General features: G+C 39.6%; 1 protein-coding gene across 1 annotated transcript; it reads right to left on the bottom strand.

Moving 5' to 3' along the window:
• Positions 1–52,344: 52,344 nt before the first annotated feature.
• LOC149829696 (actin-interacting protein 1-2-like) lies at positions 52,345–125,948 on the bottom strand. The gene is made up of 6 exons (XM_090015257.1): positions 125,905–125,948; positions 98,198–98,359; positions 93,939–94,122; positions 69,051–69,473; positions 55,778–56,185; positions 52,345–52,602 (listed from the first exon to the last, which is right to left on the bottom strand). Exons 1-6 carry the CDS (start codon positions 125,946–125,948, stop codon positions 52,345–52,347), a joined length of 1,479 nt encoding a protein of 492 aa, XP_089871383.1.
• Between the last annotated feature and the right edge of the window lie 18,231 nt (positions 125,949–144,179).

Genomic DNA, 144,179 nt, shown 5'->3' with positions numbered 1-144,179 from the left:
GCGCGTAAGTGAGCGTTCAAACGGAGATCAACTCCAAAATCGCCCATGCGATTCCCTTACCGCTCCTCGTACAAGATTCTGCTTGACGAATGAAGCCCCTATTGGAAAGGCTTCGCCTTTTGGCAAAATGCTCTTTACGTAAAGACTAAATCAATTACGTATGGCCTAGCTATGGCCCAAGGTTCCTGCAACCTTGATGGATGCAAAGTACGCACAACGGTGCGCATCCATTTCCCGAGTTAAGCGTAGCGATTTCCCACCAAAGAGGGGAGATGCCGCTGAAACGGATAAAAGAAACGCACGCTTTCTCCGTAAAAGAGAGGAAGTGCTGCTGAAATTCCTGAAGGAGCTAAGAATGGCTCAGAAAGAACGTAGCAGAAGTGCTACCCAGTTATAGAATGCCTTCTACGATGTAGAAAGGTTCGTCGCACCACTGCCGGTAGAGCAGAGAAGGTGTTGACAGAATGGTTGGCAGAAGAGCTGCCGAAACCAGTTAAGTGGCACAATGATGCCCTTTGTTGGAACGATGTCAGAATGACTCGTCTCCCTGACACCTGCAAGGGCATCATACTTGTAAGAGCCGTTGCGCCAAAGTAGTGGTAGCGCCTTGACGAGGTCCTGAGCTCGTTGCGTAAAAATACGCCGAGTAGCCGATCCGTAGAGATCGAGTCATGTGCATGCTCATTGAGAATTATCAGACAACCAGACTCGTAAGGGCCGCTGAGCCGGAGTGTGTTGTTTCCACCGAAAGAGGTGAAGTGCTCGTCAAAGCCGAAGTGCCGAGAGCAGAGTTAAGCATGCATATGAATAAAACTTTTGTTCCACGGTGAAAACCGTGTGGTTGATTGGGGTCGGGTACATACTTCTCAAAGGCTGCCCTATAGGCATGCAATGTTCGTCAAGTAATTGTAAGACCGGCAGGCCCCTTTCAGAATTTCTCACCGAGGAAGACGGTGATGGCGCAGCCTTGAGTGACATATATTTCACCCGAACCTGATAGAGTTCATTGATGGCCTTCGTCACTCAGAGGTATGGAGGTCGTGGTTATCCTTAAATATCTAAGGATTGAACCCAACTACTGCAGTAGCAGAATGCATTCGGATACCTAGTAAGGATCTCTTCCGGTATGCTGTACCGTCCTACTAGGGGGATGGGGTCAACAGGCCTCTGGGGTATCTAAAATACATAGAATAATCAACCCCCAGATCGTCGCGTTGTCGCCCAGATATGAGTCCCCTAAGCCCAGGGGGAGGTGCAATTATCGAAACAAAGCATTAGCTTAGGTACAGCGCTACTTTGAATGTATGAGTGGATGACGTTGTTGAGTCAGTCCTGCATAACCTTTGTGAAGGTGTCATGGTCGGTATACTACTGGACCGATTGGGAAAGAACCCCATTGATATCCGTACGACTAAGTGAAGCTCGGAGAGCTGTCCTTAGATTCGTAGGATACGGATGTGCCAAGCATAAAGGCTTGAGCTAGACATCCATTCGTGACTCTGAGGAAGTCAAGGCTAAGTCGTAGAGACTTGAGAGGTTATTCTAACTCACAGCCCTGAAGAGGCTCATGCGAAGTCATGACGACTTGCGTGGATGTTCAACTCATAGCCCTGATGAGGCTTGTGCGATATACGCTAAGTCATGGAGGCTTGAGCGTCGTATTACGAACTGCGACCCTGAGTGGTCTATGCATTTACTTGAGTTGAACAGATAGGTGTTTGCCTACTTACCAGACCATCAGTGGTGCCTGACCCCGTTTAATGGGGATTTCAGGTGTTGAACCTGCGTGGCGATATGCGGAGCAAGGCGGCATCAAGTTCCAGGGTTTCTCTAGACAGAGTTGTACTGCTTCCTTTTTATTGAACCTACACTGCTTTCCTAAGCAGTAGTGTTGTAATAAACATATGTTTTCGATAAAATGGAACACTTTGGTGGTCAATGAGTTGCTTGGCCACATACCTGCAACGTGCTCGGAGTTTTCTAAAACTGACGACTCATTATCGTCTTATTCCGCTGCTAAAAGCTTTTCTAAGTTCCGCTGCAATGAAAAAAAAAAAAAAAAAGAAATTCATGAAAATTTTAACTTAGCTTTGTTTTGGAAATCCGGGGCGTTACAGTCACGTGGACATGGTCCTCTTGCGTGATTAACATGGCATTTTGGGCAGTTTGGGTTGGACTGCAAGTTGTTTGGAGCCATGTTCTGCCTTGGTCTTACAACTTGTTGAGTGTTGTTCCCACCTTGGAACCTTTTCTTCTGAAAGGGTTGTCGTGAACCCTGGCCACTTGGAAACATTCTCTTCTTGTTCCCACCATCAACTATGGACCTTTTTGCTATGATCACTTTTGATCGCTCCCAATCCACTTGTATTTTTGAAGCTGCTGCCACAGCCGTTTGAAACGTTTGGGGCATGCTGGTGATAACCCGTGACCTTAGCCCTTCTCGCAGTCCAATGATGTACTTGTCGGCCCTTTCTTGGTCGGTCTCAAATAACCGGAAGCAGTACCGTTCAAGATTTTGAAATTTGGTGGTATAGTCAATCAGATTCGTGCCACCCTGCTCCAATTCCAGAAACTCCATCTTCTTCTTGTTTCTGGAGTGTAATGGGAAGTAATTATCCATGAAAGCTCTCCGGAAGTCAGTCCAAGGAATGACTTCAACTTCCGAGAACTGGATAATCTTAGTGGTATCCCACCACTTCCGTGCGTTGTCTTTCAGCCTGTACGTGCCAAAGTTGGTCTTCTTTTCTTCTGGTACTCCCAGCACCAGGAAGGCACGTTCGGTCTCTTCGACCCAACTTTCTGCCAGTTCAGGATCGGCTCTACCGGCGAAGACTGGTGGATCAAGCTTGAGAAATTTTTCATAGGTTATTCCACCAAGGTTTTCGCTTCGAGGTGCGACTGGTTCTGGCCTTGTTTCTCGAATGGCAGTAACCAAATTGTTGAGTGTTTCCAGCAGAAATCCTTGAGTATGGGACTCCTCGCTTGGTATGGTTCTCCTCGTCGTAGGAGCCATTTATCTACCACATACAAACAACGTGTTTTAGTTTCACAATGTATATATCGAAGCAAAGTTTTATTTACTTAATATACATCACATTTACACAAGCATCGCCTTAAACAAAACGTCATGCCGCACTGGCAGACTTTTAGGCGTTGAGAAACTAGGTACATGAGTCTATTGACTCCAAAACACTACCAGTCTCTTCTAGGAACTGGATTTCTTTCTTGACCCAAAGAACCCGAAGTATAGTTTACTTCCACATTGCCTTGGTGCAGGCACAACTAGCTTTGGCTTGGGCGGCACTTCCGCACTCTCAAGCGACTCTTGTGGATAGATCAGTGATGCCGGTCCACTTGCCCATTCAGTGGCATCATGGCTCGGAGAATCCGAGACCATAACGGGATGATATAGGTTGTATCCCTCTTCCTGGCCATTCAGACTCGGCGTTGGTGTAGCCGCTCTGTTCCCCCATATAATAGTACTTTGATTCGAGGAATCTGAAATCATAATGGGATTATAGAAGGAGTTGTTGCATTCCTCCTCCCAACTATGCAAGCTAGGCGTACATGATGCCTGTTGATAGCCTTGCGATTGACCAAATCCCTCAAGGAAGTTCAAGTCAAATCCTACCAGAGACGGTAGTTCATCAGAAGTTGCTGGAGTACGGCTACTCTCTCTACTGGAGTAATGTGGCCCACTAACACGCGAGGTCTCATCCCTAAGACCAAGCGATCCCCGCCGACCCATATCGGCGGTATGCTTCATTTGGCATTCGTTGACGGAATGCCCTTCTTTGCCACAATATTGACAGTCTTGGACTTCATATGGGCATACCCACTCATCGTGCATGATCCCGCAACGATAGCAGTATCCTCGGGAGTCGTGAGTTGCCATCTATACAAAGATGCACCCAGATCAGAACAAGAAGTATAAAATATACTTACAGTGCGATATAGTGGACAAGTCGGATCTCGAACCAGGTTTCGCAGACTCTTGCTCTGATACCAATTCTGTAACGCCCCAGATTTCCAAAATAAAGCTAAGTTAAAATTTTCATGGATTTCTTTTTTTTTTCTTTGCAGCGGAACTTAGAAAAGCTTTTAGCAGCGAAATAAGACGATAATGAGTCGTCGGTTTTAGAAAACTCCGAGCACGTTGCTGGTGTGTGGCCAAGCAACTCATTGACCACCAAAGTGTTCCATTTTATCGAAAGCACATGTTTATTACAACACTACTGCTTAGAAAAGCAGTGAAGGTTCAATAAAAAGGAAGCAGTACAACTCTGTCTAGAGAAACCCTGAAACTCGATGCCGCCTTGCTCCGCATATCGCCACGCAGGTTCAACACCTGAAATCCCCATTAAACGGGGTCAGAACCACTGATGGTCTGGTAAGTAGGCAAACACCTATCTATTCAACTCAAGTAAATGCATAGACCACTCAGGGTCGCAGTTCGTAATACGACGCTCAAGCCTCCATGACTTAGCGTATATCGCAAAAGCCTCATCAAGGCTATGAGTTGAACATCCACGCAAGTCGTCATGACTTCGCATAAGCCTCTTCAGGGCTGTGAGTTAGAATAACCTCTTAAGTCTCTACGACTTAGCCTTGACTTCCTCAGAGTCACGAATGGATGTCTAGCTCAAGCCTTTATGCTTGGCACATCCGTATCCTACGAATCTAAGGACAGCTCTCCGAGCTTCACTTAGTCGTACGGATATCAATGGGGTTCTTTCCCAATCGGTCCAGTAGTATACCGACCATGACACCTTCACAAAGGTTATGCAGGACTGACTCAACAACGTCATCCACTCATACATTCAAAGTAGTGCTGTGCCTAAGCTAATGCTTTGTTTCGATAATTGCACCTCCCCCTGGGCTTAGGGGACTCATATTTGGGCGACAACGCGACGATCTGGGGGTTGATTATTCTATGTATTTTAGATACCCCAGAGGCCTGTTGACCCCATCCCCCTAGTAGGACGGTACAACATACCGGAAGAGATCCTTACTAGGTATCCGAATGCATTCTGCTACTGCAGTAGTTGGGTTCAATCCTTAGATATTTAAGGATAACCACGACCTCCATACCTCTGAGTGACGAAGGCCATCAATGAACTCTATCAGGTTCGGGTGAAATATATGTCACTCAAGGCTGCGCCATCACCGTCTTCCTCGGTGAGAAATTCTGAAAGGGGCCTGCCGGTCTTACAATTACTTGACGAACATTGCATGCCTATAGGGCAGCCTTTGAGAAGTATGTACCCGACCCCAATCAACCACACGGTTTTCACCGTGGAACAAAGGTTTTATTCATATGCATGCTTAACTCTGCTCTCGGCACTTCGGCCTTGACGAACACTTCACCTCTTTCGGTGGAAACAACACACTCCGGCTCAGCGGCCCTTACGAGTCTGGTTGTCTGATAATTCTCAATGAGCATGCACATGACTCGATCTCTACGGATCGGCTACTCGGCGTATTTTTACGCAACGAGCTCAGGACCTTGTCAAGGCGCTACCACTACTTTGGCGCAACGGCTCTTACAAGTATGATGCCCTTGCAGGTGTCAGGGAGACGAGTCATTCTGACATCGTTCCAACAAAGAACATCATTGTGCCACTTAACTGGTTTTGGCAGCTCTTCTGCCAACCATTCTGTCAACACCTTCTCTGCTCTACCGGCAGTGGTGCGACGAACCTTTCTACATCGTAGAAGGCGTTCCATAACTGGGTAGCACTTCTGCTACGTTCTTTCTGAGCTATTCTTAGCCCTTCAGGAATTTTAGCAGCACTTCCTCTCTTTTACGGAGAAAGCGTGCGTTTCTTTTATCCATTTCAGCGGCATCTCCCCTCTTTGGTGGGAAATCACTACGCTTAACTTGGGAAATGGATGCGCACCGTTGTGCGTACTTTGCATCCATCAAGGTTGCAGGAACCTTGGGCCATAGCCAGGCCATACGTAATTGATTTAGTCTTTACGTAAAGAGCATTTTGCCAAAAGGCGAAGCCTTTCCAATAGGGGCTTCATTCGTCAAGCAGAATCTTGTACGAGGAGCGGTAAGGGAATCGCATGGGCGATTTTGGAGTTGATCTCCATTTGAACGCTCACTTACGCGCCATATATGTAATATAAGCAGAAGCCTGTGCTTTATACAGCGGCGGCGTAAAGGAAATGCATATACTATTGTTCAGGGTGTGTAACTGAACGAAATATTCTACATATATAACAAAGCAGAAGCCTTGGCATCGTTCGACGCGACGGCGTAAGTAAATACATTGCAGAAAGCAGCAGCCTTGGCATCGTTCGACGCGACGGCGTAAGTAAATGCATAATCGGAAGTGCAGTAATCGGAAGTACAGAAAGCAGGGAGCCTTGGCATCATACGACGCGACGACAAAGGTAAATTACATGGCCTGTGCGATATAAGACGCGTCGGCAGTATCAGCAGATATACACCTAGATCTGTATCCAACGATAGTTACGAGGCGAGCGAGTGAACACCGAAGTGTCCTAGAGGGCTCAACCAAGAACTAGGGTGAGATACTATTTTGAAGAACGCATATACTGCGTATTCGAACATATATATCCGACGATAGTTACGAGGCGAGCGCGTGAACACCGAAGTGTCCTAGAGGGCTCAACCAAGAACTAAAGCAAGATACTACTTCAGAAAGTATATGCTATATACAAACAATCAAATACTTGAGAGAGATGGTTTAATGAAGCGAACTTACTTCAATTTAAGGAAGAAATGACTCCAATTGCTTCAAACGCTTCGAACGAGGCTCGACTTCGAAAAAGGATCAACTTCGAACTTTGGACGAAAAAAGACTTGGACTTTGACTTTGAACCAAACCAGGTTCAAGTCAAGTCAACTGGGTTCAGACTTAGGTCAAGTAGGTTCAGACCTAGGTCAGGTGGGTTAGGACCAGGTCAGGCAGGCTCAGACCAGGTCAAGCAGGCTCAGGCTAAGTCAGGCAGGCTCAGACCAGGTCAAGCAGGCTCAGGCTAAGTCAGGCAGGCTCAGACCAGGTCAAGCAGGCTCAGGCTAAGTCAGGCAGGCTCAGACCAGGTCAAGCAGGCTCAGGCTAAGTCAGGCAGGCTCAGACCAGGTCAGGTGGGCTCAGGTGGGCTAGGCTAGGTAGGGGAGGTTTGGAAAAGGAGGAGAGAGAGAGGGGTTGGCGATTTTCTAAAGGAGGGGGGGTCCTCTATTTATAGGTTCTGAAACTTGGGCCCCAAGTTTCAGAATCCCCTCTTTACCCTTGGGCTTTTCTGAGAATCCCTTCCATGGAAGGTGCTGGAAGGAGCTGGAAGGCTCTGGAAGGTGCTGGAATATTCTAGAATCTTCTAGAATATTTTCTGAGAAATATTTCTGTGGGTCCCACCCATATTTCTGTGGGTCCCGCAAGAATTTTGGGTTTTCGGCGATTTTTTTCCGAAAAATTCTGAGTACGCCATTATCTTCTTATTGATGCCACTAAGAAAGTTGGCTCGCAGGAATCCTTTGATTTTGTTCAGATAGGAAGTTATGGCTTCCAGAGTGTTTGAGCATATATTCGCGATTCGACGAATATCCTAAGTGTAACTGGCTCGCAGGAATTGATTCGTTTCGCATTCTGAGAAAAATGTCATTTTTACCGGTAAATGCCTAATGAATTTTATTCAGATATTTTCTGAAAAATTGCGGGTCTTACACCATACCTCTGAGTGACGAAGGCCATCAATGAACTCTATCAGGTTCGGGTGAAATATATGTCACTCAAGGCTGCGCCATCACCGTCTTCCTCGGTGAGAAATTCTGAAAGGGGCCTGCCGGTCTTACAATTACTTGGCGAACATTGCATGCCTATACGGAAGCCTTTGAGAAGTATGTACCCGACCCCAATCAACCACACGGTTTTCACCGTGGAACAAAGGTTTTATTCATATGCATGCTTAACTCTGCTCTCGGTACTTCGGCCTTGACGAGCACTTCACCTCTTTCGGTGGAAACAACTCACTCCGGCTCAGCGGCCCTTACGAGTCTGGTTGTCTGATAATTCTCAATGAGCATGCACATGACTCGATCTCTACGGATCGGCTACTCGGCGTATTTTTACGCAATGAGCTCAGGACCTTGTCAAGGCGCTACCACTACTTTGGCGCAACGGCTCTTACAAGTATGATGCCCTTGCAGGTGTCAGGGAGACGAGTCATTCTGACATCGTTCCAATAAAGGACATCATTGTGCCACTTAACTGGTTTTGGCAGCTCTTCTGCCAACCATTCTGTCAACACCTTCTCTGCTCTACCGGCAGTGGTGCGACGAACCTTTCTACATCGTAGAAGGCGTTCCATAAACCGGGTAGCACTCCTGCTACGTTCTTTCTGAGCTATTCTTAGCTCCTTCAGAAATTTCAGCAACACTTCCTCTCTTTAACGGAGAAAGCGTGCGTTTTCTTTTATCCATTTCAGCAGCATCTCCCCTCTTTGGTGGGAAATCGCTACGCTTAACTCGGGAAATGGATGCGCACCGTTGTGCGTACTTTGCATCCATCAAGGTTGCAGGAACCTTGGGCCATAGCCAGGCCATACGTAATTTGTTTAGTCCTTACGTAAAGAGCATTTTGCCAAAAACCGAAGCCTTTCCAATAGGGGCTTCATTCGTCAAGCAGAATCTTGAACGAGGAGCGGTAAGGGAATCGCATTGGCGATTTGGAGTTTGGTCTCCATTTGAACGCTCATTTACGCGCCATATATGTAGTATAAGCAGAAGCCTGTGCTTTATACAGCGGTGGCGTAAAGGAAATGCATATACTATTGTTCAGGGTGTGTAACTGAATGAAATATTCTACATATATAACAAAACAGAAGCCTTGGCATCGTTCGACGCGACGGCGTAAGTAAATACATTGCAGAAAGCAGAGCCTTGGCATCGTTCGACGCGACGGCGTAAGTAAATGCATAATCGGAAGTGCAGTAATCGTAAATTGCAGAAAGCAGGGAGCCTTGGCATCATACGACGCGACGACAAAGGTAAATTACATGGCCTGTGCGATATAAGACGCGTCGGCAGTATCAGCAGATATACACCTAGATCTGTATCCAACGATAGTTACGAGGCAAGCGAGTGAACACCGAAGTGTCCTAGAGGGCTCAACCAAGAACTAGGGTGAGATACTATTTTGAAGAACGCATATACTGCGCATTCGAACATATATATCCGACGATAGTTACGAGGCGAGCGCGTGAACACCGAAGCATCCTGGAAGGTGCCAGAATATTCTAGAACATTTTCTGAGAAATATTTCTGTGGGTCCCACCCATATTTCTGTGGGTCCCGCAAGAATTTCGGGTTTTCGGCGATTTTTTTCCGAAAAATTCTGAGTACGCCATTATCTTCGTATTGATGCCACTAAGAAAGTTGGCTCGCAGGAATCCTTTGATTTTATTCAGATAGGAAGTTATGGCTTCCAGAGTGTTTGAGCATATATTCGCGATTCGACGAATATCCTAAGTGTAACTGGCTCGCAGGAATTGATTCGTTTCGCATTCTGAGAAAAATGCCATTTTTACCGGTAAATGCCTCATGAATTTTATTCAGATATTTTCTGAAAAATTGCGGGTCTTACACCCACACTCATGTAAAGCTTTCATTTCCTCATTCATGACCTCAACCCATTTGATTGACATAGATGCTTGTGAGAAACTGATAGGTTCATCATGCTTTTCAATCTGGGAGATGAACAGTTGTAAGTCTGTAGAGAAGTTGTCATAACTTACCCATCTTTCAATAGGATGGTGAATCCTCTCAAGCCTCCTGGGTTGCACAATAGGTCGTTGAACTTTGTCTTTGTTTCACTGCACATAGGTAATCCCTTAAAACTTTGTAACATCTGAAATGACAGGCATAGTAATATCTTGTGTGTTTGTCGACATTTCCTTTTTTGGGTGTACAACTGTACTATTTTGTTCTGCAGATAGTGTATGACATGAGGGTACGTCATGCATCACCATTTGATCAAGCACCTCAGCAACAAGCCATGGCTGATAACTTTTAGCATCCTTACAGTGTCCCTCTGTACTTCCTGAATCATCAGTATGAGTCTCGTCAAACACAACATTCCATGAAACTCTGATGCGACTGGTAGTGGAGTCATAGCAGTGATATCCTCTATATTGATCAACATATCCAACAAACCTACACCTGCATGCCTTTTTCTGAAACTTATCACGTTAAGAACTGTCAATATGAACATAGCATATGCAGCCAAACACTCGCAACTCATTATAGTCAGGATGAACCCCAAATAGTGTAAATAGCGTAAAATAAGGGGATTGATCTGCTAACAATTTCATTGGCAGTCGATTTATGACATAGACAGCTGAATGAAAAACTTTCATCCACAAGTTTAAAGGAATGTGAGTGTTATGCAACATACTCAGCGCACTCTCTACAATGTGCCAGTATTTTCTTTCAGCCGCACCATTTTGTTGTGGTGTGTGTGGACAAGATATTCGACGACCTATTCCATTATCTTAGAGAAATTCAGTAAATTCCTTTGATAAGTACTCTCATCCACCGTCACAATGAAAATATTTAATTTTAGTTGAAAATTGATTACAAACTAAAGCACAGAATGAGCAAAAAAGCTTGAAAACTTCAGATTTATATTTGATAAAATAAATACAGGTGTATCTAGAGTAACTATCAATGAAAGTAATGTAATAATGATTGCCCAATAAAGAAGACTGCGGGGCATGTCTCCAGACATCAGAATAGACAATTTCAAAAAGCACAAAATCTCTTTGATTTATTGAATGAAATGGAAGAACATGACTTTTACATAATTGACAACAGAAACAAAGAAGAAAATCAGCCTCGACATTCAAACTAGACTGCGGAACAAGTCCACTAGACACAAGCTTCTCAATAAATGAATGATTACAATGACTAAGACGACGATGCCAAATCTCTGGCTTATTACATTGAGATAGACTAAAACAAACTTTGAATGACACTGGACGAACTGGTTGTGAATTTATTGATGCATCATGAACTAGAAGAGACTCCTTGAAGACATACATGTTTCCCTGTCGTTCTCCTTCAACGAGTGTCTTCTTCGTGAGAAGATCCTTGACACATACAGAAAGAGTAAATTCGACAAAAGAATTAGTATCATCGACAAGTTTAGAAACAGAAACAATGTTTTTAACAATACTAGGAGAATGGTAAACATCAGATAAAGGTAATGAGGAATTGGGGAGTAGAAGGAAAATATTTCCAACATGAGAGATAGGATGAAGAACACCATCTCCGGTTTTAATAAATCTTACCAATATCACATGTCACATGTGCAGCAGCCCGGAGTTAATGTACCAAGTCTCCTACTCAGTTTGCTTGAAACTCAATTCTGAAAGAGCGAAAATCAAAAGATTCTTCACATTTTTCTTTTCATCTCCTTTACGGTCGTCTCCTGCTTGTCCCCTAGTAGAAGGCCCAGCACCATTAAACTTGCCTTTGTTTTGCGGATTATGCCAGCAATTTGCTTTAATGTGCTCCATTTTATTACACTGAAAACATGTCGGGATGTTTATAGGGTTCCCTGGATACAAGTTAGGTGACATGTAGGGTATGGGAAAAAGCCCACGGCCTCCTTGATTACCTCTTCTATGTCCACGCCCGCCTCAAAAGCCCCCACGTCCTCGCCCTAATACTACTCATGTGACAAGTACCTCATGGTTGTTGGAATTCAGGGTCATCTTCTCGCCCCTAATGGTAACTTCATATTGTAGTAGCTTAGTCCGTAGATCTTCAAAACTGGGCAATGAAGGGAGGCATAGAAGAGAGGTGACTAACATGTGGTAGTCAGAACCCAGACCATTCAGTGCCTGTTGAACCTTTTCTTTGTTAAGAATTACGCAACCCACCATGGCTAGTTGATATGTAATACTCTTGATTTTGTTCATGTATTATGTCACTGATAAACTCTATTTCTTCAAAAGCTGAAATTCTCTCTTTAAATGCAAAATCCTAGCTTATGAAATATGTGAATAAGTCTGCGCCAATATTTGCCACAACTCTCTGGCTGAACATTCATCTAGGATGGCCACTAATATCTCATGGGAAAGCATAGAGGTAATGTAAGCCACAACTGCCTGATCTTTTCTTCTTCATGTTACAAATTTTGAATTATGAATCAATTTGTTGGAAACCTCCCCTTTGTCATCTCGCTCTTCTTGCAGGACGAATTCTAGTGGTGCATGGATCGTTCCATCAAGATATCCAGAGAGATCCAGACTCTTAATAAAAGGAAAACTTTGTCGCTTCCAGGTCAAGTAGTTATATGAGTTGTCCAAGGAAACTGGAAGGGAGAATCCATGTGAAAGGACAACAAAAGAACACTCTGACCAGCAGTTTGATTTACGAGCAATGTAAATCTGTTTTTTTTTCTTTTTGCTACGAAAATAATATTGCAGGGAAACAAATAATCAGTAGAACACGACAAATTAATGATCTGAATTTTTTTTTGTATGGACCGAAACTTTGATTTGGTTTTGGAGAATAAGATTTGACTTGAAAGACAAAAGAGAGATCTAAGTTTAAATGGAAACACAAATCTGATCTGATACAATCAGATTTGATTTAACGCTGCTGAAGGGAAGAATCAATATGCCATGGCCAGATCTAATTTAGTCTGGCTTGGAACGAAAACACTAGATCTGGAACGATCCGATCCAGCATCAAAGAGGAAAAAAAATAATCAAGATTTAAGAAAACAGATCTGGTTTGACGTGACCAGACTGTTTGACGTGAACAGATTCAGTTTTAAGAGATCGAAAACTTAGAGAGGAAGAAAGATGTTTAAAAATTTTAAGAAAGAGATTTTTAACCCAATATGATAAGATCAATTTTCAGGACAGAAGGAGAATAGAATCTGATCTGATAAGATCAGATCTTGGATCAAAGAAAGGAAGAAGAGAACTCGACCTAGTATTTACTTCTCAGCCTGCTCTGATACCATGTTAGAAGTCACGCACCTTCGACCAGATCTTCATCCACAACAGAAGAGAAAGGGATTTGCAAGAAGGAGAGGCAGCAATGACTGGCACGATTCTCAATGAGAGGTTGTGCCCTATATTCAATGTAATATATATGATACAAGTTGGATCGGGTCTGTCAACCCAGACCCGATAACACCAACCATGTAAATACAATACAAAAGAATCATTTTGGGTCTAGAACCAGACCCGTACCCTACATTCTCAATAGAAATTATTGTCTTTTAATATATTTTTTAGATTATGGATATGTATATTGAAAAAATTATATTTTGCAAAAATATGTGGTTTCTTAAAATCTTATGTGTTTCATGTTTTGCAAAATATTAATTTTTTACATTTTTTTTTGTGTCTCTTAATGTATGTATTTACATAGATTATCTTTGGGATTTTTAATATATAGTGATGTTTCTTTGGTGATTCTAACTATGTGACCATGCATGATTTTAATTATGTAGCCTTTGTGATTATTATTGGATGGCATAAGCATGATTTGTCATCATGAACTCGAATGCATATTTTAATTTCTCTATTATGCATTATATTTTTTAGTGGGTTATTGTGTATGCTTCTTGAGCATTTTATGAATAAAACTTATATTTTTTAAAAGACTCTTGTATGATTGTTGCATAGCCCTTAGTAGTTTTATGTGCTTTTTGGTAGCTTAGTGACTTGAGTGTTTGTGCACTTTTGTAACCCTTAGTGGTTTCTTTCTTGTGCATTGATACTTCATTGCATGTTTCTTAAAGATTTTATATTTGTTACATTGTGATAAAATTCTTTGTATGATATATATGAGTTCATGGTTGTTGATAGTTATATAGCTCTTTGTGAATCTCTATATGTTTGTCATCAATTGTCTAATAGTAGACTAATGATTTAGATCTAGCTTCTTAGAAGCTTTTCTTTAATAAAATCATATACTTTTGTCTTTTTATTGAGATTTATTGGATCTTTTGTATATGATGTGCCTTAGTGCACTTGTTTCTTGATTGGTGGATTCATGATTCCATTATCTTTTGAAAGATACTCTAACATCATAATTTCATCACATCTATGTAGATTATTTATATTGGGCATGATTCTTGTCCATTATTTGCTTGTCAAAGTTTGTAAAATTTGTCATGAGACATCTTGTGTTGGAAGTGATTGCATCAATTGACATATTGTTGTGCATATGATTGAACTATATTCATTCTAAGTCTTCATCTACCTTTATTGGATTTGATTTAAAACTTTGTTTTTTCAAATCGGTACTTTTTTATATGAACTCACTTATTTGAAAATCAATTTCCGTGAGTATTTTTTGCCTTCTTTTGGCATTGTTTTTTGTCCATCATAGATTTTTCTAGGATGCACCATTTATTTTTGGCCTTGTTGTTGGGTCAGAGTTAGCCGTTGAGGTGAGTTATGTGTGCACCTCATGTCATCTTACTAGTCTAGATTCCCAAAGGTTATGAGTGATGTGTTGTCACTTGTCTTGGGTTTGATTGGTATCTACATCCATGTTGCTTTTGTTGAACAAGAGATGCTTGTTGGGGTGAGTTGTGTGCACCTTGGTTTTCTTATCAGTATAGATTGTCGCCTTATAGTTTGGCTCTAATTGACGGTTGTTTGATCTCTAGTTCTATGAGTGTGTTATATCACTCATTTGTTTATTTGGACAATGTTATTATGAATACTTATAATTATGTTTATCTGTGATGGTTATCTATTTTGAAAATATGGTGTTTGAAAGATTGTTAAAATTGATACATTTATCCTTCTTGATGACATTAGTTTGTTTTTATTACAAGCTCTCTTACTTCGTGTCTTCTCCTATTATGTCTCTTATTTAAAAGATATTTTTGTGGTGAGTTATATGCACCCATTGGTTATTCACATTTTGTGTGTTTGTATTATACTCTTATTCTAGTAGCTGATGCACTTGAATATTGAGGTTTGTCTCTTATTTAAGTGTCATTTTACGTAGACAAGAAAGATTTGTTTGCAATGAGTTAGGTGCACCCATTGGTTATTCATACTTTTTGTGTGTTTGTATTATGCTCTTTTTCTAGTAGCTGAAACATTGAGGTTTGTCTCTTATTTAAGTGTTATTTTATATAGATGAGATGTTCACACTTTTTGTGTGTTTGTTAAGCTCATAAGTGGCATTGTCATTGATCTCTTGTTCTAGCAGCTATTACACTTGAATTTTGAGGTTTGAAGGTCAAGCGAGGTAAATTGCTTATGGTGGTCGAACTATTGTGAAGGTTTGCAAAATATCATTTCTTGATATTTGTGGGATTTTCAAATCTCTCCACAAAATTTCTAAAACAAATTCACTCATTTACCCTTGTCTGGGAAATGGTTATTGAAAATTCTTCATGCATTTTGCATTGAATATGTTTTAATTGCATGCTTAAAGATATTTTAAATGTGTTCCATGATTAGTTATCTTGGGTGATTTACATCATGATATGCCTTGGTTGCATAGGATGCAATATTTTGAGTGTATTTATAGATATTGTTTCTATTGTTGAGATTTAAATTGTTATTAATATTTGTCATTATTACAAAATATCTCTTGTTATGATTTGTACGTGGGATTTTGAACTTCCCCATTATTTCTGTTGTACATTTAATATGGCTACTTGTTTTGAAAAACCCTTCTTTATGAATATTTTTTGTGTGGGTTAAACTCTTTTGTGAGTTATTTATTCATGGTATTGATGTTGTTTGAAAATTCATATTTCATGCATTAATGTGCTTTTCGAGATAGATGTGTGTATTGACTTTCAATAATGCATGTTTTCATGAATGTTTAAAGTGATGAATGATTTATACGTTTATCTTTGAGATATTTTATGCATGCATCTCTTCTTTTGATAATATGCAATTGTGTTCTCTTATAAATCAAGAACTATGATTTCGTAAAATTATCTATTGAGGTGAGACTCTCAATGAATATTGTGTATAAAAATTTAATGACTTTCAAAATTGATGTTGAAAAATTTTCTTACTATTAAAAGATTTTGAAAATTATTAAAATGTCTTATTAAATATGTATTATATTTTTGGCGTGTTTGGTCATTTATATATATATATATATATATATATATATATATATATATATATATATATATATATATATATAGAGAGAGAGAGAGAGAGAGAGAGAGAGAGAGACAGAGAGATGGGTGTGTACGAAATGAAATATGCGAATGAAATGTGCTAAATGGGTTTTCTACTCTTTTGGTGTGGGTTTTTTTTTTGCAGTTCTGACCCCATAAATGTGTTGGGCATGGTCAATTTACGAGGAATCCACACTTGGATCATGTGTTTTCGATGAAAAAAATGATATTTGGAGCCTAAAAATTAACAAAGATTTTGGAATGGTGATTTTTTAAACGTTATAAAAACCCGCTCATATATCAGAATCAAACACTTAAAGAGTTGAACCCTATAAAATCAAGTACATAGATCACATTTGTACGATTAGAATTTAAAAATAAAACAAAAAAACCCTGAAAAACTCATTTAGCATGTTTCATCTAGCATATTTTATTTACCACGTACCCATTACTCTCTCTCTCTCTCTCTTTATATATATATATATATATATAGTTATTTTTAGTTGGATTGCTCCTTTTGTACTCTTTAAAATATTGGCATTATTGATGATTCTAGAGACCTTTCGAGCATATCAAGGAAGATCTAGAAGCTCCTTCAAGAATTTGTATTATAGAAGAACATGTCGATATCTTGTGTAATGGGATTCCTTTTGTAATTGCAAACTTATAGTGAGTCAATGTAAGTTTGAGCGGGGGCGTTAACATATATCATGGTTGCCAGTCGAGGAAGCAGGAGCAGGAAGCGTGGCACTTTCAAAATTTTAGGAAGCGAGAAACGTGAGACTACTTAAAAGCGAATCAAGAATCATCTTGGAAGCGACCTAGGAAGCGAACGGAAGCGACCTACGAAGCGAGGGGGAAGCGAAAAAATAAAAATAAAAAAAAATGAAAAAAGGGAGGAAGCGCAGGAGAAGCGCGGGATAAGCAACGGGAAAGCACGCTTCTCAAAAAAAATGGCGCTTCCCAACGCGTTTTGGAAGCACAACATTTCGTGCTTCCACTAGGCTAGGTGCTTTCGGTAACTCTGATATATATACTTTAAAGTTAAGTCAACTTTGGTTGACTTGGACTAGTTGTTTGACTTATGGTCCAATGGTTAGTGTGGTCTCCCTTTTTCTCTCCTTTAATCTCTCTCTTCTTCCTTCTTTTCTCTATAAATATGGGTGGGTGGGTGCCTTTGTAAGGTGAGGGAGTGATGAGTAGTTTTAGGCAGAGTTACTGGAAGCACCTAGCCTAGTGGGGAAGCATGTTTCGGAAGCGTAAAACGTCGCGCTTCCAAAACGCACTGAGAAGAGCCAATTTTTTTGAAAAGCGCATTTCCCATTTATGGGAAGCGCATTTCTCTTTTATGGGAAACATGCTTCCCATTTATAGGAAACACACTTCCCATTTATGGGAAGCACGCTTCTCCTTCGCTTTCCCTGCATTTCCTCCCTTTTTTTGTATTTTTATTTTTATTTTATTTTTCGCTTCCCCCTCGCTTCCTAGGTCGCTTCCAGATTCGCTTCTGGTTCGCTTTCGAGACGATTCTTGATTCGCTTTTAAGTCGTCCCATGCTTCCCGCTTCCTAAAATTTTGAAAGTGCCACGCTTCCCGCTTCCACTTCACATATCGCTTCTCGCTTCCTCGACTAGCAACCATGGTTTTAGGCTTCTTGTGTGTTTTTTAGTGTATTGTAATGAGGATTAAAATGTTTTTTTTTTGTATTTTTACTGTTCTTTATTAATGAAGTTATTTACTCACATTCTATTGTGTTTACTCACATTCTATTGTGTTTCATTTACTCACATTAATGATCTATATGCATTTTTAAACAGAAAACAAGTTTTAGATCATGCGATTGTAATCATTGTATAGGTTTTTTAAGACCTTAAAAAAATCAACGGCCTAAAATGTAGCAAAGTTTCATGATTTAAAAAATCTTATTTTATGTCCAAAAACATGATCCGGACATGATTCTTATCAAATAACTATGTTGAACACGGAGTCCGATTGAGAAGATACTACATCTATGATTTTACTATGTGTGTAGGTAATCCCGAAGCAGCTTAGCATTACTTTATATATATATATATATATATATATATATATATATATATATATAAGAAGATGGATCCGTGCTAAACCGCATGCTAAATGGGTTTTTGGGCTTCTTCGGTGCTTTTTATGCAGTTTTAGCTCTATAAATGTGTTGGGCATGGTGGATTTACTAAGGATCCACACCTGGAATAATGTTTGGAGCCTAAAAATTTTACAAAGATTTTGGACCGTTGTTTTTTTGAACCTTATAAAAACCCACCCATATATTGGAATCAAATGCTTCAAGAGCTGATCCCTATAAATCAAGTACATAGATCACATTACGGTCAGAATTTAAAAGTAAAATGAAAAAAAGGACAAAAAAACCCATTTAGCATGTGGTTTAGCATCAAATGAGTTTAGCACAAACTCATTAATATATATATATATATAACCTTGGTTCCATTCGCAGGTAGATCATAGATCAACCACCAATGGGGTAAAATTCTGAGGTCAAGACTTTCGCCCTCGCGCCTATGCTGGGCTTTGGCTTAAGTAATTCTTGTTTGATTAAATTTCACAATTTATCCCCTACTGTTTGGTGCACTGAAATCTATTGTCAAACAACCGAGGCATAGAAAGTAAGGTCGTAGCTCTAGATCATAGGGTTTTATTGTTGTTGTAACTTGCAATTAATGGGAAAAAATCACAATCACATTAGAAACGGTTGAAGGCATACATGTATACATTATGTTTACACTTTAAAGTGATAATTTCCTACTAAAATTCTAATATATGATACAAAAGGGCAGCCTTTAATTTTGCTCCCAATACATCACTAAGCCATGCCTGCGTATGTCAAATCGACCTCTTTCACTTTCTTACTAATATTATATTTCCATGCCTCTCTCTCTATTTGGTAGATTTTTTTTTCTATAAACTTGAGTAAGGCCCTGTTTGGAAGCTGTCAGTATGTGGCAGGAATGGAAATTTTTGTGTGTATATTGTTGGGGTTAAAACGGATGTACTGGGTCTCCCCACGAGTGTGAATTGATGGAAACAATACGACGATGACACTGGTAGAAAAATAAACCAAAACAAACCAGTAGCGAAAATAAAAACAGCACACAACGATTTACGTGGTTCTCTCTCAACTGAGGTACGTCCACAGCGACCAATAGGTCAACAACTTTTACTATCTTCAAACAAAGATTACAGAGTGGCCAAAAGGCATAAGCCTTACAAATACACAAGGTGTAACGAAATGAACAAGAGGATATACCTCACTGAGGAACAAAGAACGAATGATCTGAAGAATCAGCTTGACAAAGTTGTCCTGAAAGAAGTATCGTAGCACTTCTTGCTTTTTGTTCCCTCCGCACCTTTTCGGTGCCCTAAAAGTGTTTCTCACACTCTCTCCCTAATGTTCTGCCTTTTTTGCTCTCTTCCGCTGCTTTTGTTCTCTCATCCATCCCCTAAATAGAGGACGAGACTCGCATTAAATGTGGAAGACTAAACGTCCTGCATAACTTACGATGTGCCTGAAGCGCCTTATCACAAATCGCTATCCAGTGATAACCACAATTCGTCATCCAGCTGAAGCACATAACGTTAACCACAAATCGCTATGCAGCTGAAGGCACTCACCACAAATTGCCATCGACAACTCGCTGAACCTCAAACTCTGAACAACTAAAGCATCATTCAGCTGAGAGGACTTCTACAAATCACTATCCAACGAATACTCCAAATCGTCCTCGAAAAGATCAAGCATCGTGCTTAGAATTCTGCAGCGATACTGAATGTGCATCGAACCAATGGATCCCACAAAGGAGGAAACCCCAACAATTCTCCCCCTTCCCGACTTATGTGGAAGCTTCTTCCATTCCTGCTAGGAATCGACACTTCTCATGCTTGTCCTTGGTCAGCATATCTGATGTATTGTCATCAGTATGCACTTTCTCTAGTTGTAGCAATTTTTTATTCAAGACATATCGAATCCAGTGGTATCAAACATTAATATGTTTCGATCTTGAATGAAACGAGAAATTCTTACTCAAATGAATAGCACTTTGACTATCACAATGAAGAACATACTCTTCTTGCTTCAAGCCCAACTCTTGCAAGAATTTCTTCACCCACAACAATTCTTTACTGGCTTCTATAATGGCAATGAACTCAACTTCTATAGTGGAGAGAGCTAGACATTTCTGTAATTTCGACTGCCATACAACTGCTCCCCTGCAAAAGTAATCAAATACCCAGAAGTAGACTTTCTACTATCTACATCACTAGCCATATCAGAATCTGTGAATCTATCAAGAATGGGTTCACCCTTTCCAAAACACAGACTCATCTTTAATGTGCCCTGAAGATACCTTAGAATCCATTTCACTGCTGCCCAATGTTCTTTCCCTGAATTTGACAGAAATCGACTAACAACTCCAACAGCATGAGCTATGTCTGGTCGAGTACAGACCATAGCATACATCAACGAACCTACTGCCGAAGCATAGGGAATTTTCTGCATCTTTGTTCCTTCTTCATCATTTGTAGGACATTGTCTTGAGCTAAGTTTGAAATGGCCTGCAAGTGGACAATTAACAGGCTTTGCTTTGTCCATGTTGAACCTCTCAAGAACCTTTCTGATATACTTTTCTTAAGATAACCATATCATCTCATGTGATCTGTCATGAACGATTCTCATCCCAAGAATCTGCTTTGCTGGACCTAAATCCTTCATGGCAAATGTCTCACTTAGCTCCAACTTTAACTTGCTAATCTTGCTGATGTCTTGGCTCACAATCAGTATATCATCCATATAAAGCAAGAGAATGATAAAATTACCATCTGGAAATTTCTTCACAAACACACAATGGTCTGTGGAGGTTCTTGAGTATCCATGCTCATTCATAAAGAAATCAAATTTCTTATACCACTGCCTTGGTCTTGCTTCAATCCATACAAGCTCTTCTTCAACTTGTAAACTAGGTGCTTTTTACCCTTGTCAATGAAACTCTCAGGTTGCTCCATATAAATTTCTTCTTCCAAGTCACCATATAGAAATGCAATCTTCACATCAAGCTGCTCAACTTCCAAATTCATGCTTGCAGCTATATCGAGCACAGTTCAGATGGAGGGCATCTTCACAAGTGGTGAGAAGATCTCATCAAAGTCAACTCTTTTCTTCTGAGCAAAACCTTTCACAACAAGACGTGCCTTGTATCTAGGTTGAGAGTTGTTTTCATCAGTCTTCTACTTGAAGACCCATTTGTTCTTTAACACCTTCTTCCCTTTAGTTGTCTTTACCAGATCAAAGGTGTGATTCGCATTCAATGAATCCATTTCTTCTTTCATTGCCTTAAACCACTCAGACTTGTTTTCATCCTCCAAAACTTCTTCAAAAGTTTCTGGCTCACCTTGATCTGTAATCATCACATACTCATTTGATGAGTATTTTCTGGATGACTGTTTTTCTCTAGTGGATCTCCTTATCGGAGTCTGAGGAAGTGACTCTTGGGGTGTTGGCTCCCCCTCAATTTCTGATTCAACACTTCCTTCCTTTGCATCATTGCGAGGAGGTGGAATCTCCTCCACGAAATCATGAACAATCGGCGCATCTAGGGGATCTAAATCAATAAGATCACCTGTACTGGACTCTGATGGCTCAGACTCACCAATGTCTTCAATGGTCTAATCTTCCAATAAGACAACATCTTGACTTCTGACCACCTTTTTATCAATAGGGTCATACAGTCTGTAGCCAAATTCTTCATGTCCATAGCCAATGAATATGCATTGCTTGACTTTTGGATCAAGCTTGGACCTCTCTTCCTTCGGAATGTGAATAAATGCTCTACAGCCGAACACTCTTAAGTGTCCATAGAAAGGTTCTTTTCCTATCCAAACTTTCTCTGGAACATCTCCCTTCAAGGGAATAAAAGGAGACAAGTTGATAAGATCAATTGTTGTCCTCATTGTCTCACCCCAGAAAGATCTTGGCAATTTAGAGTGTGACAGCAAACATCTGACTCTCTTAAGAATGATGTGCTTCATCCTCTCAGCAACCCCATTCTGTTGAGGTGTCATCCTTATAGTTCTTTCATGCTTGATGCCATGATTTGTGCAATACTGATTAAATGGCCCAATGTATTTGCCACCATTATCCGAGCGAACACACTTCAACTGCCTGCCAGTTTCTTATTTAGCCATGGCCTGAAAGTGCTTGAATACATCTAGAACTTGGTCTTTAGTCCTCAGTGTATAAGCCCAGACTTTCCTAGAGTGATCATCAATGAAAGTCATAAAGTACAATGCACCACCAAGTGTCTTGACCTTTAAAGGTCCATACACATCAGAATGTACAAGATTTAGAACATGAGATTTTCTAGATGCAATGCATCTATGGAAAGAAACTCTATTTTGTTTACCATGGAAGCAATGAACACAAGGTTCCAAAGATGTACCTGTTGCACCTGTCAGGAACTCTTTCTTAACAACGACTTGCAGCCCCTTCTTGCTCATATGCCCAAGCCTTCTATGCCATAATTTTGTGGACGAGCCAGTCTCCACAACATTCACAACACTCTTCCAGATCTTCGCTTACAAAGTGTAAAGGGAACGAGCCTTTGTTCCTCTGGCTATCACCAATGAGCCTTTGGTTAGCTTCCACCTTCCATCACTTTAGGTGTTGTTATAGCCCTCATCATCTAACTTTCCAGCAGAGATCAGATTCAGTCGGATGTCTGGTACATGCCTCACATTTTTCAGCAACAACTTACAGCCAACACTTGTTTCCAAGCAAATGTCGTCCATGCCAACAATCTTTGACACATCTTCATTTCCCATTTAGACATTACCGAAATCACCTTGCGAGTAGGAAGTGAAGAAATCAACCCGTGAGGTAACATGAAATGAAGCTCCAGAGTCAATCACCCAATCGGTCTCCTGATCGATCAAATTTATGCTAGTGCCATCACAGACAACCATGAGCTCTCCATCTGTGACTGTGGCACCTTATTTTTCTTCTGAGCTCTTCTCTCTGTTCTACTCCTTAAGCTTGAGCTTCTTGCACTGTCGCTTCATATGCCCCTTCTTGTGGCAATAATAATACTCGACGTCTTTCTTTGAGCTCGAGTGTGAGTGGCCTCTGGATTTGCCATGGTAGTGCAGAGCCCTGCTCTTACTTCTGCTTCTCCCCCTGTTTTCAATCACAAGTGCCTTTGAGGTAGAAGGACCTAATGACTTTCTCCTGGACTCTTCATTCAACAGACTGCTGGTAACTTGGCTCATCGTTACCATTCCATCAGGTGCAGAGTTACTGACTGTGACCACCAAGGTTTCCCAACTCTCAAGAAGGGAAATAAGAGCAACAAAGTTTGTAACTCATCATCAAAAGTGATTTTCATTGTGGCCAACTGATTTACAATGCTTTTGATCTCATTCAAATGCTCTGCAATAGAGCCGCCCTCTTTATACTTGAGGTTCACAAGCTTTCGAAATAGAAAGGCCTTATTCACTGCTGCCTTTCTATCATAAAGGCTCTCTAGTTTGGTTCAAAGACCATGCGTCAAAGTTTCTATGGATACATGATGAAAGACACTATCATCTATCCATTGTCGAATGAAACTGATCGCCTTTCGGTCTAGTTTTTTTCATTCGACATCTTTCATCTCTTCTTGTTTGCCTCTCACACCGTCTATGGGTCCATCCAAATCTTTATAACCCAAGAGGTCGTCTATTTTAGTTTTCTATGCCATCCAGTTTGTGCCATTCAAACTAATCATACGCCCAATGTTATTCTCCATGATTTCACACACAAATATACTAACCAAATCTCTGATACCATATGTTGGGGTTAAAATGGACGTACCAGGTCTCCCCACAAGTGTGAATTGATGAAAACAATACGATGATGATAGTGGTAGAAAAATAAACCAAAACAAACTAGCTGCGAAAATAAAAATAGCACACAACGATTTATGTGGTTCCCTCTCAACTGAGGTATGTCCACGACGACCAATAGGTCAACAACTTCCACTATCTTCAAACAAAGATTACAAAGTGGCCCAAAGGCATAAGCCTTACAAACACACAAGGTGTAACGAAATGAACAAGATGATATGCCTCACTGAGGAACAAAGAACGAATGATTTGAAGAACTAGCTTGACGAAGCTGTCTTGAAAGAAGTGTCGCAACACTTCTTGTTTTTTTTTTCCTCCGCACCCTTTCGGTGCCCTAAAAGTGTTTCTCACACTCTCTCCCTAATATTCTGCCTTTTTTGCTCTCTCCCATTGCTTTTGCTCTCTCATCCATCCCTTAAATAGAAGACAAGACTCACATTAAATGCGGAAGACTAAATATCTTGCATAACTTACGATGCGCTTTATCACAAATCGCTATCCAGCGATACCACAAATCGCTATCCAACGATAACCACAAATCGTCATCCGACTGAAACACATAACGCTAACCACAAATCGCTATGCAACTGAAGGCACTCACCACAAATCGTCATCGACAACTCGCTGAACCTCAAACTCTGAACAGTTGAATAGTCATTTAGCTGAGAGGACTTCTACAAATCGCTATCCAGCAAATACTCCAAATCATCTTCGAAAAGATCAAGCATCGTGCTTGAAATTCTGCAGTGATACTGAATGTGCATCGAACCAATGGATCCCACAAAGGAGGGAAACCCAACATATATCTCATCAAAGGGTGTTATTCTATAATATCTGCCCAACAGGTCTCCCGCTAACTCGAGTGAGCATTCAAATATTTGTCCCACATTCGTTCGTGAAGGTACTCTTAATGGATTGAATGCCATATCAACTGGTGTCCCATTTTGCAAATAAGACATATCCGGTCTAGGCAATTTTTTTGAAATGAAACCTTTTTTCCTATGACTTCCGACTACTTTATCGCCCACTTTGATTTTACGGGAGATTTACCACTTCCACATGTGCATCTGTTTGGAATGCAACTAAAAAGTTGGAAATAATACTGAAAGAACGTTAGGAAGGTTGTTGAAGAAGTCACCTGTGTGAGATCTGGTGTAGTATTTGGTAACTACCACCTCATGTAAGTGGGATGTAAAATGTGGAATTGGACGTGTCAAATACCATCTCACTTGCATCATTTCTTACAACTCCATCCATCTCCAACAATTCTGGTGTTGGTATTCCCACTCTGGCTACTTCTGACAACTAGTTTCCAAACATCGCCTAAATCTATGAAACCCATCCATTTGGATGGGCAAAATTTCATGTTTATGCATCCGCACAAATATACGTGTGGTGTTGTAGTTTCAGTTTGGGTTACAAACTCTGTAGCGCATGTACAAGAGAGAGAGAGAGAGAGAGAGAACATTCACCATTCAACATTACCAAAATACATCCAACAGAATATTGGATGGGAGAGACAAAAGAGAAACATAAGAGCAAAACAGCCACAATCTAGATGGCGATTGTACATAGTTCAGAGTACAAGCCGATCAGCCCCTCCCCCCTACTATGTAATTTAAGAGCCAGATACACAGCAGACATGACCCGTTGTCGAAGCCTTCCGAAATCGAATTTGATGCCCCTGAAGAAGATGTCGTTTCTTTCAGTCCATATGACCCACCATGCTGAAAGCAACCAAACCCGCCACAGTAATCTCCATTTTTTTTGTGTCGTACAATCCTGGGACCAAGCAAGAGGTCCCGAATAACGGAGCACGGACGAGTTTGAACAAGTGGCGCACCCCAAGTTTGAAAAAATAAGTCTAGAATGACCGGGCAGAGCCAAAATAGGTGAGTCGTGTCCTCTACAACCTTCTCGTAAAGAACACACATGCTTGGAAATTGAATCCCCCGTTTCCTGACATTAATTTGGGTTTGAACATGATCCAGAGCCACAAGTCACGCCAAAGCTTTTGCCCTTGGAGCTGGCCCCTTACCCCACATACAATCACTGGGAAACCAGTTCATCCCGGATGGCAACAAGGAATGGTAAACTTGCTTAATGGAGAACCTATCTCCACTCGCCATGGCCCAGTGAAGCCATGTCATGCCATGGACAGGCCTAAAATCTCTGCCACTGAAGGATCGAAGTGTCTTCCGCCACTCTAGCCAGAGGGACGAATGACACACTGAACTGGGCGTGGAAAGAAGGGATTCATGTAGACTACCATATTTTTGCCTAACAATCATAGCCCAAGAAGATTGAGATGTGGAAGCTTCCCAAGCCCACTTCAAGACTAAAACGATGCTCCTCTTTCTCATAGTTGGAATCTCTAAGCCACCTTGGTGCCTCGGAAGCACGATCTGTTGACAAGAAACAAGCAGGTACTTTTTGTGCGACACATTCCCAGACCAAAGGAAGTGCGAAAGCAAACGATTGATCGTCTGCTCTATTGTCGTCGGTATAATAGACATGCTCATTCGAAACTCTGGTAATCGGGCTAAAACATGGCGAATGAGCATCACTCGTCCCACAAAAGATAAATATTGAGCCTTCCAAGCCTGCAATCTTCCTTGCACCCGCTCTATGGTAGACATCCAAGTAGAAGTTCCCGCTGATTGTAGAGAGTGCAACGATGGACCCAAGAAATTGACAGGAAGTCGGATATTGGGCATTTGAAGATCCTTGCAGCAGCCGATTGGAGAAAAGGGTCAGCATTGAGTAAGACCAGAGCGCACTTACTCTCGTTCAGGCGAAGGTCTGAAATTGCAGCAAAGACTTTAATAATGAAGTACAACCTAGACATTTGATTAACATTCGCATGTCAAAATATTAAAGTATCGTCTGCATATTGAATTGTGTGACCAACAAAACCAGGAATGCCCAAGGATTCCAAGAAGCCTGTTTCTTCTGCCCTTTTCATGAGAATAGGTAAACCATCTACCGTGATATTAAAAATGATAGGTGCTAGAGGACAACCCTGTCGTACACCTCTAGCCAACTTGAATTCTTCCCCTCTCATTCCATTGATGCAAACTGATGATACGGATTTTGTGACCAACTCCTTAACCCATGCTATAAATCGGCTGCCAAGCCCCATATTTGTTAGAGATTCAATCAGAAAATCCCATGCCATTCTGTCATAAGTCTTGTGAAAATCCAATTTTAGCATGAAGTGCGGTGATCCAGTCGACTGTAAAGAGTGAAGAAGCTCAGTTGCACAAATAAAGGATCCTTGCAAACTTCGACCTGGAATAAAAGCACCCTGGTTCGGACAAAACAAGTTGATCAATGACAGCGCACAACCGATTAGCCAACACCTTAGATATAATGCGATACAGAGCACCCATCACCGAAATCGGCCTAAAGTTGGATATGTCTGATGCCCCTTGCCTCTTAGAAATCAAAGAGATGACTGCCACATGATATGGTTTAGGCAGCCTCGCATTACGATAGAATTCATCGAACAAGTGGAGCAGGTCAGTTTTTACAGTTGACCAAAATGCTTTAAAGAAGTCAATGTGAAAACCATTAAGTCCTGGTGCCTTCCATCCCGATAGTTCGCTAATAGCATTCGAAATCTCCACTTCAGTGAATCTAACCTGCAAAGAAACAAATTGGTTTGCCGCCAACTGCTTATAGCCCATATCGCCGATGACCCCCCTGACGCCTAAGTCAGCCAAATACAACCTGGAGAAATAAGAAGTAATAGCTGGCAGGCAATTGTGCGGACCAAACTGGCATCCATCGATCTTGATCGAGAGTATACAGTTCTTACTGTATTTATTTGATGCGTTCATATGAAAAAATTGTGTATTATCATCGCTATTAGCCAACCATGCAACTCTAGCCCTCAACTTCCATCTAAGCTCATCTCGTGCTCTCCATTCTGCAACGAGAGTAGAGAGTACGACGATACGCTCCTGCAATTGAAGCACTTGACCCTTCGGTACACCAACAAGATCGACCTGACGTTGGGCCAAATCGGAGAGCTCAGCTTCCCACTGGCCGATGAACCTAAACTTGTTCAGGTTATTATAACTTAGCCATTCCTTAATACGTTTCCGAAGACGAAGAAGCTTAACATGGATGCGGATGGCCACCCAAGATCCCGTAGCAGGTTGAGCCCACGATTGACCTACCAACTGCTGAAAGTCTGGCACTCGAAGCCACCATTCCTCAAAGAAGAACCTACGACATGCCTTGAAGCCTGCGCCCCACGAAACAGTCATTTGTCCATGATCGGACATGGTCCGTGGCAGCAGACAAGCAGTGACATCCGGAACTGCGTGAAATAGTTCTGGGGAGAGAAAAACCCAATCAAGTATCCGCAAGCAAGGGCGAGACCTCATATTTGACCACGAGAATTGCTCCCCTACAAGAGAGAGAGAGAGAGATCTAAAATGGTTTACAATTTAAGTACTTGATTGCCAAATTATTCGAGATCTAAAATGGTTTACAATTTAAGTATTTGATTGCCAAATTATTCTAATGGCTGGTTGACATGGTGAGTTGATTCACTTTCTGGGAAGCATATTGATTTTGTCAGTTATCAAGTTTGAACTGAAAAGTTTACTTCAACGATAGGGTCGCGAGATCGAAACTCAGAGGAATTGACAGGGGCCTGCACAAGATTTGAATTGCTTATCCGGTTCGGGCGTCAGGTGTACGGGGGACATAAAAACAATGAAAATATCAGATACAATATAATTGCACCAACATTAAGCACCTGATCACCCTCCATCTTGAGGACAGCCTGTCAGTTGTGGGGCCCAGGGCCTGATGGAGGGCAGTCAAGTGCATAATGCACAAATTTTGTGCCATGTGATTGCACCCGATCAGAATCCACAAAATAGGGTGGTTGTGTCTTAATCTTTGAGGGTCTTATATCGCAGTGGGCCGAGCCCATTAAGCGACCTGGTCTTCGATACGGGTTTTCTTGTCATTAGAAAATAAAGTTTAGATTAAAATATTGTTAAATTGTAAAATAGATGCCGTCATTATCCTAAAGAATTAAACATTAAAATTTTTTAAATATTTTCTAAATAGTCACTTTTTGAGCGCACAATGGTGAAATTTGTCCTTAGCGACCTGTTCCAGCACACAGAGACAAGGTCCTACCCCAGAACTACCCAACAATTAAGCGCACACTCTATCCTACTGAGAAAGTGGAAACTCACTATGACACTTTAGTGATTGGATGTCATCCAAGAAAGTTTGCTCACAAAAAAACCAGGACCGTTTTATGGGACAATATTTGCTACCCCTCGTGGGTAAGGAACCCCTCAGTGAAAAACTGTAATATTTTTATTATTTTTTGCACATTTGACACGATCTACATGTTTAGTTTAGTAGAAAAGGACCTTTGAAACATGTTATTATAACATGCATGTGAGATTTTTTCAGGGTTAAAAAATCAACGGCCTACAATGTACCAAACTTTCAACCTTCAAAAAATAATATTTTTACATAAAAAAATATGATCTAAGTGTTCTTTCTTACGAATTCGACCATGTTGAATACATTTGCTCAAACCAACCTTCTCCTGTGAGTTCCAATTAGAGGGTCAAATGCTTTCCCCATCTTATATTGCCCTTCGTAATGATGCATCTACTTATTCAGGAATCATGTCAGCCTTTTACATTAATGTTAGATCGTGGTTGTTTTTACTTTAAGCTTACGACATTGTATGTAAGGGTGTCAATAGGTCGGCTTTGGTTCGACCTAGGTGGAACCAAACTTGGATCAGATTTTTGGGTAGGATACCGGGTCTAGACCCAGGTCTAATCGAGCCTACTATAAGATAAATCATACCTAGATCCAATAAGAACTACATGAACCAGACCCAGATCATACCTGATAAAATAATAATTTTTTATCATTTTTACATTGAAAATTTATGGTCTTAATCAAAGCTTGAGTCAAGCTTGGGTCTGGTATAAAATTTCACAAACTATACTCGGGTCCATATATTAATCGGTTCTTCAAGTCGGGACATGAGTCTTAATCGGGTATTCTTTTTTGTCACCAAACCCGAACCCTATAGGGTTTGGTCGAAGTAAACCCAACCCGTTGACACCCCTAATTATATAGAGTCAAACATATTACTTTTCCCTAACAATTATGAGGGTGTGCTTGAGTGCCGAGATCTTGTAATATCGTGTATTAAATTTAGAGATATTTGAGGTTTTGGCTAAGTGCCATAAAAAAATCGATAAATCCTCGATTTTAGGTAGCGTCAATTGAGTTTGGGTTTGACCCATGGGTCATTGATAAGACCTAAATGAGCCAAACAAGATATGATAAAAACTTTTATTTTTGACCTTTAAAATCAAGCAAAATTTGAGCAAAATTCAGGTTAAATTCAAGTTATACATCATTAGATGTACCTCAAAATGTTGAATTCAACTATATTTTATTTTTCTGAACTCAGGCTATGGTCTGCTCGAAAATCATATTTTTTAAAAAAGGGTCTGTCTCGATGGGACCGGCTCCAGATTGGATCAAACTAAATCCAATCTGTATGATCCAAGTTAATATGGATCTGAACTCAATCCAAAACCCATATTAATTAGGATCTGATCCAGTTCAAGATCCATATAAATATTGGATATGAATTTGCATCTTGGATCTGGACCCAGATCTAAAATCTAGGTCCAACGAAATTAAAGCTTTCAATTCGGTATAAAGGTTTAATTTAAGGAAATTTAAGGTTAAAAAGACTCCAAGATGGATAAGGCACTCTATGAAATTTTCTAGATATTTATTAATTATTAATTAATTAATTAATTCCAAATTTTAGTTATATATGGTAGTTACCAAATAGTGAGGTCTCTAAAAGAGTCCCTTTGATTGCTTTAAAAAAAAATTACTTTTCAATAGGGATGAGTTGGGGTCGCTACAGGTTTGGTATCAGAGTCGACCATAAAATATTATATTTTAATCATTTTTGTGTACCAGAATTTTCTTTTGATAATCAAGCCATGTCCAAATTTTATCAGAAAGTCATGACTTGTATTCTAGAGCAGTCTCCATCACTAGTAAGGGCTACCTGGTATTTTTTTTTACTAATATCAATTTATTTAAATTTCATATGATAGACTGTGAGAATGGCTTAATTTAATTCCTTTTTATGTGAATTAGGAATTTGATGTGAATATGCAATTATGATTGTTGAGGGGATCAATCCTAAGGGGGTAGGTTTGATAAGGGTGCAAATTTTTTAACTATTTTTCATGTTTTAGATGTATACCCGCTCCCGAGCTTTGACTTCTGGTGCTCCCGCTGATTGACAGGAGCAAAGGGACTTCATGTTGAATGCCCTGAACACCTTGACAACGATAGTGACCACATACGTCCAGGCACAGGTGGCGCAACAGATCATGTGTGTCTATCTTGCCGAGGTCACTCCAAACCCCACCGTGGTGATGTTCAAGAAGTTTCTTAGGTTGAATCTCCAACCTTCTCAGTGAAGGCCAACCCAGAGGCAGCTGAGAGTTGGGTTGAGGAGACTAAAAGGGCGTTTTGTATCCTGCCTATGCCTGAGGATAGGCAGACTAATTTTGGCATGTTCCAATTGAAGGGTGATGCCAAGAAATTGTGGGACACCCTGTGATGAGTGAAATACGACAGAGTGGAGGTAATTCCTTGAGTGACTTTCAATGAGAATTTCTTAGATGCTTAGTTCCCTGCTTATGCACGAGAACGTATGTAGCAATATTTTTTTGGGTTTGTTCAGGGGAACATGAGTTTGGTGAACTATACCACCAAATTCAGGAGTTTGGAGCGCTACTACTTGAACCTTTTTACTAATGATAAGGCAAGGGCAACGAAGTATGTTCGTGGGCTGAAAGACGGACTCCAGGTTCGTGTGATGACGAGTTGTCCTACTATATTCAGTGATGTGATCAAGTCTGCATCCATCTTGAATGAGGAGTGGAAGAGGTTCAAGGATGAATCACAGAAGAGTGGGGGGTAACCAGGGCATCACCAGTGGCGAAGCGAGGAAGAACCCACCTGTGGGTGGCAGGGGGTAAGGTAAAGAGGCAGAGGACACAACAAGGGCATCAGAAGGGTCGACCCCAACAGAGGAAGCAATAGGGGAAGACTTTGTTCATGTGTCAAAGGTGCAACAAGAGTCATCATTAGGGCTCTTATCCACTCTTTAAGGGAGTCTGCTACTAGTGCCAACAGCCCGAACATATCGTTATCTATTGTCCGAACAAGCCAACGACTCATGGAGGACAACAATAGTAGCAACATAGGCCTCAACAATAGGCGCAACAGAGGACCAACAGGAGAGTGTACGCTGCAACAACTGCCACACAGGGTAATCAAAATGACCTGCTCGAAGATATTTTCGTAGTCTTTGAACACTATGCTCGTGTGATGTTTGATTTGGGTGCTACCCATTCTTTATATCCTCCTCCTTTGCGAGTTTGCTTGATCTTGTTACATCTAGCCTCGAGAAGGCTTTTTACGTGATGTCTTCGATGGGTACATCTTCTTCTTGCGAGAAATATTTTCCTACAGTCTGAGTGATCATCGAGGGGCATGAGTTGTTTGCTGACCTGATCATACTGAACATGACTTTCTATGATGTCATTTTGGGTATAGACTGGTTGTCTAAATACAATGCTACTCTTTAGTGTTGGAGAAATGAGGTTCCGTTAGAGCGCCCTGATTTGTCTGTATTGGTGTTTTAGGCGATTTGATCAACGAGCGAGGTGAAGATTGTCTCGACATTGAAGATCTCCAAGTACCATAAGCAAGGTTGTATGGTGTTTTTGGTCAGTGTGTCTGCGACAGACAGTTAGGTGACACATTTGGAGCAGTTGGACGCGGTTCATGAGTTTTTGAACGTCTTTCCCGAGGACTTGCCAGGTTTGCTACCTCACAGGAAGATCAAGTTCTCAATCGAGCTAATGCCTGGCATGACACCAGTTTCCTGAATACCGTATCACATGGCACTTGCAGAGCTGGTTGAGTTGAAGAAGGAGCTGGTTCTGTAAGATAGATCTTTGTTTCGGGTACCATCAGTTGTGAATCAGGGCAGAGGATGTTCTAAAGACCACATTCAGGTCCAGATACGGGGACTATAAGTTTTTGGTGATGTCTTTTAGACTTACCAATGCCCCTACAACATTCATGGACCTGATGAATCGGGTCTTCAGTTTATGGTTGGATTCTTTTGTCATTATATTCACCGATGGCATTCTTATCTACTCTGAGAGCGTGGAGGAGCACTGAGAGCATCTGTGGATTGTGTTGCAGACACTGAGAGAACATCAACTTTATGTTAAGTTCTTGAAGTGTGAGTTTTGGCTCCACAGGGTGATGTTTCTCAGCCACGTGATCTCTAAGAAGGGCATTGAGGTCGATCCAGCCAAGGTGGAGGCAATGTTGTCTTGGAAGCAACCGAAGACAATTTTAGAGATCAAGAGTTTCTTGGGATTGGTGAGCTACTACTGTCAATTCATTAAGAACTTCTCTCGTATAGCGGCTCCAATGACTCGACTTTTATAGAAGAAGATAAAGTTGGTTTGGTCACCTCGATGTGAGGAGAGCTTTCAGAAGCTGAAGAGGAGGTTGACCACGGCCCCAATATTAACTTTACCTTTTGGGACAGGTAGATTCATTGTGTACAATGATGCTTCAGGGACCGGACTGGACTGTGTCTTGATGCAGCACAGAAAGGTGATCGCGTACGCTTCTCGACAACTAAAGGTGCATGAGAAGAATTACCCCACGTATGACTTGGAGTTAGCGGCAATTGTCTTTGCACTGAAGATCTTGTGTCACTACATGTATGCGAAATAGTTTGAGGTCCTCTCTGATCATAAGAGCCTCAAGTACATATTCACACAATGTGATTTTAATTTGAGGCAACACAAGTGTTTGGAGTTCCTGAAGGACTACAAGTTCTCCATCACCTACCACCCTGGTAAGGCAAATGTAGTGGCAGACACGCTTAGCAGAAGGCTTTAGTCATGATACTTAGCTTAATAGGGCATATTTGGGATATGATCAAAGAGTTTGTGAGATGACAACCATTTGCAGATGATTCTGGATGCATCCTTTATGCGGGGATGCAGGCGTAACCTAAGATTATAGACCACATTGAGGAGCTTCAGTCAATCGATCTAGAGTTTGAGAGGTTGTGCATGAGTGCCCAGAAGCATGATGCATAGTTTGTCGTGAGGAGGATGAAACCATCATGTTCAAAGACAGATGGTGGGTTCCAAAGGCACTGCAGGAGGAGCTGATGAGTGAGGCATACCGGTCGAGGTATTTTGTTCACCCAAGTTCTACTAAGATGTTCAAGGACCTCCAACGGATGTATTGGTGGAACAAGATAAAGCAGGACGTAGCAGAGTTTGTGTCTCGGTGTCTACCTACCAGTAGGTGAAGATCAAGCATTAGAGACCTGGTGGACTTCCTCAGTCATTAAACATTCCAGAGTGAAAGTGGGATGACAACTTAATGGACTTCATCATAGGGTTGCCGTGGACCCATTGTCAACACGATGCCATCTAGGTGATAGTGAACATGTTAACGAAAAGTGCCCACTTTCTACCGATCAGGATCAGTCAAAGCTTGGAGAGTCTAGCAGACCTCTATGTGGATGAGATAGTCTGGCTTCATGGGGTGCCACATTCGATCATGTCAGATCGATACCCTCATTTTATGTCTCGTTTTTGGCACCAGTTGTAGAAGGCCCTTGGTGCCACATTGAAGTTCAACACGACTTTTCACCCACAAACTGATGGTCAGACAAAGCGCATGATACAAACACTAGAGGATATGCTTAGAGCATGCGCGTTAGATTGGGCAGGAGAGTGAGATAGGCTGTAAAGCTTGTAGAGTTTTCATACAACAATAGTTACCCTGCCAGCATTGGTATGGCCTCATACGAAGCTCTGTATGGCAGACCATGTAGATCCCCAGTGTGCTGAAATAAGGTTGGAGTGAGAGCAGTGGAGTCACCAGAGGCCATCAAGCACTACTCAGACCAGGTACGGTTGATCCGACAGAGGTTGGTCGCAGCACAAAGCAGGCAGAAGAGCTATGCCAATCACCGGCGTAGGAAACTCAACTTTGCCATGGGTGACCACGTGTTTGTACAGATCTCGCCCACGAAGAGTGTCTTCCGGTTCGGGAAGAAGGGGAAGTTGAGTCCTCAATATGTTGGACCCTTAGAGATCCTTGAGAGTGTTGGGTAGACCGCATACCGTGTGACACTTCTCCCTTAGTTTTCTTAGATTCATAATGTCTTTCACGTCTCGATCTTGAAGAAGTATGTGACTGACCCCTCACATGTGATCCACTATGAGGCGGTTGATGTACAACCTGACTTGATGACATAGGAGAAGCTGATGAAAATTGTGGATCGCTAGGAGAGGACACTGCACAGTAGGACGATTCTATTCGTGAAGGTGTGTTGGCAACATCACAGATTGGACGAGTGCACTTGGGAGCCCAAGGTCGATATGCGTGAGCACTACCCACACCTATTCAGTACGTTCTAATTTTGTGAATGAAATTCTTTTAAGAAGGTAGGGATGTAATATCGTGTGTTTTTACACAGTCAAATTCAAAGATTTTGGTTGTGTTGCAGAAAAATTGATAAATCCTCAATTTTAGGTGGTGTCAATTGAGTTTGGGTTTGGCTCAAGTCTCATTGACAAGACCTGAACGAGCTAAACAAGATATGATAAAAACTTTTATTTTTTACCTTTAAAATCAAGTAAAATTTAAGCAAAATTTGAGTTAAATTCATGTGAAAATCGGAGGCAAAATTCAAGTTATAATGCACCTTGAAATATTGAATTCAATGATATTTTATTTTCCTGAATTCGAACTATAGTTCGCCCAAAAATTACATTTTTTAAAAAAGTGCCCATCTCGATAGGATCGGGTTCGGGTTGGATCAGACTAGATCCGATCCGCATGATCCAAGTTAATATAGATCTAGACTCAGTCGAAGACCTATATTAATTAGGATCTGATTCAATTCAAGATCCATATGAATATTGAATATGGATTTGGATCTTGGATCCAAATTCAGATTCAAAATCTAGGTCCAACGAAATCAAAGCTTTCAATTTAGTATAAAGGTTTAATTTAAGAAAATTTAAGGTTAAAAAGACTCCTAGAGGGATAAGACACCCTCTAGATTTTTTGAATAATTATTAATTATTAATTAATTAATTAATTATTAAAAATTAATTAATTTGAAATTTCAGTTAGATATGGTAGTTACCAAATAGTGGGGTCTCTATAAGAGCCCCTTTGGTTGCTTTAAAAAAAAAGTAAGTAATTAGAAAGAGGAAGGAGTTGGAAAAGTCAACAAAAAAAATCTAGAAAGATTAGGAAAGGAGGTTGGAGATAGAATCCCATATGGAAAATTCTATCTCCTGTCCATGTGAGGAAGCCCTAGAGGGGTGTCACCCTCTAGAGGCCCCCTCTGATATAAAACTTGAAAAAGAAAGAAAGAAGAAACAAAGAGAGAGAGAGAGAGAAACCGTGGGAGAGAAAGAAAGAGAAGAAAAAATAAGAAGAAAAGAAGAAGGAGAAGAAGGCTCTTTTTCTCTCCGATCATTCGATCTTTCTCCTGGTCTCTTTTGAGCTTCAAAAAAAGGTACAGGCTTCCTTCTTGATTCAAATGCAGAGAAATAGCACAGATGAGGTTTATGTAATGTTTTTGGTGGAATGAAAAAAGAAGAAAAAAATGAGAATATGATTTTACTAGGTATATATATAGAGAGAGATTGATAGATAACATTACATTAGTTTTATATATATATATATATATATATATATATATATATATGGTTATAATATATATATATATATATTATAACCATCCATAAATTTTATTCTTTTAGCCTATGCATGCTGTTTCGATTTTCGGTGCATATAGTTAGATTTGTTCCACTGTTCACAAGGATAAATCTGTCCTACCATGTGTATGGACAAATGTGGATAGATCTTCCTATTGTAATGGTGGACAGATCTGACAAGCCTCATAAACGTGCAAATTTGGTCCGGATCTACGGATGTCAATGATTTTTTTTTTTTTTGGCCTGTTATGCGATAGATTTTCAGCATGTTACATAACTAGATTTTTGGTCTGTTACATGATTAAGATATTGGTCTATTATATGGCTGGTTCTTGGTCTGTACATGATCAGTTCTCGACCTGTGGCATGATAAGTGTTCAGACTGGTCATATAACATACTAATATAATTGTTTAATGCATTATATAAGACTGTTCATGTTTTACATTATGTCACCAAAACCCAAATTTCGTAAATTATGGTTTTAGGATTGATTTTCAAATTTATTTCATTTTTTTATGAACTGTGAACAACCTAGCTGACAAAAGTCGGCTGAGCAGTTTCTCTAGTACACAGGCCCATCCAAGTGTTGTTAGCTGAGCAGGGTTCAAAAAATAATACGAGACACTAATATGCCCAACCAACTGCAGTCGACTAAGTATAATTCAAACACTTATGTGCCCAACCAACTACAGTTGGCTGATCATATTTTATAATCTGTCATGCCCAGCCAACTGTAGTCGGCTGAGCAGTTTCTAAGCCTGTCAAGCCCAACTGACTGTAGTCAGCTGAGCAGATCTCATGTACACAACCTAGCTGACAAAAGTCAACTGACACTAATATGCCCAACCAACCTAGCTGACAAAAGTCGGCTAAGCAGTTTCTCTAGTACACAGGCCCATCCAAGTGTTGTTAGCTGAGCAGGGTTCAAAAAATAATACGAGACACTAATATGCCCAACCAACTGCAGTCGACTAAGTATAATTCAAATACTTATGTGCCCAACCAACTACAGTTGGCTGATCATATTTTATAATCTGTCATGCCCAGCCAACTGTAGTCGGCTGAGCAGTTTCTAAGCCTGTCAAGCCCAACTGACTGTAGTCAGCTGAGCAGATCTCATGTGTTACACTCCAGCTGACTGCAGTCAGCTGGGATAGACTCAAACAAAAAAAATGATGAAATGGAGCTGATGTCAGTGGGTTTTAGCCCAATCGATTATCATCGTCTAGGACCCATATCCAACTTTGTTTGATGCTGCCATTTAGGCCAGCATCAAAACAACCTTTAAAGTTTCATCTTGAACTCTAAGTTAAGATCAGGTATGCTGCCACTGTTTGAATATGGCTTGTTTTGTTGTTGCCACATGAACTGTAGTAAGTCTGATTTTTTTTGGCCTATTATATAGTTGATTTTTTGCATGTACATTACCGAATTCTTGGCCTGATATATGACATATTTTCAGCCTGTCATATAGCCAATTTATGGCATGTTACATAATAAAAATTTCAACCTATTATATAGTCAGTTTATGGCCTGTTTCATAACAAAAATTTCAGCCTGTCATATAGTTGATTTTCAGCTGGTTACATGACAAATTATCGGACTGGTTAAATACATAATCATGTGACTATTCATGTATGTCATGATAAGACTGTTCATGCTTTATAAAACGTTACATAATGTGTGCTTCTATATGACTGTTATGCACACTTTTACAGGATTGTCATGCCTTATGAATATTACTAAAAATATGTTATGTGACTGATTATGCATGCTTTTATGTGACTGTTCTTGTATCAAAAAATGTCACAAAATTTTTATATGGTTGTGTCGTAAAGAGACACCACATACGTGGAGAAATTAATATGAGACTGCATATGGTTATCGGTTGAGGCTGTGATGGTTTTGCCTAAGCCTAACCGATTGCCAATGAGGTCTTAGTGTTATGCCGTGTATGATTAACATACCTTCGGGCTCAATATGTTTTGATTGGTAACCCGAGCATACTCGAATTTGGTAAAGATGTGGTTGTTTACATATGCTCATGAACTTGAGTTTTGTGTTGGCTTAAATATGCATATAGTGAACACGTGAATTCTGAAATTACATTGTTGTTGCATCAGCATGATCATGTGTACGTCTGTATATTATGCATGAGATGAATCATGAAAATAAAAATGTATATTGAAAGCATGTGTTCATATGCATATGTAAATTGTTTATTCATGCACATTCGTATTGTGTGTGAATGAATGTGCATTTGTGAACATGTTTGGATAATTATGTGATCACATGTTCACTTTGCATAAGATGCACCAGTGGTCAGATGTGATCCACTGTAGGCCATGTGGACCATGAGTAGGTGTTGCTCTAAGTTTATTCTATGCATTGCAAAAATCCATTTGAAACTATTGATTTCTGAATTAATTGCACTGTTAAATTTTGTAACGGGCCAATGTCACATGTTGTATTTTGCATGTTGATTTGTAAAATAAATCTTTTGAAAGGAATGTCTTTTGATAAAAGATAAAAAAGATAAAATAGTGTAATTAATGTTTCTTCTTGAATGTTCCTTTTACATTATGGGAATCCTAGATGGCGGTTTTGGAGAACCGTAAGGATACTAAAACTCTGTGTGCGATTGTTCTCCTAAATATGATATGGTGGTTCACCTCTCAGCCACGATTTAGGGAGTTTCTGTCACTTTGCCTGAGGGTGGTGTGAAGACATAGTTATTATTGGTATACCAAGAAAGTGATATCAGTAGATGTTGATTTTCCTGGTGTTCCGACATTAAATGTTGATTTCTAATGTTATGATGTATGACATTGATTTTTGATATAGGTCGAGGGCCAAATCTGAAACCCATTAATAAAACACAAATTATGTGTTAAGCTATAACTAGGATATCTTGAACTTCGGGAATTATTGTGCCCATTTTTTCATATCCGCAGGTTTTAATGAAAAGTGAAACTAAAATTGTGTACATTTAATAGCGACATGCATACAAAAGAAAACTCTGACAAGAATTTAATAAGCTATTCATGCATGTGCATTGATATCATGCATATTTACTATTCTGAAATTAGTTTATGCACCTTTACCTATTTTCATTTCATGTGAGATATTGGTGTTGCATGCTAATTGTTATTAAATGCATGATTGGTTGTTTGGATTATGAGATAGTTGTAGTCATGTTCCTCTAAAAATGTTATATGAATTGATTTATACTTCTCTTGCCTATTTGTATCTTTAGAAAAATTCGTACACAGGATATTTAATTTTGACCCTGTGCTCTTTATGTTTTTCATAGGTCCTGAAGCCCAATGATGAGGACATCTACTATATGGGGCTTATGAGGCTTCATGACTACTTTCTGATATTTTGTTTGGGACAGTGTGGCTCTATAATTAAGGACATTTATTTGATTATGTTCTTAAACTTTAATTATTGATGAATAAAGTTAATTAGTCGATTGTTGGGTTAATGTAAGATCCCTTGTGGTTTGGATTGTGTTATATCTGTAAGGCTCCGGATCTCTGGGTAGAGTTTCCACAATTATAAAAAAAAAATCCACTTTTCAATATGGATGAGTTTGGTTTGTTACAGATCTCTAGATTGAAGTCAAATTCGACAGATGCCAAATCCTTTTTTTTAGAAAGGCAAGATGGGGTTAGGCATAACCCCACCAGTTATTGTTCAATGTACCACTAAGGTTTTTTAACCTGCAACATCCCACCACAAGGAGACGTACACTGATAGCTCTTACCAACCACGCCGAGCCCCATTGGTAACTCATGCCAAATCCTCCAATTACTAAAATGAGAGATCTCAAATCCGTGGATCTAAAATCTTCAAAACTGCCAAAAATGCAAGGCTTTTTGGCAAGGGGGTCAAGCTAAAAATCCTTTGAGGATCCCAATTTCATAAGATGTTAGAGCAGTATTTCAAAGAATGGCTAAGTGCCATGGCTATTTGACACAGGCAAACACATGACAACATTTCACGTGGGGTCTAAACTTTGTAGTTGTGGGCCCCATGCAATGCTGTCGTGTGATTGGCTAGTGTCATATAGTCATGGTTGTTAGCTGCTCCTTTAATCTCAAACTCAAATAGACTTGTGCACACTTACATATTTTTATTAGTTTTTTTACACCTAATGGTGGGTTTGACCGATTAGATTGTGCCTTGCTGGTGACTGATTAGATCTTGGTACTAGCCCTTGTGTGTGGATGTAGAATTATTATGGACCAGCAACTCGAAAAATGATTTTGTGGATGTGCAATCATGTTAAGGGGGTGTTTGATTCACCGAAGAATCTCTTGGAGGGACACCACACTCCCTGCTGAGGTGTTGTCCCGCATTTGATTCACCTATCATGTGTGTTCTGTGCTCAATTTAATTGAGGGGATGCAAAAGTCCAAAACATTTGTCTCTCACTCAAGATTCTTATATCCAGAACACTTGTCGCTTTGCTTGTTCGACCGACAAATGTTCTACATGGCAAACACTTTTTAAGAGTGCATTGATGCCAATATGTTTTAAGAGGGGCAGAAAGGGAGATAATAAAAGTATGAAAAATTATCATAAGTATTGTACGACAAAAATGATGCATTTCACGAAAAACCTTATAATTTTCAAAAATTTGTTTGATGTCCAAAATTGCAAATATCTGTCATTAAAAAGACCATTTTAACCTTTGCATGAGTGGTTTTCTTTCAGATATGCAAATTGTCCCCCAAACATGTTCCCAAGTATTGCATCAAAGATTTATGACAGACCTTATCACTGATTTTTTACCTAAAAAATAAATGATTTCAAAAACACACACAAAAGAACAAAGAAATTAGACATAAATACCATTTCAACGATACCTAATTCGCTGAAAAATTGTGAACAAATGTTGAGATACAACCCTTACAACATTTCTAAACAGGAGATGAAAAGGCACGACTGTGGTTATCCCTATTATTCTATGCTAATGACCACCTGCAGTAGAAATCTGAAAAAACAACAAAAGGGACAAAGACAAATCGAGGCATTAACTTTCCAATACCATAAAGATCACCTTAATCTAATGAGTGGTTGGGGAGAAATATCCTTTGAAAGATAGACTGTTTGGTTATTCTAGTCTGCAGAGCATGTTTTTGTTTCAGTTTTAGAACTCAAAAACGAGAATCCTAAAGGGGTTTTTAGTTGTTACACAAAACAAGAAAGTTACATGCATGTATCTCATTTTCAACAACTATAAAAATGTAAATTTTCAACATCATATCAGAGAGATACATATCAGAGAACAAAGACTGTCATGCAAAAAATATGCAAATTTTCTTTAAAATATGTGAATTTTCTCCCAAATATATGAATTTCCTCCTAAATATGTGATTTTCTCCTACATATGTGATTTTTTTTCTAAATATGTGTCAAAGTATTGCATTTAAGATATGTGTTAGAATTTGCCATTAATTTTTTACTTAGAAAATGAAGGATTTTTGAAAAATACATAAAAAAACAAAGAAACTTGACAAAACACATTTTCAACGATTCCTAATTCGCTAAAAAACAATGAACAAGCATTGAGAAACAACCCTGACATGATTCCTAAAATATGAGATGAATAGGTGTGATTGTGTTTATCCAGATTATTCTATATTATTTTCTGCCCACCTGCATCAAAAATCCAAAAAAATAATAAAAAGAAAAGAGACAGATTGAGGCCTTAGCTTTCCAACACCACCAAGATCACCTTAATCTGATGAAAGGTTGGAGAAAAATATCCACTAGAAGATAGATTGTTTGGTTGTTTCAGTCTGCAGAATATATTTCTGTTCTGATTTTGAAACTGAGAAAGGGGAACCCTAAAGGGCTTTTCGGTTCTGACTTAAAACAGAAAAGTTACAGTCTTGTGTTTCCGCTTTCCAACTATTATAAAAATATAGGTTTTCAACTTCGGATATGAGAAATAAAGATTTGAGAACAAAAATTATTCTGCAAAAAATATGTGAATATGCAAATTTCATCCTAAATATGTAAATTTCCTTCTAAACATATGAATTTCCTCTTATATATATGATATTTTTCTCTTAAATATACAAATTTCCTTCTAAATATATAAATTTTCTTCCAAATATATGCATTTTTTCTCAAATATACAAATTTTTTTCCAAATATGTGAATTTTCTCTTAAATATGTGATTTCTCCTAAATATTTGAGAAGAAAATCATATATTTAAGCAAAAAATCGCATATTTGAAAGAAACCCACATATTTATGAAGAAATTCACATATTTAGGAGGAAAATCATATATTTGAGAGGACATTCACATATTTGGTAGGAAATTTGCATATTTAGGAAGAAATTCATATATTTGAGAGAAAAAATAAATATTTAGGAGAAAATTTATATATTTGGAAAAAAAATTGCATATATAAGAGAAAATTCACATATTTAAGAGAAATTTCTCATATTTAAGAAGAAATTCACATATTTAGGAGAATATTTTCATATTTGAGAGAAAAAAATACATATATAGGAGAAAATTCACATGTTTAAGAGAAATTTGCATATTCACGTATTTTCTGCAAAACCATTTTTTTTTCATATCTGTATCTCTCTGATCTAATAATGAAAACCTATATTTTTATAGTCGTTAGAAGAAGATATAGGCCTGTAACTTTCCTGTTCTTATTAAGAACTGAAAACCCTTCTAAGGTTTATGTTTTTGAGTTTAAAAAATAGAACAGAAATATGCCCTACAAACTAGAATAATTGAACAATCTATCTTTCAAAGAATGTTTCTTCCCCACCACTAATCTGATCAAGCTGATCTTAGTGGCATTAAAAAGCGAACAGCATGATCTCTCTGCACTTTTTATTATTTTTTTAGATTTTTGGCACGTGGCTAGAAAATAGCATAGAATAATCAGGATAGGCACAATCACATTTGTTCATCTTTTATTTTAAAAATGTTATTAGGGTTGTATCCCTGCATCCGTTTATCATTTTCTAGCAAATCAAGTATCGTTGGTAATGTATTTATGCCTAGTTTGTTTGTTCTTCTTTATATTTTTTCATAATCTTTCATTTTTTGGGTAAAAAAAAAGTGGTAAAGTCTGTAGCAAATCTTGGATGCAATACTTAGACACATATTTAAGAGAAAATTTAAATATTTGAGAGAAAAATCACATATTCAGGAGGAATTTTGCATATTTAAAAGGAAGATCGTGTATTTAGGAGAAAATTCGCATATTCGCATATTTACAAATTTTTGTTGAACATTCATTGTTCTCAGATATGTATCTCTCTGATTCAACGTTGAAAACATATATTTTTAAGTTGTTGGAAAGTTAAGATACATGTCAATAAGTTTTCTATTTTGAGTCAGAACTCAAAACCCCTCTAAGGTTCTCGTTGGAGTTACAAAATTGGAAACGAAACATGCTTTGTAGACTGGAACAACCAAATAGTCTAACTTTTAAATGATGTTTCTCTCCAACCACTCATTAGATCATGGTAACCTTGGTGGCATTGGAAATATAACACCTCGATATGCCTCTATTCTTTTTATTATGTTTTTGGGTTTCTAGTATAAATGGCTAAAAAATAGTATAGAATAATTGGGATAGGAATAACCATGCTTGTTCAGCTCTTGTTTTAAGAATGTTGTCAGGGTTGTATCTCGTTCGTAGTTTTTCTGCAAATCAGGTATCATTGAAAAGGTATTTTTGTGTAGTTTCTTTATCCTTTTATTTAGTTTTATGGAATATGGTGCACACCGACAATAAGTCAGTTCGTGATCAAGACATCGAAATAAAATTCTATTGCAAAAGCAGTCAAAGTGAAATTTTATGGAATATGACAATGACTGATACTACTAGAATTTGACTTAGTAGGTCACTAAATTTGAAAAAACTGATTAACAGAGAAAACACAGAAAACAAAAATATCTTTCCAACGAATCAATAATTATAATTTTTTGATATCGGGGTGCCATGATATGGTATGAATAACCGGTCTGAATGATGCACCAGAAATACAGTCACTCGAATGACTGTACTCTTTGTTCAGATCTATTTTTGGTGACAGCAAATACAAAATCTGTCAGCGGACTGAACACTGGAAATATAGGAGAGTTCATTAGATTTTCAACAAATCTAAGTAAGCACAAAATAGACCTATATCTACGAAGATACACTCTGATTATCAGGACTGGGTCAGACAAACCAAAATGCATAAACACACATCAAGCACAAATGCACAAGTTTTGATTTTCGATTTTAATTTTTTGGTGGTTAAAATTTGACCTGCACAAAAAATATACTTCCAATGGTGATTTATCAAATTTTCAACTGCCCTTTCTCTGAAACCCAACTCCGGTTAGACAATGCTCAACTCAAACACGAAAGATAATCAACCACACAAGCTTTCAAGAAAATAACTTAACAAATCTGTATTCATTCAAAAGACATGCATGTTTCAAATATGGTGCAACACAATCCAACTCTAACAATGAAATGACAGATTTAAGAAGCAATAACAACATCCACAACACAAATTTAATAGAGCAATTGGGTTTTAGCCAAACTGATGGAGACAAAAATTGGCCAGTTCAAGCCACAAACATGTTTCTTCAATCCTAGTGGTCACAAGATAAGAAGTGTAATCTAAAATTGCCACCAAGGAACACATGCAACATTATGGGTCACGAATAGTAGCAGAGATGCACTTAAAACAACAATGGTGGATGCCCTTCATGTCCATCACGATACCATGAGGATGGAAGGCATCCTACTCGGTTCCTCCAAGCTCGAATACTCCAAGTTTGGCTCAAAACACAAAAATTGCCATTCTTTCTCCAAGTTTCTTCTCAAAACTTTTGCAAAATTCTTCAAATTGTTGTACATATATTGTATTTGAATCGTTATACCAGATAATGTCCTTAAGTGATTTACACAATGACATCTATGTCGGAGACAACGATTTACCTTTGCTACAAATAACAGTCCAACTTATTGACATGTTTAGTAAAATTAATTTTTATTTCAACCCAGAGAGATTTACATAATTTGTCTGTTATATGTTCAAACCACAAACTCATCATTTATAAAGGAAATGTCACTTCGTCTATTCTTTACTGACGAAGCAAAGCGAAGCGACACCCTCCTAAACTTGTGCGACCTGTCATTCATTTATAAAGGAAACATCGTTTCACATACCGCTAATTTTAAAAAAGCGCACACAAATAAATTGCATTGCACATTAATTAAAAAACATCATTTCATTTGCCTTTTGCAAAAATGAATTATAATTGATTGCAAGTCAATCAATATCAAGCAACAATATGCCTTTGTTTGTCTTTCTCAATGAAATCGATTTGTATTTATGAAGTTACCTCGATTTGTATCGCTGAAGTTACCTCAATTTATACTTTACTAAGTCTAAACATTGTGTCGATTTGTTTGTTGTTTTTCTTTTCTGCCTTTTATGAATCAGTCATTTTGTAAATCGCGATAGGACATATCATTCATATAGACAAAGCTCGTAAAGGCAAATCGTAATAGGATATTCAAATGGATTTGGTGGGATGAGATGTATTTGATTGTCAGATGGGTTTAGGTAGGGGAGTGATTGGATTGGGTTGGATGTGAGACCTATTTAGCTCTCATCAAATTTAAACCCAATCTAAACTATTATATATAGAGAGAGATACAAATTTACATATATATATTTTAATTAAATTTATTTGGGTCTCAAATGAACCCAAAAGTTATTATATTTAAGTATGATCCATTTGGAATTTAGATAGATCAAAAACTTATTATATTTTAGTAAAATTCACAGTACACTAAAATGATTCATTTAGATCATAAGTGAATCCAATTCTTTTTTTCTTAAGTAGGAGTTATTTGGACCTCGAATTGAATTCAGATTTAAACAAATTCATTTTACCTTCATGAGAACCATTTAGGTCTCAGGTAGATCCAAAAGCCTTATTTACTTACTGGAATCCAATTGGATCTCCAAATGGGTCTAAATGTTAATATACATAATGAGATCAAATTGAGTCTTTAAGTAGATTCAATATCTTATTTTCTTAGTAGGATCCAATTTGGTCTCTAAATGGATCTAAAATACTTTTACATTAGATTAGATTTATTTGGGTCTTAAACGGATCCAAATCTCTTATAGGTCCAGTCCAAACCCTGATCTGAGTCTAAACTATTTCCATATCTATGATGGTCATGTATTGTATCTAAGCCAAACCATTGATTATGATGTATTATAACTAAATACTCATATTTTTTGTAAATGAATGTGGTTGTAAATCACATCGATTTGTAGTTATGAAGTTACCGCGACAATGATATGTCTTTGTGAAGGAAATCAATTTGTATTTATAAAGTTACATTGATTTGTATCATTGAAGTTAACTCGATTTGTTCTTTACTAAGTCTAAACATCGTCTCGATTTGTTTATTGTTTTTCTTTTTTTACCTTTTATGAATCAGTCATTGTGTAGATCGCGATATGACGTGTCGTTCACTTAGACAAAGCTCGTAAAGGCAAACCCAATCTAAACTATTATATATATATATATATATACACATTTACATATATATTTTTTAATTAAATTTATTTGGGTATCAAATAAACCCAAATTTTTTTTATTTAAGATGATCCATTTGAAATATAGATAGATCCAAAACTTAAACCCTAAACTCCAAACCCCAAACCCCAAACCCCAAACCCCAAACCCCAAACCCCAAACCCTAAAGCCTAAACTACAAACCCTAAAACCTAAAACCCTAAACCCTAAAACACTAAACACCAAACCCTAAACCCTAGACCCTAAACCCTAAACCTTAAATTCTAAAACCCTAAACCCTTAAAACACAAAAACCTAAACCCTAATCGTGATAGGGCATATCATTCTTATAGACAAAGCTCGTAAACACAAATCACGATAGGACAAATCATTTTTGCTTTATGTTCATGGGTGTACAGATCGTGATAGAACACTTCTTCTATAAAAAACAAATCGCGATCTCTTATAGAACTGATTGCAAGTCAATCGGTATCAAGCAAATCGTGATAACATGTAGCCTTTATACGTACAAATCCTTTCAGCCTTTTATCATTTTTTGTGTAAATCACGATAGGAAGAAAGGTCGTAAAAGTAAATCATAATTTCTGTAGTACACAACGCTAAATGCTTCTTCAATTTTTTTTTATGAAGGCCGAACATTACAACAATTTATTCAGTAGCACTTGTGTGTTGAACTTATTAAAAAAAGAATTATATATTTATAGAATGTCACATTACAAAAAAGAATTATAGAATTACAACAAAGAATTATAGAATTACAATAAATAATTATCGGGATACAAAAATCACATAATGTTTATTCAGTAGCACTTGACGACTCAGATGGACTATGATATACAAATCGTCTCTTTCTTTTCCTTGGTGGACTCTCTTTTCTCGGTGGCCTCTTGGTTTCCTCGAACTTATTCAAACCACTGGTAATCATCTCTACCAGTGTACCATATTGTGATCGCATTTATCTCTCCAAATTTTGCACCTACTTCCGTAACTCCTTATTCTCTCTCTCCAACATCTCTAACCTTGTGACAGAGACTACCTTCTTTTTTGTGAGTTGTGTTTGCAACTCACCGTGTACTACAACTGAGGGAATCGTTGTTGTAGGCAGAGGGACACGATGAACATTTTTTCTATGCTGGGAGTTGACATGTTGGGGGACGAGAGGGATGCATGGGTTCCCAATATTTTCACGTTGCTTCTTCTCAATCTCCAGATTTTGATGCATGGGTTCCTAATATTTTTTAAAATAGTTGAGGTCATATTGTCGTTCTTTATAATCATATGCTATGTTACAAACACCTCATTTGTTCCAGCTATCCAATTGTTTCCTAAAGCATTCGTGCTGATTCTTGTTCCTGACCCCACCACTATTCATCTTCCTTCTCACTTCCACAAGCTGCTTTGGGGTAGACTGTCCCAAGCCAGCTTACAGGAGAACTTGACTACCATGCTGCAACTTGGCTTCAGATTTGCTAAATAGCCAAATATTGCAGCCAGACAGTCTCGCAGCCTCAGCAATAACCTCTTGGTCCTCGTCCTCCCCATCTTCATACAGTCTCCACACAACCTGTACATTGGAGATTATGGTTTAGGTATAGGCATAATTATTCATGCTAATGAATGCTAAATATTAAAATGATTTATAATAACGAGTGCTAAATATATTACAACGATTGTTGCTAATGAATGTTTTGTATTAAAATGATTTACACTAATGAATGCTACATATTACAACAATTTACAATAATGAATGCTAAAACGATACCGCTTTGTACTAACGAAGACAAAATCATTCAACGATCATTACTTAAGAATGCTAAAGATTATAACGATTTACACTAATAAAAGTTAAATGCTAAAGCGATACCAATTTATACTAAGGAATACAAAATCCTGCAACGATCATTACTTAATAATGTTAAACATTAGAACGATTTATACTAATGAATGCTAAATGCTAATACGATAATGATTTGTACTAACGAAGACAAAATCCTACAGCAATGATTACTTAAAAATGCTAAACATTTCAAAGATTTACACTAATAAAAGTTAAATGCTAAAGCAATAACGATTTGTACTAAGGAATACAAAATCTTATAAGCAATCATTACTTTAGAATGTTAAACATTAGAACGATTTATACTAATGAATGCTAAATGCTAATGCGATAATGATTTGTACTAACGAAGACAAATTCTTGCAGCGATGATTACTTAAGAATGCTAAACATTTCAACAATTTATACTAATGAATGATAAATGCTGAAACGATTATAAACGATTTTAAACCATTTACCTCATTTAATTGCAGACCATCTAAAATGAACTTAGCATTATCCTCCTTGACATTTATTGTAGCCTATCGGTCGATCTTGGAAAAACCATAAATCGCAGGGCCACACTGAGGACAAAAGGCAACAATATGCTCTCATGCTCAGGCCTACAAAAATAATATATTAGTAAGACTATAACCTTCAACGACATTAGTCTATAACTACCAAATATTTAATAAATAATTACCTTAACAAATGGCTAAAACCCTTCGACGGTTTTTGTACCCTTACTCACACGGTAAAGTTGACTGCATAAGAATGCAAGAATAGTAGCACCCCATGCATAGTTGTCTACTTCATCGAAGTCTTTCAAGAACTGCAGCCACAGGTAACTTAACCTCGAACCAAACAAATCCGAAAATAGAGTAAGTCCAAAAACATAAAGAAGGAAGCTGCGCAACTCTTGGTCAGCTCTTTCAGATGCACATGTAGCAGACCGGCCTTCCCATTTATTACGAAAAGAAGAAACTTTCATTAATGTGAAATTGCTTTCACCAAAAATACATTGACCCCAATCCTCCATCGACATTCCTAGAAGGGTCGTGCACTTGTCCCTTGCATTATAGTTTGAATCTCATGCTAGGACAACAATTCTATGTCACTTAAGACCCGTAATTTGTGGCACATCTTCTAGGGTCATGGTGATCTCAAAAGAATCAAACTGGAATGTGTTCATCTTATGATTTCACTTATTGACCGGGTGGGTCATAGTGTTCCAACACGAGAAAGCCACTGAAGTGCATATTTCATAATTGATCATTCTGATATTCACTCAGATGTCCATATTACGACAGAACTGCAGGCCACTGACACCGCCCTTTGAGCTTTTCACCTGGCGCTCTACTTATCTTCTGACCTCTGTGTAGCACAAAATAACATATTATTTGTATCAAATCAAAATTACTCTCATTTGTACTTTTACATGTCGCTATACACAGTAATTCCTATATATAATAATCGTTGCACACTCGCTATCACTGTAATCATATACACAATAATCAATATCAAAGTAATCGCAATACGTACTAATCGCTATACATAGGTCACAATAATCACTATACATAGTAATCACTATCACAGTAATCACTGTACATAATAATACCTATCACAATAAATCATTACGTAATCGCTATATGTTACATATAAACAGATTCAGATATCCTTCAAATTTGGATATTTATCAGATTTGATAGCAAAATCAGAATCGAATTATACTCGAATAGTTTTAGCTTATCAAATGCAACTGAACAATCAAATTTGGTCGGATATAGGATCAAAAATATGATTCACTGAGTGGCAGTTGTGCCAGAGAATGATGTTAAGGCACTTTATGCATTTGAGAAAGGAGGTGAGACGGCCTTTGTATTTGCATTGAAAACTGGATTTAGCAACTACCACCTCATAAAATGGTAGATGCCAAATCCAGAAATGGACTGCTGCCACTTTGTCAAATGCATAAACTCCCTCCAACTACCAGTTCCCATATGGAGACTTATTTCACATTCTTAAGATCGAAATATCATCAAGAGGGCATTTATTGCATCCCCACCCAAGGGAAGCCACTTCTTGAAGGGACGCATGAGAAAAAGTTCTTTCCCATGGGGGGAAGGTGTGAACCAGTGTTGTCGATATTGGCCTGAATGTCGATGCACCAGAAAATACTGACCTGAATTGGCTATTTTTTAATAAAATGTAAAAAATAGATTAAAATTAATTTTTTATATTATTTTAATGGCTTTAACATGTGTCACGTTCTGATTGACACAATATTTTTTAATTATTTTTTGGCCAATTCAGAATAATTCACTTGAGAATGGATATTGGAGGATTCACCTGAATCATTGGGCCAAACGATACAAGTCCGATTCCGATACAGACAACAGTGGTGTGAACCCATTTTGACAGGAAAGATGCTTGTTTGCCTTTATTATGTAAACACCACCACATGTTTTCCATGGAGATGTTTGTTTCACCTCCCTTAGTAAAAGTTCTCTTTCCTACAAAAGAGTGTCTCTTTCATCCCCCCCCCCGAAAAGAAAGCAATATCCATGCTTGAACAAAGAAGAGAGTGCGAATAGGCCAAGGGATTAAGCATTCTATTATTTCATCACAATTCCAGCAATGAACATTGCATACACAAATATGATCATGGAAAATATTTAGGTGTATGCATGGCTGATCAGACCGACAAAAGGAGAAGGAAAAAAAAAACACCCAATATAACCCCAAAAAGGCAAAAAACTCACATCAGCAAAATCATATCAAAACACGAACCATTCTGCTATGTTCTTCTAGTCTTCAATCAAAGACAAACTGGAAAGGGTTTTCCTACAAACAAAACAGAGAATTCTTTTGACGAAGACTGCACAGAGCAAGAAATGTAAGGCCACACAACTTGCTTCCAAAACCAAATCAACCATCAATTGCAGTTACGATCCCGTTACTGCTGCACTAATCTCCACACACGAATGCATGCATCTTCACCAGAGCTTACAACAGTGCAATCATCATTGAAAACTAATCCATAAACACCTCCCAAGTGAGCACCCTTTATGGTTATACGACTTGAAGCTGGCTTATCAACTTCATATATAATTATGCTTGTGTCTAGAGATCCCGTAGCAACCATTGTGCTATCAGGAGACCAAGCCACACAATTTATACGAGCAGTATGGTACAACATGTTCTTAAGCTTAACCTGCAGAAGATAGTCAACTGGTTAGTGAGACAAATGTTCAGGAAGTTAAAAATCAAACCTTGGTAATTAACATTACATTTCTAAAAAGGATTAATGCGGAAGGGAAAGGAAGAAAGAGAGATGGACTATGCAAATGGGAACCAAAAAGTTAGAAGTATGAACAACTTAAATATAGTGACAAAATCTATCAAAAATAAAGAAAAAAAAAACATGGATGAAGCATGACAGCCTTCCACTACTTTAATGTGTGTAAAAAGAATTTAGGAAACAAAAAGAAAATTAAAAAACCATATAGGATTTACATTGTGCCTGATAAATTGAACCATGGCATTTTGCTATGTCACATGGGTGCGGGTGCGGGTGCGACACATGTGCGGCGCAATTTCAAAAATTTTGGACACGGGGACTCGGCTATATATATATATAATTCTAGTAAACAATTAAAATTAAGTAGCCAAAACTATGACCTTAATTTTTTCGAAAGTTTCAATTTGGCATTCCCATTTCTTTATGGTAGTTCTTAAGCTAGCTTTTCTAATACTTATGAAACTAGTATTTTTTTAAACTGGAAAAGCATTTATTTAGCTATCTCAAATGGTTGGGTTACCTTTTATCGTGTTTTATATATATTTTTACATAAGTTGTGACTTGTGAAACAGTCACACAGACTGTGCACACAGTCTGTGCAATGCAGTCTGTGACTGTGCAGACTGTGCACAGTCACACAGACTGTGTGCAATGACTGTGCAGTTGCAGTTGCACAGTTTGTGACTGTGCAACTGCATGCATTGCACAGTCTGGTTATATATTAAAAAAAAAGATATATAAAAATTGTTTTTTTTTGTTTTTTGTCTTAAAAATGGACATTTTTGGACTCGGTCAAAGTTGACCGAGTCCAAAATGTGGACGGACGCGGCCTGGACTCGTTGACCGAGTCTGACTCGGCGTTGACCGAGTCCGGGCCGAGTCCGAAGCCGCACCCGTGTCGGGGCGTGTCGACTCGGGTGCGGCACCTCCTAGCCGAGTCCGTGTGACATAGGCATTTTGTAGTCTAGGAAAACAAGGGTAATTATAATACCGCACACAAGGCCATAAATGCTTAAGAATTTTCAAGCTTTTTGGATCTAGAATGCCATTGACATACAATAGAATGAATGTCTACTACATTTTTCATAACAGGGATATTGCGCCAAATCAATTCATTCTAGGTCTTGATTGCTTTGTCACCTTCTCATGAAAATCCAGAACATGCAATTAATAGCAAAGTACACCATTATTATCAAAACTGGTATTTGTCTTATGCACCACAATTTGCTTTGTAATCCCATTGTTGCTTAAAGCTAAACTTATGGTCCCCAATAGTAATATTCCTGCTTATTGCTGATCTCCAATCTTTACTGGGCTCCTCCTTTTCCCAGTTCCTTCAACTTGCTTCATGTCAAATTTTTTGTGTTCTGTAATTTCGGACAGCTTGTAACATGCCCATTCTATCCCTGACAATGCTCATCTTTCTGTTTAATTAACTCTTAAGGACAAGATGTAAGGATACGTGGCATTTCTTCAATATGTGTTTTTATTTTTGCTTTACGTAACATGCATTAGTATTGTATCATTGTCATCAATGGCTCGGGTAATTGATTTGTAGTACCAGTTGGAGTCACACTATCTCAACCGGGCCATATTCAGGCAAACCTAGCTTGACTAATAAAAAAGAATTAACTCAATCCTAGTGAGGATTAATCTATTATGAGAGATCATCCCATGTGATTAATGACTTGGGACATCAACCTGTTGTAGTTGGAATATTCATTTTCTCTTTCCTATTTCATTGAGTCAAATTGAAATGACAAAAATTGACACAGAATTAGAGCAACCATGACGAAGTGATCTATTAATCTCATCTTCATGCTTTTTCCTCTAATCTTCTAACCTCTTTCTTCTCTATGGATTTAATATTTTTCAGAAGATTTCTTTGTTTTGAATGTTAAATTTTAAAACACTTACTGGAATCATAGGCAGATCTGATTGTTAGCTTTGAACAAATCTGGAATCTAACTTGTTTTTTGGTCCCATAGGCTTGGGTGAAGGGGATAAATGGATTGGTACGTGGAAATGGTAGCTCTATCTCAGCTGGTGGTGTGGTTGGCTGGAACCAAATAATCAAATCTTCAAGGGAGTACGACCTTGCAAAGGGGGGTGATTGAATTGGTAATTAAGTTTATGGTTCAAATCAAGCTTGCAAAGGGGTCAAGCTGAGGTTCCAGACTGACTTATGGTCCAGGGATGTAACTCTTGCTGAAAGATATCCACCATTTTTTCACATAAACAGAGATAACAGCATACATGTAAGTGAATGTTGGAAAGGAAGAGCTAGTTAGTTCACTGAATTCAGAAGGAATTTCACGGAGCAAGAGGTAGAAGATTGGTTTTGGTTATGGCTATTGGATTTTTAGGCCCATGGAAAATTTCTGACAGCGAGAATTCCTTATATGGAAATGTGACGGATGTGTTATGTTCTCTATAGCTTCATTTAGCCATGCTTTTGGCTGTAAAGATGTAGACCACTTTCCAAATGACACCGTCCAGGGTTTCCATCCCTCTCCTACAGCCAAGATATTTGTGTGGCTCTTAGCACTTGATAAGGTTAATAACCAGTGCAAATTGAAAGACAAAAGTTTCCAGCTTGCAAGTACTTGCTACTTCTGTTTCGATGAGAACGAAACAATTGAGCATTTGTTTTGGTTTTATCCAGCATTTCAGTGGTTGTTCAAACAAGCTTTGGATTGTGCCAATAAAATGGCCAGATGGGGATTTAGCTTGGATTGGTCGGAATAGGACTGGTGATTAAGAATCTTAATTTGATCTATTCTGTAAGCTTGTTGAAAGATTTCTTATCCCCTGGCTTAAATTATTTCTCTTAGACAAAAAAAAAAGGATTTACATGGTTTGCAAAGTGTTATAATGTGCATCTCCCTCGCATACTGTCTGTAGACTCTGTACATACACCAATTCTTGTTTTCTTTTTGTTATGTGTGTGTGCTTGTGTTCAAGGATTGATACACACACACACACACACACACACACACACATATATATATATATATATATATATATATATATATATATATATATATATATATAGAGAGAGAGAGAGAGAGAGAGAGAGAGATGGTACCTCTCGAGTGACATGGTCCCATACAACAGCTTCTCGATTGAGATCACCAGAAATAAACATAGAGGCATCTGGGGAGAAACGAATGACGTTAATAGCACCACGATGCTTCTCAAGGACTGACTCTTCAGTGAGAGTGTCCCCATTGACAGAATAGACGTGGAGTTTCCCATCTTGGCCACCAACAATGGCCTCACTTCCATCAGGTGAAATTGCAGATGCCGTCACAGCAAACCCAAGATTCAGAGTTGACAACACTTTGGATCCACGAAGCATGATTACTCCTGAATCAGTTGAAAGCAATGCCAGCTCGGGCTTATCAAGTGCAATATTTAAGTCCTTTGGTTGTGCACCAATATCAATTTGTTCTTCATCACCACACTGATCAGCATGCAGTGGAATTCTCCTTACCTGTAAAATTTTGGGAAAAGGATCATCTCTTGTAGCAAAAGCAAGTTGAACATATTGTACATAGCTACAGTTGTTGTACAGTCAGCAAAATATAAGCCCCACAGCAGGATATCATCAATTGGAATTTGGCAGGTAGATTAAGAAATTGTTCCTTATTAAAGGAATATGCTATTCATCAGACTTGGTGAGCAATACTACCGTGTATTGAACTTTTATAATTGGCTGGAAAGCTTTCCAGACAAGAATATATGGACTATCCCTGATATTTACTATCCGAACATCAAAGAAGAGGACCAAATATTTGGAGAACACCTGATAAAATCATCAAATTGGACTAGGACAATATAACTTAAAAACGAGGAGAAAATCTCCAACCGAATAGCCTTTGGAAATCTTTCACATGTTATTGCCATTAGACATACTAGCGAGCACAGACATGCTCCCAGTCTATGTCACAGGGACTCACCAAAGAGGCCTCTGCACCCACGTCGACGCGACGCGGGTGTGGCACCCAATTCGGTCAACCCGCACCCAAGGTTATCATTGTCCAAAATGGACTTGGTTAACTTTGTCCATTAAAAAAAGGGACAGGGCTCGATAATGGGTAAGGGTACCTCGAGCACCCCCCTCCCCCCCCCCAATGAAAAAAATAAAGGGGTACCTCGAGAAGGGGTAAAGAGGGATGGGGCTTGAGAATGGGGTACCACGAGAAAGGGTAAAGGGGTGGTGTTAAAATATATATATATATATATATATACCCTCCCGCACCCCCACACCCAAGTTCTTTTAAAGTGCCGCATCGCCGCCCCCGCATCTGCACCCGTACCTATGTGACATAGCTCCCAGTTTATCCAATACATATATGCACATGTATGAATACAAATTGTAGTTAGTTGCCTGTTTATATAGAGCGTGAGAGAGGTTGACTATACCATGCACGTGCGAAAATCAAATTCCACTTGTACAACTTACATAATGAATAACAAATAGTGTCAACTGTCACATACAAATCAATTCCTTATGCTGTGAACATTGGATCAAGAGAATTTCTGCTCATGACATTTTATATGTCAAAATTACAACTGGCACGGTAACAATGTCAGAACAAAACAATATCCATAGTGCTATGATTAGGCCAATGAAGCACTGCTCGTCATATTATATCATTACATGGCAAGGTGTACCTTTCAAAAGGTATATGTGTAATTAGGTTAACCTAAAGTTAGACATAACATACAAGAGAGTTGACTACGACATCACCCACCATATGAGGCACTTTACAGCCCTGTGGTACCTCCTGTTATCTCTTCTCTATTCTTCGTCTTCACCACATGAACATAAAGTTGAATTACTTGCTTAAAAGATGTAGTACTGCTCATTTCAAGCATGGGCGTGAACAAATCTCAATTCATTTTTTATTTCTTCTCAAGGAGTATTGAAAATGATATTACTTGCATATTTTTGTCAAACTATTTCAATGGAATATTATATAGAATTTCAAAGGCTATTTAAGTTTCTAATTCAAGAATTTGACATCAAGAAATTGGTCTCATTTACGTACCTCTTAGAGATTGAAGTTACAAGAACAACAAAGAGTATATTTATCTTTTAGAGAGAATATGTTGGAAGATACTGTTATTAGTCAGTTTGGAGCCTTGTGAATTAACTAACATATCTGTTATCCGATTAGCCTGATTAATCAATTCATGCACAATGAAATGATACTGAGATGGGCCATGAATATTCAAAAAATTGAAGGCTACTCATCAAAAAGGAATCTTCTATGCCAATTCCTTTGAAGTACAAAATAGATGACCTGCATGTATGTGCATAAAAGAACCGCCTCTGGTTTTATTTTCTTTGAGAGTGAATTCCGTACCATTGAATAGAAAAGAGACAAATGATCATAAGCTTAAATGTTGAAGCCAAATTATAAAGCCATGTCTTTTGGGCCATTTGAAAAGAATTCATATAAAAGCAATATTACAAAAGGCAGAGATTCAGGTGAAACTTCTAGGAAGCTTTATGGTGATAAATAATATCTATGAAAAGAAGCAACCATATATTGGTGACTTGCCACTTTAATAAGAAAGAGTTGCATTCAAGATGTTTAGCACTTCAAATTTTCTGAACAGAATTGCAAATTCTCCAAGAGAGTTCAAGGCTTGACTTCATAAATCAATTCGATAGATATCTTTGCAACACCTCAAGATGGAGCATTGTTGCCTATCTCAATTAGGGGTGGCAATCGGATCGGGTTGGCAGGTCGACCCAGCGGGTTGGCTGGTCAGCATACCTCAACCCGACCCGTTTATTAAACGGGTCGGCTGTGGCAAACACGAACCCGACCCGTTTATTAAACGGGTAACCCGACATGACCCGCCAACCCGTTTATAAACGGGTTGGGTCGGGTAAACGGATTGGCAGGTTAGCAGGTTGACCCGCCCGCCTAACCCGTTTATTAAACGGGTCAGCTGGGTTGGCATACCCCTAACACGAACCCAACCCGTTTAATAAACGGGTTAGGCGTGAAAAGATACTGTCATTTAGTATAAAGTCTGGATCTCAGGATCCAGACCCAATTCCTTTCATTTTAAACACATGCTCATTAATGTTTCATTAATGATATGCTATAATTTTATCATAACATGTAATGGGTATTTTCGTACCCTAGCTATTGTATCTGTGTGTATTTAATCAGAGAAGCAAAAATGAATACCCTGATTAGGGATTTTTGCTGCAGCCTCGTTCTCTCTCCCCATGCTGTGTTGTTGCTTGTAGATGAAGAAAGGAACCCATGATTTCTATCATGGTATCAGAGCAGCAGGTTCAATATTGAAGATCGGTTCCTTCTATGACTGATTTGTCTCCTTCTAAGGTACCTGTTTTCTCATTTTTTCTATCGATTTCTCTTGTATTTAAATCTGCAGTCCTGACTGAAATCTCTTCTTCGTACTCTCCTTTTTCTTTTTGCTCTTTTGAAATACATCATTAATCTGCTTATTGTCTTCTTCAAGTACCTCCTTTTGATTCCCCTTTTTTATTTAAGCCAACGTGTTTCTCTTATTTCCAAAATCCAAAACTGAAATTTGGTCACGTTGGCATATTTCCTCCTTCTTTCATTCCCTGTTGTTCTTCTGTCATATCTACTACTTCTTTCACATCGCTGCACGTGATCTTACCCATCCATAAGCAAAATAATCAAGCAAGATCAATTTTTTTGATCTATGTGTGATTACAAGAGTTGAAAAGGATCACTCCAAACTCATTTGCATATTGACGTCAGATCAGATTGTGATCTGCACGCCCATATCTATCTTGATTAAAATAATTTCATCTTCGAATTCATTTTCATCTCTGTTTTGCCTGTTTTCTCATTATTCTAAAAGGAAAACACATTATTTTCAAAATAACGTACCTATTACTGATTGAATTTTATTCAGAACAGATTCTTTACTGTGCAGTCCTGTTTTTTTGCCTCGTGTTCATCAGTTAAAAAAAAAAAACTAGTCTGGTCTTTAGACTTCTCTGATATTAAAATTTATGTTCTGAATTATACTAGAATTCAATTGTGGTTGGGTCTTTGTCGTAAGGCCATTTCTTATTTTTTATTCCTTCTCTTGGTTGGATCTTATTCCTTCTTGTTTTTGGCTTCAAAAGAATATGGACTCATTCCCTCATTCTCAGTCTGGTCTTTCCTCAAACTTTCTCAGCCAACTCGTGTCTGAGAAACTGAACAATTCCAATTTCCTAACTTGGAAGCAACAAATCATACCATTCATAAGAAGTCAGGACCTTTCTGGACATCTGGATGGTTCTGTTCCTGTTCCTCCAGAATTCATACCACAAGAAGAAAAGAATGGTGAGAAAGATCTTTCTATTACCTATGTTAGAAATCCTGAGTATGTATCCTGGATGAAGTGAGATTAGGCGTTGGTTGCCTATATCACTTCTACATTGTCACAAGAAGTGCTTGTGGCAATTCCAGATGACTGCTCTGTTAAAATGTAAAACTGTGCAAATGTTTCATATTTACTGACAAAAATGATAAACTTTCTCCTCGTGTGATTCCCTGTGCCTTTTTAGGATATGCTGAAAACCAGAAAGGTTATAGATGTTTTGACTTCAAAAATAATAAACTATATGTGTCTAGAAATGTTTCCTTTCTTGAAAAGGAGAGCTTCTTTGATTTTAGAAAATTAAAAGACGTCACTGAGTACTCCTTTTTGCTAGATCTAATATCAACATCTGATGAATATGACCTTGATTGTAACTTTGATGATGATCAAAGAATTATTGATCTTAATGTTGAAAATGAAGAAGTTCATAGAGATACTAGTATTCAATATTCCAGGCGACAAGAGTCTAATCCTCCATGTGCACTTGAAAAATATTCTAACATTCCAACTAGACAATCATCCTGAATCTCGAGGCCTCCAGGAAAGTTTATATCAGTGGCGGAGCCAGGGGTGGGCATGGGTGGGCGGCCGCCCACCCTAAAATTTGAAACCGAGTCGACTCATGACTCGGAAAACCGAGTCGAATCGGGACTCGTGAAACCGAGTCGACCGAGACCCGGGCTCTCGATGAGTCTAGAGCCTGCCAAAAGAGGCGAGGGGTAAAACCCTAGCCAGTTTTCTAAAGCTCTGCCCCTCCGTTCCAGCGTTCCCCTTCAGTCACAGGCAAGACGGCAACCCCATTCGCCGGCAACCCTTGTGCTCTGCAGTGCCGCCGGCCTCCCTTCGGTGAACCCGCGGTGGCGGTGCCCCCCTCCGAGCTTCTCCCTCTCGGCTGCAATCTCCAGCGATGCGAGGCACCGGTGTCGCAGTCAGTCGGACCTTTGCCAATCTCCGGCAACCATCGCTAGCAGTTTGAAGAAGACCCTCTTATCTCCTAAATTTGAGGGTGGGTTTTGTTCATGTTCAGTGGCTCTGGTGATACAGTATCCAGTTATCCATTCTACAGGAGCAATACAGGCCAATCCTTCAATTTGGTTCTTGATCCTTTCTTTTTGGGGCGCAACTGAACGTGGGTCTAGTTTCTTTCCTCCTTTTTGGGCGCAACCTCATTGGAAGAGTCAATCTTGCTATCCTTTCTTGGTCATCGTGCGTGCATAGGACTCTCTATTTGTGCCTGCTGCTAAAACAAGGTATGGATGTCTATCAATGTAACGAAGGCAACGGATAGCGTATCTTTATCTACCAGATAGTTGGTGAGTGAATTGCTTGTTCTCGATTGTCTAGGATTCTTGTAGTGAGTAACTGTGGCCATTGACAGATTTTAATAATTGGGCGTCTGTATTTTTTTTCTAACAGGCATTTTTATACTCTTTTTGCTTGAATTCTTCATATGGTGCATGTTGGTCATCATCGGTGTCATAAAAAATGTATTCATTTTTTAGCTTAAAGCTTTTTCGGGGTTCTACGGCCAATCTTGGTGGTCAGAGGCAGAGCTGGAGGGGGCGGGGGCAGGAATGGGCTGTAGCCCAGTCCTGCCTCTCGAAACAGTTAAATTTTTTTTTTTTTAAAAGCCTAGTCCTAGCCCAGCTCAGCCCTGACTGCAGCAAATAGTTTGATTTGTCCATATAAAATAGATTTTTATTAATAATTGTAGCCATTTTTTATTTTATCTCAAATTTTTTTTTTTCGAGGGCGCTGCCCCCGAGCCCCCGACTATCACGCCATTTTTTTTTTTGCTACACCCCTGTTTGCCCATCCCCCACGTCAATCCTAGCTACGCCACTGGTTTGTATCATACGAGTCTTTCTCACCCACATATAGGGCAGTTATTGCATTAATTCACTCATATGAAGAACCATCCACATATTTTCAAGCAAAAAATGATATCAAATGGATAGAAGCCATGAAAGCTGAATTAGATGCACTTGAAAAGGCTTCTACATGGAATATTCAAGATCTTCCTTCAGGGAAGAAAACTATAGGATGTCGATGGGTTTATAAAATTAAAACCAAGAGTGATGGTACTCTTGAAAGATATAAAGCCCGTTTAGTAGCCAAAGGTTATGCCCAAGAATATGGGATTGATTATGAAGAAACCTTTGCTCCGATGGCTCGTATGACTATTGTCCGAACCTTAATTGCCTTAGCTTCTATAAAAAAATGGTCTATTTTTCAAATGGATGTCAAAAATGTTTTTTTAAATGGAAAGCTAGTTGAAGAAGTATACATGGAACCCCCTCCTGGTCTAAGTATTCCTAAGGGTAAAGTCCTTCGCTTAGAAAAAACTCTTTACGGACTTAAACAAGCACCAAAAGCTTGGTATGATAGGTTTAGTCGTGTTATGATTGATATTGGTTTTCAATTCTGTTTAACTGACACTGCTTTGTTTATTAAGAATTCTGATGCAGGGATCATTGTGCTTCTTCTCTATGTGGATGATATGATCATCACCGGAAGCGATAAACAGGGAGTTGAAACAATCAAAACACTTCTTAAATCTCATTTTGAAATGACTGATTTGGGCTTGTTGAGATACTTTTTAGGCATTGAAGTTGCTTATTCTCCTAGAGGATATTTATTATCTTAGACTAAATTTGCTTTTGATATTGTTTTCAGGTCTGGTATTACTGATGATAAGAAAGTTGACACTCCAGAAGTTGTTAATGTTAAAATGAAGATTGATGATGGAGAACTTCTTGCAGACCCTACTCCTTATAGACAGCTTGTCGGGGCACTTTCCTATCTATCCATTACCAGACCAGATATAGCACATGTTGTTCATACAGCAAGTCAATTTCAACATGCTCCTACTTCTGTTCATATGGGAGCAGTCATGCGTATTATCATATACATCAAGTCCTCTCTTTCACAAGGACTTTTCTTATCTTCCTCCTCTTCTCTTGATTTAATTGCATATACTGATGCTGATTGGGGAGGTGATCCCAATAACAGACACTCAACCACTGGCTTTTGTGTCTTTTTAGGGGAATCATTGATCTCGTGGAGGTGTAAAAAGCAGCAGAAGGTATCTCTCTCATCCACCGAAGCTGAATACAGAGCCATGGCAACCACGACCATGGAAGTAGTTTGGCTCCGACGACTGCTTGCTGACATGGGAGCTGAAGCAACAAAGGCTTCACAAATGTGTTGTGACAACAAAAGTGCGATCTACATTGCCAGTAACAGAACATTCCACGAACACACCAAACACATCGAAATGGATTGTCACTACGTCAGAGAGGAATATCTACACGGGATAATTGATCTGCCATATGTCACTCCAGAATATCAGTTAGCAGACTTCTTTACAAAGCCTCTCGCTGCTCCCCGATTTCACTTTCTCTTAGACAAACTTTCGCTCATTGTACCGTAAGTTTGAGGGGGAGTGTTAAAATGTAAAACTGTACACATATGTATATATAATAATATTATGTTATTATTATATATATATATATAAATACATTTTTCATTTCTTTCTTTTCTGTATTTTTTTTCCTTTATTTTTATTTTTTGTCTTTATGTCATCTAGTTCAGTTTGAACTAGAATGACTGTTGCTAGTCAAGTCCTGTCCAGACTTGACTAGCAATAGAGCTGTTGGACTGACACATTCCAACAGCTCTTAATAGAGTTGTTGGACTATGTCCAACAGCTCTATTGAGTCCTCTTTCAGCTGTGTATATAAAGGGGTGCAGCCCCTCTTGTATTTCATTCCAATGCTTCTTAAGCAATTGGTTTTTCATATCAATAAATAATACATTTTTGTTTTTATTTTGTTTCCGGTTATACCCTTTTTAAGGGTTATGCTTTAGTGTCATTCTTGACACTTGCCCTTGTTAATCTAAGCTCGTGTTTCGAAGATCCCCATTTCATTTCATGCTCAACAATGCAATTATGGCATCGACTGGTTCAGACATATTCTCAAGTTTCTCAGGCCAGAGTATTATTTTTAAAGAAAGAGTTTCAAATGCTAAGAAAGGACTCCATGACTATTATGGAGTATTTGAACAAAATGAAGACTATTACAGATCAATTGGCCATTGTGGGATGCCCTGTTAGTGACAAAGATATGGTGCGACAAACTTTGAGTAGGCTGGGGTCGGACTATCATATGATGGTTACTTCCTTATTGTGTTTGCCAGATTTACCTACATTTGAAGATCTTCGTGTCAAGCTTTTACAGTATGAGATGACGTTGAAAGGATTTTCTGAAGATACTCATGCTCATGTTGGAGCACACAATGTTCTTGCCACAGGAGTTGCCTATGGGCGAGGACGTGGTAGGTTTGATTTTCGAGACAAATGGGGTCAAGAAAGAAATGGACAAGGAAGTCGTGGAATACTACCTACACCCAATGTTCCTCCCAATGGGCAAAGGCAAAGGACAATACCTACCTGCTTTCTCTGCAACAAAAAGGGACACATAAAGGCAAATTGCTGGTTTAACCCGCAAAATAGAGGAAAGCAATTGGAGACAAGAAAGGGAACAGATACATTGAAAAATAGTGGAGAAGTCAAAGAGTTACTATTATTTGCCTTGGCTGAATTGAATATCAAACAGAATAATCAAGGTACTTGGTATGTTGATTCGGGTGCAGCCACTCATGTCACTGGTGATGCTGGTAAGCTCCTAAATCTTGTTTCTTATGTTGGTAGAAATAGTATAGTCACTGGAGATGGGTCTCACCACCATATTTCGCACATTGAAAATTTTGTAATCCCCATGTCCAACTATTCTCTTGCACTTTCAAATGTCATTCATGCTCCTAATATCAAGAAAAATATTGTTTCTGTCTCTAAACTTGTAGATGGCATTAATACTTCAGTTGAGTTTACTCCTTTTTCTGTTTGTGTTAAGGACCTTCAAACGAGAGAAACATTCACTGAAGGAAAACGTCAAGGAAATATGTACGTGTTCCAAGAGAATCCTTCCTCTCGTGTTCAACCTGTTGATTCCATCTTGAAGCTCACATCATCATCTTCAGTTTCTACTGAGAGTGTTTTTAATCTTTCTGAATGTATTGAGTCGAATCTTTGGCATGGTCGTCTGGGTCATTGTAGTAGTCGCTTTATTGATAAGCTTGTTTCAAGTAGTCTTATTCCCAAGTCAAGTCTAGACTTAAGTGTCGATAATAAAAAGTGTTCTAGTTGTCTTCAGTGTAAGAGTCATGTTCTTCCTTTTCATTCCATTAATAAAAGAGCTTCAAGACCATTTGAAATTATATGTTCTGATGTTTGGGGCCCGGCTCCAGTTCCTTCCATGTATGGCACTAGATATTATCTCATATTTGTTGACAGTTATTCTCGATATACATGGATCTTCTTTATGAAAAGTAAATCTAAAACCTTCAAGTTATTTCAGAATTTTCATTCTTTTGTTCAAAACCAATTCTCTCAGAATATTATTTGTTTCCAATGTGATGGAGGGGGTGAATTCTCTTCAAATGACTTCATAAATTTCCTCCAAACAAATGGAATAAGTAGATATGTGTCTTGCCCTCACACACCTCAACAGAATGGGATTACTCAACGGAAGCATTGTCATATTGTCAAGAGTGCAATGAGCATGATGCATGATAGTAACCTTCCAGTTACCTTCTGGGCAGAGGCTTTTCACACAACTGTCTATGTCATAAATTGATTGCCTATGAACATCTTAGAGAACAAATCACCCTATTTCTCTTTGCATGGTGTGCATCCAAATTATCACGATTTGCGTGTATTCGGGTGTATGTTATGTTCATGTTGACAGTTCAATGCGGCACAAGTTTCAGGATAAGGCCTTAAAGTGCAGATTTGTGGGGTATGCTGATGATTACAAAGGCTACAAATGCTATGATCCCGTGAGCAAGCGCATAAAAATATCCAGAAATGTTGTGTTTGATGAATCAAATTTTGGTCATAATGCTAGCACTCCTCCTGAAATTGAAGTTTATCACCCTTGGTTGAACTCAGATCTCTTTTCTAGTATTGATAATGTATGTTCTTCTTAATGTAATCAAAGAGACTAGGGAAACGTATCTACTGTTGCGCAAAGAACTCAAGAAAGTGTAACGTCTGAATCACTATTGGCCCCCGAAAGGTATAAAGGCATTGGTTACTCTCGACATGAGAAGGAGATACCTCCCAGCTTTAATCAGGAGCATAATTCTCCTTATGTTTCCACTCAATCACTTGCTCACAGAAGGTCTACCCGACCTCGGCATCCTATTGATAGGTGGGTCAGTTATGAGAACTTCACGATGGATTTTCAACTTTTCTTAACCTCTTTGGGCAAGGACAATCAACCGACAACATTTTATCAAGCAATAAATTCTAAGAGATGAATTGAAGCTATGAACAACAAAATGGCGGCTCTTCATGAGTCTGGCACTTGGGATATTGTTCCCAGACCACATAATCGGAATGTGGTTGGGTCAAAATGGGTCTATAAGATAAAGTATAAGCTAGATGGTGCTATCGAGCGATATAAGGCAAGGCTGGTTGCCAAAGGATTCACACAGAAGCAAGGACAAGACTATGATGAGACCTTTATTCTAGTTGTGAAAATGGGAACTATCCGCATCATAGTATCATTGGCTGTTGAGCACCAGTGGACTCTCAACCAATTGGATGTGAAGAATGTGTTTCTACATGGAACTCCGAAGGAAGAAGTATACATGGAGCAGCCCACTGGGTATGCAAAAGGGAACTCTAAAGAATACGTGTGCAGGTTAAAGATAGCTATATATGGTCTAAAGCAGGCATCTCGATCTTGGTTTGACAGTTTTGCTCTTGAAGTAGAAAAATATGGGTTTAGTCGGTCTCTTCTTGACCATTCTCTTTTCATATTTAAATGCAAAGATATAATTACCCTATTATTGATATATGTTGATGACATTATCATTACAGGTAACTCTAATGAACATATTGAACAGGTTAAAGAACTTTTGAATCATAAATTCAAGATGAAGGATCTTGGTAAACTGCGATACTTTCTTGGAGTAGAAGTTGACAGGACTCCTTAAGGCATGACGCTTACTCAGCATAAGTATACCATTGATGTTCTTAGCAAGGCAGGTATGACAGATTGTAAGCCCCTCAGCACACCCAATGTACTTCATCAGAAACTCAGTGGCTAAGATGGAGATTTGTACGAGGATCCTACAGGATATCGCAGGATAGTAGGAATGCTTCAATATCTTACCTTCACTCGGCCTGACATTGTCTATTCTGTCAATCAGGTATCTCAGTTCATGCATGAACCACATATTGGGCATATGAAAACCGTTAAACGCATTCTTCGATATTTGAAGGGTACTATTGGAGATGGTCTTCTGTACAGAAAGAGTATGCCTGGTCATCACATGCATGAACTCCTTACTTACACAGATGTAGATTGGGCAAGAGATCCAGATGAACGTAGGTCTGTCTCAGGATACTGCGTTTTCATTGGGCTAAATCTTGTCTCCTGGAGCAGTAGAAAACAAAAAGCCATAGCCAGGTCGAGCACAGAAGATGAATATAGATCAATGTCAGCTACTACAGCCGAAGTAACATGGATCAGACACCTGTTGACAGAAGAGAATCGATTTCTAAAAGTATTCTCTTGTGTGACAATCAAAGTGCTATCAACATGTCATTCAATCCTATCTACCACAGTCGTGCCAAACATATTGAAATTGATCAACATTTTGTAAGACAAAAGGTTGAAGAGAAGGAAATTGAACCAGAATACGTGCGGACTGCTGATCAAGTTGTTGACTTGTTTACAAAAGGACTTATCAAGGACAGATTTTGGATGTTCATGGTCCAAAACCATGTACAACTGGAGGGGGGGTGAAAAGATACTGTCATTTAGTATAAGGTCTGGAACTCAGAATCCAGACCCAATTCCTTTCATTTTAAACACATGCTCATTAATGTTTCATTAATGGCATGCTGTAATTTTATCATAACATGTAATGGGTATTTTCATACCCTAGCTATTGTATTTGTGTGTATTTAATCAGAGAATCAAAAATGAATACCCTGATTAGGGATTTTTGCTGCAGCCACGTTCTCTCTCCCCATGTTGTGTTGTTGCTTGTAGATGAAGAAAGGAACCCATGATTTCTATCAAGGCGGGTCGACCCGTTTATTAAACGGGTTAGTTTAAGCCCAACCTGAACCCGCCTAAAAGGCGGGTTGGCGGGTCGGGTTGGGAGGTCGTGTCAGGTTTTGCCACCCCTAATCTCAATATTTGTCATATTTTATGACAAAATCTTTGCAGTTTGTAGTTCTACTTTTAAAGGCAGTGACATTTTTTATTGATAAAAATATAATTTACAATCAAGCTCCTTTACCACCGGAGAAAATTATTAACACTATCACAGTTCACTATACATGGAGTTCACAAAACTATACTAGTCATCAATAACTTCACTTTTCATATTCTTTATATATTTTATATTTTTCACTCCATTGTTCTCTAAAATGCCAAAATTACTTCTGTAATATCACATAAGGGCATTTTGTGAAGCACATTCTTGTACCATTTCTATATTGAGGGATCTAACATTTCTCCATCAACGCAAGATTTCATTTTCTTGTTATTCAATTGCAATGAACATCTAGTCAGTCTTTTCCCTCAAGACATGTTTTATTTAGAACACAAGATCTTGTTGGCTTACTATGCCTGACTCAACATTGAGTAGTAATTTTAGCTAGTGTGTAAATTGCCTACCCCATCAAGGTGCAAGATTGAATTGAAATATATTCATTTCAGTGATCATATTGGATAATAGAAAGACACATCATCATGTTCTCCAGCCTAGTTGCAATCATAAGTCATCAAGAAAATCAGCTTTAAAAAGATGGTGCAAGCACACAAACCACAAGATATAAAAATAAAGGCAACTACTACATGTACATGAAGAAATGGTGCTACCTTGTTATCAAAGGCAAATGTGGTGAGCTCTCCTTCCACCACTGCAAAACATTTAATTTGAGAGTTCTCCCTTCTCTGTAACCTTCCTGCACATCCAACTCCTTGCATCCATCGGACAATCACCCCATCATAACTGCTAGATAGAATAATATTCTGGCTGCCTTCAGAGGTGACTGCCAAACCAGTGACGCTCTTCATGTGCCCAGAAAATGATACTGGCATCTTTTCTAGGTCATTGGCTGAATATATACTAATAGTGCCACCAAGGGAAACAGTGACAAGATGATTATTCTGCCACAGGCAACCAACTAGCATTCCATCCAGTCCAGAATCAGATGAAGTAAGTGTCTTCTTCACCTTACCGTTTCCATTTTCATCAATCTCCCACACTTTTGCAGTTTTATCTGCAGACACTGTTAGCACCTGAAACAGCAAGATAAGCTTTCGCAGTAAGATATGAGAGTTGGCTACTAGAGAAATAAATATATAAAACAAAGAATGAATAGGTATCTTTCTGTTGAGTCACACCAAAAGAAAAAATCATAATCAGCAAGTGCATTCTCTTTGAAGACCTAAAAATAAGAAAAAACAATGTATCAAATATTGCATTAACACTTTCCTTTAATCCACCTGTAAAATTGCAACAGGCAATTCAGTCAAAACCAGAAATCCAGCAGTAGCCGATGTGATTCGAAGCTAACAAGGAAAATGAAGGGCTTTTCACCATCTCTATTTCTCATAGTGACATAATCACTTCAACTGTAACGCCCCGGATTTCCAAAACAAAGCTAAGTTAAAATTTTCATGAATTTCTTTTTTTTTTTTTTTTTTTTTTTTTTCATTGCAGCGGAACTTAGAAAAGCTTTTAGCAGCGGAATAAGACGATAATGAGTCGTCAGTTTTAGAAAACTCCGAGCACGTTGCAGGTCTGTGGCCAAGCAACTCATTGACCACCAAAGTGTTCCATTTTATCGAAAACATATGTTTATTACAACACTACTGCTTAGGAAAGCAGTGTAGGTTCAATAAAAAGGAAGCAGTACAACTCTGTCTAGAGAAACCCTGGAACTTGATGCCGCCTTGCTCCGCATATCGCCACGCAGGTTCAACACCTGAAATCCCCATTAAACGGGGTCAGAACCACTGATGGTCTGGTAAGTAGGCAAACACCTATCTGTTCAACTCAAGTAAATGCATAGACCACTCAGGGTCGCAGTTCGTAATACGACGCTCAAGCCTCCATGACTTAGCGTATATCGCACAAGCCTCATCAGGGCTATGAGTTGAACATCCACGCAAGTCGTCATGACTTCGCATGAGCCTCTTCAGGGCTGTGAGTTAGAATAACCTCTCAAGTCTCTACGACTTAGCCTTGACTTCCTCAGAGTCACGAATGGATGTCTAGCTCAAGCCTTTATGCTTGGCACATCCGTATCCTACGAATCTAAGGACAGCTCTCCGAGCTTCACTTAGTCGTACGGATATCAATGGGGTTCTTTCCCAATCGGTCCAGTAGTATACCGACCATGACACCTTCACAAAGGTTATGCAGGACTGACTCAACAACGTCATCCACTCATACATTCAAAGTAGCGCTGTACCTAAGCTAATGCTTTGTTTCGATAATTGCACCTCCCCCTGGGCTTAGGGGACTCATATCTGGGCGACAACGCGACGATCTGGGGGTTGATTATTCTATGTATTTTAGATACCCCAGAGGCCTGTTGACCCCATCCCCCTAGTAGGACGGTACAGCATACCGGAAGAGATCCTTACTAGGTATCCGAATGCATTCTGCTACTGCAGTAGTTGGGTTCAATCCTTAGATATTTAAGGATAACCACGACCTCCATACCTCTGAGTGACGAAGGCCATCAATGAACTCTATCAGGTTCGGGTGAAATATATGTCACTCAAGGCTGCGCCATCACCGTCTTCCTCGGTGAGAAATTCTGAAAGGGGCCTGCCGGTCTTACAATTACTTGACGAACATTGCATGCCTATAGGGCAGCCTTTGAGAAGTATGTACCCGACCCCAATCAACCACACGGTTTTCACCGTGGAACAAAAGTTTTATTCATATGCATGCTTAACTCTGCTCTCGGCACTTCGGCTTTGACGAGCACTTCACCTCTTTCGGTGGAAACAACACACTCCGGCTCAGCGGCCCTTACGAGTCTGGTTGTCTGATAATTCTCAATGAGCATGCACATGACTCGATCTCTACGGATCGGCTACTCGGCGTATTTTTACGCAACGAGCTCAGGACCTCGTCAAGGCGCTACCACTACTTTGGCGCAACGGCTCTTACAAGTATGATGCCCTTGCAGGTGTCAGGGAGACGAGTCATTCTGACATCGTTCCAACAAAGGGCATCATTGTGCCACTTAACTGGTTTCGGCAGCTCTTCTGCCAACCATTCTGTCAACACCTTCTCTGCTCTACCGGCAGTGGTGCGACGAACCTTTCTACATCGTAGAAGGCATTCTATAACTGGGTAGCACTTCTGCTACGTTCTTTCTGAGCCATTCTTAGCTCCTTCAGGAATTTCAGCAGCACTTCCTCTCTTTTACGGAGAAAGCGTGCGTTTCTTTTATCCGTTTCAGCGGCATCTCCCCTCTTTGGTGGGAAATCGCTACGCTTAACTCGGGAAATGGATGCGCACCGTTGTGCGTACTTTGCATCCATCAAGGTTGCAGGAACCTTGGGCCATAGCTAGGCCATACGTAATTGATTTAGTCTTTACGTAAAGAGCATTTTGCCAAAAGGCGAAGCCTTTCCAATAGGGGCTTCATTCGTCAAGCAGAATCTTGTACGAGGAGCGGTAAGGGAATCGCATGGGCGATTTTGGAGTTGATCTCCGTTTGAACGCTCACTTACGCGCCATATATGTAATATAAGCAGAAGCCTGTGCTTTATACAGCGGCGGCGTAAAGGAAATGCATATACTATTGTTCAGGGTGTGTAACTGAACGAAATATTCTACATATATAACAAAGCAGAAGCCTTGGCATCGTTCGACGCGACGGCGTAAGTAAATACATTGCAGAAAGCAGGAGCCTTGGCATCGTTCGACGCGACGGCGTAAGTAAATGCATAATCGGAAGTGCAGTAATCGGAAGTACAGAAAGCAGGGAGCCTTGGCATCATACGACGCGACGGCAAAGGTAAATTACATGGCCTGTGCGATATAAGACGCGTCGGCAGAATCAGCAGATATACACCTAGATCCGCATCCAACGATAGTTACGAGGCGAGCGGGTGAACACCGAAGTGTCCTAAAGGGCTCAACCAAGAACTAAAGCGAGATACCATTTTGAAGAACGCATATACTGCGCATTCGAACATATATATCCGACGATAGTTACGAGGCGAGCGCGTGAACACCGAAGCGTCCTAGAGGGCTCAACCAAGAACTAAAGCAAGATACTACTTCAGAAAGTATATTCTATATACAAACAGTCAAATACTTGAGAAAGATGGATCAACGAAGCGAACTTACTTCAAATCGTGGAAGAAACGGCTCCGGGTTGCTTCTTTGGCTTTGAGCCTTCCTTCGAGAGGTCAGACTAAGTCAGATGAAGCTGACTTAGTTGAGAAAGAGGTAGAGTAGGTCAAGCTACTCAACCTAAGTGGTTTGAACCAAACAGGGTTCAATCCAAGTCAACTGGGTTCAGCAGGTTCGAACTCAGCTCAAGTAGGCTAAGTCTGGGTTCAGAAATCCAAACCGGAATCTGGACCAAAAAGGACTTTGACTTTGACTTTAAACCCAACTAGGTTCAAGTCAAGTCAACTGGGTTTGGACCAGGTCAAGTGGGTTCAGACCCAGGTCAGGTGGGTTAGGACCAGGTCAGGCAGGCTCAGGCTAAGTCAGGCAGGCTCAGACCAGGTCAGGTGGGCTCAGGTGGGCTAGGCTAGGTAGGGGAGGTTTAGGAGAGAGAGAGAAGGCAAGAGAGAGAGGGGGGGTCGATTTTTATGAGAAGAGAGAGAGTGGGGAGGGCTATTTATAGCCCAAGCCCACCTCCTCTTGGGTTTTCTCATGCCCAAACTACCCCCTTGGCTTCTTTTTAATTCCAAGAGGTTCCTTGGTGTGGGGCCCACTTGGATATTCCATGGGATATTTTTGTGGGTCCCACCAGATATTTTCTGAGGAATATTTCTGTGGGTCCCACCAATATTTCCGTGGGTCCCGCAAGAATTTCGGGTTTCCGGCGATTTTTTCCGAAAAACTCTGAGTACGCCATTTTCTTCGTATTGACGTAACTAAGAAAGTTGGCTCGTACGAATCTATTGATTTCGTTTAGTTAGGAAGTTATGGCTTCCCGAGTGTTTGAGCATATATTCGCAATTCGACGAATACCCTAAGTATAACTGGCTCGCAGGAATTGATTCGTTTCGCATTCTGAGAAGAAATGCTATTTTTACCGGTAAATGCCTCATGAATTTTATTCAGATATTTTCTGAAAAATTGCGGGTCTTACATCATTACCCCCTTAAAGGAATTTCGTCCGCGAAATTCAGCTAAGAGTACAAGGTGAAGAGTTCAGGATATTTATCCCGCATATCCGATTCGGGCTCCCAAGTGCAATCATCGACTCCGTGATGTTGCCATCTTACTTTGACAAGTGGAATGACCTTTGTCCTTAGCACTTGCTCCCGTCGGTCCATGATCTCTACTGGCCTTTCTTCCACCGTCATATCCTCCTGGATGTCAATATCTTCATGTTGGATGACGTGGGAAGGGTCGTGAACGTATTTTCTAAGCATTGACACATGAAATACATTGTGTATCTGTGTATACTGCGGTGGCAATGCTACTCTGTAGGCGGTCTCTCCTATCCGGCTCAAAACCTCGAAGGGACCAACGAATCTGGGGCTGAGCTTCCCCTTCTTTCCGAAACGAAACACACTCTTGGTTGGGGAGACCTTGATAAAAACCTTATCTCCAACCGCAAAAGCGAGTTCCCTACGCCGCTGATCGGCGTAGCTCTTCTGTCGACTCTGAGCAGCCAGTAGCTTCTTTCTGATCATGTGGACCTGCTCAGTGTAATGCTGTAACACAATGGGCGAGTCCAAGGTTCGCTCACCCACTTCACCCCAATGGATCGGTGATCTACAGGGTCGTCCATACAAGGCTTCATACGGCGCCATCCCAATGCTAGCGTGGTGGCTATTATTATAAGCAAATTCAGCCAACGCTAGGTGGGAATCCCAATCACCTTTCCATTCCAGCATACAGGCTCTTAGCATATCTTCAAGAGTCTGTATGGTTCGTTCTGATTGCCCATCTGTTTGGGGATGGAATGCTGTACTGAACTTGAGTTTCGTCCCCAGGGCTCTCTGAAGCTGCTCCCAAAAGTGAGAGGTGAACTTCGGGTCACGATCGGATATGATCGAAATCGGCACTCCATGGAGTCTAACGATTTCCCGAATGTAGATCTCTGCCAATCGTTCAGTTGAGTATCGAGTGTTGATTGGCAGGAAGTGAGCAGACTTGGTGAGTCTGTCTACGATCACCCATATTGAGTCATGTTGTCTCTTGGATCGAGGCAATCCAACGATGAAATCCATCGTAATGCCTTCCCATTTCCATTCTGGAATCTCGATCCGTTGCATCTTTCCACCAGGTCGCTGATGTTCGATCTTAACTTGCTGGCAGATCAAACACTTCGAGACAAACGTAGCCACATCACGCTTCATACCCTTCCACCAGTACTTTCTCTGCAAATCTCGGAACATCTTTGTACCCCCAGGGTGGATAGTATATTTGCTACTATGGGCCTCCTGGAGTACTTCCAGTCTTAGCTCAGGGTTATTTGGAACCCAAATTCTTTCTTCCATCCATATTCCTCCATCTTCTTTCAAATGGAAGAAAGTGTTATCTTTTTCAGCACGAGCTTTCAATTCCAAGTACTGGGGATCCTTGAACTGTTCGGCTACGATGCGATCGAGGAACTCAATGTGGATCGTCAAACATGACATTTGGATTCTACCTGAATCAGCCAAAAATGGCTTCCACTTGACGAAATCCTCCATCAACTTCCATTGTCCGGTTAGGCTGGCCAGAGTGCCAACAGTCTTGCGACTAAGGGCATCTGCTACAACATTCGCCTTTCCAGGGTGATAGGAAAGCGTGAATTCATAATCTTTGAGGAATTCCAGCCATCGCCGTTGCCGCATATTGAGTTCTTTTTGAGAAAAGAGGTATTTTAGGCTTTTATGGTCCGACATGACCTCAAATTTCTCTCCATACAGGTAGTGTCGCCAGATTTTAAGCGCGAATACTACCGCGGCAAGCTCCAGATCGTGGGTTGGATAGTTTTTCTCATGAATTCTTAACTGACGGGATGCATAGGCGATTACTTTGCCATGCTGCATCAATACACAACCCAGACCCGTTCCCGAGGCATCGGTATAAGCAATGAAGCCTCCCTGACCAGAAGGTAAGGTAAGGACAGGGGCAGTGGTAAGCCTCTGTTTGAGAACCTCAAAGCACTCCTTACACTGGTCAGTCCATTCGAACTTGACTCCCTTTTTCAATAATTTTGTCATCGGTACGGCGATTCGGGAGAAGTCTTGTATGAACTTCCGATAATATCCGGCAAGTCCAAGGAAGCTACGAACCTCAGTGATATTTTCTGGCTGCTTCCAGTCCATCACAGCTTCCACCTTCGCAGGATCCACTGCGATTCCATCTTTTGAGATCACATGACCAAGGAACATCACTTTATCTAGCCAGAATTCACATTTTGAAAACTTAGCATAGAGTTGGTTATCTTGAAGGGTTTTCAAGACGATTTTCAAGTGCTCCACGTGTTGTTCCTTGTTCTCAGAATATACGAGAATGTCATCAATAAAGACGATGACAAAGCTATCCAAATATGGTCTGAATATCCGGTTCATTAGATCCATAAAGGCAGCAGGCGCATTAGTGAGTCCGAAGGGCATTACTACGAACTCATAATGGCCGTATCTCGTTCTGAAGGCTGTCTTGGGTATATCCTCTTCCTTTACTCTGAGCTGATGGTATCCAGACCTGAGGTCGATCTTGGAGAACACTCTCGCTGTTCTGAGCTGATCGAATAAGTCCTCAATCCGAGGCAATGGGTACTTATTTTTAATGGTTGCCTGGTTAAGCATCCGATAATCGATGCATAACCGAAGGGATCCATCCTTCTTCTTTACAAATAGTACCGGGGCTCCCCATGGTGACATACTTGGTCGGATGAACCCTTGTTCCATCAGTTCTTCCAACTGACACTTCAACTCACTGAGTTCAGCTGGCGCCATTCGATACGGGGCTTTGGATATCGGCGCTGTTCCAGGTAAGGATTGAATTCCAAATTCAACCTCACGAAGTGGCGGAAGTCCTGGCAATTCCTCAGGAAACACATCGGGAAACTCCCGCACTACTTCCAAACTCTCAAGGGGTTGGTCGTTGGATTTTTCCACCGAGAGACTCAACAGGAAGGCCACACAACCCTTCCTAAGGTATTTTTGTACCTTAAGTGCTGATATGAGCCTTTTTTGTGGAACTGGTTTGGATAACCGGTATTCCATCTTAGGTAATCCGGGTCGAGATAGAATCACTCTGCCCTCGCGGCACAGAATCTTGGCATTATTCTGAGCCAACCAATTCATTCCCAGAATGACATCGTACTGTATCATATCGATCAGGATGGCATCAGTAGGCAAGTGTTGCCCTGCTATCTCAATATCCAAATTTTTCACACACCGAATACATTTGGTGCGTGAACCCAACGGGTTATATACTTCGATCATTTTATCAATCGGTTGCACCGAAGCGTGGAGTTGTTCGGTGAAATCGTCAGAGATAAACGTATGAGTAGCACCACAATCAAACAAGACGTAAGCTGCATGTCCATTAACAGGTACGGTGCCTTCAATCAGGTCACCATTTTCGACTTGTTCAGTCGTTACAGCATATACACGACCTGCAGCAGGCCTTTGTTCTACTCTAGGTGGGGGTCGTTGGACTAGTGTTCGTTGTGGTACTTGTTGAGAGGGTCCGGCAGATCCGGCATTCCTCCTCTGCTCATCAATAAGCTTCTTCCTGCATTGTCTTGCAATGTGGCCCACTTTGCCACAGTAGAAGCATCCACCTGTGTCACGTGGACATGGTCCTCTTGCATGATTAACATGGCATTTTGGGCAGTTTGGGTTGGACTGCAGGTTGTTTGGAGCCATGTTCTGCCTCGGCCTTACAACTTGTTGAGTGTTGTTCCCACCTTGGAACCTTTTCTTCTGAAAGGGTTGTCGTGAACCCTGGCCACTTGGAAACATTCTCTTCTTGTTCCCACCATCAACTATGGGCCTTTTTGCTATGATCACTTTTGATCGCTCCCAATCCACTTGTATTTTTGAAGCTGCTGCCACAGCCGTTTGAAACGTTTGGGGCATGCTGGTGATAACCCGTGACCTTAGCCCTTCTCGCAGTCCATTGATGTACTTGTCGGCCCTTTCTTGGTCGGTCTCAAATAACCGGGAGCAGTACCGTTCAAGATTTTGAAATTTGGTGGTATAGTCAATCAGATTCATGCCACCCTGCTCCAATTCCAGAAACTCCATCTTCTTCTTGTTTCCGGAGTGTAATGGAAAGTAATTATCCATGAAAGCTCTCCGGAAGTCAGTCCAAGGAATGACTTCAACTTCCGAGAACTGGATAATCTTAGTGGTATCCCACCACTTCCGTGCGTTGTCTTTCAGCCTGTACGTGCCAAAGTTGGTCTTCTTTTCTTCTGGTACTCCCAGCACCAGGAAGGCACGTTCGGTTTCTTCGACCCAACTTTCTGCGAGCTCAGGATCGGCTCTGCCAATGAAAACTGGCGGGTCAAGCTTGAGGAACTTCTCATAAGTTACTCCTCCCAGGTGCTCGTTTCGTGGTGCGACTGGTTCTGGCCTCGTTTCACGGATGGCGGTAACCAGGTTGTTGAGTGTCTCTAACAGGAATCCTTGCGTATGAGACTCCTCGCTTGGTATGGTTCTCCTCGTCGTAGGAGCCATTTATCTATGCACACACAAGCACTTGTTTTTAGTTTCTCGATGTATATGAGGAAGTAAAAGCTTTATTTACTTAATATACATCACATTTACACAAGCATTGCCTTAAACAAAACGTCATGCCGCACTGGCAGACTTTAGGCAATGAGAAACTATATACATGAGTCTACTGACTCCAAAACATCACCAGTCTCTTTAAGACTTGGATTTCTTTGATGAAGACGAACTCCAAAAGGTCCATCTATTGCCACATGGCCTTGGTGCAGGCACTACTAGCTTTGGCTTGGGCGGCACTTCCGCACTAGCAAGCGAATACTGGGGATATATGAGAGACTCCAGTCCACTTTCCCAGTTAGCAAGATCAAGACTCTGGGAGTCTGGAATAAGGATTGGCGAACAGAAAGAATCTCCTCTTTTGTTCCTGCCATTTAAGCTCGGCATATGTGATGCCGGATGGTAGCTTGGCGAGTGATAGACTTCTGCAGGGAAGTTCAAATCAAAATCCCTCAGCCTTGGTAATTCATCAAAAGATGTTGGGGTATGGTTGCTCCCAACACTAGAGTGATGCGGTCCACTGACACGCGAAGTCTCATCCCTGAGACCCTTTGAAGCCCGCCGACCCATATCGGCGGTATATTTCCTTTGGCATTCGTTGGCGGAATGCCCATCTTCGCCACAGTATTGGCAGTCTTGGACTTCATACGGGCATATCCACTCATCGTGCATGACCTTGCAGCGATAGCAATATCCACGCGAGTCATGAGTTGCCATCTATACAAAGATGCACCCAGATCAGAACAAAAGTATAAAAACATATACTTACAGTGCGATATCGGTACCATGACGGATCTTGAACCAGGTTTCTCAGACTCATGCTCTGATACCAATTCTGTAACGCCCCGGATTTCCAAAACAAAGCTAAGTTAAAATTTTCATGAATTTCTTTTTTTTTTTTTTTTTTTTTTTTTTTTCATTGCAGCGGAACTTAGAAAAGCTTTTAGCAGCGGAATAAGACGATAATGAGTCGTCAGTTTTAGAAAACTCCGAGCACGTTGCAGGTATGTGGCCAAGCAACTCATTGACCACCAAAGTGTTCCATTTTATCGAAAACATATGTTTATTACAACACTACTGCTTAGGAAAGCAGTGCAGGTTCAATAAAAAGGAAGCAGTACAACTCTGTCTAGAGAAACCCTGGAACTTGATGCCGCCTTGCTCCGCATATCGCCACGCAGGTTCAATACCTGAAATCCCCATTAAACGGGGTCAGAACCACTGATGGTCTGGTAAGTAGGCAAACACCTATCTGTTCAACTCAAGTAAATGCATAGACCACTCAGGGTCGCAGTTCGTAATACGACGCTCAAGCCTCCATGACTTAGCGTATATCGCACAAGCCTCATCAGGGCTATGAGTTGAACATCCACGCAAGTCGTCATGACTTCGCATGAGCCTCTTCAGGGCTGTGAGTTAGAATAACCTCTCAAGTCTCTACGACTTAGCCTTGACTTCCTCAGAGTCACGAATGGATGTCTAGCTCAAGCCTTTATGCTTGGCACATCCGTATCCTACGAATCTAAGGACAGCTCTCCGAGCTTCACTTAGTCGTACGGATATCAATGGGGTTCTTTCCCAATCGGTCCAGTAGTATACCGACCATGACACCTTCACAAAGGTTATGCAGGACTGACTCAACAACGTCATCCACTCATACATTCAAAGTAGCGCTGTACCTAAGCTAATGCTTTGTTTCGATAATTGCACCTCCCCCTGGGCTTAGAGGACTCATATCTGGGCGACAACGCGACGATCTGGGGGTTGATTATTCTATGTATTTTAGATACCCCAGAGGCCTGTTGACCCCATCCCCCTAGTAGGACGGTACAGCATACCGGAAGAGATCCTTACTAGGTATCCGAATGCATTCTGCTACTGCAGTAGTTGGGTTCAATCCTTAGATATTTAAGGATAACCACGACCTCCATACCTCTGAGTGACGAAGGCCATCAATGAACTCTATCAGGTTCGGGTGAAATATATGTCACTCAAGGCTGCACCATCACCGTCTTCCTCGGTGAGAAATTCTGAAAGGGGCCTGCCGGTCTTACAATTACTTGACGAACATTGCATGCCTATAGGGCAGCCTTTGAGAAGTATGTACCCGACCCCAATCAACCACACGGTTTTCACCGTGGAACAAAAGTTTTATTCATATGCATGCTTAACTCTGCTCTCGGCACTTCGGCTTTGACGAGCACTTCACCTCTTTCGGTGGAAACAACACACTCCGGCTCAGCGGCCCTTACGAGTCTGGTTGTCTGATAATTCTCAATGAGCATGCACATGACTCGATCTCTACGGATCGGCTACTCGGCGTATTTTTACGCAACGAGCTCAGGACCTCGTCAAGGCGCTACCACTACTTTGGCGCAACGGCTCTTACAAGTATGATGCCCTTGCAGGTGTCAGGGAGACGAGTCATTCTGACATCGTTCCAACAAAGGGCATCATTGTGCCACTTAACTGGTTTCGGCAGCTCTTCTGCCAACCATTCTGTCAACACCTTCTCTGCTCTACCGGCAGTGGTGCGACGAACATTTCTACATCGTAGAAGGCATTCTATAACTGGGTAGCACTTCTGCTACGTTCTTTCTGAGCCATTCTTAGCTCCTTCAGGAATTTCAGCAGCACTTCCTCTCTTTTACGGAGAAAGCGTGCGTTTCTTTTATCCGTTTCAGCGGCATCTCCCCTCTTTGGTGGGAAATCGCTACGCTTAACTCGGGAAATGGATGCGCACCGTTGTGCGTACTTTGCATCCATCAAGGTTGCAGGAACCTTGGGCCATAGCTAGGCCATACGTAATTGATTTAGTCTTTACATAAAGAGCATTTTGCCAAAAGGCGAAGCCTTTCCAATAGGGGCTTCATTCGTCAAGCAGAATCTTGTACGAGGAGCGGTAAGGGAATCGCATGGGCGATTTTGGAGTTGATCTCCGTTTGAACGCTCACTTACGCGCCATATATGTAATATAAGCAGAAGCCTGTGCTTTATACAGCGGCGGCGTAAAGGAAATGCATATACTATTGTTCAGGGTGTGTAACTGAACGAAATATTCTACATATATAACAAAGCAGAAGCCTTGGCATCGTTCGACGCGACGGCGTAAGTAAATACATTGCAGAAAGCAAGAGCCTTGGCATCGTTCGACGCGACGGCGTAAGTAAATGCATAATCGGAAGTGCAGTAATCGGAAGTACAGAAAGCAGGGAGCCTTGGCATCATACGACGCGACGGCAAAGGTAAATTACATGGCCTGTGCGATATAAGACGCGTCGGCAGAATCAGCAGATATACACCTAGATCCGCATCCAACGATAGTTACGAGGCGAGCGGGTGAACACCGAAGTGTCCTAAAGGGCTCAACCAAGAACTAAAGCGAGATACCATTTTGAAGAACGCATATACTGCGCATTCGAACATATATATCCGACGATAGTTACGAGGCGAGCGCGTGAACACCGAAGCGTCCTAGAGGGCTCAACCAAGAACTAAAGCAAGATACTACTTCAGAAAGTATATTCTATATACAAACAGTCAAATACTTGAGAAAGATGGATCAACGAAGCGAACTTACTTCAAATCGTGGAAGAAACGGCTCCGGGTTGCTTCTTTGGCTTTGAGCCTTCCTTCGAGAGGTCAGACTAAGTCAGATGAAGCTGACTTAGTTGAGAAAGAGGTAGAGTAGGTCAAGCTACTCAACCTAAGTGGTTTGAACCAAACAGGGTTCAATCCAAGTCAACTGGGTTCAGCAGGTTCGAACTCAGCTCAAGTAGGCTAAGTCTGGGTTCAGAAATCCAAACCGGAATCTGGACCAAAAAGGACTTTGACTTTGACTTTAAACCCAACTAGGTTCAAGTCAAGTCAACTGGGTTTGGACCAGGTCAAGTGGGTTCAGACCCAGGTCAGGTGGGTTAGGACCAGGTCAGGCAGGCTCAGGCTAAGTCAGGCAGGCTCAGACCAGGTCAGGTGGGCTCAGGTGGGCTAGGCTAGGTAGGGGAGGTTTAGGAGAGAGAGAGAAGGCAAGAGAGAGAGGGGGGGTCGATTTTTATGAGAAGAGAGAGAGTGGGGAGGGCTATTTATAGCCCAAGCCCACCTCCTCTTGGGTTTTCTCATGCCCAAACTACCCCCTTGGCTTCTTTTTAATTCCAAGAGGTTCCTTGGTGTGGGGCCCACTTGGATATTCCATGGGATATTTTTGTGGGTCCCACCAGATATTTTCTGAGGAATATTTCTGTGGGTCCCACCAATATTTCCGTGGGTCCCGCAAGAATTTCGGGTTTCCGGCGATTTTTTCCGAAAAACTCTGAGTACGCCATTTTCTTCGTATTGACGTAACTAAGAAAGTTGGCTCGTACGAATCTATTGATTTCGTTTAGTTAGGAAGTTATGGCTTCCCGAGTGTTTGAGCATATATTCGCAATTCGACGAATACCCTAAGTATAACTGGCTCGCAGGAATTGATTCGTTTCGCATTCTGAGAAGAAATGCTATTTTTACCGGTAAATGCCTCATGAATTTTATTCAGATATTTTCTGAAAAATTGCGGGTCTTACATCAACAGATTAAGTTTGCAAACTAAAGGCTATTAAGATACAGCATACAATGCAAACTACTTGTCTTAGATGTTCAAATGATATAACCCAAATATTGTTAAGATATATATATATACATATATATATACTTGTATATATATTATATACTTTAAAGTTAAGTCAACTGTGGTTGACTTAGACTAGTTGTTGGACTGCTGGTCCAACGGCTAGAAATCTAGCCATTGGACTAGGTCCAACAGCTAGTCAAACTAATGTGGACTCCCTTTTTCTCTCCTTTAATCTCTTTTCTTCCTCCATTTCTCTATAAATATGGGTGCCTTTGTAAGGTAAGAGAGTGATGGGTAGTTTTAAGCTTCTTGTGTGTTTTTGAGTGTATTGTAATGATGATTAAAATGTATTTTTCTTTGTATTTTTAATGTTCTTTATTAATGAAGTTATTCATTCACATTCTATTGTGTTTTATTTTAGTTATTATGTTTTTATCCAAATGCATTGTGTTTTTATTCTTGGAGTTCATTATAGAGTGCATTGAGGTCCATGCCATTTTGTGACATGGTATCAGAGCAAGGCATCATGGTCTTGAAAAAGATTCGTATTAATGAATAGCATGGATTCAAGGATTTTGCATTCCGGTATTTATCTTTAGCTTTTCTACCTTCATATGTATGGTAGGAGTTTTGAAAGGGTTATATTAAAAATGAATGTCTTCTTTTGAAATTAGAATATGTAGAAATTGTTAGAAGTCAAGCACCTTCGACCAGATCTTCATCCACAGCAGAAGAGAAAGGGATTTGCAAGAAGGAGAGGCGGCAATGATTGACAGGATTCTCAATGAGAGGTTGTGCCCTATATTCAATGTTATATATATGATACAAGTTGGATTGGGTCTGTCAACCCAGACCCGATAATACCAACCATGTAAATACAATACAAAAGAATCATTTTGGGTCTAGAACTAGACCTGTACACTACATTCTCAATACCCTCCTTCAAGTTGTGCATGGTTTTGCAACATGGACAACTTGTTCTTCAAGAACCAAAAATGCATATTGGTACGGCCCTTAGTGAACAAATCTGCCACTTGGTCAGCCGTAGGAACATAAGTAGGTGCAACTTCTCTATCTTCAATCTTTTGCCGAATGAAGTATTGATCAATCTCTATATGCTTTGTGCGACTATGGTGAATAGGATTAAAAGCAATTTGTAGGACACCTTGATTATCGCGCAAGAGAGTGGTGGGTAGCATAGATTCTCCAACTTCAGTCAAAAGATGTCTCAGCCATGTGGCCTTTATTGTAGGAGCCACCATAGATCGATACTCAGCTTCAATACTAGATCGTGCAAATGCACGTTGTTTCTTGTTACTCTACGCCATCAAGTTCCCATCAAGAAAAGCACAATATCCAGAAACCGACTGCCTGTCATCTGGAACTCCAGCCCAATCTGCATTTGTGTATACATCCAGTCGATGTTGCTCCCCTTTAGTCTTGGATTGATGATAAACTAGACCATCTCCAAGAGTTCCTTTTAAATATTGAAGGATTCTCTTGACAACATTCATATGCTTTGTTCGTGGGTCATGCATGAATTGTGAAACTTGATTCACTGCATACACAATGTCTGGTCTAGTGAAGGTGAGATATTGGAACATACCCACAAGACTCCGATATTTCTTGGAATCTTCATATGCTTCCCCATCCCGGGATCCGAGTTTATGATTAAGGACACTAGGGGTGGATAGAGGTTTATAATCCTTCATGCCTGCCTTATCCAACAAATCCAAAGTATATTTGTGTTGGGTTAGTGAAGTGTTTCATCCTGTCGATCCACCTCAACCCCTAAGAAATAACGCAAAACCCCCAAATCTTTCATCTTAAACTGTCGACTCAATAAGATCTTGGTAGCTTCTATGTGTTCATCAGAGTTCCCAGTAATAATAATATCATCCACATATATAAGAATTAAGGTGCGTACCTGACAATCTCGAAAAATAAAAAGCGAATGATCAAGATGAGATCGAACCCATGTCTCTGAACTTCAATAGAGAAACTATCAAACCATGAGCGGGAGGCCTGCTTTAGCCCATAGATGGCTCTTCGTAGCTTGCAAACATGCGTGTTGGGGCTATGTTTGGTATAACTAGAGGGTTGCTCCATATACACCTCTTCCTTGAGAGTGCCATGCAAAAAATACATTTTTGACATCAAGTTGACTTAGAGTCCATCCATACTGAACTGACAAGGACAGAACTAATCGAATAGTTTCCATCTTGATCACAGAACTAAATGTTTCGGCATAATCTTGCCCGTATTCTTGAGTGAACCCTTTCGCTACTAGCCTCACCTTATAGCGTTCAATGGATTCATCGAGTTTATACTTGATTTTATAGACCTATTTAGATCCTACAACATTCTTGTTCGATGGTCTAGGAACAATCTCCCAAGTCCCACACTCATGTAAAGCTTTCATTTCCTCATTCATGACCTCAACCCATTTGATTGACATAGATGCTTGTGAGAAACTGATAGGTTCATCATGCTTTTCAATCTGGGAGATGAACAGTTGTAAGTCTGTAGAGAAGTTGTCATAACTTACCCATCTTTCAATAGGATGGTGAATCCTCTCAAGCCTCCTGGGTTGCACAATAGGTCGTTGAACTTTGTCTTTGTTTCACTGCACATAGGTAATCCCTTAAAACTTTGTAACATCTGAAATGACAGGCATAGTAATATCTTGTGTGTTTGTCGACATTTCCTTTTCTGGGTGTACACCTGTACTATTTTGTTCTGCAGATAGTGTATGACATGAGGGTACGTCATGCATCACCATTTGATCAAGCACCTCAGCAACAAGCCATGGCTGATAACTTTTAGCATCCTTACAGTGTCCCTCTGTACTTCCTGAATCATCAGTATGAGTCTCGTCAAACACGACATTCCATGAAACTCTGATGCGACTGGTAGTGGAGTCATAGCAGTGATATCCTCTATATTGATCAACATATCCAACAAACCTACACCTGCATGCCTTTTTCTGAAACTTATCACGTTAAGAACTGTCAATATGAACATAGCATATGCAGCCAAACACTCGCAACTCATTATAGTCAGGATGAACCCCAAATAGTGTAAATAGCGTAAAATAAGGGGATTGATCTGCTAACAATTTCATTGGCAGTCGATTTATGACATAGACAACTGAATGAAAAACTTTCATCCACAAGTTTAAAGGAATGTGAGTGTTATGCAACATACTCAGCGCACTCTCTACAATGTGCCAGTATTTTCTTTCAGCCGCACCATTTTGTTGTGGTGTGTGTGGACAAGATATTCGACGACCTATTCCACTATCTTAGAGAAATTCAGTAAATTCCTTTGATAAGTACTCTCATCCACCGTCACAATGAAAATATTGAATTTTAGTTGAAAATTGATTACAAACTAAAGCACAGAATGAGCAAAAAAGCTTGAAAACTTCAGATTTATATTTGATAAAATAAATACAGGTGTATCTAGAGTAACTATCAATGAAAGTAATGTAATAATGATTGCCCAATAAAGAAGACTGCGGGGCATGTCTCCAGACATCAGAATAGACAATTTCAAAAAGCACAAAATCTCTTTGATTTATTGAATGAAATGGAAGAACATGACTTTTACATAATTGACAACGGAAACAAAGAAGAAAATCAGCCTCGACATTCAAACTAGACTGCGGAACAAGTCCACTAGACACAAGCTTCTCAATAAATGAATGATTACAATGACTAAGACGACGATGCCAAATCTCTGGCTTATTACATTGAGATAGACTAAAACAAACTTTGAATGACACTGGACGAACTGGTTGTGAATTTATTGATGCATCATGAACTAGAAGAGACTCCTTGAAGACATACATGTTTCCCTGTCGTTCTCCTTCAACGAGTGTCTTCTTCGTGAGAAGATCCTTGACACATACAGAAAGAGTAAATTCGACAAAAGAATTAGTATCATCGACAAGTTTAGAAACAGAAACAATGTTTTTAACAATACTAGGAGAATGGTAAACATCAGATAAAGGTAATGAGGAATTGGGGAGTAGAAGGAAAATATTTCCATCATGAGAGATAGGATGAAGAACACCATCTCCGGTTTTAATAAATCTTACCAATATCACATGTCACATGTGCAGCAGCCCGGAGTTAATGTACCAAGTCTCCTACTCAGTTTGCTTGAAGCTCAATTCTGAAAGAGCGAAAATCAAAAGATTCTTCACATTTTTCTTTTCATCTCCTTTACGGTCGTCTCCTGATTGTCCCCTAGTAGAAGGCCCAGCACCATTAAACTTGCCTTTGTTTTGCGGATTATGCCAGCAATTTGCTTTAATGTGCTCCATTTTATTACACTGAAAACATGTCGGGATGTTTATAGGGTTCCCTGGATACAAGTTAGGTGACATGTAGGGTATGGGAAAAAGCCCACGGCCTCCTTGATTACCTCTTCTATGTCCACGCCCGCCTCAAAAGCCCCCACGTCCTCGCCCTAATACTACTCATGTGACAAGTACCTCATGGTTGTTGGAATTCAGGGTCATCTTCTCGCCCCTAATGGTAACTTCATATTGTAGTAGCTTAGTCCGTAGATCTTCAAAACTGGGCAATGAAGGGAGGCATAGAAGAGAGGTGACTAACATGTGGTAGTCAGAACCCAGACCATTCAGTGCCTGTTGAACCTTTTCTTTGTTAAGAATTACGCAACCCACCATGGCTAGTTGATATGTAATACTCTTGATTTTGTTCATGTATTATGTCACTGATAAACTCTATTTCTTCAAAAGCTGAAATTCTCTCTTTAAATGCAAAATCCTAGCTTATGAAATCTGTGAATAAGTCTGCGCCAATATTTGCCACAACTCTCTGGCTGAACATTCATCTAGGATGGCCACTAATATCTCATGGGAAAGCATAGAGGTAATGTAAGCCACAACTGCCTGATCTTTTCTTCTTCATGTTACAAATTTTGAATTATGAATCAATTTGTTGGAAACCTCCCCTTTATCATCTCGCTCTTCTTGCAGGATGAATTCTAGTGGTGCATGGATCGTTCCATCAAGATATCCAGAGAGATCCAGACTCTTAATAAAAGGAAAACTTTGTCGCTTCCAGGTCAAGTAGTTATATGAGTTGTCCAAGGAAACTGGAAGGGAGAATCCATGTGAAAGGACAACAAAAGAACACTCTGACCAGCAGTTTGATTTACCAGCAATGTAAATTTGTTTTTTTTTTCTTTTTGCTACGAAAATAATATTGCAGGGAAACAAATAATCAGTAGAACACGACAAATTAATGATCTGAATTTTTTTTTTGTATGGACCGAAACTTTGATTTGGTTTTGGAGAATAAGATTTTACTTGAAAGACAAAAGAGAGATCTAAGTTTAAATGGAAACACAAATCTGATCTGATACGATCAGATTTGATTTAACGCTGCTGAAGGGAAGAATCAATATGCCATGGCCAGATCTAATTTAGTCTGGCTTGGAACGAAAACACTAGATCTGGAACGATCCGATCCAGCATCAAAGAGGAAAAAAAATAATCAAGATTTAAGAAAACAGATCTGGTTTGACTTGACCAGACTGTTTGACGTGAACAGATTCAGTTTTAAGAGATCGAAAACTTAGAGAGGAAGAAAGATGTTTAAAAATTTTAAGAGAGAGATTTTTAACCCAATATGATAAGATCAATTTTCAGGACAGAAGGAGAATAGAATCTGATCTGATAAGATCAGATCTTGGATCAAAGAAAGGAAGAAGAGAACTCGACCTAGTATTTACTTCTCAGCCTGCTCTGATACCATGTTAGAAGTCACGCACCTTCGACCAGATCTTCATCCACAGCAGAAGAGAAAGGGATTTGCAAGAAGGAGAGGCAGCAATGACTGGCACGATTCTCAATGAGAGGTTGTGCCCTATATTCAATGTAATATATATGATACAAGTTGGATCGGGTCTGTCAACCCAGACCCGATAACACCAACCATGTAAATACAATACAAAAGAATCATTTTGGGTCTAGAACCAGACCCGTACCGTACATTCTCAATAGAAATTATTGTCTTTTAATATATTTTTTAGATTATGGTTATGTATATTGAAAAAATTATATTTTGCAAAAATATGTGGTTTCTTAAAATCTTATGTGTTTCATGTTTTGCAAAATATTAATTTTTTACATTTTTTTTTTGTGTCTCTTAATGTATGTATTTACATAGATTATCTTTGGGATTTTTAATATATAGTGATGTTTCTTTGGTGATTCTAACTATGTGACCATGCATGATTTTAATTATGTAGCCTTTGTGATTATTATTGGATGGCATAAGCATGATTTGTCATCATGAACTCGAATGCATATTTTAATTTCTCTATTATGCATTATATTTTTTAGTGGGTTCTTGTGTATGCTTCTTGAGCATTTTATGAATAAAACTTATATTTTTTAAAAGACTCTTGTATGATTGTTGCTTAGCCCTTAGTAGTTTTATGTGCTTTTTGGTAGCTTAGTGACTTGATTGTTTGTGCACTTTTGTAACCCTTAGCGGTTTCTTTCTTGTGCATTGATACTTCATTGCATGTTTCTTAAAGATTTTATATTTGTTACATTGTGATAAAATTCTTTGTATGATATATATGAGTTCATGGTTGTTGATAGTTATATAGCTCTTTGTGAATCTCTATATGTTTGTCATCAATTGTCTAATAGTAGACTAATGATTTAGATCTAGCTTCTTAGAAGCTTTTCTTTAATAAAATCATATACTTTTGTCTTTTTATTGAGATTTATTGGATCTTTTGTATATGATGTGCCTTAGTGCACTTGTTTCTTGATTGGTGGATTCATGATTCCATTATCTTTTGAAAGATACTCTAACATCATAATTTCATCACATCTATGCAGATTATTTATATTGGGCATGATTCTTGTCCATTATTTGCTTGTCAAAGTTTGTAAAATTTGTCATGAGACATCTTGTGTTGGAAGTGATTGCATCAATTGACATATTGTTGTGCATATGATTGAACTATATTCATTCTAAGTCTTCATCTACCTTTATTGGATTTGATTTAAAACTTTGTTTTTTCAAATCGGTACTTTTATATATGAACTCACTTATTTGAAAAACAATTTCCGTGAGTATTTTTTGCCTTCTTTTGGCATTGTTTTTTGTCCATCATAGATTTTTCTAGGATGCGCCATTTATTTTTGGCCTTGTTGTTGGGTCAGAGTTAGCCGTTGAGGTGAGTTATGTGTGCACCTCATGTCATCTTACTAGTCTAGATTCCCAAAGGTTATGAGTGATGTGTTGTCACTTGTCTTGGGTTTGATTGGTATCTACATCCATGTTGCTTTTGTTGAACAAGAGATGCTTGTTGGGGTGAGTTGTGTGCACCTTGGTTTTCTTATCAGTATAGATTGTCGCCTTATAGTTTGGCTCTAATTGACGGTTGTTTGATCTCTAGTTCTATGAGTGTGTTATATCACTCATTTGTTTATTTGGACAATGTTATTATGAATACTTATAATTATGTTTATCTGTGATGGTTATCTATTTTGAAAATATGGTGTTTGAAAGATTGTTAAAATTGATACATTTATCCTTCTTGATGACATTAGTTTGTTTTTATTACAAGCTCTCTTACTTCGTGTCTTCTCCTATTATGTCTCTTATTTAAAAGATATTTTTGTGGTGAGTTATATGCACCCATTGGTTATTCACATTTTGTGTGTTTGTATTATACTCTTATTTTAGTAGCTGATGCACTTCAATATTGAGGTTTGTCTCTTATTTAAGTGTCATTTTACGTAGACAAGAAAGATTTGTTTGCAATGAGTTAGGTGCACCCATTGGTTATTCATACTTTTTGTGTGTTTGTATTATGCTCTTTTTCTAGTAGCTGAAACATTGAGGTTTGTCTCTTATTTAAGTGTTATTTTATATAGATGAGATGTTCACACTTTTTGTGTGTTTGTTAAGCTCATAAGTAGCATTGTCATTGATCTCTTGTTCTAGCAGCTATTACACTTGAATTTTGAGGTTTGAAGGTCAAGCGAGGTAAATTGCTTATGGTGGTCGAACTATTGTGAAGGTTTGCAAAATATCATTTCTTGATATTTGTGGGATTTTCAAATCTCTCCACAAAATTTCTAAAAAAAATTCACTCATTTACCCTTGTCTGGGAAATGGTTATTGAAAATTCTTCATGCATTTTGCATTGAATATGTTTTAATTGCATGCTTAAAGATATTTTAAATGTGTTCCATGATTAGTTATCTTGGGTGATTTACATCATGATATGCCTTGGTTGCATAGGATGCAATATTTTGAGTGTATTTATAGATATTGTTTCTATTGTTGAGATTTAAATTGTTATTAATATTTGTCATTATTACAAAATATCTCTTGTTATGATTTGTACGTGGGATTTTGAACTTCCCCATTATTTCTGTTGTACATTTAATATGGCTACTTGTTTTGAAAAACCCTGCTTTATGAATATTTTTTGTGTGGGTTAAACTCTTTTGTGAGTTATTTATTCATGGTATTGATGTTGTTTGAGAATTCATATTTCATGCATTAATGTGCTTTTCGAGATAGATGTGTGTATTGACTTTCAATAATGCATGTTTTCATGAATGTTTAAAGTGATGAATGATTTATACGTTTATCTTTGAGATATTTTATGCATGCATCTCTTCTTTTGATAATATGCAATTGTGTTCTCTTATAAATCAAGAACTATGATTTCGTAAAATTATCTATTGAGGTGAGACTCTCAATGAATATTGTGTATAAAAATTTAATGACTTTCAAAATTGATGTTGAAAAATTTTCTTACTATTAAAAGATTTTGAAAATTATTAAAATGTCTTATTAAATATGTATTGTATTTTTGGCGTGTTTGGTCATTTATATATATATATATAGAGAGAGAGAGAGAGAGAGACAGAGAGATGGGTGTGTACGAAATGAAATATGCGAATGAAATGTGCTAAATGGGTTTTTCTGCTCTTTTGGTGTGGGTTTTTTTTTTTGCAGTTCTGACCCCATAAATGTGTTGGGCATGGTCAATTTACGAGGAATCCACACTTGGATCATGTGTTTTGGATGAAAAAAATGATATTTGGAGCCTAAAAATTAACAAAGATTTTGGAATGGTGATTTTTTAAACGTTATAAAAACCCGCTCATGTGTCAGAATCGAACACTTAAAGAGTTGAACCCTATAAAATCAAGTACATAGATCACATTTGTACGATTAGAATTTAAAAATAAAACAAAAAAACCCTGAAAAACTCATTTAGCATGTTTCATCTAGCATATTTTATTTAGCACGTACCCATTACTCTCTCTCTCTCTCTCTCTATATATATATATATATATATATAGTTATTTTTAGTTGGATTGCTCCTTTTGCACTCTTTAAAATATTGGCATTATTGATGATTCTAGAGACCTTTCGAGCATATCAAGGAAGATCTAGAAGCTCCTTCAAGAATTTGTATTATAGAAGAACATGTCGATATCTTGTGTAATGGGATTCCTTTTGTAATTGCAAACTTATAGTGAGTCAATGTAAGTTTGAGCGGGGGCGTTAACATATATCATGGTTGCCAGTCGAGGAAGCAGGAGCAGGAAGCGTGGCACTTTCAAAATTTTAGGAAGCGAGAAACGTGAGACTACTTAAAAGCGAATCAAGAATCATCTTGGAAGCGACCTAGGAAGCGAACCGGAAGCGACCTACGAAGCGAGGGGGAAGCGAAAAAATAAAAATAAAAAAAAATGAAAAAAGGGAGGAAGCGCAGGAGAAGCGCGGGGTAAGCAACGGGAAAGCACGCTTCTTAAAAAAAATGGTGCTTCCCAACGCGTTTCGGAAGCACAACATTTCGTGCTTCCACTAGGCTAGGTGCTTTCGGTAACTCTGATATATATACTTTAAAGTTAAGTCAACTTTGGTTGACTTGGACTAGTTGTTTGACTTATGGTCCAATGGTTAGTGTGGTCTCCCTTTTTCTCTCCTTTAATCTCTCTCTTCTTCCTTCTTTTCTCTATAAATATGGGTGGGTGGGTGCCTTTGTAAGGTGAGGGAGTGATGAGTAGTTTTAGGCAGAGTTACTGGAAGCACCTAGCCTAGTGGGGAAGCATGTTTCGGAAGCGTAAAACGTCGCGCTTCCAAAACGCACTGAGAAGCGCCAATTTTTTTGAAAAGCGCATTTCCCATTTATGGGAAGCACGTTTCTCTTTTATGGGAAACATGCTTCCCATTTATAGGAAACACACTTCCCATTTATGGGAAGCACGCTTCTCCTTCGCTTTCCCTGCATTTCCTCCCTTTTTTTGTATTTTTATTTTTATTTTATTTTTCGCTTCCCCCTCGCTTCCTAGGTCGCTTCCAGATTCACTTCTGGTTCGCTTTCGAGACGATTCTTGATTCGCTTTTAAGTCGTCCCATGTTTCCCGCTTCCTAAAATTTTGAAAGTGCCACGCTTCCACTTCACATATCGCTTCCCGCTTCCTCGACTAGCAACCATGGTTTTAGGCTTCTTGTGTGTTTTTTAGTGTATTGTAATGAGGATTAAAATGTATTTTTTTTGTATTTTTACTGTTCTTTATTAATGAAGTTATTTACTCACATTCTATTGTGTTTCATTTTAGTTCTTATGTTTTTGTTCAAATGAATTATGTTTTGACCCTCGGAGTCCATTATGGAGGGTATTGGGATCCGTGCCATTTTGTGACAAATATAACCTCAACCAGGTTTATCCAACTGCACAGAAAATATGAAAGAATTTTCTATCAATACCAAAGTAAAGCAGACTAAAGCACACAATGAAACTTTGGATTAACACTTCCACTCACACCTGTAATACAGACAAGTACAGCCCCATCAGAACCAGTATGGTGCTGGAGACCATTAGAATATAGGTAAACCAGATTGTATAAAACTTTCATTCAACAGATAAATGAATGTGCTTCTTCGATCAACCAAAAAACAAAAAAGTAGAAGAAAAACTCTCCATTAGTCAGGCATTTGATTATATGATTAACATTTAAATTTAATTGTGTTCCAATTAAAATGTTCATATTATCAATCTAAGAATCTGAAAAAGGAAAAAGTAGATATCATTCAATGTAGATATTTGCATCCTAAGTCCACCACTAGAAGTATAATTATTAATCAATAATGAAAATAGCATAGGAATATCATAAATACCTCTTTACTGTCAGGACTCCAACTAACAGCATAGATGCTACCATTGTGACCTTCAGCAGATAGCTCCCCAATCTTTTCTCCTGTCCTCCCATCATATAGTATACCTTTCTTATCTGAACTTACACTGATAAACTTGCTTCCATAAGGAGAAAACCTTACACAATTGACAAAGTTGGAATGTTCCCTGCACTTCAAACAATAATGTTTCCTTTACATACTACCTTTGTTCGGTAAGACACAATCAAGAACATCTTCCTCAGAACATTATATTTTATTATGGCCACAAGCCTACATTGCTACAATGCCATGAATGAGTTTTTTATCATTGACATAAAATTAAAATAATGACTACATTTCTCCTACAAGAAATTTTGAAAAAAAAAAAGAAAAAATACCAAGCACTCGATGTTAATTAATATGAACCCTAGAACATTTTTCCAGAAGTTTTGCATTGGACTCTGCAAATCAAGGACACGACTGTTGCTCCAAAATAAAGAGTATGCTTCAACAATTAATGGGGAAAGGCATCTTGTAAACAATGTAGCCAAATCACACCAATGCACAATATTTGATGGGCCAAACAAGCAATGCAAGGAAACTTGAATAAATGTTATGTTTCTGCGTTCTATCTTGAACCAAGAGGCTACCATGAATTAAAATCTTAGAAGGATGAAGACATCTAACACTCAATCCAATTGCATCGATCAAAAGATGGCAGGTTTAGTGGATACTTAAGGGAAGTTTTCCACTTTTTCACTTTTTCTGTTTTGGTTAGCTTAACTGGAGTGCAGACCAGTGAATTAATGAGGTAACAAAAATAAAGGGTTCATATACATCATGATGACCAGTTTAGAGGTTTATCCCAGGGTTACCGGAAGTACCATAGGACATGGGGAAGCATGCTTCTCCGAAGCGTATTTCGGAGGCGCGAAACGTGGCGCTTCCAAAATGCATCTTTTTTTCCTTTTTTTGTTTTTTCCTTTTTTTGTTTTTTCCTTTTTTCGCTTCCCCCTCACTTCCCGCTTCCGCTACCCGAATCGCTTCCCCAACTGGCAACTCTGGTTTATCCTTTGAAGTACAATATGTTATAAGGAAGCATTACATGAGAGTCAAAATTGATTGGCTAGTGAAGTCCTTTTTTGTATTCAAGACCCAATAGGTCAAAAGATATAGTTATGAAGGGCATTTTTGTAAACTGACTTAAATTACCTTTATAAGGGTCAATATGAGAGGGATAGGGCACGATTCCAGCCCTATTCTCTTTCTCCCTTGTCTTTTCTCACTTCCTCTCTTTTCCTATATCTTCTTCTTCCTCCTCACTCACTCATTTCTCTTACCTTGTTTCACAGTTCGCACACACCACATATTCTTTCACACATCAAAGGAACATAATCATGTTACCATCAATCTGAAGATGGTATCAGACCAGATGAAGATATGAAGGGCAATTTTGAAGCATACATCAACCACAAAATGACAAGGGGATTCATGACCTGCCACATGGGAGCTCCAATCAGTTTTGGTTGCATTCATGCAGATAATATTTCAGAAGATTTTGGTTAGGGAGCTCCAAAATCCAAAATTCAGTTTTTAAACATTATAACAAAAAGTATTCTTAGGTATTTCCAAAAAATCTATGTAGTATAAACCTCCTTCTTTACAGCCTTCTCCAATCAGCTTCCCTGAGAGACGATCCCGCACTCATAAACCAATAGAAGAGAAAGAAACATTATACCAAAGGTCACATAATTAAGAGACAAATAAAAGATTTAGGCTTAACTTGGGAATATATCTAATTTTTTGAATAAAAAATCTCTTTAAAATATTTTCAAAATTTCTTATTCCCTTTATCTCAAGAGATATTCTATCAACAATAAAAAACATTTGACTCGCTTGAGTTATGACATCCAGATAAAATATCACAATTTAGTGTCATATGAAATGAGGCACATGAGCCAAGAAGCCAAAGAGACTTACTGGGATCAAAGATGCCAACAGAAGAGACCGTAGCTTCGGTTGGTGAAGCTCCTTTGAATAGAGGTTGAAGAGCTTCTACAATTTGAGTCAAGGACATGCTCTCAATAGTTGATTCTTGTGTAGCTTTGAATTCACTTGACTCTTGAGCAACGGAGGCTACCTTCTTCTCATAGGGTATCTTTAGTTTAGGACAATATATCTTGACATACCCCGGTTCACGACAATAATAGCAAATAATTTATTTTTTTTTTCAAACTCATTGTCTTGCTTTCCATAGCTATCATTGTTTGGTCTCTTATAATGTGATAGTTATAATGTAGTAGTTGGTAAGCATGGACATGGTTTCTCAGCCTAGACACGGCTATGACCGAATTATCATCATCTTTAAATGTCTTTTTTTTAGTCTATTTTCTTTTATACTTAGCTCTTCAATAGAGAGAACTTCTCCTTTATGAAGAAAAGCCGATTTAGTAGACTCAAACTCCGGTCTTAGACCATTGATGAATTGATAGAAATGTTTCACATCAATTTGTCTTTGACGGAGTTCTATGTCTTTGGGATAATGTCCTTGTGACTCAAGAAGAGCAAACTCATTCCAAAGGTCGAACAACTTACTAAAATATTCTCTAATACATTTTTCTCCTTGAATCATAGTGTGTACCTTGTCTTACAAGTTGCAAATGTGGGTAATATCTTTAAGAGTATGTCACAGGGACTCTTCAACTAGGTGCCGCACTCACATCGCACCCGCACCCGATGCGATCAACCTGACCCTGGGTGCAGTCAATGCACCCAGGGTCATTTATGTCCAACTTTTTGCCGCATCCCCGCACCCAAGTTTTTTTAAAGTGTCGCACCCCTGCCCCTGCACCTGCACCCATGTGACATAGATTTAAGAGAATACATTTTCTTAAGATAGTCTCATGCAAATATTTATTTGCATGTTCAAATTTAGCTAGACTCAAGCACTTCTTGATATCAAGACTACTAATGACCCAAGACATAATCTTGGCATGCCCCATTCTCCATTCTTTCCATTTTTTCTCATATGTGGCCATAGCCATAAAGATTCAAATAGAGATACATGTTTAAATTACTTTGAATAGAAAGCTAATCTAGTTTGATCTAATTTCAAATCTAACAAATATGTTAATCAAATCCTCAAACTGTATGAATCCATATGTATATATGAAACTTAAACCTTTATGAATGTGCAATTAGATTTTCTAGAGAAGCGTCATTTGTTAGTAGCCTTTTCCCTTATCGGTTAACTTACTCTTTTATCATTTATATATCCATAACCTATGTTAACTGTTAAGAAAAAGAAAGTTTGCCAAGCCCCTCATGTTCTTGTCATATTTTCTGCTTTTTGCCATTTTTATAACCTTCCAGCCTTAAACACAGAGGGAGAGAGACCTAAATTAGTAAGTGTTCCTGATGTGCTCAGACTAGATTCATAACTATATCGCTCTCATGAAGGGGGCTTGGCAGTTATAATGTATTTTGAAGCAATATTATCAAGATATGAACTGTGATATGGAAACCAGCAGGGCCCATCCTCTAGGACAGAAAAGCTCTCTAGTTATGGCTTGAAAAATCTGTTTAGATTTTTGGTAGAAAAAGTGGTAGTCCTGTCCCTACAAGAACAAAGATCAATTATATTAAAACATTTACCTAGACGGTGCAGTTAATTTAAACCTGTGTTGGCCATTTTAGGAATAATAGTTTAAATGTTATCTTCAATACCCTGATATATTCCCCTTGGATGTTATTAGTTAATTCTCTTACTAGTTTTAAACAGACTACACATCAGATAAAGGGCAGGTATACATCTCCCTCACTAGAGCACATAATTCCTTACAATTTGGAGAAAATATTATTTACATCATGTGCATTGCTTTTGGAAAATGTCATTCAAGCATGAAGATACTAGGAACACTTATTTATACCATGATTTTATATTCCATTGCAAGTTAAACGTTATAGTAATGTTTCAAGCCAGAGTGCACTCCTAAAGTTTGAGAATGGTCATTATTTACTTAAAAGCTAACACATCATATACTGAATAGCTATTAGAATTTCATTTGCTTCGACAGGCTAACATGTCACGCTTCAGTTCCTGCATTGGATCCTCATACCTTTACCAAAAAAGAAAGACAATGTACCAAAGGATTCTTCATACAAAACAATTATGTTAAAACAGCTGAACCTTTAGCAAATTTGCACTATCCTTGACCTAATATAGTATAAATCAATCTCTTAAAACCATAAACAAGACTAACCTTTGTGACAGTTTGAACCTAAATGGTGGTCCCTCATAGAAATTCACCAAGTAATCTTCTCCACATGTAACAATACGAAAAGGTCTTGTAGGCTTGAATGCACAACTTAAGACACGTCTTGAATGACCGTCAAACTCACCAACAGTTGATCCTGAATCCCACCTACAAACAAAAACAAAAAATACAACAAAGAGAAGGAGATCACCATGACAAAGATGGATTAAACTATAAATTGTGCAAAGCACAAAATACAACCGAAACAAATTTAAATGTAAAATATCAAGGCAATCTCAATCAAACTTCACATATGGTAAATAATGCTAGAAAAAAAAAAGATATTATCTCTATCATAAACAGAATGTCAATGATAGAAAGACAAAAAAATCACCCTTTCCTTACTCTTTGAGGTATCAAAAGAAAATGGAATTAGCAACATTATGCATGCTTGCTTTGTCATTTTTTAATTGTGTGCAAATGATTCAATTATAAATAATAAAAAAACTACATGTGACGTGCACTAAATGGAATTAGCAACATTAAACTGTTTAAGAGAAAAAAGTTTGTTCGGTTCTGAGTGCCAAACGTATAAGCCTGTTAGGTTATTAGTGGACAGGGTCACACGCATTTACTTTTTTTTTCCCTTTTTTTCGACAGTACCATTGGGATTCGAACTTACAACCAACACAAGTGACGTGCACTAACTGCTCTTGCCAGATAAGCGGATCTCCCGTTGGTATCTATTTTTTTTCTATTATATTTTTTTATAACCCAAAGAAGAATAAAAAATCATCACCGACGGCAGATTGTCGGTCCCTCATATTTTGCTTGCACTCTGTGTAAGACCCGCAATTTTTCAGAAAATATCTGAATAAAATTCATGAGGCATTTACCGGTAAAAATAGCATTTCTTCTCAGAATGCGAAACGAATCAATTCCTGCGAGCCAGTTATACTTAGGATATTCGTCGAATCGCGAATATATGCTCAAACACTCGGGAAGCCATAACTTCCTAACTAAACGAAATCAATAGATTCGTACGAGCCAACTTTCTTAGTTACGTCAATACGAAGAAAATGGCGTACTCAGAGTTTTTCGGAAAAAATCGCCGGAAACCCGAAATTCTTGCGGGACCCACGGAAATATTGGTGGGACCCACAGAAATATTCCTCAGAAAATATCTGGTGGGACCCACAAAAATATTCCATGGAATATCCAAGTGGGCCCCACACCAAGGAACCTCTTGGAATTAAAAAGAAGCCAAGGGGGTAGTTTGGGCATGAGAAAACCCAAGAGGAGGTGGGCTTGGGCTATAAATAGCCCTCCCCACTCTCTCTCTTCTCATAAAAATCGACCCCCCCTCTCTCTCTCTTGCCTTCTCTCTCTCTCCTAAACCTCCCCTACCTAGCCTAGCCCACCTGAGCCCACCTGACCTGGTCTGAGCCTGCCTGACTTAGCCTGAGCCTGCCTGACCTGGTCCTAACCCACCTGACCTGGGTCTGAACCCACTTGACCTGGTCCAAACCCAGTTGACTTGACTTGAACCTAGTTGGGTTTAAAGTCAAAGTCAAAGTCCTTTTTGGTCCAGATTCCGGTTTGGATTTCTGAACCCAGATTTAGCCTACTTGAGCTGAGTTCGAACCTACTGAACCCAGTTGACTTGGATTGAACCCTGTTAGGTTCAAACCACTTAGGTTGAGTAGCTTGACCTGCTCTACCTCTTTCTCAACTAAGTCAGCTTCATCTGACTTAGTCTGACCTCTCGAAGGAAGGCTCGAAGCCAAAGAAGCAACCCGGAGCCGTTTCTTCCACGATTTGAAGTAAGTTCGCTTCATTAAACCATCTCTCTCAAGTATTTGATTGTTTGTATATAGAATATACTTTCTGAAGTAGTATCTTGCTTTAGTTCTTGGTTGAGCCCTCTAGGACACTTCGGTGTTCACGCGCTCGCCTCGTAACTATCGTCGGATATATATGTTCGAATACGCAGTATATGCGTTCTTCAAAATAGTATCTCACCCTAGTTCTTGGTTGAGCCCTCTAGGACACTTCGGTGTTCACTCGCTCGCCTCGTAACTATCGTTGGATACAGATCTAGGTGTATATCTGCTGATACTGCCGACGCGTCTTATATCGCACAGGCCATGTAATTTACCTTTGCCGTCGCGTCGTATGATGCCAAGGCTCCCTGCTTTCTGTACTTCCGATTACTGCACTTCCGATTATGCATTTACTTACGCCGTCGCGTCGAACGATGCCAAGGCTCCTGCTTTCTGCAATGTATTTACTTACGCCGTCGCGTCGAACGATGCCAAGGCTTCTGCTTTGTTATATATGTAGAATATTTCGTTCAGTTACACACCCTGAACAATAGTATATGCATTTCCTTTACGCCGCCGCTGTATAAAGCACAGGCTTCTGCTTATATTACATATATGGCGCGTAAGTGAGCGTTCAAACGGAGATCAACTCCAAAATCGCCCATGCGATTCCCTTACCGCTCCTCGTACAAGATTCTGCTTGACGAATGAAGCCCCTATTGGAAAGGCTTCGCCTTTTGGCAAAATGCTCTTTACGTAAAGACTAAATCAATTACGTATGGCCTAGCTATGGCCCAAGGTTCCTGCAACCTTGATGGATGCAAAGTACGCACAACGGTGCGCATCCATTTCCCGAGTTAAGCGTAGCGATTTCCCACCAAAGAGGGGAGATGCCGCTGAAACGGATAAAAGAAACGCACGCTTTCTCCGTAAAAGAGAGGAAGTGCTGCTGAAATTCCTGAAGGAGCTAAGAATGGCTCAGAAAGAACGTAGCAGAAGTGCTACCCAGTTATAGAATGCCTTCTACGATGTAGAAAGGTTCGTCGCACCACTGCCGGTAGAGCAGAGAAGGTGTTGACAGAATGGTTGGCAGAAGAGCTGCCGAAACCAGTTAAGTGGCACAATGATGCCCTTTGTTGGAACGATGTCAGAATGACTCGTCTCCCTGACACCTGCAAGGGCATCATACTTGTAAGAGCCGTTGCGCCAAAGTAGTGGTAGCGCCTTGACGAGGTCCTGAGCTCGTTGCGTAAAAATACGCCGAGTAGCCGATCCGTAGAGATCGAGTCATGTGCATGCTCATTGAGAATTATCAGACAACCAGACTCGTAAGGGCCGCTGAGCCGGAGTGTGTTGTTTCCACCGAAAGAGGTGAAGTGCTCGTCAAAGCCGAAGTGCCGAGAGCAGAGTTAAGCATGCATATGAATAAAACTTTTGTTCCACGGTGAAAACCGTGTGGTTGATTGGGGTCGGGTACATACTTCTCAAAGGCTGCCCTATAGGCATGCAATGTTCGTCAAGTAATTGTAAGACCGGCAGGCCCCTTTCAGAATTTCTCACCGAGGAAGACGGTGATGGCGCAGCCTTGAGTGACATATATTTCACCCGAACCTGATAGAGTTCATTGATGGCCTTCGTCACTCAGAGGTATGGAGGTCGTGGTTATCCTTAAATATCTAAGGATTGAACCCAACTACTGCAGTAGCAGAATGCATTCGGATACCTAGTAAGGATCTCTTCCGGTATGCTGTACCGTCCTACTAGGGGGATGGGGTCAACAGGCCTCTGGGGTATCTAAAATACATAGAATAATCAACCCCCAGATCGTCGCGTTGTCGCCCAGATATGAGTCCCCTAAGCCCAGGGGGAGGTGCAATTATCGAAACAAAGCATTAGCTTAGGTACAGCGCTACTTTGAATGTATGAGTGGATGACGTTGTTGAGTCAGTCCTGCATAACCTTTGTGAAGGTGTCATGGTCGGTATACTACTGGACCGATTGGGAAAGAACCCCATTGATATCCGTACGACTAAGTGAAGCTCGGAGAGCTGTCCTTAGATTCGTAGGATACGGATGTGCCAAGCATAAAGGCTTGAGCTAGACATCTATTCGTGACTCTGAGGAAGTCAAGGCTAAGTCGTAGAGACTTGAGAGGTTATTCTAACTCACAGCCCTGAAGAGGCTTATGCGAAGTCATGACGACTTGCGTGGATGTTCAACTCATAGCCCTGATGAGGCTTGTGCGATATACGCTAAGTCATGGAGGCTTGAGCGTCGTATTACGAACTGCGACCCTGAGTGGTCTATGCATTTACTTGAGTTGAACAGATAGGTGTTTGCCTACTTACCAGACCATCAGTGGTTCTGACCCCGTTTAATGGGGATTTCAGGTGTTGAACCTACGTGGCGATATGCGGAGCAAGGCGGCATCAAGTTCCAGGGTTTCTCTAGACAGAGTTGTACTGCTTCCTTTTTATTGAACCTACACTGCTTTCCTAAGCAGTAGTGTTGTAATAAACATATGTTTTCGATAAAATGGAACACTTTGGTGGTCAATGAGTTGCTTGGCCACATACCTGCAACGTGCTCGGAGTTTTCTAAAACTGACGACTCATTATCGTCTTATTCCGCTGCTAAAAGCTTTTCTAAGTTCCGCTGCAATGAAAAAAAAAAAAAAAAAGAAATTCATGAAAATTTTAACTTAGCTTTGTTTTGGAAATCCGGGGCGTTACAGAATTGGTATCAGAGCATGAGTCTGAGAAACCTGGTTCAAGATCCGTCATGGTACCGATATCGCACTGTAAGTATATGTTTTTATACTTTTGTTCTGATCTGGGTGCATCTTTGTATAGATGGCAACTCATGACTCGCGTGGATATTGCTATCGCTGCAAGGTCATGCACGATGAGTGGATATGCCCGTATGAAGTCCAAGACTGCCAATACTGTGGCGAAGATGGGCATTCCGCCAACGAATGCCAAAGGAAATATACCGCCGATATGGGTCGGCGGGCTTCAAAGGGTCTCAGGGATGAGACTTCGCGTGTCAGTGGACCGCATCACTCTAGTGTTGGGCGCAACCATACCCCAACATCTTTTGATGAATTACCAAGGCTGAGGGATTTTGATTTGAACTTCCCTGCAGAAGTCTATCACTCGCCAAGCTACCATCCGGCATCACATATGCCGAGCTTAAATGGCAGGAACAAAAGAGGAGATTCTTTCTGTTCGCCAATCCTTATTCCAGACTCCCAGAGTCTTGATCTTGCTAACTGGGAAAGTGGACTGGAGTCTCTCATATATCCCCAGTATTCGCTTGCTAGTGCGGAAGTGCCGCCCAAGCCGAAGCTAGTAGTGCCTGCACCAAGGCCATGTGGCAATAGATGGACCTTTTGGAGTTCGTCTTCATCAAAGAAATCCAAGTCTTAAAGAGACTGGTGATGTTTTGGAGTCAGTAGACTCATGTATATAGTTTCTCATTGCCTAAAGTCTGCCAGTGCGGCATGACGTTTTGTTTAAGGCAATGCTTGTGTAAATGTGATGTATATTAAGTAAATAAAGCTTTTACTTCCTCATATACATCGAGAAACTAAAAACAAGTGCTTGTGTGTGCATAGATAAATGGCTCCTACGACGAGGAGAACCATACCAAGCGAGGAGTCTCATACGCAAGGATTCCTGTTAGAGACACTCAACAACCTGGTTACCGCCATCCGTGAAACGAGGCCAGAACCAGTCGCACCACGAAACGAGCACCTGGGAGGAGTAACTTATGAGAAGTTCCTCAAGCTTGACCCGCCAGTTTTCATTGGCAGAGCCGATCCTGAGCTCGCGGAGAGTTGGATCGAAGAGACGGAACGTGCCTTCTTAGTACTGGGAGTACCAGAGGAAAAGAAAACCAATTTTGGCACGTATCGGCTGAAAGACAACGCACGGAAGTGGTGGGATACCACTAAGATTATCCAGTTCTCGGAAGTTGAAGTCATTCCTTGGACTGACTTCCGGAGAGCTTTCATGGATAATTACTTTCCATTACACTCCAGGAACAAGAAGAAGATGGAGTTTCTGGAATTGGAGCAGGGTGGCATGAATCTGATTGACTATACCACCAAATTTCAAAATCTTGAACGGTACTGCTCCCGGTTATTTGAGACCGACCAAGAAAGGGCCGACAAGTACATCAATGGACTGCGAGAAGGGCTAAGGTCACGGGTTATCACCAGCATGCCCCAAACGTTTCAAACGGCTGTGGCAGCAGCTTCAAAAATACAAGTGGATTGGGAGCGATCAAAAGTGATCATAGCAAAAAGGCCCATAGTTGATGGTGGGAACAAGAAGAGAATGTTTCCAAGTGGCCAGGGTTCACGACAACCCTTTCAGAAGAAAAGGTTCCAAGGTGGGAACAACACTCAACAAGTTGTAAGGCCAAGGCAGAACATGGCTCCAAACAACCTGCAGTTCAACCCAAACTGCCCAAAATGCCATGTTAATCACGCAAGAGGACCATGTCCACGTGACACAGGTGGATGCTTCTACTGTGGCAAAGTGGGCCACATTGCAAGACAATGCAGGAAGAAGCTTATTGATGAGCAGAGGAGGAATGCCGGATCTGCCGGACCCTCTCAACAAGTACCACAACGAACACAAGTCCAACGACCCCCACCTAGAGTAGAACAAAGGCCTGCTGCAGGTCGTGTATATGCTGTAACGACTGAACAAGTCGAAAATGGTGACCTGATTGAAGGCACCGTACCTGTTAATGGACATGCAGCTTACGTCTTGTTTGATTGTGGTGCTACTCATACGTTTATCTCTGACGATTTCACCGAACAACTCCACGCTTCGGTGCAACCGATTGATAAAATGATCGAAGTATATAACCCGTTGGGTTCACGCACCAAATGTATTCGGTGTGTGAAAAATTTGGATATTGAGATAGCAGGGCAACACTTGCCTACTGATGCCATCCTGATCGATATGATACAGTACGATGTCATTCTGGGAATGAATTGGTTGGCTCAGAATAATGCCAAGATTCTGTGCCGCGAGGGCAGAGTGATTCTATCTCGACCCGGATTACCTAAGATGGAATACCGGTTATCCAAACCAGTTCCACAAAAAAGGCTCATATCAGCACTTAAGGTACAAAAATACCTTAGGAAGGGTGGTGTGGCCTTCCTGTTGAGTCTCTCGGTGGAAAAATCCAACGACCAACCCCTTGAGAGTTTGGAAGTAGTGCGGGAGTTTCCCGATGTGTTTCCTGAGGAATTGCCAGGACTTCCGCCACTTCGTGAGGTTGAATTTGGAATTCAATCCTTACCTGGAACAGCGCCGATATCCAAAGCCCCGTATCGAATGGCGCCAGCTGAACTCAGTGAGTTGAAGTGTCAGTTGGAAGAACTGATGGAACAAGGGTTCATCCGACCAAGTATGTCACCATGGGGAGCCCCGGTACTATTTGTAAAGAAGAAGGATGGATCCCTTCGGTTATGCATCGATTATCGGATGCTTAACCAGGCAACCATTAAAAATAAGTACCCATTGCCTCGGATTGAGGACTTATTCGATCAGCTCAGAACAGCGAGAGTGTTCTCCAAGATCGACCTCAGGTCTGGATACCATCAGCTTAGAGTAAAGGAAGAGGATATACCCAAGACAGCCTTCAGAACGAGATACGGCCATTATGAGTTCGTAGTAATGCCCTTCGGACTCACTAATGCGCCTGCTGCCTTTATGGATCTAATGAACCGGATATTCAGACCATATTTGGATAGCTTTGTCATCGTCTTTATTGATGACATTCTCGTATATTCTGAGAACAAGGAACAACACGTGGAGCACTTGAAAATCGTCTTGAAAACCCTTCAAGATAACCAACTCTATGCTAAGTTTTCAAAATGTGAATTCTGGCTAGATAAAGTGATGTTCCTTGGTCATGTGATCTCAAAAGATGGAATCGCAGTGGATCCTGCGAAGGTGGAAGCTGTGATGGACTGGAAGCAGCCAGAAAATATCACTGAGGTTCGTAGCTTCCTTGGACTTGCCGGATATTATCGGAAGTTCATACAAGACTTCTCCCGAATCGCCGTACCGATGACGAAATTACTTAAAAAGGGAGCCAAGTTTGAATGGACTGACCAGTGTAAGGAGTGCTTTGAGGTTCTCAAACAGAGGCTTACCACTGCCCCTGTCCTTACCTTACCTTCTGGTCAGGGAGGCTTCGTGGCATATACCGATGCCTCAGGAACAGGTCTGGGTTGTGTGTTGATGCAGCATGGCAAAGTAATCGCCTATGCATCACGACAGTTGAGGGTCCATGAGAAAAACTATCCAACCCACGATCTGGAGCTTGCCGCGGTAGTATTCGCGCTTAAAATCTGGCGACACTACCTGTATGGAGAGAAATTTGAGGTCATGTCGGACCATAAAAGCCTAAAATACCTCTTTTCTCAAAAAGAACTCAATATGCGGCAACGGCGATGGCTGGAATTCCTCAAAGATTATGAATTCACGCTTTCCTATCACCCTGGAAAGGCGAATGTTGTAGCAGATGCCCTTAGTCGCAAGACTGTTGGCACTCTGGCCAGCCTAACCGGACAATGGAAGTTGATGGAGGATTTCGTCAAGTGGAAGCCATTTTTGGCTGATTCAGGTAGAATCCAAATGTCATGTTTGACGATCCACATTGAGTTCCTCGATCGCATCGTAGCCGAACAGTTCAAGGATCCCCAGTACTTGGAATTAAAAGCTCGTGCTGAAAAAGATGATACTTTCTTTCATTTGAAAGAAGATGGAGGAATATGGATGGAAGAGAGAATTTGGGTTCCAAATAACCCTGAGCTAAGACAAGAAGTACTCCAGGAGGCCCATAGTAGCAAATATACTATCCACCCTGGGGGTACGAAGATGTTCCGAGATTTGCAGAGAAAGTACTGGTGGAAGGGTATGAAGCGTGATGTGGCTACGTTTGTCTCGAAGTGTTTGATCTGCCAGCAAGTTAAGATCGAACATCAGCGACCTGGTGGAAAGATGCAACGGATCGAGATTCCAGAATGGAAATGGGAAGGCATTACGATGGATTTCATCGTTGGATTGCCTCGATCCAGGAGACAACATGACTCAATATGGGTGATCGTGGACAGACTCACCAAGTCTGCTCACTTCCTGCCAATCAACACTCGATACTCAACTGAACGATTGGCAGAGATCTACATTCGGGAAAACGTTAGACTCCATGGAGTGCCGATTTCGATCATATCCGATCGTGACCCGAAGTTCACCTCTCACTTTTGGGAGCAGCTTCAGAGAGCCCTGGGGACGAAACTCAAGTTCAGTACAACATTCCATCCCCAAACAGATGGGCAATCAGAACGAACCATACAGACTCTTGAAGATATGCTAAGAGCCTGTATGCTGGAATGGAAAGGTGATTGGGATTCCCACCTAGCGTTGGCTGAATTTGCTTATAATAATAGCCACCACGCTAGCATTGGGATGGCGCCGTATGAAGCCTTGTATGGACGACCCTGTAGATCACCGATCCATTGGGGTGAAGTGGGTGAGCGAACCTTGGACTCGCCCATTGTGTTACAGCATTACACTGAGCAGGTCCACATGATCAGAAAGAAGCTACTGGCTGCTCAGAGTCGACAGAAGAGCTACGCCGATCAGCGGCGTAGGGAACTCGCTTTTGCGGTTGGAGATAAGGTTTTTATCAAGGTCTCCCCAACCAAGAGTGTGTTTCGTTTCGGAAAGAAGGGGAAGCTCAGCCCCAGATTCGTTGGTCCCTTCGAGGTTTTGAGCCGGATAGGAGAGACCGCCTACAGAGTAGCATTGCCACCGCAGTATACACAGATACACAATGTATTTCATGTGTCAATGCTTAGAAAATACGTTCACGACCCTTCCCACGTCATCCAACATGAATATATTGACATCCAGGAGGATATGACGGTGGAAGAAAGGCCAATAGAGATCATGGACCGACGGGAGCAAGTGCTAAGGACAAAGGTCATTCCACTTGTCAAAGTAAGATGGCAACATCACGGAGTCGATGATTGCACTTGGGAGCCCGAATCGGATATGCGGGATAAATATCCTGAACTCTTCACCTTGTACTCTTAGCTGAATTTCGCGGACGAAATTCCTTTAAGGGGGTAATGATGTAAGACCCGCAATTTTTCAGAAAATATCTGAATAAAATTCATGAGGCATTTACCGGTAAAAATAGCATTTCTTCTCAGAATGCGAAACGAATCAATTCCTGCGAGCCAGTTATACTTAGGATATTCGTCGAATCGCGAATATATGCTCAAACACTCGGGAAGCCATAACTTCCTAACTAAACGAAATCAATAGATTCGTACGAGCCAACTTTCTTAGTTACGTCAATACGAAGAAAATGGCGTACTCAGAGTTTTTCGGAAAAAATTGCCGGAAACCCGAAATTCTTGCGGGACCCACGGAAATATTGGTGGGACCCACAGAAATATTCCTCAGAAAATATCTGGTGGGACCCACAAAAATATTCCATGGAATATCCAAGTGGGCCCCACACCAAGGAACCTCTTGGAATTAAAAAGAAGCCAAGGGGGTAGTTTGGGCATGAGAAAACCCAAGAGGAGGTGGGCTTGGGCTATAAATAGCCCTCCCCACTCTCTCTCTTCTCATAAAAATCGACCCCCCCTCTCTCTCTTGCCTTCTCTCTCTCTCCTAAACCTCCCCTACCTAGCCTAGCCCACCTGAGCCCACCTGACCTGGTCTGAGCCTGCCTGACTTAGCCTGAGCCTGCCTGACCTGGTCCTAACCCACCTGACCTGGGTCTGAACCCACTTGACCTGGTCCAAACCCAGTTGACTTGACTTGAACCTAGTTGGGTTTAAAGTCAAAGTCAAAGTCCTTTTTGGTCCAGATTCCGGTTTGGATTTCTGAACCCAGACTTAGCCTACTTGAGCTGAGTTCGAACCTACTGAACCCAGTTGACTTGGATTGAACCCTGTTAGGTTCAAACCACTTAGGTTGAGTAGCTTGACCTGCTCTACCTCTTTCTCAACTAAGTCAGCTTCATCTGACTTAGTCTGACCTCTCGAAGGAAGGCTCGAAGCCAAAGAAGCAACCCGGAGCCGTTTCTTCCACGATTTGAAGTAAGTTCGCTTCATTAAACCATCTCTCTCAAGTATTTGATTGTTTGTATATAGAATATACTTTCTGAAGTAGTATCTTGCTTTAGTTCTTGGTTGAGCCCTCTAGGACACTTCGGTGTTCACGCGCTCGCCTCGTAACTATCGTCGGATATATATGTTCGAATACGCAGTATATGCGTTCTTCAAAATAGTATCTCACCCTAGTTCTTGGTTGAGCCCTCTAGGACACTTCGGTGTTCACTCGCTCGCCTCGTAACTATCGTTGGATACAGATCTAGGTGTATATCTGCTGATACTGCCGACGCGTCTTATATCGCACAGGCCATGTAATTTACCTTTGCCGTCGCGTCGTATGATGCCAAGGCTCCCTGCTTTCTGTACTTCCGATTACTGCACTTCCGATTATGCATTTACTTACGCCGTCGCGTCGAACGATGCCAAGGCTCCTGCTTTCTGCAATGTATTTACTTACGCCGTCGCGTCGAACGATGCCAAGGCTTCTGCTTTGTTATATATGTAGAATATTTCGTTCAGTTACACACCCTGAACAATAGTATATGCATTTCCTTTACGCCGCCGCTGTATAAAGCACAGGCTTCTGCTTATATTACATATATGGCGCGTAAGTGAGCGTTCAAACGGAGATCAACTCCAAAATCGCCCATGCGATTCCCTTACCGCTCCTCGTACAAGATTCTGCTTGACGAATGAAGCCCCTATTGGAAAGGCTTCGCCTTTTGGCAAAATGCTCTTTACGTAAAGACTAAATCAATTACGTATGGCCTAGCTATGGCCCAAGGTTCCTGCAACCTTGATGGATGCAAAGTACGCACAACGGTGCGCATCCATTTCCCGAGTTAAGCGTAGCGATTTCCCACCAAAGAGGGGAGATGCCGCTGAAACGGATAAAAGAAACGCACGCTTTCTCCGTAAAAGAGAGGAAGTGCTGCTGAAATTCCTGAAGGAGCTAAGAATGGCTCAGAAAGAACGTAGCAGAAGTGCTACCCAGTTATAGAATGCCTTCTACGATGTAGAAAGGTTCGTCGCACCACTGCCGGTAGAGCAGAGAAGGTGTTGACAGAATGGTTGGCAGAAGAGCTGCCGAAACCAGTTAAGTGGCACAATGATGCCCTTTGTTGGAACGATGTCAGAATGACTCGTCTCCCTGACACCTGCAAGGGCATCATACTTGTAAGAGCCGTTGCGCCAAAGTAGTGGTAGCGCCTTGACGAGGTCCTGAGCCCGTTGCGTAAAAATACGCCGAGTAGCCGATCCGTAGAGATCGAGTCATGTGCATGCTCATTGAGAATTATCAGACAACCAGACTCGTAAGGGCCGCTGAGCCGGAGTGTGTTGTTTCCACCGAAAGAGGTGAAGTGCTCGTCAAAGCCGAAGTGCCGAGAGCAGAGTTAAGCATGCATATGAATACAACTTTTGTTCCACGGTGAAAACCGTGTGGTTGATTGGGGTCGGGTACATACTTCTCAAAGGCTGCCCTATAGGCATGCAATGTTCGTCAAGTAATTGTAAGACCGGCAGGCCCCTTTCAGAATTTCTCACCGAGGAAGACGGTGATGGCGCAGCCTTGAGTGACATATATTTCACCCGAACCTGATAGAGTTCATTGATGGCCTTCGTCACTCAGAGGTATGGAGGTCGTGGTTATCCTTAAATATCTAAGGATTGAACCCAACTACTGCAGTAGCAGAATGCATTCGGATACCTAGTAAGGATCTCTTCCGGTATGCTGTACCGTCCTACTAGGGGGATGGGGTCAACAGGCCTCTGGGGTATCTAAAATACATAGAATAATCAACCCCCAGATCGTCGCGTTGTCGCCCAGATATGAGTCCCCTAAGCCCAGGGGGAGGTGCAATTATCGAAACAAAGCATTAGCTTAGGTACAGCGCTACTTTGAATGTATGAGTGGATGACATTGTTGAGTCAGTCCTGCATAACCTTTGTGAAGGTGTCATGGTCGGTATACTACTGGACCGATTGGGAAAGAACCCCATTGATATCCGTACGACTAAGTGAAGCTCGGAGAGCTGTCCTTAGATTCGTAGGATACGGATGTGCCAAGCATAAAGGCTTGAGCTAGACATCTATTCGTGACTCTGAGGAAGTCAAGGCTAAGTCGTAGAGACTTGAGAGGTTATTCTAACTCACAGCCCTGAAGAGGCTTATGCGAAGTCATGACGACTTGCGTGGATGTTCAACTCATAGCCCTGATGAGGCTTGTGCGATATACGCTAAGTCATGGAGGCTTGAGCGTCGTATTACGAACTGCGACCCTGAGTGGTCTATGCATTTACTTGAGTTGAACAGATAGGTGTTTGCCTACTTACCAGACCATCAGTGGTTCTGACCCCGTTTAATGGGGATTTCAGGTGTTGAACCTGCGTGGCGATATGCGGAGCAAGGCGGCATCAAGTTCCAGGGTTTCTCTAGACAGAGTTGTACTGCTTCCTTTTTATTGAACCTACACTGCTTTCCTAAGCAGTAGTGTTGTAATAAACATATGTTTTCGATAAAATGGAACACTTTGGTGGTCAATGAGTTGCTTGGCCACATACCTGCAACGTGCTCGGAGTTTTCTAAAACTGACGACTCATTATCGTCTTATTCCGCTGCTAAAAGCTTTTCTAAGTTCCGCTGCAATGAAAAAAAAAAAAAAAAAAAGAAATTCATGAAAATTTTAACTTAGCTTTGTTTTGGAAATCCGGGGCGTTACACTCTGAGACTAGGCCATGGGTTAGATTTAGATGGTGCATTCATTTATGTGAATCCATTGGCATTCATAAACGATAGGACGAACTCGGTCTGGATTCAAGTGGGTCCGGCATCCTACTCTGTCCTTGAGGGACCTTTTACCAGACTGGCTTTTGAGAAAGCTACGATTCCGAGTCGACCAGACGTTTGCTGCATGGATTGTCAAAGTTGGGCCGCATTTAAAAAATGTGACGCCTCTTTTTCTAGTCTTTTGGCTACGATGAAACAAACATTTAGCGGCGTTTTCTTGTCAAGGAATAGGGTTCTGCGGCACTTCTTTAGTGGATTCCTCTGCGGCGGAAACTAAATGGGACCCACATGAGAACAGTTTTTCGAGAAAAATGAGAGTTAAGTGTGTAAAATGACACACCCGTCGAGGCATTTTTCCATACGCCATGTTTGTTTTGGCATTGTAAGTTCTGCAGAAACGCACGCCCATCGATGCATTTTTTGCGAAAAAACTTGAATTTTCCATGACACACAAACACCCCCTTAAACATCACAGTTAAAATTGTCATGTTGGCATCGGTGAGTCTCAGTTTTTTTTTTGTTACCTTTTCTTTCTTATTTTTAATAAGCAAGATGGGGTTAGGCCGACTCCACCCGTTACACTACATACCATTGGGTTTTGAACTTGCAACGTTCCATCACATGGTGACTTGCACTAACAGCTCCTACCAAACAAGCAGAGCCCCCGTTGGTTACCTTTTATTAATCCTTTCATACTTCTCTCAATTAAATTGAACTGGCAAGAGCTTTTAAAAATCGATGCCTATTTTTGTATGATAGATCATTCCCATCCATGAAAATGGAACAAACAGGTCTTTGAAATATAAAAAACATTATTTTTTGACAAAATATTATTATGTAATATATACAAATTGGGGTCTCAGGTTCATGGCGTTATCCCTCAACTTGCTCATCAAACAGCAAAAAAAAATAAAAAGAAAAAGACAATTCTCCCTCAATCAACACAGCTTATTTGTCTCTTCTGGTTCATTTTTTATGTTTGTAAATGTAGCTATGAGAAACTCAAAGTTAACCAAGCAATGGGTCAAGTCAATCTAGATGATGGGTTCAGGGCTAGTCAAACTCTTCCTATTTATTTCTTGTCCTAAGTAAGATTATGTTAAGACATTGCCAAAATACATATTTGCTCCTAATTAAGTGAGTCATTAGTAGCCAAAGCTGTGTTGTTGGTAGGAGCTGTCAGTGCATGTCTCCTTGTAGTGGGAAGTTGCAGGTTCAAAACCCAATGGTAGGTTGAATAACTGATGGGGTCTGCCAAACCCCACCTTGCCTTTCAAAAAAAAGAAGTGAGAGCCATTAGTCTCTTAGCCTAGTTGATCATGTCTCATTAATTTATAACCTTAGGGAGACTGGTCATGCCCTTCAACGGACAAGATGGCGTGGATGCCAATTCCTTGGGTGGTAAGTCATGGATACAAATATAGTAAGTAGCAAGTCATGGAGACGTGGATTGGTATCCCCAAAGGGTTTTGTGTAATGGAAGGGCCCTTGGCTGCTAGGCGGGTGGTTAGAGTTTCTCACAAATGTCAGCCCCTTGCATTATGAAGGGTAAGGGTATCATGCCTTTAGCTCGTGCCGAAGCAAGACGACTCCCTAAAGACAAGGTGTGTCTCAGGGGGTTTACACCGTGGTATCAACGGCTGAATGTGCGATATGCATAGCCAGCGCAGGGTCTGATTTCGCAGGTGGTTTCAACATTCCTCATAAAAAAAAGACTTCTTGATGTTTAATAGAGTCTTCCTTTTATATATATATAGTTAGTTAGTTAGTTAGTTAGTTAGTGGAGATGTGCATACAATATATACATAGTTAGTTAGTTAGTTAGTGGGGATGTGCATACAATATTAATGAGTTGAAATGAGCAATATCTCATAGCTCGTGTTATTTTATGTGAATCTTTATAGATATGATCTACATGGTCTATTTGGTTGGGATCAAATTTTTTGTTTCATGGGAATCCAGTTTATGCAAGTGTTTTTTTTTGGTGATTCAAAAATCAATGGTCACAAATGCTCAATTTTTTCATAGCTTAAAAAAAGTTTCTTTTGTTGAAAAAATGTGATCGATATAAAACTCGGTTGTTAGAAAAAGAACACCGTGGATTATCATGGGTTGTAGATTTTGGACCTTCTTATAGTTGGACGGTCCCTCTTCCTATATATAGAGCACCTACTCCCATCTAGTAAAAGGTTTGGGTTTTCCAAATCTTGTAGTTTTTTTTTTTGTTGATAAGACCTTATAAATGTGATCTATATGCATTTTTAAACAGAAAACAAGTTTTAGATCATGCGATTGTAATCATTGTATAGGTTTTTTAAGACCTTAAAAAAATCAACGGCCTAAAATGTAGCAAAGTTTCATGATTTAAAAAATCTTATTTTATGTCCAAAAACATGATCCGGACATGATTCTTATCAAATAACTATGTTGAACACGGAGTCCGATTGAGAAGATACTACATCTATGATTTTACTATGTGTGTAGGTAATCCCGAAGCAGCTTAGCATTACTTTATATATATATATATAGGAAGATGGATCCGTGCTAAACCGCATGCTAAATGGGTTTTTGGGCTTCTTCGGTGCTTTTTATGCAGTTTTAGCTCTATAAATGTGTTGGGCATGGTGGATTTACTAAGGATCCACACCTGGAATAATGTTTGGAGCCTAAAAATTTTACAAAGATTTTGGACCGTTGTTTTTTTGAACCTTATAAAAACCCACCCATATATTGGAATCAAATGCTTCAAGAGCTGATCCCTATAAATCAAGTACATAGATCACATTACGGTCAGAATTTAAAAGTAAAATGAAAAAAAGGACAAAAAAACCCATTTAGCATGTGGTTTAGCAACAAATGAGTTTAGCACAAACTCATTAATATATATATATATATAACCTTGGTTCCATTCGCAGGTAGATCATAGATCAACCACCAATGGGGTAAAATTCTGAGGTCAAGACTTTCGCCCTCGCGCCTATGCTGGGCTTTGGCTTAAGTAATTCTTGTTTGATTAAATTTCACAATTTATCCCCTACTGTTTGGTGCACTGAAATCTATTGTCAAACAACCGAGGCATAGAAAGTAAGGTCGTAGCTCTAGATCATAGGGTTTTATTGTTGTTGTAACTTGCAATTAATGGGAAAAAATCACAATCACATTAGAAACGGTTGAAGGCATACATGTATACATTATGTTTACACTTTAAAGTGATAATTTCCTACTAAAATTCTAATATATGATACAAAAGGGCAGCCTTTAATTTTGCTCCCAATACATCACTAAGCCATGCCTGCGTATGTCAAATCAACCTCTTTCACTTTCTTACTAATATTATATTTCCATGCCTCTCTCTCTATTTGGTAGATTTTTTTTTCTATAAACTTGAGTAAGGCCCTGTTTGGAAGCTGTCAGTATGTGGCAGGAATGGAAATTTTTGTGTGTATATTGTTGGGGTTAAAACGGATGTACTGGGTCTCCCCACGAGTGTGAATTGATGGAAACAATACGACGATGACACTGGTAGAAAAATAAACCAAAACAAACCAGTAGCGAAAATAAAAACAGCACACAACGATTTACGTGGTTCTCTCTCAACTGAGGTACGTCCACAACGACCAATAGGTCAACAACTTTTACTATCTTCAAACAAAGATTACAGAGTGGCCAAAAGGCATAAGCCTTACAAATACACAAGGTGTAACGAAATGAACAAGAGGATATACCTCACTGAGGAACAAAGAACGAATGATCTGAAGAATCAGCTTGACAAAGTTGTCCTGAAAGAAGTATCGTAGCACTTCTTGCTTTTTGTTCCCTCCGCACCTTTTCGGTGCCCTAAAAGTGTTTCTCACACTCTCTCCCTAATGTTCTGCCTTTTTTGCTCTCTTCCGCTGCTTTTGTTCTCTCATCCATCCCCTAAATAGAGGACGAGACTCGCATTAAATGTGGAAGACTAAACGTCCTGCATAACTTACGATGTGCCTGAAGTGCCTTATCACAAATCGCTATCCAGTGATAACCACAATTCGTCATCCAGCTGAAGCACATAATGTTAACCACAAATCGCTATGCAGCTGAAGGCACTCACCACAAATTGCCATCGACAACTCGCTGAACCTCAAACTCTGAACAACTAAAGCATCATTCAGCTGAGAGGACTTCTACAAATCACTATCCAACGAATACTCCAAATCGTCCTCGAAAAGATCAAGCATCGTGCTTAGAATTATGCAGCGATACTGAATGTGCATCGAACCAATGGATCCCACAAAGGAGGAAACCGCAACAATTCTCCCCCTTCCCGACTTATGTGGAAGCTTCTTCCATTCCTGCTAGGAATCGACACTTCTCATGCTTGTCCTTGGTCAGCATATCTGATGTATTGTCATCAGTATGCACTTTCTCTAGTTGCAGCAATTTTTTATTCAAGACATATCGAATCCAGTGGTATCAAACATTAATATGTTTCGATCTTGAATGAAACGAGAAATTCTTACTCAAATGAATAGGACTTTGACTATCACAATGAAGAACATACTCTTCTTGCTTCAAGCCCAACTCTTGCAAGAATTTCTTCACCCACAACAATTCTTTACTGGCTTCTATAATGGCAATGAACTCAACTTCTATAGTGGAGAGAGCTAGACATTTCTGTAATTTCGACTGCCATACAACTGCTCCCCTGCAAAAGTAATCAAATACCCAGAAGTAGACTTTCTACTGTCTACATCACCAGCCATATCAGAATCTGTGAATCTATCAAGAATGGGTTCACCCTTTCCAAAACACAGACTCATCTTTAATGTGCCCTGAAGATACCTTAGAATCCATTTCACTGCTGCCCAATGTTCTTTCCCTGAATTTGACAGAAATCGACTAACAACTCCAACAGCATGAGCTATGTCTGGTCGAGTACAGACCATAGCATACATCAACGAACCTACTGCCGAAGCATAGGGAATTTTCTGCATCTTTGTTCCTTCTTCATCATTTGTAGGACATTGTCTTGAGCTAAGTTTGAAATGGCCTGCAAGTGGACAATTAACAGGCTTTGCTTTGTCCATGTTGAACCTCTCAAGAACCTTTCTGATATACTTTTCTTAAGATAACCATATCATCTCATGTGATCTGTCATGAACGATTCTCATCCCAAGAATCTGCTTTGCTGGACCTAAATCCTTCATGGCAAATGTCTCACTTAGCTCCAACTTTAACTTGCTAATCTTGCTGATGTCTTGGCTCACAATCAGTATATCATCCATATAAAGCAAGAGAATGATAAAATTACCATCTGGAAATTTCTTCACAAACACACAATGGTCTGTGGAGGTTCTTGAGTATCCATGCTCATTCATAAAGAAATCAAATTTCTTATACCACTGCCTTGGTCTTGCTTCAATCCATACAAGCTCTTCTTCAACTTGCAAACTAGGTGCTTTTTACCCTTGTCAATGAAACTCTTAGGTTGCTCCATATAAATTTCTTCTTCCAAGTCACCATATAGAAATGCAGTCTTCACATCAAGCTGTTCAACTTCCAAATTCATGCTTGCAGCTATATCGAGCACAGTTCAGATGGAGGGCATCTTCACAAGTGGTGAGAAGATCTCATCAAAGTCAACTCTTTTCTTCTGAGCAAAACCTTTCACAACAAGACGTGCCTTGTATCTAGGTTGAGAGTTGTTTTCATCAGTCTTCTACTTGAAGACCCATTTGTTCTTTAACACCTTCTTCCCTTTAGTTGTCTTTACCAGATCAAAGGTGTGATTCGCATGCAATGAATCCATTTCTTCTTTCATTGCCTTAAACCACTCAGACTTGTTTTCATCCTCCAAAACTTCTTCAAAAGTTTCTGGCTCACCTTGATCTGTAATCATCACATACTCATTTGATGAGTATTTTCTGGATGACTGTTTTTCTCTAGTGGATCTCCTTATCGGAGTCTGAGGAAGTGACTCTTGGGGTGTTGGCTCCCCCTCAATTTCTGACTCAACACTTCCTTCCTTTGCATCATTGCGAGGAGGTGGAATCTCCTCCACGAAATCATGAACAGTTGGCGCATCTAGGGGATCTAAATCAATAAGATCACCTGTACTGGACTTTGATGGCTCAGACTCACCAATGTCTTCAATGGTCTAATCTTCCAATAAGACAACATCTTGACTTCTGACCACCTTTTTATCAATAGGGTCATACAGTCTGTAGCCAAATTCTTCATGTCCATAGCCAATGAATATGCATTGCTTGACTTTTGGATCAAGCTTGGACCTCTCTTCCTTCGGAATGTGAATAAATGCTCTACAGCCGAACACTCTTAAGTGTCCATAGAAAGGTTCTTTTCCTATCCAAACTTTCTCTGGAACATCTCCCTTCAAGGGAATAAAAGGAGACAAGTTGATAAGATCAATTGTTGTCCTCATTGTCTCACCCCAGAAAGATCTTGGCAATTTAGAGTGTGACAGCAAACATCTGACTCTCTTAAGAATGATGTGCTTCATCCTCTCAGCAACCCCATTCTGTTGAGGTGTCATCCTTATAGTTCTTTCATGCTTGATGCCATGATTGGTGCAATACTGATTAAATGGCCCAATGTATTTGCCACCATTATCCGAGCGAACACACTTCAACTGCCTGCCAGTTTCTTATTTAGCCATGGCCTGAAAGTGCTTGAATACATCTAGAACTTGGTCTTTAGTCCTCAGTGTATAAGCCCAGACTTTCCTAGAGTGATCATCAATGAAAGTCATAAAGTACAATGCACCACCAAGTGTCTTGACCTTTAAAGGTCCACACACATCAGAATGTACAAGATTTAGAACATGAGATTTTCTAGATGCAATGCATCTATGGAAAGAAACTCTATTTTGTTTACCATGGAAGCAATGAACACAAGGTTCCAAAGATGTACCTGCTGCACCTGTCAGGAACTCTTTCTTAACTACGACTTGCAGCCCCTTCTTGCTCATATGCCCAAGCCTTCTATGCCATAATTTTGTGGACGAGCCAGTCTCCACAACATTCACAACACTCTTCCAGATCTTCGCTTACAAAGTGTAAAGGGAACGAGCCTTTGTTCCTCTGGCTATCACCAATGAGCCTTTGGTTAGCTTCCACCTTCCATCACTTTAGGTGTTGTTATAGCCCTCATCATCTAACTTTCCAGCAGAGATCAGATTCAGTCGGATGTCTGGTACATGCCTCACATTTTTCAGCAACAACTTACAGCCAACACTTGTTTCCAAGCAAATGTCGTCCACGCCAACAATCTTTGACACATCTTCATTTCCCATTCAGACATTACCGAAATCACCTTGTGAGTAGGAAGTGAAGAAATCAACCCGTGAGGTAACATGAAATGAAGCTCCAGAGTCAATCACCCAATCGGTCTCCTGATCGATCAAATTTATGCTAGTGCCATCACAGACAACCATGAGCTCTCCATCTGTGACTGTGGCACCTTATTTTTCTTCTGAGCTCTTCTCTCTGTTCTACTCCTTAAGCTTGAGCTTCCTGCACTGTCGCTTCATATGCCCCTTCTTGTGGCAATAATAATACTCGACGTCTTTCTTTGAGCTCGAGTGTGAGTGGCCTCTGGATTTGCCATGGTAGTGCAAAGCCCTGCTCTTACTTCTGCTTCTCCCCCTGTTTTCAATCACAAGCGCCTTTGAGGTAGAAGGACCTAATGACTTTCTCCAGGACTCTTCATTCAACAGACTGCTGGTAACTTTGCTCATCGTTACCATTCCATCAGGTGCAGAGTTACTGACTGTGACCACCAAGGTTTCCCAACTCTCAGGAAGGGAAATAAGAGCAACAAAGTTTGTAACTCATCATCAAAAGTGATTTTCATTGTGGCCAACTGATTTACAATGCTTTTGATCTCATTCAAATGCTCTGCAATAGAGCCGCCCTCTTTATACTTGAGGTTCACAAGCTTTCGAAATAGAAAGGCCTTATTCACTGCTGGCTTTCTATCATAAAGGCTCTCTAGTTTGGTTCAAAGACCATGCGTCAAAGTTTCTATGGATACATGATGAAAGACACTATCATCTATCCATTGTCGAATGAAACTGATCGCCTTTCGGTCTAGTTTTTTTCATTCGACATCTTTCATCTCTTCTTGTTTGCCTCTCACACCGTCTATGGGTCCATCCAAATCTTTATAACCCAAGAGGTCTTCTATTTTAGTTTTCTATGCCATCCAGTTTGTGCCATTCAAACTGATCATACGCCCAATGTTATTCTCCATGACTTCACACACAAATATACTAACCAAATCTCTGATACCATGTGTTGGGGTTAAAATGGATGTACCGGGTCTCCCCACAAGTGTGAATTGATGAAAAAAATACGATGATGATAGTGGTAGAAAAATAAACCAAAACAAACTAGCTGCAAAAATAAAAATAGCACACAACGATTTATGTGGTTCCCTCTCAACTGAGGTATGTCCACGACGACCAATAGGTCAACAACTTCCACTATCTTCAAATAAAGATTACAAAGTGGCCAAAAGGCATAAGCCTTACAAACACACAAGGTGTAACGAAATGAACAAGAGGATATGCCTCACTGAGGAACAAAGAACGAATGATTTGAAGAACTAGCTTGACGAAGCTGTCTTGAAAGAAGTGTCGCAACACTTCTTGTTTTTTTTTTCCTCCGCACCCTTTCGGTGCCCTAAAAGTGTTTCTCACACTCTCTCCCTAATATTCTGCCTCTTTTGCTCTCTCCCATTGCTTTTGCTCTCTCATCCATCCCTTAAATAGAAGACAAGACTCACATTAAATGCGGAAGACTAAATATCTTGCATAACTTACGATGCGCCTTATCACAAATCGCTATCCAGCGATACCACAAATCGCTATCCAACGATAACCACAAATCGTCATCCGACTGAAACACATAACGCTAACCACAAATCGCTATGCAACTGAAGGCACTCACCACAAATCGTCATCGACAACTCGCTGAACCTCAAACTCTGAACAGTTGAATAGTCATTTAGCTGAGAGGACTTCTACAAATCGCTATCCAGCAAATACTCCAAATCATCTTCGAAAAGATCAAGCATCGTGCTTGAAATTCTGCAGTGATACTGAATGTGCATCGAACCAATGGATCCCACAAAGGAGGGAAACCCAACATATATCTCATCAAAGGGTGTTATTCTATAATATCTGCCCAACAGGTCTCCCGCTAACTCGAGTGAGCATTCAAATATTTGTCCCACATTCGTTCGTGAAGGTACTCTTAATGGATTGAATGCCATATCAACTGGTGTCCCATTTTGCAAATAAGACATATCCGGTCTAGGCAATTTTTTTGAAATGAAACTTTTTTTCCTATGACTTCCGACTACTTTATCGCCCACTTTGATTTTACGGGAGATTTACCACTTCCACATGTGCATCTGTTTGGAATGCAACTAAAAAGTTGGAAATAATACTGAAAGAACGTTAGGAAGGTTGTTGAAGCAGTCACCTGTGTGAGATCTGGTGTAGTATTTGGTAACTACCACCTCATGTAAGTGGGATGTAAAATGTGGAATTGGATGTGTCAAATACCATCTCACTTGCATCATTTCTTACAACTCCATCCATCACCAACAATTCTGGTGTTGGTATTCCCACTCTGGCTACTTCTGACAACTAGTTTCCAAACATCGCCTAAATCTATGAAACCCATCCGTTTGGATGGGCAAAATTTCATGTTTATGCATCCGCACAAATATACGTGTGGTGTTGTAGTTTCAGTTTGGGTTACAAACTCTGTAGCGCATGTACAAGAGAGAGAGAGAGAGAGAGAGAGAGAGAGAGAGAGAGAGAGAGAACATTCACCATTCAACATTACCAAAATACATCCAACAAAATATTGGATGGGAGAGACAAAAGAGAAACATAAGAGCAAAACAGCCACAATCTAGATGGCGATTGTACATAGTTCAGAGTACAAGTCGATCAGCCCCTCCCCCCTACTATGTAATTTAAGAGCCAGATACACATCAGACATGACCCATTGTCGAAGCCTTCCGAAATCGAATTTGATGCCCCTGAAGAAGATGTCGTTTCTTTCAGTCCATATGACCCACCATGCTGAAAGCAACCAAACCCGCCACAGTAATCTCCATTTTTTTTGTGTCGTACAATCCTGGGACCAAGCAAGAGGTCCCGAATAACGGAGCACGGACGAGTTTGAACAAGTGGCGCACCCCAAGTTTGAAAAAATAAGTCTAAAATGACCGAGCAGAGCCAAAATAGGTGAGTCGTGTCCTCTACAACCTTCTCGTAAAGAACACACATGCTTGGAAATTGAATCCCTCGTTTCCTGACATTAATTTGGGTTTGAACACGATCCGCCACAAGTCATGCCAAAGCTTTTGCCCTTGGAGCTGGCTCCTTACCCCACATACAATCACTGGGAAACCAGTTCATCCCGGATGGCAACAAGGAATGGTAAACTTGCTTAATGGAGAACCTATCTCCGCTCGCCATGGCCCAGTGAAGCCATGTCATGCCATGGACAGGCCTAAAATCTCTGCCACTGAAGGATCGAAGTGTCTTCCGCCACTCTAGCCAGAGGGACGAATGACACACTGAACTGGGCGTGGAAAGAAGGGATTCATGTAGACTACCATATTTTTGCCTAACAATCATAGCCCAAGAAGATTGAGATGTAGAAGCTTCCCAAGCCCACTTCAAGACTAAAACGATGCTCCTCTTTCTCATAGTTGGAATCTCTAAGCCACCTTGGTGCCTCGGAAGCACGATCTGTTGACAAGAAACAAGCAGGTACTTTTTGTGCGACACATTCCCAGACCAAAGGAAGTGCGAAAGCAAACGATTGATCGTCTGCTCTATTGTCGTCGGTATAATAGACATGCTCATTCGAAACTCTGGTAATCGGGCTAAAACATGGCGAATGAGCATCACTCGTCCCACAAAAGATAAATATTGAGCCTTCCAAGCCTGCAATCTTCCTTGCACCCGCTCTATGGTAGACATCCAAGTAGAAGTTCCCGCTGATTGTAGAGAGTGCAACGATGGACCCAAGAAATTGACAGGAAGTCGGATATTGGGCAGTTGAAGATCCTTGCAGCAGCCGATTGGAGAAGAGGGTCAGCATTGAGTAAGACCAGAGCGCACTTACTCTCGTTCAGGCGAAGGTCTGAAATTGCAGCAAAGACTTTAATAATGAAGTACAACCTAGACATTTGATTAACATTCGCATGTCCAAATATTAAAGTATCGTCTGCATATTGAATTGTGTGACCAACAAAACCAGGAATGCCCAAGGATTCCAAGAAGCCTGTTTCTTCTGCCCTTTTCATGAGAATAGGTAAACCATCTACCGCGATATTAAAAATGATAGGTGCTAGAGGACAACCCTGTCGTACACCTCTAGCCAACTTGAATTCTTCCCCTCTCATTCCATTGATGCAAACTGATGATACGGATTTTGTGACCAACTCCTTAACCCATGCTATAAATCGGCTGCCAAGCTTCATATTTGTTAGAGATTCAATCAGAAAATCCCATGCCATTCTGTCATAAGTCTTGTGAAAATCCAATTTTAGCATGAAGTGCGGTGATCCAGTCGACTGTAAAGAGTGAAGAAGCTCAGTTGCACAAATAAAGGATCCTTGCAAACTTCGACCTGGAATAAAAGCACCCTGGTTCGGACAAAACAAGTTGATCAATGACAGCGCGCAACCGATTAGCCAACACCTTAGATATAATGCGATACAGAGCACCCATCACCGAAATCGGCCTAAAGTTGGATATGTCTGATGCCCCTTGCCTCTTAGAAATCAAAGAGATGACTGCCACATAATATGGTTTAGGCAGCCTCGCATTACGATAGAATTCATCGAACAAGTGGAGCAGGTAAGTTTTTACAGTTGACCAAAATGCTTTAAAGAAGTCAATGTGAAAACCATTAAGGCCTGGTGCCTTCCATCCCGATAGTTCGCTAATAGCATTCGAAATCTCCACTTCAGTGAATCTAACCTGCAAAGAAACAAATTGGTTTGCCGCCAACTGCTTATAGCCCATATCGCCGATGACCCCCCTGACGCCTAAGTCGGCCGAATACAACCTGGAGAAATAAGAAGTAATAGCTGGCAGGCAATTGTGCAGACCAAACTGGCATCCATCGATCTCGATCGAGAGTATACAGTTCTTACTGTATTTATTTGATGCGTTCATATGAAAAAATTGTGTATTATCATCGCTATTAGCCAACCATGCAACTCTAGCCCTCAACTTCCATCTAAGCTCATCTCGTGCTCTCCATTCTGCAACGAGAGTAGAGAGTACGACGATACGCTCCTGCAATTGAAGCACTTGACCCTTCGGTACACCAACAAGATCGACCTAACGTTGGGCCAAATCGGAGAGCTCAGCTTCCCACTGGCCGATGAACCTAAACTTGTTCAGGTTATTAAAACTTAGCCATTCCTTAATACGTTTTCGAAGACGAAGAAGCTTAACATGGATGCGGATGGCCACCCAAGATCCCGTAGCAGGTTGAGCCCACGATTGACCTACCAACTGCTGAAAGTCTGGCACCCGAAGCCACCATTCATCAAAGAAGAACCTACGACATGCCTTGAAGCCTGCGCCCCACGAAACAGTCATTTGTCCATGATCGGACATGGTCCATGGCAGCAGACAAGCAGTGACATCTGGAACTGCGTGAAATAGTTCTGGGAGAGAAAAACGCGATCAAGTATCCGCAAGCAAGGGCGAGACCTCATATTTGACCACGAGAATTGCTCCCCTACAAGAGAGAGAGAGAGAGATCTAAAATGGTTTACAATTTAAGTACTTGATTGCCAAATTATTCGAGATCTAAAATGGTTTACAATTTAAGTATTTGATTGCCAAATTATTCTAATGGCTGGTTGACATGGTGAGTTGATTCACTTTCTGGGAAGCATATTGATTTTGTCAGTTATCAAGTTTGAACTGAAAAGTTTACTTCAACGATAGGGTCGCGAGATCGAAACTCAGAGGAATTGACAGGGGCCTGCACAAGATTTGAATTGCTTATCCGGTTCGGGCGTCAGGTGTACGGGGGACATAAAAACAATGAAAATATCAGATACAATATAATTGCACCAACATTAAGCACCTGATCACCCTCCATCTTGAGGATAGCCTGTCAGTTGTGGGGCCCAGGGCCTGATGGAGGGCAGTCAAGTGCATAATGCACAAATTTTGTGACATGTGATTGCACCCGATCAGAATCTACAAAATAGGGTGGTTGTGTCTTAATCTTTGAGGGTCTTATATCGCAGTGGGCCGAGCCCATTAAGCGACCTGGTCTTCGATACGGGTTTTATTGTCATTAGAAAATAAAGTTTAGATTAAAATATTGTTAAATTGTAAAATAGATGCCGTCATTATCCTAAAGAATTAAACATTAAAATTTTTTAAATATTTTCTAAATAGTCACTTTTTAAGCGCACAATGGTGAAATTTGTCCTTAGCGACCTGTTCCAGCACACAGAGACAAGGTCCTACCCCAGAACTACCCAACAATTAAGCGCACACTCTATCCTACTGAGAAAGTGGAAACTCACTATGACACTTTAGTGATTGGATGTCATCCAAGAAAGTTTGCTCACAAAAAAACCAGGACCGTTTTATGGGACAATATTTGCTATCCCTCGTGGGTAAGGAACCCCTCAGTGAAAAACTGTAATATTTTTATTATTTTTTGCACATTTGACACGATCTACATGTTTAGTTTAGTAGAAAAGGACCTTTGAAACATGTTATTATAACATGCATGTGAGATTTTTTCAGTGTTAAAAAATCAACGGCCTACAATGTACCAAACTTTCAACCTTCAAAAAATAATATTTTTACATAAAAAAATATGATCTAAGTGTTCATTCTTACGAATTCGACCATGTTGAATACATTTGCTCAAACCAACCTTCTCCTGTGAGTTCCAATTAGAGGGTCAAATGCTTTCCCCATCTTATATTGCCCTTCGTAATGATGCATCTACTCATTCAGGAATCATGTCAGCCTTTTACATTAATGTTAGATCGTGGTTGTTTTTACTTTAAGCTTACGACATTGTATGTAAGGGTGTCAATAGGTCGGCTTTGGTTCGACCTAGGTGGAACCAAACTTGGATCAGATTTTTGGGTAGGATACCGGGTCTAGACCCAGGTCTAATCGAGCCTACTATAAGATAAATCATACCTAGATCCAATAAGAACTACATGAACCAGACCCAGATCATACCTGATAAAATAATAATTTTTTATCATTTTTACATTGAAAATTTATGGTCTTAATCAAAGCTTGAGTCAAGCTTGGGTCTGGTATAAAATTTCACAAACTATACTCGGGTCCATATATTAATCGGTTCTTCAAGTCGGGACATGATTCTTAATCGGGTATTCTTTTTTGTCACCAAACCCGAACCCTATAGGGTTTGGTCGAAGTAAACCCAACCCGTTGACACCCCTAATTATATAGAGTCAAACATATTACTTTTCCCTAACAATTATGAGGGTGTGCTTGAGTGCCGAGATCTTGTAATATCGTGTATTAAATTTAGAGATATTTGAGGTTTTGGCTAAGTGCCATAAAAAAATCGATAAATCCTCGATTTTAGGTAGCGTCAATTGAGTTTGGGTTTGACCCATGGGTCATTGATAAGACCTAAATGAGCCAAACAAGATATGATAAAAACTTTTATTTTTGACCTTTAAAATCAAGCAAAATTTGAGCAAAATTCAAGTTATACATCATTAGATGTACCTCAAAATGTTGAATTCAACTATATTTTATTTTTTTGAACTCAGGCTATGGTCTGCTCGAAAATCATATTTTTTAAAAAAGGGTCTGTCTCGATGGGACCGGCTCCAGATTGGATCAAACTAAATCCAATCTGTATGATCCAAGTTAATATGGATTTGAACTCAATCCAAAACCCATATTAATTAGGATCTGATCCAGTTCAAGATCCATATAAATATTGGATATGAATTTGCATCTTGGATCTGGACCCAGATCTAAAATCTAGGTCCAACGAAATTAAAGCTTTCAATTCGGTATAAAGGTTTAATTTAAGGAAATTTAAGGTTAAAAGACTCCAAGATGGATAAGGCACTCTATGAAATTTTCTAGATATTTATTAATTATTAATTAATTAATTAATTCCAAATTTTAGTTATATATGGTAGTTACCAAATAGTGAGGTCTCTAAAAGAGTCCCTTTGATTGCTTTAAAAAAAAATTACTTTTCAATAGGGATGAGTTGGGGTCGCTACAGGTTTGGTATCAGAGTCGACCATAAAATATTATATTTTAATCATTTTTGTGTACCAGAATTTTCTTTTGATAATCAAGCCATACCAAATTTTATCAGAAAGTCATGACTTGTATTCTAGAGCAGTCTCCATCACTAGTAAGGGCTACCTGGTATTTTTTTTTACTAATATCAATTTATTTAAATTTCATATGATAGACTGTGAGAATGGCTTAATTTAATTCCTTTTTATGTGAATTAGGAATTTGATGTGAATATGCAATTATGATTGTTGAGGGGATCAATCCTAAGGGGGTAGGTTTGATAAGGGTGCAAATTTTTTAACTATTTTTCATGTTTTAGATGTATACCCGCTCCCGAGCTTTGACTTCTGGTGCTCCCGCTGATTGACAGGAGCAAAGGGACTTCATGTTGAATGCCCTGAACACCTTGACAATGATAGTGACCACATACGTCCAGGCACAGGTGGCGCAACAGATCATGTGTGTCTATCTTGCCGAGGTCACTCCAAACCCCACCGTGGTGATGTTCAAGAAGTTTCTTAGGTTGAATCTCCAACCTTCTCAGTGAAGGCCGACCCAGAGGCAGTTGAGAGTTGGGTTGAGGAGACTAAAAGGGCGTTTTGTATCCTGCCTGTGCCTGAGGATAGGCAGACTAATTTTGGCATGTTCCAATTGAAGGGTGATGCCAAGAAATTGTGGGACACCCTGTGATGAGTGAAATACGACAGAGTGGAGGTAATTCCTTGAGTGACTTTCAATGAGAATTTCTTAGATGCTTAGTTCCCTGCTTATGCACGAGAACGTATGTAGCAATATTTTTTGGGGTTTGTTCAGGGGAACATGAGTTTGGTGAACTATACCACCAAATTCAGGAGTTTGGAGCGCTACTACTTGAACCTTTTTACTAATGATAAGGCAAGGGCAACGAAGTATGTTCGTGGGCTGAAAGACGAACTCCAGGTTCGTGTGATGACGAGTTGTCCTACTATATTCAGTGATGTGATCAAGTCTGCATCCATCTTGAATGAGGAGTGGAAGAGGTTCAAGGATGAATCACAGAAGAGTGGGGGGTAACCAGGGCATCACCAGTGGCGAAGCGAGGAAGAACCCACCTGTGGGTGGCAGGGGGTAAGGTAAAGAGGCAGAGTACACAACAAGGGCATCAGAAGGGTCGACCCCAACAAAGGAAGCAATAGGGGAAGACTTTGTTCATGTGTCAAAGGTGCAACAAGAGTCATCATTAGGGCTCTTGTCCACTCTTTAAGGGAGTCTGCTACTAGTGCCAACAGCTCGAACATATCGTTATCTATTGTCCGAACAAGCCAACGACTCATGGAGGACAACAATAGTAGCAACATAGGCCTCAACAATAGGCGCAACAGAGGACCAACAGGAGAGTGTACGCTGCAACAACTACCACACAGGGTAATCAAAATGACCTGCTCGAAGGTATTTTCGTAGTCTTTGAACACTATGCTCGTGTGATGTTTGATTTGGGTGCTACCCATTCTTTTTATCCTCCTCCTTTGCGAGTTTGCTTGATCTTGTTACATCTAGCCTCGAGAAGGCTTTTTACGTGATGTCTCCGATGGGTACATCTTCTTCTTGCGAGAAATATTTTCCTACAGTCTGAGTTATCATCGAGGGGCATGAGTTGTTTGCTGACCTGATCATACTGAACATGACTTTCTATGATGTCATTTTGGGTATAGACTGGTTGTCTAAATACAATGCTACTCTTTAGTGTTGGAGAAATGAGGTTCCGTTAGAGCGCCCTGATTTGTCTGTATTGGTGTTTTAGGCGATTTGATCAACGAGCGAGGTGAAGATTGTCTCGACATTGAAGATCTCCAAGTACCATAAGCAAGGTTGTATGGTGTTCTTGGCCAGTGTGTCTGCGACAGACAGTTAGGTGACACATTTGGAGCAGTTGGACGCGGTTCATGAGTTTTTGAACGTCTTTCCCGAGGACTTGCCAGGTTTGCTACCTCACAGGAAGATCAAGTTCTTAATCGAGCTAATGCCTGGCATGACACCAGTTTCCTGAATACCGTATCACATGGCACTTGCAGAGCTGGTTGAGTTGAAGAAGGAGCTGGTTCTGTAAGATAGATCTTTGTTTCGGGTACCATCAGTTGTGAATCAGGGCAGAGGATGTTCTAAAGACCACATTCAGGTCCAGATACGGGGACTATAAGTTTTTGGTGATGTCTTTTAGACTTACCAATGCCCCTGCAACATTCATGGACCTGATGAATCGGGTCTTCAGTTTATGGTTGGATTCTTTTGTCATTATATTCACCGATGGCATTCTTATCTACTCTGAGAGTGTGGAGGAGCACTGAGAGCATCTGTGGATTGTGTTGCAGACACCGAGAGAACATCAACTTTATGTTCAGTTCTTGAAGTGTGAGTTTTGGCTCCACAGGGTGATGTTTTTCAGCCACGTGATCTCTAAGAAGGGCATTGAGGTCAATCCAGCCAAGGTGGAGGCAATGTTGTCTTGGAAGCAACCGAAGACAATTTTAGAGATCAAGAGTTTCTTGGGATTGGTGAGCTACTACTGTCAATTCATTGAGAACTTCTCTCGTATAGCGGCTCCAATGACTCGACTTTTATAGAAGAAGATAAAGTTGGTTTGGTCACCTTGATGTGAGGAGAGCTTTCAGAAGCTGAAGAGGAGGTTAACCACGGCCCCAATATTAACTTTACCTTTTGGGACAGGTAGATTCATTGTGTACAATGATGCTTCAGGGACCGGACTGGACTGTGTCTTGATGCAGCACAGAAAGGTGATCGCGTACGCTTCTCGACAACTAAAGGTGCATGAGAAGAATTACCCCACGTATGACTTGGAGTTAGCGGAAATTGTCTTTGCACTGAAGATCTTGTGTCACTACATGTATGCGAAATAGTTTAAGGTCCTCTCTGATCATAAGAGCCTCAAGTACATATTCACACAATGTGATTTTAATTTGAGGCAACACAAGTGTTTGGAGTTCCCGAAGGACTACAAGTTCTCCATCACCTACCACCCTGGTAAGGCAAATGTAGTGGCAGACACACTTAGCAGAAGGCTTTAGTCATGATACTTAGCTTAATAGGGCATATTTGGGATATGATCAAAGAGTTTGTGAGATGACAACCATTTGCAGATGATTCTGGATGCATCCTTTATGCGGGGATGCAGGCGTAACCTAAGATTATAGACCACATTGAGGAGCTTCAGTCAATCGATCTAGAGTTTGAGAGGTTGTGCATGAGTGCCCAGAAGCATGATGCATAGTTTTGTCGTGAGGAGGATGAAACCATCATGTTCAAAGACAGATGGTGGGTTCCAAAGGCACTGCAGGAGGAGCTGATGAGTGAGGCATACCGGTCGAGGTATTTTGTTCACCCAAGTTCTACTAAGATGTTCATGGACCTCCAACGGATGTATTGGTGGAACAAGATAAAGCAGGACGTAGCAGAGTTTGTGTCTCGGTGTCTACCTACCAGTAGGTGAAGATCAAGCATTAGAGACCTGGTGGACTTCCTCAGTCATTAAACATTCCAGAGTGAAAGTGGGATGACAACTTAATGGACTTCATCATAGGGTTGCCGTGGACCCATTGTCAACACGATGCCATCTAGGTGATAGTGAACATGTTAACGAAGAGTGCCCACTTTCTACCGATCAGGATCAGTCAAAGCTTGGAGAGTCTAGCAGACCTCTATGTGGATGAGATAGTCTGGCTTCACGGGGTGCCATATTCGATCATGTCAGATCGATACCCTCATTTTATGTCTCGTTTTTGGCACCAGTTGTAGAAGGCCCTTGGTGCCACATTGAAGTTCAACACGACTTTTCACCCACAAACTGATGGTCAGACAAAGCGCATGATACAAACACTAGAGGATATGCTTAGAGCATGCGCGTTAGATTGGGCAGGAGAGTGAGATAGGCTGTAAAGCTTGTAGAGTTTTCATACAACAATAGTTACCCTGCCAGCATTGGTATGGCCTCATACGAAGCTCTGTATGGCAGACCATGTAGATCCCCAGTGTGCTGAAATAAGGTTGGAGTGAGAGCAGTGGAGTCACCAGAGGCCATCAAGCACTACTCAGACCAGGTACGGTTGATCCGACAGAGGTTGGTCGCAGCACAAAGCAGGCAGAAGAGCTATGCCAATCAACGGCGTAGGACGCTCAACTTTGCCATGGGTGACCACGTGTTTGTACAGATCTCGCCCACGAAGAGTGTCTTCCGGTTCGGGAAGAAGGGGAAGTTGAGTCCTCAATATGTTGGACCCTTAGAGATCCTTGAGAGTGTTGGGTAGACCGCATACCGTGTGACACTTCTCCCTTAGTTTTCTTAGATTCATAATGTCTTTCACGTCTCGATCTTGAAGAAGTATGTGACTGACCCCTCACATGTGATCCACTATGAGGCGGTTGATGTACAACCTGACTTGATGACATAGGAGAAGCTGATAAAAATTGTGGATCGCCAGGAGAGGACACTGCACAGTAGGACGATTCTATTCGTGAAGGTGTGTTGGCAACATCACAGATTGGACGAGTGCACTTGGGAGCCCAAGGTCGATATGCATGAGCACTACCCACACCTATTCAGTACGTTCTAATTTTGTGAATGAAATTCTTTTAAGAAGGTAGGGATGTAATATCGTGTGTTTTTACACAGTCAAATTCAAAGATTTTGGTTGTGTTGCAGAAAAATTGATAAATCCTCAATTTTAGGTGGTGTCAATTGAGTTTGGGTTTGGCTCAAGTCTCATTGACAAGACCTGAACGAGCTAAACAAGATATGATAAAAACTTTTATTTTTTACCTTTAAAATCAAGTAAAATTTAAGCAAAATTTGAGTTAAATTCATGTGAAAATCGGAGGCAAAATTCAAGTTATACATCATTGGATGCACCTTGAAATATTGAATTCAATGATATTTTATTTTCCTGAATTCGAACTATAGTTCGCCCAAAAATTACATTTTTTAAAAAAGTGCCCATCTCGATAGGATCGGGTTCAGGTTGGATCAGACTAGATCCGATCCGCATGATCCAAATTAATATAGATCTAGACTCAGTCGAAGACCTATATTAATTAGGATCTAATTCAATTCAAGATCCATATGAATATTGAATATGGATTTGGATCTTGGATCCAAATTCAGATCCAAAATCTAGGTCCAACGAAATCAAAGCTTTAAATTTAGTATAAAGGTTTAATTTAAGAAAATTTAAGGTTAAAAAGACTCCTAGAGGGATAAGACACCCTCTAGATTTTTTGAATAATTATTAATTATTAATTAATTAATTAATTAATTAATTAATTAATTATTAAAAATTAATTAATTTGAAATTTCAGTTAGATATGGTAGTTACCAAATAGTGGGGTCTCTATAAGAGCCCCTTTGGTTGCTTTAAAAAAAAAGTAAGTAATTAGAAAGAGGAAGGAGTTGGAAAAGTCAACAAAAAAAATCTAGAAAGATTAGGAAAGGAGGTTGGAGATAGAATCCCATATGGAAAATTCTATCTCTTGTCCATGTGAGGAAGCCCTAGAGGGGCGTCACCCTCTAGAGGCCCCCTCTGATATAAAACTTGAAAAAGAAAGAAAGAAGAAACAAAGAGAGAGAGAGAGAGAGAAACCGTGGGAGAGAAAGAAAGAGAAGAAAAAATAAGAAGAAAAGAAGAAGGAGAAGAAGGCTCTTTTTCTTTCCGATCATTCGATCTTTCTCCTGGTCTCTTTTGAGCTTCAAAAAAAGGTACAGGCTTCCTTCTTGATTCAAATGCAGAGAAATAGCACAGATGAGGTTTATGTAATGTTTTTGGTGGAATGAAAAAAGAAGAAAAAAATGAGAATATGATTTTACTAGGTATATATATATATAGAGAGATTGATAGATAACATTACATTAGTTATATATATATATATATATATATATATATATATATGGTTATAATATATATATATATATGGTTATAATATATATATATATATATATATATATATTATAACCATCCATAAATTTTATTCTTTTAGCCTATGCATGCTGTTTCGATTTTCGGTGCATATAGTTAGATTTGTTCCACTGTTCACAAGGATAAATCTGTCCTACCATGTGTATGGACAAATGTGGATAGATCTGCCTGTTGTAATGGTGGACAGATCTGACAAGCCTCATAAACGTGCAAATTTGGTCCGGATCTACGGATGTCAATGATTGTTTTTTTTTTTTGGCCTGTTATGCGATAGATTTTCAGCATGTTACATAACTAGATTTTTGGTCTGTTACATGATTAAGATATTGGTCTATTATATGGCTGGTTCTTGGTCTGTACATGATCAGTTCTCGGCCTGTGGCATGATAAGTGTTCAGACTGGTCATATAACATACTAATATAATTGTTTAATGCATTATATAAGACTGTTCATGTTTTACATTATGTCACCAAAACCCAAATTTCGTAAATTATGGTTTTAGGATTGATTTTCAAATTTATTTCATTTTTTTTATGAACTGTGAACAACCTAGCTGACAAAAGTCGGCTGAGCAGTTTCTCTAGTACACAGGCTTATCCAAGTGTTGTTAGCTGAGCAGGGTTCAAAAAATAATACGAGACACTAATATGCCCAACCAACTGCAGTCGACTAAGTATAATTCAAACACTTCTGTGCCCAACCAACTACAGTTGGCTGATCATATTTTATAATCTGTCATGCCCAGCCAACTGTAGTCGGCTGAGCAGTTTCTAAGCCTGTCAAGCCCAACTGACTGTAGTCAGCTGAGCAGATCTCATGTGTTACACTCCAGCTGACTGCAGTCAGCTGGGATAGACTCAAACAAAAAAAATGATGAAATGGAGCTGATGTCAGTGGGTTTTAGCCCAGTCGATTATCATCGTCTAGGACCCATATCCAACTTTGTTTGATGCTGCCATTTAGGCCAGCATCAAAACAACCTTTAAAGTTTTATCTTGAACTCTAAGTTAAGATCAGGTATGCTGCCACTGTTAGATTGAATATGGCTTGTTTTGTTGCTGCCACATGAACTGTAGTAAGTCTGATTTTTTTTGGCCTATTATATAGTTGATTTTTTGCATGTACATTACCGAATTCTTGGCCTGATATATGACATATTTTCAGCCTGTCATATAGCCAATTTATGGCCTGTTACATAATAAAAATTTCAACCTATTATATAGTCAGTTTATGGCCTGTTTCATAACAAAAATTTCAGCCTGTCATATAGTTGATTTTCAGCTGGTTACATGACAAATTATCGGACTGGTTAAATACATAATCATGTGATTGTTCATGTATGTCATGATAAGACTGTTCATGCTTTATAAAACGTTACATAATGTGTGCTTCTATATGACTGTTATGCACACTTTTACAGGATTGTCATGCCTTATGAATATTACTAAAAATATGTTATGTGACTGATTATGCATGCTTTTATGTGATTGTTCTTGTATCAAAAAATGTCACAAAATTTTTATATGGTTGTGTCGTAAAGCGACACCACATACGTGGAGAAATTAATATGAGACTGCATATGGTTATCGGTTGAGGCTGTGATGGTTTTGCCTAAGCCTAACCGATTGCCAATGAGGTCTTAGTGTTATGCCGTGTATGATTAACATACCTTCGGGCTCAGTATGTTTTGATTGGTAACCCGAGCATACTCGAATTTGGTAAAGATGTGGTTGTTTACATATGCTCATGAACTTGAGTTTTGTGTTGGCTTAAATATGCATATAGTGAACACGTGAATTCTGAAATTACATTGTTGTTGCATCAGCATGATCATGTGTACGTCTGTATATTATGCATGAGATGAATCATGAAAATAAAAATGTATATTGAAAGCATGTGTTCATATGCATATGTAAATTGTTTATTCATGCACATTCGTATTGTGTGTGAATGAATGTGCATTTGTGAACATGTTTGGATAATTATGTGATCACATGTTCACTTTGCATAAGATGCACCAGTGGTCAGATGTGATCCACTGTAGGCCATGTGGACCATGAGCAGGTGTTGCTCTAAGTTTATTCTATGCATTGCAAAAATCCATTTGAAACTATTGATTTCTGAATTAATTGCACTGTTAAATTTTGTAACGGGCCAAGGTCACATGTTGTATTTTGCATGTTGATTTGTAAAATAAATCTTTTGAAAAGAATGTCTTTTGATAAAAGATAAAAAAGATAAAATAGTGTAATTAATGTTTCTTCTTGAATGTTCCTTTTACATTATGGGAATCCTAGATGGCGGTTTTGGAGAACCGTAAGGATACTAAAACTCTGTGTGCGATTGTGCTCCTAAATATGATATGGTGGTTCACCTCTCAGCCACGATTTAGGGAGTTTCTGTCACTTTGCCTGAGGGTGGTGTGCAGACATAGTTATTATTGGTATACCAAGAAAGTGATATCAGTAGATGTTGATTTTCCTGGTGTTCCGACATTAAATGTTGATTTCTAATGTTCTGATGTATGACATTGATTTTTGATATCGGTCGAGGGCCAAATCTGAAACCCATTAATAAAACACAAATTATGTGTTAAGCTATAACTAGGATATCTTGAACTTCGGGAATTGTTGTGCCCATTTTTTCATATCCGTAGGTTTTAATGAAAAGTGAAACTAAAATTGTGTACATTTAATAGCGACATGCATACAAAAGAAAACTCTGACAAGAATTTAATAAGCTATTCATGCATGTGCATTGATATCATGCATATTTACTATTCTGAAATTAGTTTATGCACCTTTACCTATTTTCATTTCATGTGAGATATTGTTGTTGCATGCTAATTGTTATTAAATGCATGATTGGTTGTTTGGATTATGAGATAGTTGTAGTCATGTTCCTCTAAAAATGTTATATGAATTGATTTATACTTCTCTTGCCTATTTGTATCTTTAGAAAAATTCGTACACAGGATCTTTAATTTTGACCCTGTGCTCTTTATGTTTTTCATAGGTCCTGAAGCCCAATGATGAGGACATCTACTATATGGGGATTATGAGGCTTCATGACTACTTTCTGATATTTTGTTTGGGACAGTGTGGCTCTATAATTAAGGACATTTATTTGATTATGTTTTTAAACTTTAATTATTGATGAATAAAGTTAATTAGTCGATTGTTGGGTTAATGTAAGATCCCTTGTGGTTTGGATTGTGTTATATCTGTAAGGCTCCGGATCTCTGGGTAGAGTTTCCACAATTATAAAAAAAAAAATCCACTTTTCAATAGGGATGAGTTTGGTTTGTTACAGATCTCTGGATTGAAGTCAAATTAGACAGATGCCAAATCCTTTTTTTTAGAAAGGCAAGATGGGGTTAGGCATAACCCCACCAGTTATTGTTCAATGTACCACTAAGGTTTTTTAACCTGCAACATCCCACCACAAGGAGACGTACACTGATAGCTCTTACCAACCACGCCGAGCCCCATTGGTAACTCATGCCAAATCCTCCAATTACTAAAATGAGAGATCTCAAATCCGTGGATCTAAAATCTTTAAAACTGCCAAAAATGCAAGGCTTTTTGGCAAGGGGGTCAAGCTAAAAATCCTTTGAGGATCCCAATTTCATAAGTTGTTAGAGCAGTATTTCAAAGAATGGCTAAGTGCCATGGCTATTTGACACAGGCAAACACATGACAACATTTCACGTGGGGTCTAAACTTTGTAGTTGTGGGCCCCATGCAATGCTGTCGTGTGATTGGCTAGTGTCATATAGTCATGGTTGTTAGCTGCTCCTTTAATCTCAAACTCAAAGAGACTTGTGCACACTTACATATTTTTATTAGTTTTTTTACACCTAATGGTGGGTTTGACCGATTAGATTGTGCCTTGCTGGTGACTGATTAGATCTTGGTACTAGCCCTTGTGTGTGGATGTAGAATTATTATGGACCAGCAACTCGAAAAATGATTTTGTGGATGTGCAATCATGTTAAGGGGGTGTTTGATTCACCGAAGAATCTCTTGGAGGGACACCACACTCCCTGCTGAGGTGTTGTCCCGCATTTGATTCACCTATCATGTGTGTTCTGTGCTCAATTTAATTGAGGGGATGCAAAAGTCCAAAACATTTGTCTCTCACTCAAGATTCTTATATCCAGAACATTTGTCGCTTTGCTTGTTCGACCGACAAATGTTCTACATGGCAAACACTTTTTAAGAGTGCATTGATGCCAATATGTTTTAAGAGGGGCAGAAAGGGAGATAATAAAAGTATGAAAAATTATCATAAGTATTGTACGACAAAAATGATGCATTTCACGAAAAACCTTATAATTTTCAAAAATTTGTTTGATGTCCAAAATTGCAAATATCTGTCATTAAAAAGACCATTTTAACCTTTGCATGAGTGGTTTTCTTTCAGATATGCAAATTTCCCCCCAAATATGTTCCCAAGTATTGCATCAAAGATTTATGACAGACCTTATCACTGATTTTTTACCTAAAAAATAAATGATTTCAAAAACACACACAAAAGAACAAAGAAATTAGACATAAATACCATTTCAACGATACCTAATTCGCTGAAAAATTGTGAACAAATGTTGAGATACAACCCTTACAACATTTCTAAACATGAGATGAAAAGGCACGACTGTGGTTATCCTTATTATTCTATGCTAATGACCACCTGCAGTAGAAATCTGAAAAAACAACAAAAGGGACAAAGACAAATCGAGGCATTAACTTTCCAATACCATAAAGATCACCTTAATCTAATGAGTGGTTGGGGAGAAATATCCTTTGAAAGATAGACTGTTTGGTTATTCTAGTCTGCAGAGCATGTTTTTGTTTCAGTTTTAGAACTCAAAAACGAGAATCCTAAAGGGGTTTTTAGTTGTTACACAAAACAAGAAAGTTACATGCATGTATCTCATTTTCAACAACTATAAAAATGTAAATTTTCAACATCATATCAGAGAGATACATATCAGAGAACAAAGACTGTCATGCAAAAAATATGCAAATTTTCTTTAAAATATGTGAATTTTCTCCGAAATATATGAATTTCCTCCTAAATATGTGATTTTCTCCTACATATGTGATTTTTTTTCTAAATATGTGTCAAAGTATTGCATTTAAGATATGTGTTAGAATTTGCCATTAATTTTTTACTTAGAAAATGAAGGATTTTTGAAAAATACATAAAAAAACAAAGAAACTTGACAAAACACATTTTCAACGATTCCTAATTCGCTAAAAAACAATGAACAAGCATTGAGAAACAACCCTGACATGATTCCTAAAATAAGAGATGAATAGGTGTGATTGTGTTTATCTAGATTATTCTATATTATTTTCTGCCCACCTGCATCAAAAATCCAAAAAAATAATAAAAAGAAAAGAGACAGATTGAGGCCTTAGCTTTCCAACACCACCAAGATCACCTTAATCTGATGAAAGGTTGGAGAAAAATATCCACTAGAAGATAGATTGTTTGGTTGTTTCAGTCTGCAGAATATATTTCTGTTCTGATTAGGAAACTGAGAAAGGGGAACCCTAAAGGGCTTTTCGGTTCTGACTTAAAACAGAAAAGTTACAGTCTTGTGTTTCCGCTTTCCAACTATTATAAAAATATAGGTTTTCAACTTCGGATATGAGAAATAAAGATTTGAGAACAAAAATTATTCAGCAAAAAATATGTGAATATGCGAATTTCATCCTAAATATGTAAATTTCCTTCTAAACATATGAATTTCCTCTTATATATATGATATTTTTCTCTTAAATATACAAATTTCCTTCTAAATATATAAATTTTCTTCCAAATATATGCATTTTTTCTCAAATATACAAATTTTTTTCCAAATATGTGAATTTTCTCTTAAATATGTGATTTCTCCTAAATATTTGAGAAGAAAATCATATATTGAAGCAAAAAATCGCATATTTGAAAGAAACCCACATATTTATGAAGAAATTCACATATTTAGGAGGAAAATCATATATTTGAGAGGACATTCACATATTTGGTAGGAAATTTGCATATTTAGGAAGAAATTCATATATTTGAGAGAAAAAATAAATATTTAGGAGAAAATTTATATATTTGGAAAAAAAATTGCATATATAAGAGAAAATTCACATATTTAAGAGAAATTTCTCATATTTAAGAAGAAATTCACATATTTAGGAGAATATTTTCATATTTGAGAGAAAAAAACACATATATAGGAGAAAATTCACATGTTTAAGAGAAATTTGCATATTCACGTATTTTCTGCAAAACCATTTTTTTTTCATATCTGTATCTCTCTGATCTAATAATGAAAACCTATATTTTTATAGTCGTTAGAAGAAGATATAGGCCTGTAACTTTCCTGTTTTTAGTAAGAACTGAAAACTTTTCTAAGGTTTATGTTTTTGAGTTTAAAAAATAGAACAGAAATATGCCCTACAAACTAGAATAATTGAACAATCTATCTTTCAAAGAATGTTTCTTCCCCACCACTAATCTGATCAAGCTGATCTTAGTGGCATTAAAAAGCGAACAACATGATCTCTCTGCACTTTTTATTATTTTTTTAGATTTTTGGCACGTGGCTAGAAAATAGCATAGAATAATCAGGATAGGCACAATCACATTTGTTCATCTTTTATTTTAAAAATGTTATCAGGGTTGTATCCCTGCATTCGTTTATCATTTTCTAGCAAATCAAGTATCGTTGGTAATGTATTTATGCCTAGTTTGTTTGTTCTTCTTTATATTTTTTCATAATCTTTCATTTTTTGGGTAAAAAATAAGTGGTAAAGTCTGTAGCAAATCTTGGATGCAATACTTAGACACATATTTAAGAGAAAATTTAAATATTTGAGAGAAAAATCACATATTTAGGAGGAATTTTGCATATTTAAGAGGAAGATCGTGTATTTAGGAGAAAATTCGCATATTTACAAATTTTTGTTGAACATTCATTGTTCTCAGATATGTATCTCTCTGATTCAACGTTGAAAACATATATTTTTAAGTTGTTGGAAAGTTAAGATACATGTCAATAAGTTTTCTATTTTGAGTCAGAACTGAAAACCCCTCTAAGGTTCTCGTTGGAGTTACAAAATTGGAAACGAAACATGCTTTGTAGACTGGAACAACCAAATAGTCTAACTTTTAAAGGATGTTTCTCTCCAACCACTCATTAGATCATGGTAACCTTGGTGGCATTGGAAATATAACACCTCGATATGCCTCTATTCTTTTTATTATGTTTTTGGGTTTCTAGTATAAATGGCTAAAAAATAGTATAGAATAATTGGGATAGGAATAACCATGCTTGTTCAGCTCTTGTTTTAAGAATGTTGTCAGGGTTGTATCTCGTTCGTAGTTTTTCTGCAAATCAGGTATCGTTGAAAAGGTATTTTTGTGTAGTTTCTTTATCCTTTTATTTAGTTTTATGGAATATGGTGCACACCGACAATAAGTCAGTTCGTGATCAAGACATCGAAATAAAATTCTATTGCAAAAGCAGTCAAAGTGAAATTTTATGGAATATGACAATGACTGATACTACTAGAATTTGACTTAGTAGGTCACTAAATTTGAAAAAACTGATTAACAGAGAAAACACATAAAACAAAAATATCTTTCCAACGAATCAATAATTGTAATTTTTTGATATCGGGGTGCCATGATATGGTATGAATAACCGGTTTGAATGATGCACCAGAAATACAGTCACTCGAATGACTGTACTCTTTGTTCAGATCTATTTTTGGTGACTGCAAATACAAAATCTGTCAGCGGACTGAACACTGGAAATATAGGAGAGTTCATTAGATTTTCAACAAATCTAAGTAAGCACAAAATAGACCTATATCTACGAAGATACACTCTGATTATCAGGACTGGGTCAGACAAACCAAAATGCATAAACACACATCAAGCACAAATGCACAAGTTTTGATTTTCAATTTTAATTTTTTGGTGGTTAAAATTTGACCTGCACAAAAAATATACTTCCAATGGTGATTTATCAAATTTTCAACTGCCCTTTCTCTGAAACCCAACTCCGGTTAGACAATGCTCAACTCAAACACGAAAGATAATCAACCACACAAGCTTTCAAGAAAATAACTTAACAAATCTGTATTCATTCAAAAGACATGCATGTTTCAAATATGGTGCAACACAATCCAACTCTAACAATGAGATGACAGATTTAAGAAGCAATAACAACATCCACAACACAAATTTAATAGAGCAATTGGGTTTTAGCCAAACTGATGGAGACAAAAATTGGCCAGTTCAAGCCACAAACATGTTTCTTCAATTCTAGTGGTCACAAGATAAGAAGTGTAATCTAAAATTGCCACCAAGGAACACATGCAACATTATGGGTCACGAACAGTAGCAGAGATGCACTTAAAACAACAATGGTGGATGCCCTTCATGTCCATCACGATACCATGAGGATGGAAGGCATCCTACTCGGTTCCTCCAAGCTCGAATACTCCAAGTTTGGCTCAAAACACAAAAATTGCCATTCTTTCTCCAAGTTTCTTCTCAAAACTTTTGCAAAATTCTTCAAATTGTTGTACATATATTGTATTTGAATCGTTATACCAGATAATGTCCTTAAGTGATTTACACAATGACATCTATGTCGGAGACAACGATTTACCTTTGCTACAAATAACAATCCAACTTATTGACGTGTTTAGTAAAATTAATTTTTATTTCAACCCAGAGAGATTTACATAATTTGTCTGTTATATGTTCAAACCACAAACTCATCATTTATAAAAGAAATGTCACTTCGTCTATTCTTTACTGACGAAGCAAAGCGAAGCGACACCCTCCTAAACTTGTGCGACCTGTCATTCATTTATAAAGGAAACATCGTTTCACATACCGCTCATTTTAAAAAAGCGCACACAAATAAATTGCATTGCACATTAATTAAAAAACATCATTTCATTTGCCTTTTGCAAAAATGAATTATAATTGATTGCAAGTCAATCAATATCAAGCAACAATATGCCTTTGTTTGTCTTTCTCAATGAAATCGATTTGTATTTATGAAGTTACCTCGATTTGTATCGCTGAAGTTACCTCAATTTATACTTTACTAAGTCTAAACATTGTGTTGATTTGTTTGTTGTTTTTCTTTTCTGCCTTTTATGAATCAGTCATTTTGTAAATCGCGATAGGACATATCATTCATATAGACAAAGCTCTTAAAGGCAAATCGTAATAGGATATTCAAATGGATTTAGTGGGATGAGATGTATTTGATTGTCAGATGGGTTTAGGTAGGGGAGTGATTGGATTGGGTTGGATGTGAGACCTATTTAGCTCTCATCAAATTTAAACCCAATCTAAACTATTATATATAGAGAGAGATACAAATTTACATATATATATTTTAATTAAATTTATTTGGGTCTCAAATGAACCCAAAAGTTATTATATTTAAGTATGATCCATTTGGAATTTAGATAGATCAAAAACTTATTATATTTTAGTAAAATTCACAGTACACTAAAATGATTCATTTAGATCATAAGTGAATCCAATTCTTTTTTTCTTAAGTAGGAGTTATTTGGACCTCGAATTGAATTCAGATTTAAACAAATTCATTTTACCTTCATGAGAACCATTTAGGTCTCAGGTAGATCCAAAAGCCTTATTTACTTACTGGAATCCAATTGGATCTCCAAATGGGTCTAAATGTTAATATACATAATGAGATCAAATTGAGTCTTTAAGTAGATTCGATATCTTATTTTCTTAGTAGGATCCAATTTGGTCTCTAAATGGATCTAAAATACTTTTACATTAGATTAGATTTATTTGGGTCTTAAACGGATCCAAATCTCTTATAGGTCCAGTCCAAACCCTGATCTGAGTCTAAACTATTTCCATATCCATGATGGTCATGTATTGTATCTAAGCCAAACCATTGATTATGATGTATTATAACTAAATACTCATATTTTTTGTAAATGAATGTGGTTGTAAATCACATCGATTTGTAGTTATGAAGTTACCGCGACAATGATATGTCTTTGTGAACGAAATCAATTTGTATTTATAAAGTTACATTGATTTGTATCATTGAAGTTAACTCGATTTGTTCTTTACTAAGTCTAAACATCGTCTCGATTTGTTTATTGTTTTTCTTTTTTTACCTTTTATGAATCAGTCATTGTGTAAATCGCGATATGACGTGTCGTTCACTTAGACAAAGCTCGTAAAGGCAAACCCAATCTAAACTATTATATATATATATATACACATTTACATATATATTTTTTAATTAAATTTATTTGGGTATCAAATAAACCCAATTTTTTTTTATTTAAGATGATCCATTTGAAATATAGATAGATCCAAAACTTAAACCATAAACCCCAAACCCCAAACCCCAAACCCCAAACCCCAAACCCTAAAGCCTAAAGCCTAAACTACAAACCCTAAAACCTAAAACCCTAAACCCTAAAACACTAAACACCAAACCCTAAACCCTAGACCCTAAACCCTAAACCTTAAATTCTAAAACCCTAAACCCTTAAAACACAAAAACCTAAACCCTAATCGTGATAGGGCATATCATTCTTATAGACAAAGCTCGTAAACACAAATCATGATAGGACAAATCATTTTTGCTTTATGTTCATGGGTGTACAGATCGTGATAGAACACTTCTTCTATAAAAAACAAATCGCGATCTCTTATAGAACTGATTGCAAGCCAATCGGTATCAAGCAAATCGCGATAACATGTAGCCTTTATACGTACAAATCCTTTCAGCCTTTTATCATTTTTTGTGTAAATCACGATAGGAAGAAAGGTCGTAAAAGTAAATCATAATTTCTGTAGTACACAACGCTAAATGCTTCTTCAATTTTTTTTTATGAAGGCCGAACATTACAACAATTT

Source organism: Nuphar pumila, chromosome 8 (assembly GCF_984573655.1).
Source record: "Nuphar pumila chromosome 8, dmNupPumi1.hap1.1, whole genome shotgun sequence".
Lineage (NCBI taxonomy): Eukaryota > Viridiplantae > Streptophyta > Magnoliopsida > Nymphaeales > Nymphaeaceae > Nuphar > Nuphar pumila.
Note: the sequence above shows the minus strand (reverse complement) of the source record. Positions and strands in the feature narration are given on the sequence as shown.

Excerpts from the sequence above, each read along its gene's own strand:
- LOC149829696 (XM_090015257.1), bottom strand. The coding sequence starts at position 125,948 with ATGGGGAAAGCATTTGACCCTCTAATTGGAACTCACAGGAGAAG. Across the intron at positions 98,360-125,904 it reads ATTGGAACTCACAGGAGAAG|GTGGGATTCAGGATCAACTG; the intron begins GTTGGTTTGAGC and ends TTTTGTTTGTAG. Across the intron at positions 52,603-55,777 it reads GGGACCATGTCACTCGAGAG|GTTAAGCTTAAGAACATGTT; the intron begins GTACCATCTCTC and ends TATCTTCTGCAG.